This window comes from Schistocerca piceifrons, chromosome 2 (genome assembly GCF_021461385.2).
Source record: "Schistocerca piceifrons isolate TAMUIC-IGC-003096 chromosome 2, iqSchPice1.1, whole genome shotgun sequence".
NCBI classification, from domain to species: domain Eukaryota; kingdom Metazoa; phylum Arthropoda; class Insecta; order Orthoptera; family Acrididae; genus Schistocerca; species Schistocerca piceifrons.
In genome coordinates this window covers 250,679,155-250,823,333 of record NC_060139.1, presented here as the reverse complement: position 1 = coordinate 250,823,333, position 144,179 = coordinate 250,679,155, and the positions used below count along the sequence as shown (strand labels likewise).

The 144,179-nt window shown below is 42.2% G+C and overlaps 1 protein-coding gene across 1 annotated transcript; it reads left to right on the top strand.

The window, feature by feature from the left end:
• Nucleotides 1-75,181: 75,181 nt before the first annotated feature.
• Nucleotides 75,182-126,317, top strand: LOC124776722 (esterase E4-like). Its single transcript, XM_047251838.1, has 10 exons — nucleotides 75,182-75,442; nucleotides 89,133-89,270; nucleotides 96,258-96,420; nucleotides 102,729-102,914; nucleotides 109,206-109,396; nucleotides 109,530-109,704; nucleotides 109,781-109,959; nucleotides 110,047-110,194; nucleotides 110,541-110,676; nucleotides 125,925-126,317. Exons 1-10 carry the CDS (start codon nucleotides 75,218-75,220, stop codon nucleotides 126,097-126,099), a joined length of 1,716 nt encoding a protein of 571 aa, XP_047107794.1. The 5' UTR covers nucleotides 75,182-75,217; the 3' UTR covers nucleotides 126,100-126,317.
• The last annotated feature ends 17,862 nt before the right edge of the window (nucleotides 126,318-144,179 follow it).

Below are 144,179 nucleotides of genomic sequence, written 5' to 3'. Positions count from 1 at the left end.
GTGAAGTAATCTAACTGTGTAATTTCGTAAATATGTGTCACTGATGTAGTAAAATAAATGTTTGTCTCTCTCAGTTAAATGATCAGATGGCTGTGTAATTCGGTGTTACGGAAATATGGTACCGATGTCTAAAACTACGAGTTTCACTCCACAAGAAATGCACACTATTTTTGTAAAAACACAGTTTTCATTCTGCATGTGTGAATGTTTTACAGTGTGTAGATACATCCTTCCTGCTTGGTTTCAAACTTAGTTCAACCTGTTCCCGTGAGTGGCGCCATCACAGCATGTCTTCAAGATCCCTGCTACACTTGACGTTCGTCAGAAGCAACGTGCTGTCATAGAATTCCTGTGCTGTGAAAACGAGACAATAGAAAACATCCACAAGAGGTTGAAAAAGGTGTATGGAGATGCTGCTGTCGATCGCAGTACAGATAGTCGGTCGCCAAGCAGGTTATGTGATGAAAGCAGGCAGGGCAATATTGTGGATTGTCCTCGCAGTGGCAGGCCTCGTACTGCACACACTCCAGACAATGTGCAGAGAGTTAACGAATTGGTGACTGCTGACAAACGCATCACAGTGTCGCGCTACATTGGGATAGGGGAAGGAAGTGTTTGCAGAATACTGAAAGTGTTGGCGTTAGAAAAGGTTTGTGCCAGGTGGGTTCTCAGGATGTTGACAGTGGCTCACAAAGAAACAACAAAAACGGTATGTAGCGAACTTTTGGAACAGTAGGAGAATGGTGGAGATGAATTTCGTGGAAGAATTGTGGCAGGTGATGAAACATGGCTCCATCATTTTTCACCAGAGACGAAGAGGCAATCAATGGAGTGGCATCATGCAAATTCACCCAAGAAAAAAAGAAATTCAAAACCACACCTTCTGCTGGAAAAGTTATGGCTGCAGTGCCGCGCGGGTTTAGCCGAGCGGTCTAGGGCGCTGCAGTCATGGACTGTGCGGCTGATCCCGGCGGAGGTTCGTGTCCTCCCTCGGGCACGGGTGTGTGTGTTTATCCTTAGGATAATTTAGGTTAAGTAGTGTGTAAGCTTAGGGACTGATGACCTTAGCAGTTAAGTCCCATAAGATATCACACACTTTTTTTATGGTTACGGTGTTTTTTGATTCCGAAGGACTCTTGCTTGTGGACATCATGCCAAGTCGAACCACCATAAATACTGATGCATATGTGACGACACTGAAGAAACTTCAAGCTCGACTGATTCGTGTTCGACCACATCGGCAAAAGCAGGATGTTTTGCTGTTGCACGCCAATGCACGGCCACATGTCAGTCAGCAAACCATGGAAGCAATCACAAAACTCGGATGGACAACACTGAAACATGCGCCTTACAGTTCTGACCTGGCTACATGTCACTATCATCTCTTTGGGAAACTGAAAGACTCTCTTCATGGAACAAGGTTTGAAGATAATGACTCCCTTGTGCACGCTGCCAAACAGTGGCTCCAACAGGTTGGTCCAAAATTTTACCGTGCGTTGGTTCCAAAATGGCGCAAGGCAGTTGAGAGGGATGGAAATTATGTGGAGAAATGAAAAAAAATGTTCCTAAAGGATGTATCTACACACTGTAAAACTTTCAAACATGTAGAATAAAAGATGGATTTAAAAACATAGTGTGCATTTCTTTTGAAGTGACCCTCGTATAAGCAAATGTCATATTAGTTAGGGCTCCTTGCATTTGCCACACGCATGGTACACAAAGTAACCGTGAACCCCCTGAGGGTTGATGTAATTATACCCTCATATGTTACAGATAACAACAACGGAATGAAACCTATCGCCGAAAACCTCCTCTGTATCATAGTAGTTCTAAAATATTTCTAAAATATATTCAAAGTACGAAAAATAATCACTCAAATGAGTTTCATGTAGCGCTAAACTGTGCGTCTTGCTGTAAGATAATTTGTGTCATTTGCTAATGGTAAAAATGTGCCAAGTGACATAGTTATCATTGTTCATGAGCAAAGTTCTCCAGAAGTCAATGTACTTACCTTGTCTTATACAAAAGTAAAAATGCTATGTGTATATATGACGTAGTTATTACGTACATTACCATGACCAAGAAAGTACTATACTCTAATGTATTGTTGTGTTACGAAAAATTGTAGCTATGTCACGAGAGTCATTAACAAAATATGTTTTACTTTTCAGAAGAACGCAGAAAAACTGTGCAGACATAAAACAAATGCAGTGCAAAAATAATAATGAAAATTGTGTCACTCATTAATAGCATCGTAGTAGAATCATGCAGACGTCAAACGAACCAAATACTGTGTCGACAGTAACCTCTCCAAAAGTACTTTAAATAGAAAATGTCTTTCAAGTAAGCCATAACGTTGCAGTGAAACCTCATTATCAGTGTATGTTCCGAGAATGTGGACTTTATGCTCATGATGTAATCGTGCAACTAACAAGCAAAATATACACAAACTGAGACTGTGTCGTCTGTTCCCTATAAAAATGCACTCGTAAAATTACTGTCTTAATAAGTTCCATAGTTTCTTGACTGGATAGTTGATTTCAAAACATTGTTGCATGTTAACAGTTTCTAAGTGAGACAAAGCTTGATAGTAACGTGAAGTGAAAAATTTTATAACAAAGACTAAGACTAAGCAAATTATCTCTCAATAAACGGTTTGAGGATTGTGGTGCAGTCCTTTAACTTTCTTGCTACGCAGAGTGTCAGTTTCAAAGCAATTATCATGCAGGATAGGTTGGTAAAGAATACTGAAATTTTGTCTCAAGGTTAGCTTCTATGTTATTTTTCTCAGGGCCAGCAGGCGCATGTGGCTGCCTGCGGTGCGAGTCATTGTCTATTATCTCTTTGTTGATGCACGTCGTTACTGGGATTTGGAGATCTAACTTCTACAATTTCGACTTGTCGAGAGGGCCCTGCCCTGCCTGAAAACGCCAGTTCTGATTAAATCTAGTTCTGTTGTCATGATTATATCGTCTGTCATCATGTTGGTAGTTTCTGCAGTTTCTTTCTTATCGGTTAAGTGGCGGAGAATTTCTCCTGGAATCATAACTGCGAGGAGGACCGTTGTGTCTGCAGTTATTCTGTCTCCCTTGATAATAATTATTCTGGTTCCCATATTGTCTGTTTCTCCGATTGTCTCTGTCATAATCATTACCATGAAGAGGTGATCTTCCCCTGTAACTATTGTTATTCTGCCAGTGGTTATCGCACGGGTGGTGGCTATTTTGGTCACGATTTGCGTTATAAAAGAAGTCTTGTCATGTCTGGTTATTATTTCTGTCATCACGGAATTGTGACATATGTGACCTGTAGTTGGCGTTTTCCTGTTTTCGCATCCCGTGACACTCTGTGTCGATTTCTAATTCTTGTAACAGTCCCTGAAAAGCTTCAATGTCATCTTTCCAATGTCCTGCCAAAGTAACATGTCTCAAATGTTCAGGCAATTTAATTAAGCAAATGTGGATGTGTTCTGAGGGGCTGTATCGGATTGACAAATACTGATTTTTGTGCAACGTATCTTCAAAATATTTTACCTGGCTGGAGTATTCAGACTGTTCAAAATGTTACATCATTATAATGCTGTGTTTTACTCTATCTTGAGTAGCCTGTGAACAATATACAGAAAGTAAGGCAGGATAGAAATCTCCTTCACTGTGACAGTCGCGAATGATCGATCGCATTCTTACTGCTTGTTCATTTTCTAGATAGACACATGAATTCCAATCTGTGCTCTAATGACCAATTGGCAGGAAAAAATGAGCAAACTGATGAAGCCAAGCTTGTGGATGTATATCATTACTGGAATTTTTGAATGTTTTAAATTTTCGCGTATTGTGTTTAAATGCTTATAGTCAAAATCATCGTGTTGGCGAGTTGCAAATCGGTCGTTGTTACGTCGTGTCAGTGGTTTCATCTCAAGATTCGGTGCACATTGCCAATTCCTCTCAAAATTTCCGAAATGCCCTGTGTTATTACTTTGTGGATTTTCCGTATTTCTAAATCCCTCTTCTCGTGTCAAAGTGCAAGTGCCCTCTGAAATATGGAATTCTTATATTACCTGTGCCAACTGATCTTCTACTTCCCGCATTTCTCTTTTGTACTGTGTATTGATTTGATTCTGATTTTGTTTGAATTTCCTAATTTGTTCATACTCTTCTGTGTCGGTAAAAGCTACTGGTCTTGTATCATGCAGATCATCATCTACCTTCGTAGATAAATCAGTTAGTTGGCCCGAAAGTTCAACTACTTTTTACGATAATCTAGTGATTTCCTCTGTGTGTTTTTCTGAACCAAGATTCAGAGTGTCCATTTGTGTCGAAATCGTATCTGCTGTGTCCTTTAGACTTTCCTGATTTTGTACAAGTTGCGTGACCGTGTCGGTAGACGCAGCTGAATGAATTTTACCTGTTCGTGCCTGTGCTCTGATTTTAACGTTCAAAAGGAGAGCAACTTTCAAAGAGGATTAGAAATGTATTTATGAAAGCATTATATTTGTCATCTAGGTTATCAGCACAATAAGTGTCCTAAGAAAACGCAAAGCAGTACTGACCCTGCGATTTATCTTGAAAAATAGGTTAAGGAAAGGCAAACCTACATTTATAGAATCTGTACATTTAGAGAAAGATTTGGACAACGTTGACTAGAATACTCCCTTTCAAATTCTAAAGGTGGCAGGGGTAAAATACGGGGGGCAAAAGGCTAATTACAATTCGTATAGAAACCAGGTGGTAGTCATAAGAGTCGGGGGGTATGAAAGGGAAGCAGGGGTTGAGAAAGGAGTTAGACAGGGTTGGGACCCATCCCCGACGTTATTTAATCTACATTTACCAAGCAGTAACGGAAACGCAAGAAAAATTTCGGGAAAGAATAAAAGTTCAGGGAGAAGAAAGAAAAACTTCAGGGTTTGCCTATGACATTGTAATTGTATCAGAGGCACAAAAGGACATGGAAGAACAGTTGAATGGCATGAACAATGTCTCGAAAAATGGATTTAAGATGAATATCGACAAAAGCAAAATATAATCGAATTAAACCAGGTGATGTTAAGGGAATTAGATTAAGAAACGAGACATTTAAAGTAGTAGATGAGTTACGCTATTTGGGCAGCAAGATAACTGATGATGACCGAAGTAGACAGGATATAAAATGTAGACAGGCAATGGCAACAAAAGCATATCTGAAGAGAGTTAGGTGTTAGCAAGTTTTTTCTGAAGGTATTTGTCTGGAGTATTGTCATGTATGGAAGTGAAAAATTGGACGGTAAACAGTTTAGACAAAAAGAGAATAAAAGCATTCGAAAGGTGGTGCTACAGAAGAATCTTGAAGATTAGATCGGTTGATCACGTAACTAATGAGAAGGTGTTGAACAGAACTGGAAAGACACGAAATTTGTGGCACAACATGACCAAAAGAAGCGATTGATTGATAGGACATATTCTGAAACATCTTCACCAATTTAGTATTGGAGGGAATTGTGAAAGGGGGGGGGGAAGATGTGGGACAGGGAGTAAAAATCTTAGAAGGAGACCAAGAATTGAATACAGTAGGCAGATCCAGAGGAATGTAGGTTGCAATAGTCATTCGGAGATGAAGAGGTTCGCACAGGATAGAGCAGAATGGAGAGCTGCATCACACCAGTCTTTGGAGTGAAGATCACGACAGCAACAAGTATCCTACCACCCTTGTTCCTTAATGAAATTTAGAAAGGTCTCTATTCCAACTGGGTTAGCTTTTCTAAAAGTTTATAATTATAATATAATACTAGTTTATAATTATAATTATGATTGAGCACAAAAACCCTTAAGCGCTAAAATTTGTTCATCATAGACTGAAAGGCCACTCACCTTTTTGGTAACACAATGTTCTTCTAGTAATGAAGAATGAACTAAGATGTTTTCTATGGTTGCGCTACTGTTCCCCAGCACTCTCTTTGGAAAGAGTATGGTTTGCATCAGACGATATGTTTTAAGGAAATTTAACAGCATCCTTACACAATTCATATTGAACTCACTACCTGCAACGAATTTTTCTACTTTCTATAAAGTGAACCAAGAACCATCTCTTTCTTCAGCAGAAATGTTCTGACATTAGAGTCAGAGAACCTGTTAATAACAAATTAGAAGTTCAGTTCCACTAAATTGAACCACACCTACACTACATTCAAACACCTGTTCCAGGCAATGCATTGGAACATCAATATACTCAAATGGAACACCGTTTTTCATGTACATGGCCACTCCCCCGCACCGCAAAGACCTTCTAGAGAAATAGACAGCTAACCTGTATTCTGGTAAAGAAAGACTCTGAATTATCACACTATTTAAGAAGTTCTCTGAAATACCAATAATGTCAGACTCGACATCTATAAGCAGTTCACTAACACTATCTCTAATACATTGTATATTTTGAGGAAATAAGCTGATCCCGTCATTACCAGGATACATAACCTTTGTCGAAAGTAGTTCCATTGTTAGAGATAATTCCTCCAAGGAGGAACCCCTATCAGCTGACATCAATCAAAAAAAGTTGCAGCTCTACACTAACTACTACAAGAATTTTCCCATGAGTGATCCCATCAGCCTCCATTACGCTACCACCTGCAAGCTTTGCCAACCTCCCCTTCCATACCCGCTGAAGTGCAGGCCATACCTATTAAAACCTGATCTGTTTATGCACCCAACTGACACCACAACAGTGTGAGCCATGTACTCTGCCATCAACAACTTCCCAAGCCTCATGTTAATACGCCCAAAACCTGACACCAATCAAAAAAAGTTGCAGCTCTACACTAACTACTACAGGAATTTTCCCATGAGTGATCCCATCAGCCTCCATTACGCTGCCACCTGCAAGCTTTGCCAACCTCCCCTTCCATACCCGCTGAAGTGCAGGCCATACCTATTAAAACCTGATCTGTTTATGCACTCAACTGACACCACAACAGTGTGAGCCATGTACTCTGCCATCAACAACTTCCCAAGCCTCATGTTAATACGCCCAAAACCTATATTAAGATGAGGCCGATTATGGCACTGAAACAGCTACACGAATTGCACATTTCTGCTATCAAGACGACTCCCAGCTGTATCACTATCTCTGCCATGAGAAATATCTAACAGCATAACCTTGCAGCTGACTTAGGCTCCCTAACTGCTGTTCATTTGTCTAGCTAAAAGCTGTAGCAGAAAATACTAGACCACTACTGTCTATTGCAGGTGCTTCCTGCACCTACAGCTGAAAAAGGTCCTCCTCCACTAGACTCTGACAGATGGTCACATCTATTGGTAAAACGCAAAGTGCAACTAACTGGATATCTTATTCCCCTAGCAGCCTTTTTGCCAACTGCCAGTTCTCATTCCCCAGCCCTCTTCTCCCTCCTCATCCTATCTTATTCCGCCTTTGTGTTTTGTAACTGCATCTGATCCTCTACTAACTACATATCCTGCAGTTCCAGGAGAGGACGTCATTAGAACGTCCAGTGGCATCGCAACTGCATCCCCCCCCCCCCCCCCCATGTAAATATTTTGAACAAATCTCACACCGTAATCCGCAAGTCGCAAACCTATGACAAAGTCCACACTTCTCACTCACGGTAAAATTTTTACAGTTACTGAGAAAAACTATACTTCTGTGTTTTATAAGTTTTATTACTACTGTTAGAATGATTTTAAGAACTAACCACAGTGATTTCAATTTTCACTCTCTACATGGATACAGTAGTAACTACCATTATTAACAGTATTAATCTACAAGTAACAATACCACAAAAACTTCACAGGATTGCTTGTCTAAAACAAAATATTCAAGCGTTCACTGATACACTAACAAAACAGAACACAGTATGTGAAAATTTGTGAAAGTTTTCACTATATCTATTTCACTGGAAACGGAAAACAACATCGTGCGGCGCGCGCCGATACTTTTTACCGCCCTGCCAGTGTCCAGCAATGTTCATTTGTCTAGCTAAAAGCTGTAGCAGAAAATACTAGACCACTACTGTGTATTGCAGGTGCAACATACATAGAATTGTCTGGTAAACGGGATGTGGCTAGCTACTGAAATAAAAGTTTTAACTTGGCAATGTAAATTTTCAGGTTTATTTTTACGGTAAAGATCACAGTTAATACTGCCAAGTCCGTACTAAGTGGCAACTCAATGTTAAGTTCACACCCACACCACAATCACACATGTAGTCAGTTTATGGTATTTACCCCCGTTACCGAAGTTAATAGAGTTCACCAGTTCGTTTAGTTACGAAAATGCTCGCTCAAATGTTGTGCACTCTGCTCTACACGTAATACCTGTTCCAGTCTTAGATCGCACAACACGCCACGCGGTTTAAACTAACAGTCAAAAGAAATAATTTTTGATATTCCTTCCGAAATTCCACACGACTTCCACTATACCGTTCACTTAAATGCACTTTGTACTACTTCGCGAACTCGTAATTAGCATTTCTCCGCGATTTTACAGTACTTTCGTCGGAGCTGCTTTCAATGAGATTTTACTAGTTCGAACCCTCAGCCCCGACCCCCCTAGATCACACCAAAGGCTTTGTTCCCAGCATAGATTGGCGCGAGCCTGCATTTTTCTGATTGGCTGATATCACAAACAGCAAATCAGGTTGCAGTATTATCCCGTGCTAACCTGCGCTTTACTTCAATGACCAATCATAGTAAAACATTTCTTTCTATGGCAATTGCTAAATAAATAAATTTAGAAAAGTATCAATTATAAAATCACTCTATCTGAAATTACCGATTAATTTGTGTTCTACTCACGATTTATTAGTACCAAAACTGACTGCACATTTAATTATAGCAAATTCCCTGTATAGTTTAACTGGAACTTCGTGGATAAACAAAACAATTTTCATTTACTTCTGTTCTTCTTCACTCATACAACACTCACACTGCTAATTACTACACATATAAAACAATTATAATTATGCAAATACATTAAATATTAATCAAAGATAACTTTACAACATTGTTTTGACTACGACTGCTAGCACTGTCCCTCAACTGCTGACCTCTGCCGCCTACTAGTACAACTACGTGCAGCTCTGTAACTCAGGTCCATGTCAGCTGGTGACATCTATCGATGACTCATGCCTATAACGATATCGTCCTAACAAGTGACAGGAGCGATGCGAAGGCTCTACGCCTCAACCGGCTGAAAAATACTGAATTTAGTAACTAACTAAATGCCCAAAAAGTTATCAAACACAGAAAGTGAATATTTCTAAAAGTTTCCCTAGCGTTATTACGACAAAAACAGCAAGAAACGCCGGTTTAAAACTCCTAAATTTAATAACTGACTACAGTGTGATAAAGGCTTTATGAGACACAGTAAGCGAAAATTTTGTCAAGGGTTATTTCAACATAAAGAGCAGTAAAAACTGGTTGAATTCTAAATTTACTAACTGACTGAAATGAACAAACAACTTTATCAACATAGTGAGCGAAAGTTTCCAAAAGCTGCTTCTGCAATTACTTCACCAGAAACAACATCAAACATCGGTTTAAGACTACTAAATTTAATACTTTACTATAGTGCACAAACAGCTTATCAATACTTAGCAGCTGCTCGCAGTCGAATGTAAACACAGAGTGGACAGACTCCGACGAACGATGCAAACACACTCACGCAATGGTTTCGCTAGATAGTAGACAGGGACATTTAGATGTGTCATCTAAGGAGAGGCGTTGCATCATTTCCAAGTCACCACCTCAGCACCTGGTTGGTACAGTAAAATTGGCAAGTTATGTACTTTCTGATGCTATGAGTAACTCCACTACGACTCGAACTCCACGTCGGTATTTGGAAATACAGGTACCAGGAAAAGGAGCGGTTGCGCGGCACAGGAAGAGATGGACAGCCCACATTAATTAAGATCTAAAGAACAGAGGAGTAACGTGGTATGGAGTGTAGAAAGAAAAGCTGTACGAGGACAGAAATCAATGGAGGCACAGTGTGCACAAAGTTCCTACCCGACTCACTGGAGGGAAATCATTATGATGATGATAAGGTGGTGGAGAGGGGGGGGAGAAGGAGGAATAGATGTTGTTGTTGATGGTGGTGGTGATGACTGGGTGCAATATGAAAACGAGCCATCATCACGCCTAAGGACTCAACCGAACCGAGATGATATATGTACGGTCGCTCAGTAGTAGCACACCTATATTCGCATTCATGTGTGCAGTGCTAAGTGTTTCCTTCATGACACATTGCAATGCATCTTCATGAATAACAGTGCCTCCAGCACAAAGCAGAAGTTCATGTCTTCAATACAGGGGAAGCTGCTTGAAAGTGGACACAGTTGCAGTTTATAGTTCTTACCCACACGGTAATATCAGTTTATGCACAAGAATGTTCATATTGTCAATCTGCAGATATAAATCTAATGGACTCATATGACATCCTCAAAATATAACTCTTAAGACTGTCATCCCAAATCACATGCAACAGCAGACTGCGTTTTGCTCACGTGAAATCAAAATACCAAGAGTGAACAACACACATACAAATAAATAAAATTATCTTGGTACTTCTGTTAGTCATTTATCTTACATACACACTTATTTCATTCCTTGTGAGCACAGCTGGCATGTGTGTACAGACTTAGACATCGCAGGGTACTGTACTTTTTATTATTCATTTGTTTCTATACTGGGTTCCGAAGACTGCAAGAGCCGATAAGAGCGAGAATTATGCCACAATCAGCTTAACAGCTTTTACATCCAAGTTGCTGACAAGAATAATGTACAGAAGAAATAAATATTAAACTGACGATCTGTTAGAAAACGATCGGTTTGAATTTAGAAAATGGAAACAACGTAAAATGGTGCAAGATGTTCGAAATTCTGAGAAAAACAGAGGTAAGCTGTAGTGAAAGACTGATGATATAGCATATTTGCATAATAACAATGGAAGACCAAGTATGAAGCGCTAGGATTTAAAAGCGTGTAAGACGGAAAGTAGTTATTCTCCCCTGCTGTGCCATCTACACATCAAAAAAGGAATGAGGGAAATAAAACAAAGGTTCAAGGGTAGGACCGAAGTTCAAGATGATCAATGATAAGATTTGCTGAAGACATTGCTATCCTCAGTGAAAGTGAAGAAGAGTTACAATATCTGTTGAATGGAATGAATAGTGTAATGGGCACAGAATAGGGATTGAAAGTAAATCGAAGAAAGACGGAAGTAATGAGAAGTAGCAGAATTGAGAATAGAGGGAAAGTTAGCATCAAAATTGGTGACCACGAAGCAGATGTAGCTAAGGAATTCTGCTACCTAAGCAGCAAATAACCCATGACAGGCAAGGCAAAGAAGTTATAAAAAGCAGAATAGCCACATTCAAAACGGCATTCCTGGCCAAGAGAGCTCTGCTAGTGTAAAACATAGAATATTAATTTCAGGAAGAAATTTCTGAAGATGGTTGGAAAACAGCATTGTGCGCTAGTGAAACATGGACTGTGAGAAAACCGGAACAGAAGAGAATCAAAGCATTTGAAATCTGGTGCTAAAGAAGAATGTTGAAAATTAGGTGGAGTGACAAGGTAAGTACTGAGGAGGTTCTCGACAGAATCGGCGTGGAAAGGAATATATGGAAAACACTGTCAAGATGAACGGATACAGTGATAGGGCATCTATTAAAACATCAGAGAATAACCTCCATGGCTCTACACGAAGCTGTAGAGGAAGTCAGAGATTGGAATACATCCAGCAAATAATAGGGGATATAGGTTGCAAGTGCTACTCTGACATGAAAAGGTTTAGTGCAGGAGACGAATTCATGGTGGGCTGCATCAAACGAGTCAGAAGACTGATGAATGAAAAGAAACTGGGTTCATTTGCACCAGGCTCAGTGAGACATGGAAGTTACAGCAACACTTAGCAAGGCAGAAAAAATCTAGATAGCATATCAACTCTGCAAGGACAGTTGTAACTACCTTATCATAACCTGCTCAATTAGAATCGCTAAGAATCCAGCAAACGCTTAACATATTACTAACTTGTCAGATGGATAGATGCTTCTGTTGCAAGAGCTTTGCTTTAGTACTTTATCAGTAGATAATTATCTCAACGTTTTCATTGTCATCAGTTAGTTAATTGCACACGTAATACATCTGCTGACAGCACACAAAAGAGCTTAATCACTGTCTATCTTGAAATGCTACATCGTAAGAAATCAAAAAAAGTAACCTCCCATCAATTAACACTCGACTTTCACTGTTCTTTGGTCAGTACTAAACTTGTTATTATTTCTGTGTACACACTATCCTCTGACTTCTGATTGTCTTCCAAATGAAATTTTTCTTTACAGTTTTACTTGTACAACATTAACATAATAGACACCTCATCAAGTAACACAAAATCCCAACTATCTTATTAATGATAACTATTTAAAAATCCATTTAGATTCTTTCCGCAGTAGAAAGAGTTACCAACACCACAAATTAACACACTACATTCTGCACGTATACAGATTTTGTTCAGTTCACATATGTTAGTGTAGATCAGTTCATGTGTGGTAATTATGTAACTAATTCTTTATACTACAGATAAAATGTCAGTTTGTAACACCACAGTTTAAGACCGTACATAATTTGTATTGATTTATTATGAGTAATGTAAAGCATATATTCTTTAATATGTAATGTCTTTGATCTACTTTAAAGAAATGTAAAGGTTTTGTGATATGTTTACTCTTTGCAAGTCATGTTCTTTGTATTATTTGGAGGAGACTAGCATTTAATTATGTTTATTTGTGTTGACATCTTAATATGCTTAAATGATGAGATCTTTTAAAATATGTTTGTTGGTAACTACATTGTAACTGGTTCATAGATAGAGACTTTACATTATATAAAGAAAAACCAAATGTAGTTCCCCTCTGCAACGGAAGCGAGTTGGCGTGCTAGTAAAAGGTGGATGTGTAGCTCGCCTGGGCGCCAAACGAGAGAACACAGTAGGCAGTCGGTAGCAAGTAACTGACGAGCAAACAGCGCAGGTGCCGAGTGAGGCTTATAATATTACAAGTGGAATGGAATGGTCTTGGATTGAATATGCAGCTGTAAAATGGTGCACTCGATTTGGGAAAAGCTCTGAAATTATCATTAACAACGCCAAGAAGAGGTAAATAGAGCTTATTATTGTCAATAGAAAGCTCACCTAACCGCCCTATACTCGCCACCTCGATTGCGCAACCACTTCGTCAATGCAAGAAAGGTTAGAAATGTATTAATGTGTGAACCAGAAATGTTGTGTTTGGTTCTATGGAAACATAATCCTAATGTTCAAAAATGTGTTTGAACAAAGTGTTCATCCTATGCACTTTTCCAAGTAGAATCCTCTCTGTTAAGTAATGAAATCTGAGAATGTCCTTTGCATAAATAGCATTAACAATTCTGTGGTGTATTTTTTTATGTTTGGCAAAGTTTTATGCCAGTACAATTAATGTGCTGGGCAAGAATTACTTGTTTCTCATACATATAATAGTGACTGTCCATGTTTGAATGTTTTGAAACTTAACTAGAAAATGAACTTAAAATCAGTTTAGGAAAGAGTACTACTTGGAAAAGAGAGTACTAATGTTTACTGATTTAAAATTGTTTTCAAAACTTACTTATTTCACTACTGATACGAGGTTGTTTGAAGTAAAATTTTACTGAAAATTGTCTCTGTTTTGTAGAGTTTATTGTCTGGGTAAAGAGTGTTAAAATAGTACAAACTTAATGATCTCAAATTGAAGGAGTACCTTAATGATACATAAATTTGAAAGTGTATACAATTTTGTTGTTACAATGAAAGGGTTAGTTTGTGGGATCACACTTCCTTTAAATCATAACAAAAAAAGGAATAAATCAGCATAGTAGGTTTCTAGCTAATGATTCTTGAAGTAATCACTGAGGTTTGTATACTGTGTGTCCTATTCGCTTCTGTATAGTGAATGTGTGTATTGATTTTACTTGACTATTATTATGTGCTATCTGGTCTTGTGTGGCTAGTGAAGTGCAGATTTAAGCCATATTAGATAATGACAAAAGTCATGATTAAAGTAAACAAGAGAAGGTCTCATTTGCAAATCTAGTGACTACGTAACTACTAAAGTGACAACTACTGCTACCCACTGGGTAATTTGTCCATCTGGGTGCGTTCATTGCACTTCATAAAACAGTATTTAATGAATGTTCGCTTTGGAGTGGTAAAAACAGATTCTTGATGAATAATGCTTTTACTTTATTATGTCTATTAGGCTGGCTACCATATAACTACTTCATTTAACAGTAATCAGTTAATGTTACTCCTTGCAAAATTATTTCTTTCTGTCACCTACCTACAGGTATTCTTACGAAATTAAGATTCGATTCCAACTTGCCGGTAGGTAAACTCGGTCAGATTTCTAAATTCATCTCAGAGAGTAACATTTACGGCAAGTTTAGGTCATATTTGGCAAATTTACTACCGCATTAGTGTTATACGTGGCTGCCTTGTGACAAAAATAAACCTTGTCGTCACTAGGTAAATTGCATGTCAGTATAACGAGCGGAGCAGTACTGTTACAAGTTACACATATATACTCTGTAGTAGGTACATATAAACTACAGTCACACACATGAATAAATTTGCAAAACACTGCTAGAAGGGTATCTCTAAAGTTTTGATGTGGGTAAAATCCATTTATTCTTTTCCACCCAGGGTAGATTGTGTGAAATATTAACAAGCTCTAGTAGACTTGCATATAATAGCTTTCATCTCCTAGTTTTCTTGACTTAGAATGGCTGTTTGTAAGAACCCACTCTCCTACATTAAATCTCTATGCTATTAATAATCTTTCATCAAAATATCGTTTTCCTTTAACAGTTTTTCCTGTCAAAGTTACGAAGGTTTGCCTTACCTTATATTTCCAAGAAATCTCATGTCTGGGAATTTGTGGGAAATGAACAACAATTAATTATATTATAGCTCGCAGAGTAGGAATTCATTCAGTGTGTTGTTGCTGGAGGTGTGTGGCGGGTTGTTAACTTTTTTATTATGATTCTTAAATAGCTGATTGCTCACAAAAGTAATCACTAAATGTTCATGGGACTCATCCTTCATGACTTTCAGTCATACTGAAAAAGGTTATTATCCATTTCTTCTAATAGTGTAAGGTAATGCACCAGCTGGTTTGTTTATAAGAACTATATACCCTGAAAAACCTTTGAAATTCTTAGAACGTTCTTCCTATGGGATTTGATTCAGGGTGACATTCTGAGATCAGTATTTGTTGTATACCGTTCTCAAATTAGAAGCTTCTCCAGCGTGCACTACTGAAGTAGTCCAACAAGACAGTTACTGGCTTTCCAAACTTAGGTAATTACTCGCTGCCCAATCTCCGGATTATGGAGGAACTCTTTGCAGCTTTTAGTGTATACTGTTTTATGAGCTTCAAGAAAAGGTCATAGATAGCTACATTGTACCTTGTTGCAGCACAGCATGGGGAAAGGGGCCACAAACGTGTTATGACAATTTGTAAGGGTTGGTTAGTTTTGATAAAATTTAATTTGTCTTTTACAGCACTTGTTGGATGATTTCGCCTTCTGACAAAACAAGCAGGGTTTCAGAACATGCTGCACTATTCTCCTGACTTTGCTGAAGTTTATACCAGAAGCAGGGTCGATTTTGTCATTTGTTATTTGTAGAAGCTCCATTCCTAAAATGCAGTCCACAACCAATGAATCAACTACCAGGGTTGTGCGTAGAATTGCTACATTTTCTAGCCTATCCGGCATGCAAGCCTCCCACATTCTATTGTGAGACTTCGTGGCTATCGTTTCCAATATTTTGCACTTTCTGGCAGTCCAGGTTAGTACATCCTTAGCCTCACATATTCTCTTGAAGAAGTCAGTTCAGACTACATAGACTCCATCACTTGTGTCTGGTATTACTACAGTCAGAATATTGCCTACACAAGCATTTATTGCTGACTGAGACATGGTAATATGTAGTCTATTACAATAATTTTCATCAGAGTAAAGTTCTTCCCTAATACTAATCCCATTATCATATCAGATCTGGCTAATGGTCTATCACTCTCCTACCCATTCTTTGACTCTCATTTCTACATCTATCTACATCTATACTCCGCGAGCCACCTTACGGTGTGTGGCGGAGGGTACTTATTGTACCACTATCTGATCCCCCCTTCCCTGTTCCATTCACGAATTGTGCGTGGGAAGAACGACTGCTTGTAAGTCTCCGTATTTGCTCTAATTTCTCGGATCTTTTCGTTGTGATCATTACGCGAGATATATGTGGGCGGTAGTAACATGTTGCCCATCTCTTCCCGGAATGTGCTCTCTCGTAATTTCGATAATAAACCTCTCCGTATTGCGTAACGCCTTTCTTGAAGTGTCCGCCACTGGAGCTTGTTCAGCATCTCCGTAACGCTCTCGCGCTGACTAATGTCCCCATGACGAATCGCGCTGTTTTTCGCTGGATCATGTCTATCTCTTCTATTAATCCAACCTGGTAAGGGTCCCATACTGATGAGCAATACTCAAGAATCGGACGAACAAGCGTTTTGTAAGCTACTTCTTTCGTCGATGAGTCACATTTTCTTAGAATTCTTCCTATGAATCTCAACCTGGCGCCTGCTTTTCCCACTATTTGTTTTATGTGATCATTCCACTTCAGATCGCTCCGGATAGTAACTCCTAAGTATTTTACGGTCGTTACCGCTTCCAATGATTTACCACCTATGGCATAATCGTGCTGGAATGGATTTCTGCCCCTATGTATGCGCATTATATTACATTTATCTACGTTTAGGGAAAGCTGCCAGCTGTCGCACCATGCATTAATCCTCTGCAGGTCTTCCTGGAGTACGTACGAGTCTTCTGATGTTGCTACTTTCTTGTAGACAACCGTGTCATCTGCAAATAGCCTCACGGAGCTACCGATGTTGTCAACTAAGTCATTTATGTATATTGTAAACAATAAAGGTCCTATCACGCTTCCTTGCGGTACTCCCGAAATTACCTCTACATCTGCAGATTTTGAACCGTTAAGAATGACATGTTGTGTTCTTTCTTCTAGGAAATCCTGAATCCAATCACAAACCTGGTCCGATATTCCGTAAGCTCGTATTTTTTTCACTAAACGTAAGTGCGGAACCGTATCAAATGCCTTCCTGAAGTCCAGGAATACGGCATCAATCTGCTCGCCAGTCTCTACGGCACTGTGAATTTCTTGGGCAAATAGGGTGAGCTGAGTTTCACATGATCTCTGTTTGCGGAATCCATGTTGGTTATGATGAAGGAGATTTGTATTATCTAAGAACGTCATAATACGAGAACACAAAACATGTTCCATTATTCTACAACAGATTGACGTAAGCGAAATAGGCCTATAATTATTCGCATCTGATTTATGACCCTTCTTGAAAATGGGAACGACCTGCGCTTTCTTCCAGTCGCTAGGTACTTTACGTTCTTCCAGCGATCTACGATAAATTGCTGATAGAAAGGGGGCAAGTTCTTTAGCATAATCACTGTAGAATCTTAAGGGTATCTCGTCTGGTCCGGATGCTTTTCCGCTACTAAGTGATAGCAGTTGTTTTTCAATTCCGATATCGTTTATTTCAATATTTTCCATTTTGGCGTCCGTGCGACGGCTGAAGTCAGGGACCGTGTTACGATTTTCCGCAGTGAAACAGTTTCGGAACACTGAATTCAGTATTTCTGCCTTTCTTCGGTCGTCCTCTGTTTCGGTGCCATCGTGGTCAACGAGTGACTGAATAGGGGATTTAGATCCGCTTACCGATTTTACATATGACCAAAACTTTTTAGGGTTCTTGTTTAGATTGTTTGCCAATGTTTTATGTTCGAATTCGTTGAATGCTTCTCTCATTGCTCTCTTTACGCTCTTTTTCGCTTCGTTCAGCTTTTCCTTATCAGCTATGATTCGACTACTCTTAAACCTATGATGAAGCTTTCTTTGTTTCCGTAGTACCTTTCGTACATGATTGTTATACCACGGTGGATCTTTCCCCTCGCTTTGGACCTTAGTCGGTACGAACTTATCTAAGGCGTACTGGACGATGTTTCTGAATTTTTTCCATTTTTGTTCCACATCCTCTTCCTCAGAAATGAACGTTTGATGGTGGTCACTCAGATATTCTGCGATTTGTGCCCTATCACTCTTGTTAAGCAAATATATTTTCCTTCCTTTCTTGGCATTTCTTATTACACTTGTAGTCATTGATGCAACCACTGACTTATGATCACTGATACCCTCTTCTACATTCACGGAGTCGAAAAGTTCCGGTCTATTTGTTGCTATGAGGTCTAAAACGTTAGCTTCACGAGTTGGTTAAGGGTGTAATGCGGTTGTCGTTAGTTTTCGTGAGTAGACGTGGACACGCAGTTGCTATCATCGATCACATTTCTGTCAGGCACCAGACTGTATCAGTTTTGGTTATTCTGCTGACTTTGTTGTTGGTTGTGCTACAGACTGTGGCTGTTGATATTTGAACAGCCAGGCCTCTGATCATGACACTTTTTGCTTGCATCTGTTGCTGTTGTTGTGGTCTTCAGTGTGAAGCATGGTTTGTTGTAGCTCTGTATCTTATTCTACTCTGTGAAAGCTTCTTCATCTCCAAATAACTGCTTGAAACTCCATATTTTGAACTTACTTAGTGTATTCATCTCTTGGTCTCCCCCTACAGTTTTAACCCTGCACTCACCTCCAATACGAAATTGCTAATCCCCTTGATGACTCAGAATGTGTCCTACCAACCTATTCCTTTTTTTAGTCAGATAACCCACAAATATTTCTTCCCAAGTTGTACACAAGTCACTGTGTAAGCTGGTGGTGAGTCCATAATGATGTGTGTTATACTCTGGTTCAACTGAATCGATCATTGACTCGAAATGTTCAGCTATTTGCAGACGATTTGCAGTCATTCATGGACTTCATGTTGGCAAACAACGATGTCATTTCACCGAGCCATAATTGTTCGTGATTGGTTTCAAGAACACTCTGGACGATTCGAGCAAATGATCTGGCCACCCATATCGCCCGACATGAATCCCATAGAACTTTTATGTGACATAATCTAGAGGTCAGTTCGTGTACAAAATCCTTGTATGGGCAACACTTTCGCAGTTATGCACTATAGAGGCAAAATGCCTCAATATTTCTGTAGGGGTCTTCCAACTACTCGTTGAGTTTATGCCAAGTCGATTTGCTGCACTACACCAGGTAGGAGGAGATCCAACCCGATATTAGGAGTGTCTGATGACTTTTGTCAGTTCAGTGTATAGGCTTACATTGCTACTACCTGAGTTTTAAACACTTTTGGAAAGGGGATGTAAAGTAGTTGGCTATCACTCAGGTAACAGTTGATTTACAATTTCGTATTTTAGTTCTAGAAACGACTCCTCAGATGATTAGACCACAAACTGCTTCTTGACAAAGTCGGCGGTCTCTGAGTATCCTTTCACTGTTGACAGCAGTCAGAATCAGTTATACATTGAAACATGTTTATATCATGTATTTCATTCATTTATGCCAAGTGTGATTTTAGGTCAAATTAATTGACAGGGAAAGTATATTCTCATCCCAAAACCGGGCCCAACGAGGCCATTTTTGGAGTTACTTCATTAAGTGCATGCAGCACTCTCTTTAACGAGCTGCTCACACTTCCACTAATATCGCAGTGCAGCTAATTCGATTTATGGTTGACAGCATAAGCCTGTCTAAAAGCAGTAGTGGTGTCGATGTAGAGAGCACAAGGCAGAGGCAAAGTCTTCATGTAGCCTACCTCATCCTTACCTACAGATCGCAAAAGTGTGTAGCAACCTGAAACACGTGTTTCTAATAGATAGGTTCCTGCCTTTGAAGAAGGATATCAGTGACAATTCACAGTGAATTTTAGACCCATGTTAAAGGCTCTTCTGTAAAATTAAGTCTGCAGGGTGGTCAGAAACAATCAGAAAAGCTCGTAAGCGGATTTCAGGGTGTATTGTGCTAAGAAATAACTACTAAGAAAAAATTCTATGTGTGCGCCATTTCCAAGTTAATTAGCGTTGACGTTAGCCAGTCAGGCCGTTGCGCAAGACTTTTCAGACTGTTTGAGTATTTTGTGTACTCTGCCGAAATACTGTAGTTCCACTTAAACACGTTTTGTGGTGTATTAACAGACGTGAATGGAAATAGTAGCCAGTATTGTTCATGTATGAGTAATGAAGGATTTGTTGATGATTTTATCTCTTTTTCAAGTTTCTACGTTTGCAAGGAAGTGCAAAAGTTGTTCGTTTAAAGATGTTACAGGCTTGTTTACGTGAGACAGCCATTCCGACTTTGATTTTCCATGTTGTTCTCAAATCATTCTGGGCGAAAGCCAGGATGCTTCCTACTAGGATGTCATTGTCGACATCTTCATACTTCTTATCCGTCATAAAGGTGTTAAAGGATAAAACCACGTCTCCTCAATGACTATAAGCTTACTATGAAAAATAAAATGTTATTGGTGCATCTTTACAGAAAAGTTTCGGCTTTACAGACCACTTGAAAGTGATACGAAGAAGTCGTCGAATACGGCATCTGCCATAATCTTGGCAGACAGAACGTACTACGTGTTTCCAACTCATGGTGAGCAAGACTCGAATCGGAAGCAGGTATTGCGTTAGTATTCATAAACATTTCAGTTTTAACGGTGTGTAGACGATAAAGTTTTTCTGAAAAGGTTTCTTTGTACTCTGAAATCCGGCTAGGGCTGAGCTATCAACACGATTTGTCTGTGAGAAAAATAAATGAAAAGAAGATCAATTTCTGCTATGACAGTTTAAGCTATTCAATTCATAAATAATTTCGAAAGACACTTCTACTGTCAAGTGCCGACCTCCCAGGAAGGTACTTCGTAACTATTTGGTGTTAACGTTAATCTACTTCCCACAAAGCCTCATCAAGACCGATCTTCGGTGAAGTAATTATTGCAATACATTTTACAAAAAAAAAACCGATTACCAACGAAGATAGTTTAAAAACAATCACAGGAGCTGCTGCAGTGTAATAATATAAACCATAAGGGTAAGTATAATGCCAGAATAATTCTATTATTTGAAATAAATTCAGCAACCTATCTAAGCAAAACATAAATGGAACATCTCTCCCAGAATATCACAATTTAAATACTATAAGTTAGATAAACATCTAATGAAGCACACGTGATTAAGTTTTCCCAAAATAAGTTCTTCATCTCTGATTAGACTAGAGCAAATTTCGCTGAGTAATAACCTATAAACATTAGTATAATGCATACTTCCATAGAGTTTCTCCGTAAATTGTATAAATACAACAAATAAAGAAAACAGAGTATTTAGGCGTCAGTAATATATTATGTATCACTATTTACAACAGTCTGCCAACGCTAGGGTAACTATTCGTTTCCGCAACTTTAGAAATCACGTGCTTTTGAAGCGAAGAACTCGTCGAACCACGTTCGGAGTAAATTTTCATCCGAAAAGGGAGTTCCTTGAAGGTTGTTCGATAGAGAGGGGAAAAAGTGAAAATCTGACAGTGCAAAATCAGGTGAATAGGGTGGGCGTGGAATGACTTTCCAACCCATCTTCCGTATAGCATATTTTGTCAGTCTAGCAGATTGCGGGAGAGCGTTATCGTGGCCTAACAATACTTCACACAGTCTTCCTGCTGGTTGTTCTTGGACAGCGTCTGCAAGACGTCTCTATTGTTGACAGTACATGTCAGCAGTGGTGGTTACGCATCAGGGAAGCACTTCGCAGTACACCACACCGTCGCTGTTCCAGCAAGTGCATGACACAATCTGTTGTGACTCCGCGCAGGTCTTTGTACGGGGACTTACTGCCTTGTTACGGCTCAACCATTCCCTTCTTTTCCTTATGATACCACAAAGACGCTATTTCTCGTCACCAGTAACAATAGAGGAGAGGAGTGGTCACGAGCCAAATGACGACAAGCAAGCAGAGATGCAGATGTAACCGCCCACCGATTTTTGTGATTTTGGCATAGAGCATGAGGTACCTATAGAACCGATTTTTGAACCTTCCACATTGTACGCAAGTATCGTACGTTGGTGGAATGATTACAGCTCATTACGTTTGCAAGTTCTCCCGTACACTGACGTAGATAGTTGTGAATTAATGCGTCTAAACGATCTTCACCAAACCCCGAAGATCTTCCTGAAAGTGGAAAGTCACTAATGTCAAAACGATCATACTTCAAACGAAGAAACCATTTTCTTGGAGTGCTCTGTCCAGTGGCACTAAGCATATACACGGTGCAATTATTTCTGGCTGCCTCCGCTTCTGTCACTCCTCTATTTAAGTCAAACAGACGAATACGTCGGAAATGTTCCGATTTCTCTGCTTAACACTCCAGTTTCTAGCGTCCACAGCTCCACTCACTACCTCCGAACGATAAAATGACAACATGTAAGCTGAAATAGCAACGGTGAACTACAATCGATAAATACATTCATAGCAAACAGAATACCATCATGCAATGCAGAAACGCTACTAACTTACCCACCAAGCTAATACTATCCCATAGTTCACAATCACCCAGAAAAATATTTTCCCGGCCCACCTTTTGCTCTCTAACTTGAGAAGTAAAAATGAATTCGACTAAATCCTGAAGCAAGAACTGTACACTTTAAGTTAGTGCAGTGTTAAATGAGCTAATTTTTCCTCACTGTTTCGCACGATATCGATTATGGCAATTATCTGCGTGGAATACTCTATAAGAAGGCCGTGCTCTAGAGCAATAATGTGTGTTAGTAGCTACTTGTTCCTCACTGGATGTCCATAGTAAGTACCAATACCGTGTTCATTGTGCAAGGCGAAAGCTTTTTTTTTTCTCCACAGAAGAGCAGATAAGACTTCGAAGCTTACCAGTACGAATAAGAGATTGTTAAGTATGGCGTGACACTCTCTTATTTTGAAATGATGTTCGACGTAACTTGAGAGTACATAATCCATAAAAGCACAACAGAAGATAACTATCGACTAGCTGTTCTGATTAAAGTAAGTAGGATGTTATTGCCTGCGTACGTCTCATTGCAGATTGACCTTATCTTAAATATCTTGAATTCCACCATCTCGATAAGTGTTTCTAAAGAAAAACACAGAACTGAAATTATTAATGATGGTTCGTTAGGAAACATACCATGGATACTTTGTTCATCGTTACAAGGCGATCACGTTAACATTATCTACATAATTTTCCTTTAGTAAATGTCCAGCGCCTGAGAATAATCGTGCCATTTAAGTAAACACAGGGTCAAGCGCCAAAAATATGATTTAGAGGTAATGTTCAAAATGTGTGTAGCAGTTATACAAAAGCAATATAAAAGCTGGGGATCGCGATAAAACACAGAAACTATACAGGTTTCATGTCACGTATGTGTTTTTGTACTACGTTAGCAGATTTAAGAACGAAATGATACAAAATCTGAAGAAAATTAAACGTACTATATGAAATGGGTTTAACACAAATAACGAAGTGCCATCACATCCGTTTTCACTAATTTCAGAAGATTCTCCTAAACCCATTTATTCTTCTCTTTTACAAGGTAACGGAATGATTCAAATGGTTCAAATGGCTATGGGACTTAACAGCTATGGTCATCAGTCCCCTAGAACTTAGAACTACTTAAACCTAACTATCCTAAGCACGTCACACAACACCCAGTGATCACGAGGCAGAGAAAATCCCTGACCCCGCCGGGAATCGAACCCGGGACCCCGGGCGTGGGAAGCAAGAACGCTACCGCACGACCACGAGCTGCGGACAGCAGAGAGTTGTTTAACTTTTGGTCTACATGTGGGTAATCAGAACAGAGTAGGTAGAGCACTTTAAATTTGAAAGTGTCGGCTGCAGAAGGAGGCGGTGACTGTTTTGAAGGAAGACAGTCTAGCTATGGCGTTAACTGATCTAGATAAATCTCAGAAAAGTTTAAGATGAATGTTGGGACGGAAGTTTTAATAACTCCTCCTGAGTTGAAATGTAAAATTTATTGTTGAAATCTATACTTTAATATTATTCACCATCCGCACCTGACACAACTAACAAAATCTACGAATCATTATTTAGTTATTTATAACTGAAATGTAAATAAATAAGTGATAGAAGCAAGATGTAGAGCGATTCGAGAAAATCACGTGGAAATTGGAGTTAGTTGCTCATACGAACATGTATTATTTCACAATGATGTTATATATTTTTGTTTAATAAAACAACGAAGCAAAATTGAAACACGACAGCTATATACACTGAGGTGGCAAAAGTCACGGAATACCTCCTAATATGGTCCTCCTTTTTCCCGACGTAGTGCAGCCACTCGACGTGGCATGGACTCAGCAAGTCGATGGAAGTCCCCTGCAGAAATATTGAGCCATGCTGCTTCTATAGTCGTGCATAATTGCGAAAGTGTTGCCGTTACAGGATGTTATACACGAACTGACCACTCGATTATGTCCCATAAATGCTCGACACGATTCATGTCGGACGACCTGCGTGACCACATCATTCGCTCGAATTTTTCAGAATTTTCTTCAAACAAGTTGCGAACAGTTATGGCCCACTGACATGGTGCATCGTTGTTTTGGAACATGAAGTCCACCAATGGTTGCAAATGATTTGCAAGTAGCCGAACATAGCCATTTCCAGTCATTGAGCGGGTCAGTTGAAGAAGAGAATCCAGTCCTTTCCATGTACACATAGCCCTTTATGGAGCCGTTATCAGCTTGTTTATAAGCTGGGTCCATGGCTTCGTGGGGTCTGCACCACACTCTAAACCTACCATCAGCTCATACCTACTTAAATCGGGAGTAATCTGACCAAGTCACGGTTTTCAAGGTCTAGGGTCCAACCCACATGGCCACAAGCCCAGGAGAGGCGCTGCAGGCAGGCGACGTCGTGCTGTTAGGAAAGGCACTCGCATCGGTCGTCTGCTGCCATAGCCCATTAACACCAAATTTCGCCGCACTGTCCTAACGGATACGTTCATCATACGTCCAACATTGCTTGTCTGTTAGCACTGACATCTCTACGCAAACGCCAGTGCTCTCTGTCTTTAAGTGGAGACAGTCGGCCACTGCGTTGTCCGTGGTGAGAGGCAACGCCTGAAATTTGGTATTCTCGGCACACTCTTGACACTGTGGATCTCGTAATACTGAAATCCCTAACGATTTCAAACATTGGCTCTGTTTCAAATAGTGCGCTAATGACATAAGTTCATAGCTTGTAGAAAACAAACTAACTCTAAATCACAGTAAGACTCAGTTTTTACACTTTCTAACACTCAATTCAACAAACCCGACGTTTTAATTTCACAGGACAGGCATATGATTAGTGAAACTGAACAGTTCAAATTTCTAGCTTTTCAGATAGATAGTAAGTTGTTGTGGAAAGACCACGTTCAGGATCTTGTTAAAATACTGCCATTTTTACTATTCGAAAGGTATCTGAAGTAAGTGATAGTTCGACACGAAGAGTAGTCTACCTGGCTTATTTTCCTTTATTTTGGGGTAACTCTTCCAAATTCTCAGAGGACGTTTTAGGCATTTCTGCCAATAAGTTCGGGCAATAAGTTCGAAAGCCTCTTGCCGACCGCTGTTCTCTAGTCTGGGTTTTCTGACACTGGCCTCTGAATATATATATATTCTTTAGTGTGGTTTCTTGTTAACAATATCAGCTTATTCGCTAGAATTGGCAGCTTTCACTCAGTTAATACTAGGCAGAAGTCCAATTTGCATTTCGATCGTACTTCCTTCACTCTTGCGCAGAGAGGTGTGCAGTATACTGCTGCATCCGTTTTCAGTAAGCTACCACAAGAATTCAAAAATCTTAGCAGTAATCCATGCGCTTTCAAATCGAAACTGCAGAGTTTCATCATGGGTCACTCCTTCTATTCTGTCGAGGAGTTCCTCGAAAAATTAAGCTGATTCCTATGTTATATTGTTGATTGCGCTTTTTTGGGTTCACAAACATTTTATTTTATCTGTTATTACCTTTAAGTTGTAATTTCATGTATTGACACGTTCCATGGCCTTGGTTATCTGCTCCTCAATTTAGTCCTGTGGAACTGGACGTGTAAAATAAAAAAAAAAAAATTCCGAAAGGGAACGTCCCATGCTTCTAGCTCCATCTACCATTCCGCTTTCAAAGTCTGTCACTTCCTGTGGCGCGGCCATAATCCCGTCGGAAACCTTGTCAGAAGAAACACCTGAGTACAAATGATAGCTCCGACAATGCACTGCCCTTTTGTACCTTGTTTAGGCGATACTACGGCCTTCTGTATATGTGCATATCGCTATCCCATGACAGTTCTCACCTCAGTGTATTTCAGAGACTTAATAACTTACGGACCCGTTTAACATTGCATTACATGTTATGTGCAATACTCTTCAACACTTTTAAACTCGTTAGCTGATAATGTCAAAATTTATGTTACACTTTTATTCGCATCTCGTTACTGTCTACCACACACTGAACGCAATGTACAAAGTACACATGCCGATTCACCTGCCATCAGAGCCGTGACAATACGCTTGTCTTCCCATTACACTCGTGATCATTCCACGTTTGTGTGTCTAAAAAGGTGAGTCAGCCTATGTCTATGGTGAAGAACATATTGAGTCCAGTAAGTTGTAAAGGGGTTCGTATTGTCCATCACAGATCTTGAGCATACGAATTTCCAGTGACATGCTTTATAATGTGAAAATGTGAACCTGGGAGACGGAATAAGTAACAAATGCGAAAAGAGAACATTGAAGCTGTTGTTATGTGTTGGTGACGTATTTTAGAAAAATTGCTGAAAACATCGCCACTAGACGAGTACCATTTTGCGGTGTGACATTACTAATGGCAGTGACTTTTTAGCTACATTGTTTCCATAGAACATGGTTAATGTAGCAGACTGAAAGCTTCCCTCCCGCTGGCAATCAGAGTGCCTGAGACGTGTACATCGGCTTTCGCAAGTTGTCTCTTATCTGAAGAACTTTTAAGTGCCCTGCTAATTTGTCCATCGCACGATAGGCAGGAGATTTCTCCATAATGCACAATGGATGATGCAGCACAGTCGGATTGATAATGACATTGCTGATAACTTACGTAGCCTTTGAAGTCAGAGATAGATACTGTCGTGTATATAAGCTGCTGGCAGGCACCCAAACGCTATCATATTACTTCCTTGAGGAGCGCCGACAGATGAGATATGTGTCTGCTAATGTTTGCTGCCATCGGTAGTGGAAACTGAGCTATTTTCATAGAGCACTATCGCGAATTCTTTTTAGGTTTAGGTGTAAAAATTAGTTTCCTGAAACCACCTCGAAAATTACTGATAGTCTGTAAACGTTTCTCGTACGTGGATATGGGACATTCTCTAAACCTTATAACGAAAGTGTTGGTTGCAAGGTTCTGCTCATACGTACTCTGTTAACTGCACTGAAAAAGATGTATTATATTTTTTATGAATTGAACATTAACTTCAATAACGGATGCTTCACAAAACAATGTGTTCCCATCTCCAAGAACGTGTGTACCTCGATAGCTGAACGGTCTGCGCGGCAGAATGCCATCGACGGGCCCGGGTTCGATTTCCGGCTAGGTCGGAGATTTTCTCCCCTCGGGGACTGCGTGTTGGGTTGTGTTGTGTTCATCACCATATCATCCTCATCGACACGCAAGTCACCGAAGTAGCGTCAGTTAAAAAGACTTGCACCAGGCTACCGGTCTACCCGATAGAACTAGCCACACGACATTTCATTTCATTTTTCCAAGGACATATGAGCAATAGAGAATGTCAAACGAAACACCTTTCAGCCGTCGGTATTTCCAAATTGTTATTTTATTGGGCTACCAGTTTCAGCGATATATTACACCATATTCAGGCCCCCTGCCCGACGTGTAGGAAGATTCCAGCCTCGGTTCCGCTGAAAATAGTGGCCAGCATTCAAAGACTGTCATCTGTATATTTCCGCTCGACACGGCGACCACTTCAAACATCATCTGCCGACCAATCGGCTCCGGGTCTGACATACAGTTTTAATCTGCCGAAAAGTTTCGCAACCGTATTATTTCGTTAGAGTGTTCTCTCCATGGAAAAGCAGGTTTCCGGCAAATGCTGGATTTTGCGCAAGACAAAATAGTGTTTTTTTCTCTACACGGTACCTGAGGTCTGTTCCACTCGCGTCTGTTACCTTGCTACGATGTATACGCATCTCGAAGTAGCAGTGCTTGAAGCTTGGGTGTACGACAGCGTTCTGAAACTCTTTGAACGTCGTAACATTTAACACCAGTGACGCACTTGAAGCGAGTAAACCAGGACTCCACAGTCAAAGTTTCAGGAGTGGTAGTATAGACCAAACCAAGAAGAAAATCTAATAAACATGGGCTCTAAAATGTATACCTTAATATCTAGGAGCACTCGTTCATAATCGATAGTATGAAACACATCTCCTCCACTGCACGCTCTTTACCTTCCAGATTTTGTGAGGTGGTAGTATGGACCAAAATAAGAAAAAAAAGTCCAGTAAACATAGGGTCTAAAATGCATTCCACAAGAGCTATGAGGACTTGTTGTGTAGGACAGAAGTAGCTAAGATGAGCAGTGGTTATAGCTCTTAAGATATGCACTTCAGAGCACATGTCTGCTACATTTTTTTTCTTGGTTTGATCCATGCATCCATGCTACCATCTACGAAAGTTGGTCGGTAGAGTTCTGCTTTACCCTGCGTAAGACTTTCGTGAAAATTACCTTACATCACCCCCTCCACCCCCCCCCCCCCCCACCCCCCCACCCCCGCCTTCTGTCTATTGATATATAAATTTTTAACACAATTGAAGATCCACAAATAGATGACGGTTACAACATCTTCACAAATAAACTAAAGAGAACTGAAGAAAGGAAAATCCTAGATTTACAACATCTGTAGATATCGGGAAAGCATTTGACAGTGTTGACTTGAATAAACTGCTTGAAATTCTGAAGGTAGGAGGGATAAACGAAAGACCATCTACAACTTGTACGGAAGACACACGGCACATATCAACGTGTAAGCGTATGACAGTCACGTAATAAATGAAAAGTGCGTGAGATGTCACTGTTGTTGAATCTATAAATGTAATCACCAAAAGAAACAAAGGACACTTCAGTGTTTGCTGATTGCATTGTAATACCGTCTAGGATGTCAAAGGAAATGGAATGACAGTTGAAGGGAATGTGCAGTTTATTGGAAAAGATTATAAGTTGAATATCAACAAAAAGTGAACTCAAATAATTGTGTGTAGTCACCTTAAATCAGACAATGCTCAGAGAATTAGATTAGAAAGTGAGAAATTAAAAGTAGTAGAAACGTTTTGCTACTTGGGCAGCAAAATAACTCATGATGAACGTAGTAGGAAGAATATAAAATAAAAACCAGTCATAGCAAAAAAACGTTTCTGAAAGAGAGAAATTTATTAAAATCCCTTCCGTAATGGAGGCTTTTTCTTACACCGAATATAAACTGAAGTGTTAGAAAGTCTTTGCTGAATATATTGGTCTAGAGTGTAGCCTTGCAATAACGTGAAACGCGAAGGACATGCAGATCAGAGAAGATGAGAACAGAAGCTTTTAAAATATGGTACTACAGGACAATGCTGAAGTTTAGATGGGTACATCGAATATTCAACGAAGAGGTACTGCATCGAATGGGTGGGAACAAATAGCACAACTTGGTTACAAGTAGGGACCGACTGATTGACTTATTATTAATTTGGCAATTGAGAAAAGCGAGTGTGGGAGATGAGTGCAAGAACTGTAGAGGTCAACCAGGGTTTAACAATAGCAAGCAGGCGGAAACTGACAGAAATGAAGAGACTTCTACAGCATAGGCCAGGATGGCGAGCATGCGACACTACGAGCGTCTGGTTCACAAAGGTATCAGTGGGAGTGCTGAATGTTTGACTGTGTAGTCTGCAGCCGGTAGTGGCCATTGTGCGGCTGGGGTACAGGGGCCAAACATGTCCCTGCGTGTGAGCGGCTGGACGGTGAGAAGCTGAAATCTGTGAGATATTTCCCACGGGTAAAGTGGAGTGTGGGAAATTAGTAGCGTGCCGTTCAAACACGCTAAGGTGGTCCCTTCACAAACTTAGAATAGGGGGGTATAATATTCATTGAAAATGATTAAAATGGCTTACTAATATGATACAAGAAAACTACATACAGCTTATGAATTGTAGCAGTGAGATGAACTCATTGCAGATTTGAAAGGCATCCCTCTTTCATAAATAATCTACAAATTACAACAGTTACTATGTGGTTTCACTTAGATGCACTGTTGTTACTATGTTATTCCACTGAACAATACAGAAAACTAACACGTTTCGAGGTTAGGAAATGATTCAAATAACTTACTAATGGTTGCCAACAATGACATAAACGTTTCTACATTCTTAATGGAAAGTAAACACAATTACTTGTATAACAGTCTCTGCTTCTCTGGATGTTATGGAAAACTACTGCAGATACACGTCGGGTACATGTTTTATTAGATTCACCAGATCGGTAACAACAAAAGAAATGGAAATCGTGCTTTACTTTAACCTCTATGGATTCATATTAGCGAAGTTGCTAAATTTCAACGAAAATCTTTTATTAGCAGTAAGTCCGTAATTAAAAATTTTGCAGACCTATTTTATTTATTTATGTATTTATTTACACGTCAAGTTCCATAGGACCAAACTGAGGAGCAAATTTCTAAGGTCATGGAGCGTGTCAGTACATGAAATTACAAAATAAAAGTAATAACAGATAAAAATAAAATGTTGATGAAACCGAAAAAAGTCGATCCATAAGTTTAAGTAAACGCAATTAACAATACAACAAGATTCAGCTTAATTTTTCAAGGAACTCCTCAACAGAATAGAAGGAGTGACCCATGAGGAAATTCTTTAGTTTAAATTTGAAAGCGCTTGGATTACTACTAAGATGTTGGCATTGGAGTGGTAGCAAACTGAAAATGGATGCAGCAGTATACTGCACACCTTTCAGCACAAGAGTTAAGGAAGTCCGATCAAAAAACAGGTTTGATTTCTGCCGGGTATTAACTGAGTGAAAGCTGCTTGTTCTTGGGAATCAATATTGTTAACAAGAAATGACAGTAAGGAATATATATATTGAGAGGCCAACATCAAAATATCCAGACTCGTGAACAGGGGTCGACAAGAGGTTCGTGAACTTACCACTTACTGCCCAAACCGCCTGTTTCTGAGCCAAGGATATCCTATTAGAATGGGAAGAGTTACCCCAAAATACAATACCATATGACATAAGCGAATGAAAATAAGCAAAGTAGACTAATTTTCGTGTCGAACGATCACTCACTTCAGATACTGTTCGAATAGTAAAAATGGCAGCATTAAGTCTTTGAACAATATCCTGAACGTGGGCTTTCCACGACAGTTTACTATCTATCTGAACACTAACAAATTTGTACTGTTCAGTTTCACTAATCATACGCCCATTCTGTGAAATTAAAACGTCAGGTTTTGTTGAATTGAGTGCTAGAAACTGTAAAAACTGAGGCTTACTGTGATTTAGCTTTAGATTATTTTCTGGAAGCCATGAACATAGGTCATGAACTTTACTATTTGAAACAGAGCCTACGTTGCACAAAACATCCGTTACTACCAAGCTAGTGTCATCAGCAAACAGAAATATTTTAGACTTGACTGGAATACTCTCTTTCAAATTCTGAAGGTGGTAGGGGTAAAATACAGGGAGCGAAAGGCTATTTACAATTTGTACAGAATCCAGATGGCAGTTACAAGAGTCGAGGTGCACGAAAAGGAAGCAGTGGTTGGGAAGGGAGTAAGACAGGTTTTTAGCCTATCTCTGATGTTATACAATATATATATTGAGCAAGCAGTAAAGGAAACAAAAGAAAACTTGGAGTAGGTATTAAAATCAATGGAGAAGAAATAAAAACTTTGAGGTTTGTCGACAACGTTGTAATTCTGTCAGAGACAGCAAAGGACTTGGAAGAGCAGTTGAACGGAATGGACAGTGTCCTGAAAGGAGGATATAAGATGAACATCAACAGAAGCCAAACAAGGGTAATGGAATATAGTCGAATTAAATCAGGTGATGCTGATGGAATTAGATTAAGAAATGAGACACTTAAAGTAGTAGATGAGATTTGCTATTTGGGCTGAAAAATAACTGATGATGGTCGAAGTAGAGAGGATATAAAATGTAGACTGGCAATGGCAAGGAAAGCGTTTTTGAAGACGAGCAATTTGAAAACATCGAGTATAGCTTTAAGTGTCAGATAGTCCTTTCTGAAAGTATTTGCATGGAGTGTAGGCATGTATGGAAACGAAATATGGACGATAAATGGTTTAGACAAGAAGAGAATAGAAGCTTTCGAAATGTGGTGCTACAGAAGAATGCTGCAGATTAGATGGGAGATCACGTAACTAATGAGGTATTAATAGATTTGGGGAGAAGAGGAGTTTGTGGCACATCTTGACTAGAAGAAGGGATCGGTTGGTAGAACAAGTTCTGAGGCATCAAGGGACCACCAATTTAGTATTGAAGGGAAGCATGGAAGGTAAAAATCGTAGAGGGAGACCAAAGGATGAGTACACTAAGCAGATTCATAAGGATGTAGGTTGCAATAGCTACTCAGAGATGAAGAATCTTGAACAGGATAGGATAGCATGGAAATCTGCATCAAACCAGTCTCTGGACTGAAGAACATAACAACAACAACCTGCAGTACTAGAGGGCATATCATTTATATAAATAAGGAACAAGAGTGGCCCAAACACTGATCCCTGGGGCATGCCCACATGACTGTACCCCACTCAGACCCCACATCACAAACATTCTTAATATTGTAATGACGTTTTAATGTCTGTTGCTAAAGTAAGAGGTGAACCAATTGTGAACTAGTCCCCATATTCTGTAATGGTCCTACTTCTTGAGTAATATTTTGTGGTCAACACAATCAAATGCACTAGTTAAATAAAAAAAAATATGCCTAGCGTTCCAAATCTTTTGTTTAACACATCCAGTACCTCACAAAGAAAAGAGAATATAGCATTTTCAGTTGTTAAACGTCTTCTAAAACAGAACTTTACATTTGATAGCAAATGGTGTGATACAAAATAATCAATTATCCTTACATACAAAGCCTTCTCAATAACTTTTGCAAACACTGATGGCATAGAAATAGGTCTAAAATTGTCTACATTATCCTTTTCTCCCTTTTTATAAAGCACTCAGTAGTACTTTAATCGTTCAGGAAAATGACCATTCCTAAAGGAAAAATTGCAAATATGGCTAAATACAGGACTAACATGTGCAGCACAGTACTTTAATATTCTTCTAGGCTCTCCATCTTATCCATGAAAGTCCTTAGTCTTCAGTGATTTAATTATTGACTCAATCTCTCCTTTGTCTGTATCACAGAAGAGTGTTTCAGACATCAATTTTGGACAGGTATTTGCCAAGAAAGTTATATGATTCCCTGTAGAAACCACATTTTTATTTAATTTACCAGCAATGCTCAAAAATGACTGTTAAATGCTGTACATATATATGATTTATCAGTAACAGAAATATTTTTACTACAATCTGACTTCATGTCGATGAACATGTGCTGCTGACCAGACACTTACTTCATGACTGACCACATGGTTTTAATTTTATCCTGTGAATTAGCTATTCTATTTGCATACCACATACTCTCTGCCTTCCTAATAGTATTTTAAGCACCTTACAGTACTGTTTGTAATGGGCTACTGTAGCTTGATTGTGACTACTTCTAACATTTTCATATAATTCCCACTTTGTTCTACATGATAACCTTATCCCACTAGTGAACCTCCTGGGCTGTCTATTACTGCTGGTACCCCTCTTAGAATGTTCTAATGGAAAGCAACTCTCAAAGAGCATGAGAAATGTGTTAAGGAAATCATATTTGTCGTCTATGTTAGTGGCACTATACACATCCTGCCACACTTGTTCCTTGACAAGGTTTAAAAAACTCTGTTGCTGTTGGATTAATGTTCCTACATAGTTTGTAATTATATGTGACATTTGTTTGAGTACACAATCCTTTTAGTGTTAAAATTTGTGCATCGTGGTCTGAAAGGCCATTCATCCTTTTACTAACAGAATGCCCATCTAGTAATGAAGAATGAATAAAAATATTGTTTGTGGTTGTGCTACTGTTTCCTGCACCCTAGTTGGAAAAAACACAGTGTGCATCAGATAATATGAAATTAGGAGATCTACCAACATCCTTTTGTTTTGCAGCATCATATACAAATTTTATATTGAAGTCACCACATATAACCAATTACTGGTACTTCCTACAAAGAGAATCAAGAACTCTCTCTAGCTTGAGCAGAAATGCTCTGAAGTCAGAGTTAGGGGATCTATAAACAATAACAATTAGAAATTTAGTTTCACTAAATTCAACTGCCCCAGCGCAACATTCAAGTATCTGTTCAGTTCAGTGTTGTGATACGTCTACGAACTCAAATGAAGTACTGCTTTTTTATTTACATAGCCTCTCCCCCACCCCAAAAGGAACTCCTTGAGGAACAGACAGGTAATCTGTATCCTGGTAAAGGAAGCCTCTGAACTGTCAAATTATTTAAGTGGTGCTCTGACAAACCAATAATTTCAGAGTTAATATCTATAAGCAGTTAACTAACTTTATCTCTATTACCTCTTATATTCTGATGAAATATGATAATTATTCTCTACTTCGAAACGTGACTTCCTCTGAAGGTGAGCCATTAGTCAGAGGGACTTCCTTTAAGCGGGTATACCTATCAGCTGACTTCAATCTAAAACGGTTGCCGCTCTAACACCAACTACTACAGGAATTTATCCTTGAGTGAACCCACCACCACCCACTACACTGTCACCTATAAGCTTTGCCAGCCACCCCTTCCCATACCTACTGAGGTACAGGCCATGCCTAGTGTTACCCAATCTACTGATAGACCCAACTGGCACCACTGAAATGTGACCCATGCTGTCTGCCACCAGCGCCCTCTCCACCCCCATGATTACGCGCCTAACAGCCGCATTAAGATGAGGCCGATCGGCGCTGAAATAGCTGCACGAAATGCACATTAGTGACACCAGTCTGAGTAACTATCTTTACCAGGTCACAACCTCCATCATATTTCCTGCCGATAGGGACACTATCAAGACTGTTCCCTGCTCCACTCACTATCACTATCTGATCTTCCTTCATGAAATTCCTACATAACTCCCCTATGCTGTCAGTCACCTGAGCCAACCCTACATTAGGCTTTACAATGCTGGTGACCTGGTACTCACTCCCCAACACTTCTGCAACTGCTGGCCCACACCTCTACCGTGCAAACTACATAGCAGCAAAGCCTTCTTCTTTCTGTTAGACTTTGACCTAGGCCTCCTACCTGCTGAGGACTGCTGCATGTTCCCTATATCTACAGGTACAAGAGGCTCCTCTCCACTCAACACTGACAGTTAGTCAAATTTATTGCATATACGCAAAGCATAACTGTCTCAATAGCTCCTCCTCCTCAGCCGGCCGCTGTGGCCGAGCGGTTCTAGGCGCTTCAGTCGGGAGCCGCGCTGCTGCTACGGTCGCAGGTTCGAATCCTGCCTTGGATGTGGATGTGTGTGATGTCCTTAGGTTAGTTAGGTTTAAGTAGCTCTAAGTCTAGGGGACTGATGACCTCAGATGTTTAGTCCCATAGTGCTTAGAGCCATTTGAACCAGTTGAACCTCCTCCTAGCTGTCCTCTTGCCAACCGCCAGTTCCCATTCCCCATCATCCTTCACCCTCCTCAACCTATCTAGTTCCTCCTTTGCGCGTTGTAACTGCACCTGAAGGGCACAGATCTTACGCTCCTGCTCCTCTATCAACTTATTTCTACTATATATTTTGCATTCCCAGGAGAGGATCTCGCTAGAATGCCCACTACGTTACCTAAGTTCAGTTACACCAGTAGAACTATTTGTAGAACTAACAATAGCGGTCTCGAAATTCTCTGTCTACCAAGAAAGCAATTACTTGTATTGATACTACTACACCACAGCTAATGCCAATACCAACAAAACTTCACAAAATTATTAGCTAAAACCAAAAATTCAAGCGGCCACTGGAACACTCAACGAAGCTAAAACACTGAATGAAAATTTTACTGAAATATTTCGGTAGAAACGGTAAGAAACGTCAGCTGAAAACTAAAGCATGAAATTTACAAAATGACTTCAACCCACAGAAAACTCTAAAATACACAGACAGCGAACGTTTTCAAGAAGTTTATTAAATCATTATTTCGCCAAAAACAGCACGAAACACCGCCGAAAACTATATTAAATTTAGTAACTGTATAACAGTGCACAAATAACTTTGTCAGTACTTATGTTTATAAGCGCTACAGCTGCAACTGCACGCCGCAAAATGTAAACACACTACTGAGGCGTGTTTATCTGAACTTTCTTTAGTTTTACTTGTATAATAGCATATTAAAATATTTTCATATCTTCGTGAATCACCCTGTATAGTACATCATTGAAAACCCGATGCTACAAGACATTAAGACAACAAGTTGCTACTTTAACTGCACAATTCAGTAGAAATTTGCAAATTTGTGATAAGGTCTTATGGGACCAAACCGCTGAGGTCATCTGTCCCTAAGCCTACACACTACCTAATCTACCTTAAACTAACTTACGCTATGAACAACACACATACCCATGCCCGAGGGAGGACTCGAACCTCCGACGGGGGGGCCGCAAGGACCGTGACAAGACGCACAAATCAGTAAATAGTTTCTTGAAATAATATAGTCTCTGTTGAAAAACCTTTTATATTTACAGCAAATGACGCGTTTCCCCCCCTGGGGCATCCCCAGATTTGCCTAGGGGTGAAAAATGACAATAGTGAGGCACATACAGATTACAATGAGGAAATGGAGGTAACATAAATACACAAAATAGGCGAAGTTCCAGGCAGTGTAGCAGTCTCTACATTTAACCATAACTGTGAACTTACGTAAAAATTAATGTGGAAAACCGACATTCGTCTATTAGTCCCCATATATGGCATTAAGATAAAATTTTATGAGGAATCATCGTCCCGTCGTAATGGGACGAATAAAAGCGTTACAGAACCTGGAACAGGGAATACAATGCCAAGTAATTTAGTTACGCAATCGTCTTTTGTAAGGACGTTGATTATCAATCGCCATCTACTTTTAATGTTTGCTACTACGGTCGTATGACGTTGCCTCTACGGCTCTGTGTTTGGGTGGCCGGCTTGGAGGGTTGACATATCCTGTTCATGACCGCATTTTCTACTGTTTGTCAGCTGTACGCAACGCTCCATCGTGTGTAAGCCATAACACTGTTGGCTCCGTGTTACTTAACATTTCTTAATTTTTCCTTGGTTTATCATGTTCTCCTATCCGCAGACACTGTAATTTACTTGGCACTGTACTTCCTGTTCCAGGTTCCGTAATGCTTTTATTCATCCAATGACGACAGGACGATGGTTCCTTACAAAATTTTATCATAATGCCATATGTGTCCATTAATGGACGAATGTTAGTTTTTCACATTAATTTAACGTAAGTTCACAGTTATGGATAATTCTATAGACGGTTGCACAACCTGTAACATTATTCTCTTGTGATTTTATATTAAGGACATTAACCCATTTTAATCTGCATTTGCCTCACTATTGTCATTTTTCACCTCTAGGCCAATCTGATGATGCCCCAAAAGGGCGAAACTCGTCGTTTTCCTGCAAATAAAGAAGATTTTACAACTGAGACTCTCTCATTTCAAGAAATCCATTAACAGCTGCTGTACCAGGTGCCCAGTATGAAATGGAACAAATTCTAGTAAATAGCTATAAGCAATTTAGTTAAACACATGCAAACCTGTACCTAAACTACGACTTCTCCCCATGTATACACTGTATCAGATCAATCTGAGTATGTCGGCTCCTTATCCACCCGATTCCTAATTTTAATCAACCATAGTTTGGTGTTCATAATTTGTCCACTGTCAGGATTCAGCACCGGGTGCATCAAGAATTTTATAAAGTTATTCATTATTGTAAAATTTAGATTCAAATGTTCATTATGAGGCCGCAGACTGACCCAGAGCATTGAGCGGTGCTCATGTTGAAGGTAAGTGTATTGAATAGTGCAGTGATCATGTGACCGAGACTTTAAAATTGCTTCGAGAGCACACATAACTCGTCACCTTTTCGTCGGAGTTCCTCAGTCTGGTTTGGGGAGCCAGAGGGTGCTGGGGCTTCGTGCTGTGTAAGTGCCGCTTTGAATATTTTGACGATAGTGAGTTGAATTCTTAGGAATATTTTGGGACTTTGAATCGCTTGTGAGTTAGAAATTTCGTTTTTCTTTCAGCGACTGATTGCTTTACATTCACGTGAACCTTATCGCTATTTAACTGCTTATTAACTGCTGTTTTGCTGCACATTTTTTTTGTTTGCATTATATTACGACCTTGTTTTACATTAGTTACGATAATCTTGCTGATAATTAACTTTACATTTCTCTGTGAATGCTATTAAAATTTAGGCTGTCGAATCTTTAAGATTTTGTTAGTTATTCATGAATTAATGCGTGGGTTGATGCATTTGTTTTGTACTTTCTACGCTCTGTAAAAGCTCTTCTGACAATATTTAACTCTTCTTGCTTTAATTGTTTGAATACTGATGAGTTAATTTATTAGTATGACGTGAGGCCATCATTCACACATTGCTCAGTACTTTTTTTTAAATACAGGGCTATTACAAATGATTGAAGCGATTTCATAAATTCACTGTAGCTCCATTCATTGACATATGGCCATGACACACTACAGATACGTAGAAAAACTCATAAAGTTTTGTTCGGCTGAAGCCGCACTTCAGGTTTCTGCCGCCAGAGCGCTCGAGAGCGCAGTGAGACAAAATGGCGACAGGAGCCGAGAAAGCGTATGTCGTGCTTGAAATGCACTCACATCAGTCAGTCATAACAGTGCAACGACACTTCAGGACGAAGTTCAACAAAGATCCACCAACTGCTAACTCCATTCGGCGATGGTATGCGCAGTTTAAAGATTCTGGATGCCTCTGTAAGGGGAAATCAACGGGTCGGCCTGCAGTGAGCGAAGAAACGGTTGAACGCGTGCCGGCAAGTTTCATGCATAGCCCGTGGAAGTCGACGAATAAAGCAAGCAGGGAGCTAAACGTACCACAGCCGACGGTTTGGAAAATCTCACGGAAAAGGCTAAAGCAGAAGCCTTACCGTTTACAATTGCTACAAGCCCTGACACCCGATGATAAAGTCAAACGCTTTGAATATTCGGCGCGGTTGCAACAGCTCATGGAAGAGGATGCGTTCAGTGCGAAACTTGTTTTCAGTGATGAAGCAACATTTTTTTCTTAATGGTGAAGTGAACAGACACAATGTGCGAATTTGGGCGGTAGAGAATCCTCACGCATTCGTGCAGCAAATTCGCAATTCACCAAAAGTTAACGTGTTTTGTGCAATCTCACGGTTTAAAGTTTACGGCCCCTTTTTCTTCTGTGAAAAAAACGTTACAGGACACGTGTATCTGGACATGCTGGAAAATTGGCTCATGCCACAACTGGAGACCGACAGCGCCGACTTCATCTTTCAACAGGATGGTGCTCCACCGCACTTCCATCATGATGTTCGGCATTTCTTAAACAGGAGATTGGAAAACCGATGGATCGGTCGTGGTGGAGATCATGATCAGCAATGCATGTTATGGCCTCCACGCTCTCCCGACTTAACCCCATGCGATTTCTTTCTGTGGGGTTATGTGAAAGATTCAGTGTTTAAACCTCCTCTACCAAGAAACGTGCCAGAACTGCGAGCTCGCATCAACGATGCTTTCGAACTCATTGATGGGAACATGCTGCGCCGAGTGTGGGAGGAACTTGATTATCGGCTTGATGTCTGCCGAATCACTAAAGGGGCACATATCAAACATTTGTGAATGCCTAAAAAAACTTTTTGAGTTTTTGTATGTGTGTGCAAAGCATTGTGAAAATATCTCAAATAATAAAGTTATTGTAGAGCTGTGAAATCGCTTCAATCATTTGTAATAACCCTGTAAACTTCTGGTTGAAGGTCAAAATATGACGGTGTAGGCAATTATTGATCTTTTTTGTATATTTACCTTTCCTTTTACTGATTTATTTACTGTTCATTTCCTGGATTTATTATTTTGCTGATGTCTACACTAGTACAATAGCCTTAGAATTAATTTTATGCTACATTTTGGGCTTAAAGGCAATGGTGTACAACCAATATCTCTGTTGATCCACTGTGGCCGCAGGACAGTGGCTGGTCAAATATTTAACAAGGAAAATCCTCAAACATCTGTGCAATTTGAGAAGTTATTTCATTTTCACAGCCAGTTTCGGCAGTTCAGTATGCCATCTTCATGGCCAAAATGTACCTCATGTACACACACTTAAACGTATCGATAGTACCACATTGGATTAGAGATTAAATTAGATTTACTTTCATTCCAATTGATCCGTAGTGAGGAGGTTCTCCAGGATGTAAAACATATCAGAAAAATAATAATACATGACAAATATTTACAACTGAAACAAATAAGCTAATGTACCTTCCACAGGTCCCAAGTGGAATGATCGTCATTTTTTTAATGAACAGTATATGAAAGAATCATTTTACAAACACTAATGCACAGAATTTAAAACAAAAAAGTTTTTTTATTTATGAGGTAATAAACATGTTATAGAACTACTACAATACTTATTTACAATTAACACATTACTGCACTGAAATGGTGCTTACACACACACTTATTTACAATGAACACATTACTGCACTGAAATGGTGCAAAAGTTATAAAATCAGTTTGTTTTACTTAGAAATTCATCAATGGAGTAGAAGGAGTTGCCCACCAATAAATCCTGTAGGCTTCTCTTAAACTGAATTTCATTGGTTGTTAAGCTTTTTATGACTGCTGGCAAGTTATTGAAAATGTGTGTTCCTGAATAATGCACACCTTTTTGTACAAGAGATTGCAAATAGAGATTTGTTAAGACTCTTCAGCTGTTCTGTGGTGTGCTCCTCCCAGCTGAATTTCTTATCAAGCTGTAATCCCAAGAATTTAACACTGTCCACTTCTTCTATCTGCTTGTCATCGATGTTAGGCATATACTCGTGGGACATCCCTTACAAGTTCTGAACTGCATCTAGTGTGTTTTTTCAAAGTTTGGTGACAAAGAATCGACTAGGAACCAGTGATTAATGTCCACAAATATTTTACTAGTCGATCTTTCTAAGATTACACTTGATTTGCTATTTATTGCATTGTTTGTATCATCGGCAAACAAAACGAACTTGGCATCTGGTAATGTTATTGATGAAAGGTCACTGATATACACAAGAAAAAGTATGGGGCCCTTTAATGGAACCTTGTGGGGCCCCACATGTAATTAGTTCCCTGTTGGTTGATGCCTGGCAGCTTAATACATTTCTCTTTCCTAATGACACCCTTTCTTTCATGCCAGAGATATAAGATTTGAACCATTTTGTAGCATTTCCTGTTACTCCATAGTTTTCTAATTTACCTAAAAAGATATTGTGATTTACACAGTCAAATGCCTTTGATGGATCTCAAAATATACCGGTTGCCTGCAACTTTTTGTCTAATGCAATAAGCACATTTTCACTGTAAGTGTAGATAGCCTTCTCAATATCAGAACCCTTTAGGAATCCGAACTGCAACTTTGACAATAATTATTTGAGATATGATGGTTATAAAGCCGATTGTACATTGCTTCTTCTGAAATTTTTGAGAATGCTGGCAAAAGTGAAATTGGATGAAAATTTGATGCTATCTCTTTATCTCCCTTCCTAAACAGTGGCTTAACTTCAGCATATTTCAACCATTCAGGAAATATTCCACTGATAAACGACTGGTTACACAGATAGCTTAATATGTTACTTAACCCATAATCACATTCTTTAATTAACTTTGTTGATATTTCATCATACCCACTAGATGTTTTTGATTTTAAAGATTTTATGATGCCCATTATTTCTGCTGGGGTAGTGAGAGTCAAATTCGTATTATGGAAGTAACGTGAAATGTCTGGTCTGAGGTATTCCATAACAGCATCTACAGAACCTGACAACCTCATCTTTTCAGTAACAGTTATAAAATGTTTGTTAAAAAGTTCTGCAACACTATACACATCTGTCACCAATGTATCATTTACTCTTAATGCTATTTGTCCCTCTTCACGTCTGTTTCTGAATGTCGTGAATTCTTATTTAAAGTGCTTCCTTCGAAGGCTTGACAACAACCCCAAGTCTTCGAAGGAAGCACTTGAAATAAGAGTTCACGACATCCAGAAACTGATGGCTCCAATATGTCAGTATCGATACGTCTGAGTGTTTATACATGAGGTGCATATGGGACCTGAAAATGGTATATTGAATTGGCGAGAATGGTTGTGAAAATAAAATAACTTCTCAAATTGCACTGCTGTTTGGCGATTTTTTTTGTTAAACCCCTATCGTTTCCAGCGAGCATTGCTTACAGCAAGCTGTTTGTCTAGTCGTACAAATGTATCTTCTTCTCGAACAAGTACAGACATACAGCAGGTTCTCTTAGAAGATAAACTATTCTTCAGACTGAAAAAGACAACAATTACAACATGACGTTTTGTGACGGCATGAGGCGCAGCATTGTTTGGCACCCCCTTACAATTCTTTCACGAGATGACAGCCACGAGACGATAACATATCAACCTCAAATCGTTTATCTCGCACAGCTCTTTCTTGGTGTATCGATTTTTTTTCTTTCAGTGGACGTGCAGGACGTGGCACTAAATCAGTTGATTTGGCGACAGCAGTTATGTTCAAATGGTTCAAATAGCTCTGAGCACTATGGGACTTAACATCTGAGGTCATCAGCCCCCTAGAACAGAGAACTACTTAAACCTAACTAACCTAGGAACATTACACACATCCATGCCTGAGGCAGGATTCGAACCTGCGACCGTAGCGGTCGCGCGGTTCCAGACTGTAGCACCTATAACCGCAGGGCCACCCCGACAGGCCCTACTTGTATTCACAAGTGCTTAGTTCTCCAGCATCACATAAAATTCAGGAGCTAAAAACTCGAATTTAGGAAGAAATCCAACGAATTCCTGTGGAAATGCTGCAACAGGTAATCAGCGATATCATCAGAAGATTTGCCGAGTGCGTACAGGAGGATTTTTTTTTAATAAAGAATTCTTTTAGTTTTTTCACTCTGAAAATTAAACGCTTATATGTTCACCGTGTGTCCTTGTGTATGTCAAGTAAATAAAGTTATTCATTCGCTAATTGTAATACATTTAAAATAGCCTGATCCGCAGCCAAACCACGTATTTTAAAGGGCAAGTTTTCATCACTCTCTGTAACTAACAATATGTCAACTTTATTTTGAAAATATAGTATTTGTGTAAAAATTTAATTAAATGTACATTCTTGAATATGGCAGTAGTCATAAACTATAGAATTATGGAAATAATATCAACCAGATGCACCTCAAAAATTTATTCAAAACTGACAGATACAAACCTATCTTGCACAGCAGAATAAATAACCCCTAACAGTGGTATATATTGCAACCAATATGCGCAGCAAAAAGAAACATCAAAATGACAAGGAGTGAAAATGTAAAATAAACTTAAGTGTCACATACTGCATGAAAAGAGAAACAATGTCATACGGCGTAGTCAACAATAAAACGATCCACATAAATGCTTTGGCATACGCATAAGGCTTAGTCAACAGTAAAAAATGATCCATTTAAAATCTAAGGCGGATGTTCATGATACGCACAGACGGACACCTAACAGTACAGAAGGGGCAAACCAGCAGGAAAATTAGTCCAGGTGGAGCTCAAATAACAAGCGGTGGCAACCGCAAAAGACACCCAACATGTTAATAAAATTACTTTAAAGTAACATTATAGAAACAGTAACATAGCAAAAATTATTTAAAAAACAAATAAACCTATACAAATGGTGAACAAAACTACGACACACATTAAAGTAGGATAATGACAGATAGCGCCTTTCAGAAAAGTAACATCTCGAACAGCGCGGAAACCCGATACAGGTGCTATGTAGATTTAAGAATAGGCCGAAAGCCATCGAAACGTTTCTGTTTTTAAGCTGTAACTGAAATTGTGCTTAAAAATTTGAAATTCCTCTAGCAAGTCCAATTTAAAACCCTACTTTTCCCTGTGCAAAATGACCTTGTCTTCCAGTTTAATTGGCGAGTGTGCGCATTGTGTGAGATGCTCGGCATAAGTAGCGCTATGAAAATTACCGCCTCCTTTACCCAATAAATGTTTTTTGAATATAACTTTAACTGCACTTCCTCTCTGCCCTATATAGAAGCAAAGATAATCATTACACCTTGTCTTAAGACGGCAGAATGAGAAAATGGTTCTTCATTATGCTTTAAGATGGGAATTTAATTTTTCCCAAGACTGTTGTTAGCTGAAAACGAAACTTTACAGTCACAGTAAGAACTCGGCTTATCGTATATGAAATGTTTCCTAGAAACGGTATGGCAGAAAAATTCCGGGCAAAAAAATTCCGTTTCTAATTATCTCCTTTTTCCAGCTTTAATAGTTCGTTCGTATTGTTTCCAGTTCGTAATCTGTTAGAGTCTAACATTATTTATCGGTTTTACTGTTCAATATTTGGTCTACTAATAGCGGTTTGTAGTCGTTATCACCAGCTGCAATTTTAATCAAATTTATTTCTTCCCGAAGAAATCTCCAGGTATTACGGAGTAACAGAAGCACGATGAATATTAGAAAGGAAAAAGCCAATTTCTGTGATTGGGTGGGGGGGGGGGGGGTGAGCCGAATGGCTCTGAGCACTATGGGACTCAACTGCTGAGGTCATTAGTCCCCTAGAACTTAGAACTAGTTAAACCTAACTAACCTAAGGACATCACAAACATCCATGCCCGAGGCAGGATTCGAACCTGCGACCGTAGCGGTCCTGCGGTTCCAGACTGCAGCGCCTTTAACCGCACGGCCACTTCGGCCGGCGTGAGCCGAATCAACCGGAATAATGTTACAGATAAAGTTTGCTTACGCAATATTCTGAAGACAACTTTATCGTTTTTTAGACCCAAAGTAAGATCAAGGAAATTCAACTCACTATTTTCGTTCTGCAGTTCTTTAGGGAACACTATTTCCTCATGAAACTGATTGAGTTGGATTTCCTTGGTCTAACTTTTTATTTTTTAGGTTCAATTGCAACTTTTCGCTCTATACAGATATCCCTAGTAAATAATCTTGCAATTTCTTTTGGTCTTCTCATGCCTTCACTAGACGGTAAACGACAGCGTCATCTCCAAACACCATAATAGGGGTGCTTAGAACGTTTCCTAAATCGCTGTTATAGACTAGTAACACCACAGGGCGTACAACGCTTCCTTGGTGAACCCCAGCTGTTGCTTGCATTTCTCTAGATGACTTTCCGCCAGTTATATCGAACTGTGACTTTTCCGACAGGACATCACGAATCCAGTCGCACAGCTGAGACGATGCTACATAAGCACATAATGTGATTAGAAGCAACGCTATCAAAAGCTTTCTGCAAATCTTGAAATTCTGAATCAACCTGAGCTCCCCTGTTGATAGCACTCATTACTCCGAGTGGGTGAACAGCCATTAGTGTTTCACAACAACGATATTTTTCGAACTTGTACTGGTTATGTGTCAATATATCGTTCTCGCAGAGGTGTTCCACAATGCTCGAACACAGGAAATGTTACAGAATCCTGCTACAAGCTGATTCAAAGGTGGGGGGTCTATAGTTTAGCGGATTACTTGTATTTTCTGACTTGTGCAACTTTCCAGCCATTAGGTGCGTATCTTACATGACTGCTAAAAATTGAGCTATTGCATCAGCATGGAATGGAATGAGCCTTAGTGGCACACAGACTGAAGCAGAAGAATTTTCTTTATTAACTGACTTCTCAAGTTGCTTCGCTGCACCGAGGGTACCCACTTCTAAACTGCTCATGTTGGCATCTGTTCTTGATTCGAATCCTGGAATATGTATTACTTCTTCGTGGAATTTCGGATAACTATGTTTAGTAACTCCGCTTCAATGCGCTATAGTCAGAAACATCATCATTGTTTCATGCGATTACAGTATTGTTGGTGTCTTGCAGCTAATGTACTTAACATCCGATCACAATCGTTTGAATATTCTGCCAGGATTCGAGACTGAGTTTGGTTGTGGAAACTATTAAAAGCAACCTTAAAGTTAGTGTAGCTGGATGTTTCCTTCAAACTGGCCCCGATCGATTGTGCTCCCGACACCTTTGAAAGTAAGAAGGTGCTCTCTCTCATGATTTCAACGTCGACAAGATATTGTAACGTTCTTTATAAATATAAGTGTTTGTGTTATCCAAATTTACTGTGCGATGTGTTTTCGAGCAAATGGTGTGCTTAATCAGTTTTACTGTAATCCAAAGAAAAATTAAACTACTTAATGTGGAAGACCAGTATGTAATGCCTGTAACGAAATCAATCCCTCTGAAGATTACTTAGTCTCGTGAGCACCAAGTTATATGGCCCTGTGCAATAAAATGATAAAATTCCCTATGCAAATAAACAATGAAATACATTTCACTTAGCTCTTGAGTCGCAACAGACGTAATCTTGGAATACTCTTCTCTCCACAGTAGATATACGAAATATTCAGTCTTGGCTCAGTGAAGTGCTTCATACAAATAATGTCAGTAGATTAATTGATAAATGAATAACCTTGAAAATGTTTAGTGATAATTTTGAATATTGCCACAGCGCTGTGCAATGCTGCCCGCATTGAAACTGTTACAAACATTAATACTTTTATGATTACAGCACATTAATATTTTTCTGACTCTGCCTGAAAAATCATTTGTTTCCAAAAACTTCACTGTATTTTAATAAATATGATGTGGAAGAGAATGAGGTACTGATAAGGGATATGCTAAAACCGAATTCTTTAGTTCCAAACTTGTCTTCAAAATAAAGTTACTCCTTCACAAAATCTAATATGAAACATTTTACATTAACTTCAAAATCAGTGAACTTCTCAATTGTTCTACAATTCTCACTTACTGACGCAATCAAACACACTTGGATTGTTACATGAGAAAAGTCTAACATCGTTTAACAAAATAGATTCCAATATTTAACTTGTCTGTATCAGGATCGCAAAACACACAAAATATTACAAATCGGGTACACCTAATCACCCTATATATTAAACCTGATGGCAAATACTTGGTTTGTACATTGAAGGGTCAGTACTGTAAAATTAGCAAGATCCTCAGTGGGTTGCTACATACTTAAAACTAAATATACACAATTTCATTACCTTACAAAAATGTATTATGCTGTGTCCATAGGCCAACAACTAAATTCTCACAGCTAGCCACTAGCTTAAAGTCTTACACCCTACCTTTAACAGAGTGCAACAGCAACTATTCCTGGGCTCTGCGCGCCCCTACTTGCAATCGATCATGCCACTCAGGCAATATCTTTGGTTCAGTGGTGTCAAAGATGCAATCTCTTCTATTTGTGATAGCCGTTTCACGTCATTTTTCATGAAATATGATACAAAATCGGGCTCCACGTTCAAGTGGATTCCTTTCATAACCCTCCAGTGGCGTTTGTTAGATTTGCCATACAGTTTGAATGTGCAATGGACACCAAAAGTAGGGCAAATTTTTACATCAGTATTTACAATATGAGCAATAGGTATTACATAATTATCACAATATTACATAATCATCACAATATAATCCTAAAGATAGTACAAATCATTGAGCTCTTGAGCAAGCTGGTGCTCTGGTGCATAAGTAGTAAATTTAAAGTCTGCCTGAGTGGCAGAATCGATTGTAAGTAGGGGCGCGCGGAGTGCAGGAATAGTTGCTGTTGCACTCTGTTAAAGGTAGGGTGTAAACCTTAAGCTAGTGGCTAGCTGTGAGAATTTAGTTCAAGAATCATGAAAGAAGGTTGTATACATGGAGAAATCCTGGAGATACTAGAAGGTATCAGATAGATTATATAATGGTAAGACAGAGATTTAGGAACCAGGTTTTAAATTGTAAGACATTTCCAGGGGCAGATGTGGACTCTGACCACAATCTATTGGTTATGAACTTTAGATTAAAACTGAAGAAACTGAAAAGGGTGAGAATTTAAGGAGACGGGATCTCGATAAACTGACTAAACCAGAGGTTGTACAGAGTTTCAGGTAGAGCATAAGGAAACAATTGACAGGAATGGGGGAAAGAAGTACAGTAGAAGAAGAATGGGTAACTCTGAGGAATGAAGTATTGAAGGCAGCAGAGGATCAAGTAGGTAAAAAGACGAGGGCTAGTAGGAAACCTTGGGTAACAGAAGAAATATTGAATTTAATTGATGAAAGGAGAAAATATAAAAATGCAGTAAATGAAACAGGCAAAAAGGAATACAAACGTCTCAAAAATGAGATCGGCATGAAGTGCAAAATGGCTAAGCAGGGATGGCTAGAGGACAAATTTAAGGATGTAGAAGCTTATCTCACTAGGGGTAAGATAGATACTGCCCACAGGAAAATTAAAGAGACCTTTGGAGAAAAGAGAACCACTTGTATGAATACCAAGAGCTGAGATGGAAACCCAGTTCTAAGCAAAGAAGGGAAAACACAAAGGTGGAAGGAGTATATAGAGGGTCTATACAAGGGCGATGTATTTGAGGACAATATTATGGAAATGGAAGAGGATGTAGATGAATATGAAATGGGAGTTGTGTCAGGGTCCTGCACCAGCTCTATTTGTTCAAGGTGGAAGCTTAACCACTCAATGTCATCCGTACACTTTTCTTCACCTTTTTGGATTCGTGTGTCAACAATGGTTTAAAATCGGTTACATCTGCCTGTATTTTGTTCTGTGATTACTTTATTGTGTTAAGCTCGTCTGTAACGGAAGTTATACTAACGTCAACATGGGTCGTAAGACTAGTGAGCAGCTTCTGTTCTACTTCCTGTCGTACTGCTAATGACGATAACAACTGATTGTTTTCCTCTGTGTGTCTACGGAGAAATTCTTTGTATCGCTTTTCTGGGGTCTCTGTGTGGACTTTAAGATGAGCATTTAATCGAGTATCTTGTTGATCTATTCTTCCATTAACTGATTGTATTCCATCTGTAAGCTTTTTATATGTTTCACTACTTCTTTTTCTTTCGCTTACGACATAGTCCCACAGCGATCGCAGGGTCGGCGTGGTTACAACGGATTTGGCACTGTTAGTGTTAGGGATGGCCGGATGCCCTTCCTGCCGCCACCCCGTACCCCCCAGGACGGAGTCAGTGTACCCCAACTGTCTGCGTCTAGTGTAAAGCGTGAAACAGTGCGGACGTGTTTCAAATGCCTGCGAAGGGTGTAACAGAGGCGGAACGTGGGGACCAACCTGGTATTCGCCTAGCGGGATGTGGAAAACCGCCTAGAAACCACATCCAGGCTGGCCGGCACACCGGCCCTCGCCGTTAATCCGCCGGGCGGATCCGACCGGGGCCGGAGCGCCTACCCGAGTCCAGGAAGCAGCGCGTTAGGGCTCTCGGCTACCCTGGCGGGTTATATATGTTTCACTACATTGATGTCTTAAAGTATTGTCATCTCTCAAAGGTTTGGTGCTTTCTACGCATTGCCTGGCTATGGCTTCAATTTTATCGCAAAGACGTTTCTAACTGGCCTTAATGTCTGTATCTACCTGTTTGAAACGTTTATCAGTCGTTTCTGTGTACAATTTAAGCTCATCACGTATGGTGGAAAATTGTTCATTGAACTGAGTAGTGATGTCAACTTGTATTTCTCGTATGATGAAAGATTGTTTATCATTTTTATTAAATCGTTCATCGAACTGATCGGTTTTGTTATTCTGTTTACCCCTCATTTCATCGGTCTTATTTAATCGTTCATAGAACTGATTCGTGGTGTCAACTTGTAAATCTCGTCGTAACTGAGTATTCAGGTTAACGATCATTTGCGTGAGATTCTGAAGCGTCGCTTCCGCATTCTTTTCAAATGATGCGTCGGGTGTCACTCGTGTCGTGTTTTGTGGCGTGGAGACATCATCTACAACCATGGACGTCTCGTTTGTTGCATTATCTGCACAATTACCGTTAATAAAATCTGACGGATTTTGCACTATTGTTTCCTTTGACATACTATTGGCAATTTGATTGATTGTGTGAAAAGTAGGGAAATCACTGACCTCGTACGGTAAACAATAAAGTTTTGAATTGTGCACATCAGCCATTTGCAGATCAGCGGCGTTCGCAATACCGAAACCTACCGTCTGAATACTAGTCAAATTAGTGGGTGAAACTATAGTGTTAGGAATTTGTTCATTATTTGGAGAACCGGAACTCGCGTTTTTCCTGGTGCTTTGCAACTGTTGCGCCGCAGAGTGGTCACTATCATTCTCAACATTGTTGTCAATAATAGGAAAGTCGTCTATTTCGGTAGCTTTAACTGTGAAATTACGCGCCGGAACCTTAACACTTCTGCGAGGCATAGTAAATGAAATACGGGGTGCAAAGTCAAAAAAATATTGAACAATGAAATCAATGGAAAACAAGGCAGAGCGTAAGAATGCCGTTGAACAGTGGAAGAAATGTTGTACAAGTTAGTAAATTGCGTTGCGCCAAAAAATCTAGCTACTATTATCGCTACAGAATGGTTGAGAAGACAGGATATATATATCTTGACTACTTTAAATATCAAAGAATTCCAAAAAGGGAACGACTGGCACAGCTATCGCCAAGTGTAATGTTCTTTATAAACACATTCCAAGATAATACTCCAGGCGGGTGTAAAATGAATGTGCGCAACGGAAAATACAGAGTGTGAAAATCAAGATTTGGCCATGTCTGACTACTCCCTGAAGCAGATCTTAGGATCTCTTATTTGTGATATTATTTCCTCCTTCTTGCTCTTTAACATATAAATTACAACTTAAACATAAATGAATGATTAAGGGAAATAGTAACTACTAAATGATAAATGTTATTTCTGCTTATACATTTACATCTACATCTACACTCCGCAAGCCACCCAACGGTGTGTGGCGGAGGGCACTTTACGTGCCAGGATCATTACCTCCCTTTTCTGTTCCAGTCGCGTATGGTTCGCGGGAAGAACGACTGTCTGAAAGCCTCCGTACGCGCTCTAATCTCTCTAATTTTACATTCGTGATCTCCTCAGGAGGTATAAGTAAGAGGAAGCAATATATTCGATACCTCGTCCAGAAACGCACCCTCTCGAAACCTGGCGAGCAAGCTACACCGCGATGCAGAGCGCCTCTCTTGCAGAGTCTGCCACTTGAGTCTGCTAAACATCTCCGTAACGCTCTCACGGTTACCAAATAACCCTGTGACGAAACGCGCCGCTCTTCTTTGGGTCTTCTCTATCTCCTCCGTCAACCCGATCTGGTACGGATCCCACACTGATGAGCAATACTCAAGTATAGGTCGAACGAGTGTTTTGTAAGCCACCTCCTTTGTTGATGGACTGCATTTTCTAAGGACTCTCCCAATGAATCTCAACCTGGCATCCGCCTTACCAACAATTAATTTTATATGATCATTCCACTTCAAATCGTTCCGCACGCATACCCTCAGATATTTTACAGAAGTAACTGCTACCAGTGTTTGTTCCGCTATCATATAATCACACAATAAAGGATCCTTCTTCCTATGTATTCGCAATACATTACATTTGTCTATGTTAAGGGTCAATTGCCACTCCCTGCACCAAGTGCCTATCCGCTGCAGATCTTCCTGCATTTCGCTACAATTTTCTAATGCTGCAACTTCTCTGTATACTACAGCATCATCCGCGAAAAGCCGCATGGAACTTCCGACACTATCTACTAGGTCATTTATATATATTGTGAAAAGCAATGGTCCCATAACACTCCCCTGTGGCACGCCAGAGGTTACTTTAACGTCTGTAGACGTCTCCCCATTGATAACAACATGCTGTGTTCTGTTTGCTAAAACTCTTCAATCCAGCCACACAGCTGATCTGATATTCCGTAGGCTCTTACTTTGTTTATCAGGCGACAGTGCGGAACTGTATCGAACGCCTTCCGGAAGTCAAGGAAAATAGCATCTACCTGGGAGCCTGTACCTAATATTTTCTGGGTCTCATGAACAAATAAAGCGAGTTGGGTCTCACACGATCGCTGTTTCCGGAATCCATGTTGATTCCTACAGAGTAGATTCTGGGTTTCCAAAAACGACATGATACGCGAGCAAAAAACATGTTCTAAAATTCTACAACAGATCGACGTCAGAGATTATAGGTCTATAGTTTTGCGCATCTGCTCGACGACCCTTCCTGAAGACTGGGACTACCTGTGCTCTTTTCCAATCATTTGGAACCTTCCGTTCCTCTAGAGACTTGCGGTACACGGCTGTTAGAAGGGGGGCAAGTTCTTTCGCGTACTCTGTGTAGAATCGAATTGGTATCCCGTCAGGTCCAGTGGACTTTCCTCTGTTGAGTGATTCCAGTTGCTTTTCTATTCCTTGGAGACTTATATCGATGTCAGCCATTTTTTCGTTTGTGCGAGGATTTAGAGAAGGAACTGCAGTGCAGTCTTCCTCTGTGAAACAGCTTTGGAAACAGGTGTTTAGTGTTTCAGCTTTACGCGTGTCATCCACTGTTTCAATGCCATCATCATCCCGGAGTGTCTGGATATGCTGTTTCGGGCCACTTACTGATATAACGTAAGACGAGAATGGTTCAAATGGCTCTGAGCACTATGGGACTTAACATTTGTGGTCATCAGTCCCCTAGAACTTAGAACTACTTAAACCTAACTAACCTGAGGACATCACAAACATCCATGCCCTAGGCAGTATTCGAACCTGCGACCGTAGCAGTCGCTCGGTTCCGGACTGAGCGCCTAGAACCGCTAGACCACCGCGGCCGGCGTAAGACCAGAACTTCCTAGGATTTTCTGTCAAGTCGGTACATAGAATTTTACTTTCGAATTCACTGAACGCTTCACGCATAGCCCTCCTTACGCTAACTTTGACATCGTTTAGCTTCTGTTTGTCTGAGAGGTTTTGGCTGCGTTTACACTTGGAGTGAAGCTCTCTTTGCTTTCGCAGTAGTTTCCTAACTTTGTTGTTGAACCACGGTGGGTTTTTCCCGTCCCTCACCGTTTTACTCGGCACGTACCTGTCTAAAACTCATTTTACGATTGCCTTGAACTTTTTCCATAAACACTCAACATTGTCAGTGTCGGAAGAGAAATTTTCGTTTTGATCTGTTAGGTAGTCTTAAATCTGCCTTCTATTACTCTTGCTAAACAGATAAACCTTCCTCCCTTTTTTTATATTCCTATTAACTTCCATATTCAGGGATGCTGCAACGGCCTTGTGATCACTGATTCCCTGTTCTGCACTTACAGAGTCGAAAAGTTCGGGTCTGTTTGTTATCAGTAGGTCCAAGATGTTATCTCCACGAGTCGGTTCTCTGTTTAATTGCTCGAGGTAATTTTCGGATAGTGCACTCAGTATAATGTCACTCGATGCTCTGTCCCTACCACCCGTTCTAAACATTTGAGTGTCCCAGTCTATATCTGGTAAATTGAAATCTCCACCTAAGACTACAACAAGCTGAGAAAATTTATGTGAAATGTATTCCAAATTTTCTCTCAGTTGTTCTGCCACTAATGCTGCTGCGTCGGGAGGTCGGTAAAAGGAGCCAACTGTTAACCTAGCTCGGTTGTTGAGTGTAACCTCCACCCATAATAATTCACACGAATTATCCACTTCTACTTCACTGCAGGATAAACTACTACTAACAGCGACAAACACGCCATCACCAGTTGCGTGCAATCTATCCTTTCTAAACACCGTCTGTGCCTTTGTAAAAATTTCGGCAGAATTTATCTGTGGCTTCAGCCAGCTTTCTCTACCGATAACGATTTCAGCTTCGGTGCTTTCTGTCAGCGCTTGAAGTTCCGGTACTTTACCAATGCAGCTTCGGCAGTTTACAATTACAATACCGATTGCTGCTTGGTCCCCGCACGTCCTGACTTTGCCCCACACCCTTTGAGGCTGCTGCCCTTTCTGTACTTGCCCGAGGCCATCTAACCTAAAAAACCGCCCAGTCCACGCCACACAACCCCTGCTACCCGTGTAGCCGCTTGCTGAGTGTAGTGGACTCCTGACCTATCCAGCGGAACCCGAAACCCCACAACTCTATGGCGCAAGTCGAGGAATCTGCAGCCCCACGGTCGCAGAACCGTCTCAGCCTCTGATTCAGACCCTTCACTCGGCTCTGTACCAAAGGTCCGCAGTCAGTCCTGTCGACGATGCTGCAGATGGTGAGCTCTGCTTTCATCCCGCTAGCGAGACTGGCAGTCTTCACCAAATCAGATAGCCGCCGGAAGCCAGAGAGGATTTCCTCCGATCCATAGCGACACACATCATTGGTGCCGACATGAGCGACCACCTGCAGATGGGTGCACCCTGTACCCTTCATGGCATCCGGAAGGACCCTTTCCACATCTGGAATGACTCCCCCCGTTATGCACACGGAGTGCACATTGGTTTTCTTCCCCTCTCTTGCTGCCATATCCCTAAGGGGCCCCATTACGCGCTTGACGTTGGAGCTCCCAACTACCAGTAAGCCCACCCTCTGGGACCGCTCAGATCTTGCAGACTGAGGGGCAACCTGTGGAACAGGACAAGCAGCCATGTCCGGCTGAAGTTCAGTATCAGCCTGAGACAGAGCCTGAAACCGGTTCGTCAGACAAACTGGAGAGGCCTTCCGTTCAGCCCTCCGGAATATCTTTCGTCCCCTGCCACACCTCGAGACGACCTCCCACTCTACCACAGGTGAGGGATCAGCCTCAATGTGGGCAGTATCCCGGGCAGCCATAGTCGTAGTCCGATCGAGGTATGCGTGGTACGAGCTGGCCGTCCCCGACAAACCCCCATCCGGACCCCCACAGTGATGCCCATTGGCAACAGCCTCAAGCTGTGTGACCGAAGCCAACACTGCCTGAAGCTGGGAGCGAAGGGATGCCAACTCAGCCTGCATCCGAACACAGCAGTTGCAGTCCCTATCCATGCTAAAAACTGTTGTGCAAAGAACGTCTGAACCAATCTACAGAGAGCGCAAACAATTCGACACAAAATTTAAACGGTTATTAAAATTCAAGATTGCCTAGTAAATGCCGTAATGCTGCTACTTGCGCACTGCTGACACACTGCTCGGCGGCGGAAGGAGACTACGCGATTTTACACTATTCAGGTACTAAAACGCGATGCTACAACTCTCAAATACTACAATACGCCCGAAATTTATGAATTAAACAACGCAAATACCAAAAACACGCAAAGAAATTAAGAGTTAAACTACGAAACAAATAAGTGAGCTAAGAGTGTACGACTTGCTGCTGCAGCTGCTTATCCAACGGCGGCAGGGAGCACACTGGCTGTGACCAACCGACATTGGCCGTTCAAAACAAAAACAGAAGACAGATGACTACGCGAATTTACACTATTCAGGTACTAAAACGCGATGCTACATCTCTCAAATACTACAATACGACAGAAATTTATGAATTAAACAACGCAAATACCAAAAACACGCAAAGAAATTAAGAATTAAACTATGTAACAAATAAGTGAGCTAAGAGTATACGACTTGCTGCTGCAGCTGCTTATCCAACGGCGGCAGGGAGATTAAAAGCCCCTTTATATTAAACATGTTTATATTTCCTAACTAATATTACTGATCAATTGACAAGATCTGCCCCTTTTTATGGCTACGCAATTTAATATAAATAACGCGAAATGACTGACATCATCTACGTACCAAACACTATAAGACACTACTTTCAAAGGTGAGCTACCTCAGCTGTAATAAAACTTAAGTGATCACAGCTGTTTAGCCTTATAGCCCTAATAAGCCGAAGCAGTTAGCAATATCGCCGCATGTACTGCATCCGGTGCGTCGGAGTGATGGTTCTTGTGCACCTGCACGTCTGTGACAATGGAAGAACTCCAGCCACAAAATGAACTCTTTCAAACAGTAGGACGGCAGCAGGCGGTCCTCTGACTAGTATAATCTAATATTGTCTTCTCCTCTCTGTGTTCTACAGACAAGAAACGCGAATTCCCAGCCACAAGGACGTATTTCAGATAACGTCTCTACGTGAGTATAGACAGAAGTAGTGCTCTCAATCACTCAACGACGACTCCCTACCCGGAGGCGAAGTCCAGAATCGTGTAAGTTCGCAACAGTACAGCACGTAACTGTTCTAACTATAAAATTTCCTGAGAGCAAAGATAGAAAGTCCGTCTATACCAACAAAAGCTGATACTAAGCGACTGTCAAACACGGGTGCTCAAAATAGAAGACCCCGTTCTCTCCACCGCTGGCTTCCCAGCAAAGCTCGGCTCCCCTCCCTAGTAACCGCACAAGGCGAATCATATGCCCAAAACAACGGAATATTTTCCCTCTCTACAGATTCTTCTGAACACCAACCAACCATATTTTAGTCTTTTGTGGTCCAGCGCAGAAAGTTTGCGAGGAAATACCCGTTAATTAGGAATTCATACAATTGTACACTTCTCAGAGTACAAATCCTCAGAAATAACCCAGCTTGCGTGATTTCTGAGGTAACGCTTCCTCGTTCCTCTCTGTGGCGTCCAAGAATTTCAGAGTTTCAGAAGTATTATCCAGTTACACTTCCGGCCTTGCTACATCACCGGCCAGCCGACACTCTATTGTGCTTCAGCGCTCAGGTGCCCCAACCGTCCGGCTAGGGCCACTTCCTCCGTTAAGGAGGACGAACACACCTGTGCGGGCTTGTCCACCCAGGGCCTGAGCTACGCCTGCCGTTTCATTTCCACTGGCGTTCTAACCTCTACTAGTATAGGCAATCGTTAATTACGCCATTTTCATAATAAAGACACTTCATCATGCAATAAGCGTTAACAACTATTTACAAGGGGCATGTGACAGTGTCAGTCTTCTTTAAATATTCATATATATGATGTACAACCTATCAAACGATACCTAATTCCGGTTGTACATCACGGGAAAGTATGTAGATGAGTGCTTGTAAGGTGCTCAATTATAGTCACCTTTCAATGTGTGTTTGTGTTATCAATATTTACTGTGTGATGTGTCGTCGAGCAAGCGGTGTGCTTAATCAGTTTTACTGTAATCCAAAGAAAAATTAAACTACTTAATGTGGAAAACCAGTATGTAATGCCTGTAACGAAATCAATCCCTCTGAAGTTTACTTAGTCTCGTGAGCACCAAGTTATATGGCCCTGTGCAATAAACTGACAAAATTCTCTATACAAATAAACAATGAAATACATTTTCCTTAACTCTTGAGTCGCAACGGATGTAATCTTGGTATTCTGTTCTCTCCACAGTAGGCATACAAAATATTCAATCTTGGTTCAGCGAAGAACAGTGCCGGCCATAAAAACAGCTTGATACAAATGTCAGTAGATAGGTTGATAAATGAATAACCTTGAAAATGTTCAGTGATAATTTTGGATATTGGCTCATCACTGTGCAATGCTGGTCCCATTGAGACTGTTACAAACATTAATACATCTATGATTCTAGCACATTAATATTTTTCTGACTCTGATTGAAAAATCATTTGTATTATAAAAATTCGTTGTTTAAATAAATATGGTGTGGAAGAGGAAGAGGTACTGATAAGGAATATACTAAGACCGAATTCTTTAGTTCCAAACTTGTATTCAAAATAAAGTTTCTCCTTCACAAAATCTAATATGAAACAATTTACATTAATTTCAAAATCAATGAACTTCTCAACTGTTCTACAGTTCTCACTTACCAACGTAATTAAACACACTTCGATTGTTACATGAGAGAAGTCTAAGATCGTTTAACAAAACAGATTCCAAAACTTAACTTGTCTGTATCAGTATTGCAAAACACACAAAATATTACAAATCGGGTATAGCTAATCAAGTACTTGTGTCTTACACTGATGGGTCAGTACTGTAAAATTAGCAAGATACAAAACTGTATTATGCTGCGTCCATAGGCCAACAGCTAAATTCTCACAGCTAGCCACTAGCTTAAAGTCTTACACCCTTCCTTTAACAGAGTGCAACAGCAACTATTCCTGCGCTCCGCGCGCCCCTACTTGCAATCGATTCTGCCACTCAGGCAACATCTTTGGTTCAGTGGTATTAAAGATGCAATCTCTTCTATATGTGATAACGATTTCATGTTATTTTTCATGAAATATGTTAGAAAATCTGGCTCTACGTAGTAGTGGATCCCTCACAATATTAAAACTCGAACTTTGTTTCTGTCTGCATGACTGATGTGGATACTGCGATAAAGAATACGAGAGTAGTTCATTGCAGAGGAGTGCATATCTCTAAAAAGTGCGGTCACAGATGTTGGGCAGACTCTAATGATCGATGAAAGAAATCACTACAAAAAGGTTCATGGGAAGACGGAAATACAGCAATATAAATCACGTAGGAGTGTAATAAACAAAAATTGTAGGGAAACCAAGGAAAGTGGTTTCAGGGAAAATTGGAAGAAAATGAAATGATTGTCGGATGGACTGACTCAGAGAATAGAAAAGACAAAATAGACTTGTGTGAGATTAAGAAAAGGTGCGGCAACGTTGAGTGCAATGGGAATTCCACTACTAAACGCAGAGGAGAGAGGGAATAGACGGAAAAAGTGCAATGAAGATCTCAGTGTGGAGGAAGAACTCTTTATGACGTGATAGAAGAAGAAGTTCAGGTCGATATGGAAGACAGGTGTGCAATATTAGATTCAGAATTTAAAAGGGCTATGGAAGACTTGAAACCAAATACGGCCGAAAGGTTAGCTAACATTTCGTAGCACTTTCTAACATCGTTGGGGAAGCAGCAACGAAACGACTATTCACGTCGGTGTGTAGAATCTACAAGAATGGCGATATACCACGAGACTTTCGGGAAACATCATATACACAATTCCGAAGATTGCAAGAGGCGACAAGGGCGAGAACTATCGCACAATCAGCTCAACAGCCCATGCATCGAAGCTGCTGACAAGAATAATATACAGAAGAATAGATAAGAAAAATGAGCATCTGTTAGATGACGATCAGTTTGGCTTTAGGAAAGGTAAAGGCACCAGAGAGCCAATTCTGACGTTGCGCTTGACAACGGAAGTAATACAGAAGGAAAATCAAGATACGCTCACAGGATTTGTCGACCTGGACAAAGTGTTTGTCAGTGAGAATTAGAGCAAGACGTTCGAGGTTCTGAGATATGTAGCAGTACGTTATAGAGAAACAAGAGGGAACAATAAAACCGAAAGACCAAGAACGAAGTGAACGGATTGAAAAGGCTGTAAGGAATGGAATCTTTCGCACCTGCTGTTCAATGTATACATCGAAGAAGCAATGACGGAAATAAAAGAAGGGTTCAAGAGTGGGATTTAAATTCATGTTGAAAGACTATCAATGATAATATTAGCTAATTACATTGCTAGCCTCAATGAAGTTGAAGGAGAATTACAGGATCTGTTGAATAGAATGATCAGACTAATCAATATAGAATATGAATTGAGAATAAAACGAAGAAAGACGAAAGTCATGAGAATTAACAGAAATGAGAACAGCGGGAAACTTAATATGAGAATTGGGGATCACGAAGCAGAAGTAGAAGAAGTTAGGGGATTCTGCTGTCTTGGAAGGAAAATAACCCATGGTGGTCGAAGCAAGGAGAACATAAAAAGTAGGTTATAACAGGCAAAGAGGGCATTCCTGGCCAAGAGCAGTCTACCGGTATCAAACATAGGACTTAATTCGAAGAAGAAATTTCTGAGAGTGTACGTTTGGCGCACAGCATAGTATGGTAGTGAATCATTCGCTGTGGGAAAACCGTAACAGAAGACAAATCGAATCGTTTGAGATGTAGTGCTACAGAAGTGTGTTGAAAACTAGTGAGCTGATAAGGTAAGGAATGAGGAGTTTCTCCGCAGAATCGGCGAGGATAGGATTATGTATGGAAAATACTGACAAGGAGAATGGTCAGCGTGATAGGACATCTGTTGAGACATCAGGTAATAGCTTCCATGCTACTAGACGGATCTGCAAAAAGTAAAAACTGTAGAGGAAGGCTGAGATTGGAATAGATCCAACAAATAATTGAAGTACCAGGAGTCCAAGTGCTGCTATGAGATAGCAAGGTTGGCACAGGAGAGAAATTCGTGGCGGCGAACATCAAACCACTCCACTCAGTAGACTGATGACCCCAAAGAAAAAGATCCATTCGCGCGAGACAGGGAGAGAGCGCTGTTTGTTGCGGCAGTACCGATGACGTCACACCGGCTGCCTAGCTGGGCAGTTGTGACGCAATGAGTCGCAAGGAAGCGACCGCGTCCGTGCGGTGCTGCGTAATCTCTGGCGCCAGCAGGACGGGGAAGGAAAGCCCCGCCGCGCTGTCTGGCCTTGTATTGCGTCACTTCCCAGGAGCTGCTGGCGGAGCTCCAGAGGTCGCCGGGGTTCCCCTGGCCAAGTGGCGCAGTCAGGGTCACGCGCGTCTTGTCTGCGTTGGCACACGCAGCCACCGGTATCTCGTGGGTACCGCTGTAAACAATGACTAATAGAACATGGTTCCTCACTTCTGCCAGTCACGCGTCTAACTCGAAAAGGTCTACACACTGCTTATGACCATTTTCCGATCCGGAAACATCCTAATATGAATAATACACTGTACACCATCTTAAGCTTACTGCAAACTTATGTTCATTCTTCTTCTTTTTGCCACATAATATTTCAGAAATACACTTTTCAAATCAGGCTCAAACAGCTTTACAATATACACTATGTGATCAAAAGTATCAGGCACTCCATATCAGCGACCTCAGTAGTCATCAGACATCTATAGAGAGTAGAATTGGCGCCCCGTGGAACTCACGGACTTCGAACGTGGTCAGGTGATTGGATGTCACTTGTGTCATACCTCTGTACGCAAGATTTCCGCACTCCTAAACACCCCTAGATCCACTGTTCCCGATGATAGTGAAGTGGAAACGTGAAGGGGCACGTACAGCACAAAAGCGTAAAGACTGACCTCATCTATTCACTGACAAAGACCGTCGACAGTTGAAGATGGTCGTAATGTGTAATAGGCAGACATCTATCCAGACCATCACACAGGAATTCCATACTGCATCAGGACCCACTGCAAGTACTATGACAATTAGGCGGGAGATGACAAAACTTGAATTTCATGGCCGAGCGGCTACTCATAAGCCACACATCGCACCGGTAAATGCCAAAAGACGCCTCGCTTGGTGTAAGGAGTGTAATCAATGGACGATTGAACAGTAGAAAAACGTTGTGTGGAGTGACGAATCACGGTACACAATGAGGCGATCCGATGGCAAAGTGTGGCTATGGCGAATGCCCGGTGAACGTCATCTGCTAGCGTGTGTAGTGCCACCAGTAAAATTCGGAGGAGGTGGTGTTACGGTGTGGTAATGTTTTTCATGGAGAGGGCTTGCAGCCCTTTTTGTTTTGCGTGGCACTATCACAACACAGGCCTACATTGATGTTTTAACCACCTTCTTGCTTCCCACTGTTGAAGAACAATTCGGGAATGGTGATTGCATCTTTCAACACTATCAAGCACTTGTTCATAATGCACGGCCTGTGACGGAGTGGTTACACGACAATAACATCCCTGTAATGGACTGGCCTGCACGGAGTCCTGACCTGAATCATATAGAACACCTTTGGGATGTTTTGGAACGTCAACTTCGTGCCAGGAATCACCGACCGACATCGATACGTCACCTCCCTCAGTGCAGCACTCCGTGAAGAATGGGCTGCAATTCCCCAAGAAACCTTCCAGCAGATGATTTGACGTATGCCTGCGAGAGTGGAAGCTGTCATGAAGGCTAAGGGAGGACCAACACCATATTGAATTCCATCTTTACCGATGGAGGGCTCCACGAGCTTGTAAGTCATTTTCAGCCAGGTGTCCGGATACTTTTGGTCATACAGTGTATGTTTCGGCGAAGATAAAATGTTTCTAGTCCTTCTTTGTTCGTTTGGTCTTTGACTGAAACTAATGTTACCAGAATACATTATTGTTATCGGTAGGCTTCAACAAATGATCACTTGCATAAAAGTTGTAACAATGTTTTACAGACATTCACACGATGTTCATTCAGCAATGCATTAAGTTGTCTCAATATCTACGAAGTATGTATTTCAGCATATTATGTACAATATGCATCACGAAAGAAAATTAAATTCTACAGGAAATTCGCTGTTGTACAAGCTCTTCGGTTTCGCTCGATCTGTTGTAGTAATACACTCTGCTCCGTAATCATCCACTTCATGTTAATTACTATAAAATAAAGTTGTTCCAACAATTCCACAAAAACCCATAAAGAACAATATATAAATCCATATACATTCTACATCATCCACAATACAAGAGACCTTTGAGGACTGCAACCACTTCATCTAATAACGACTTCATTAAACATTGCGAAAGGGTCAACACGGCTTCAACAAGCACAGAACAGGTAGATGGAAATAAAGAGCGTCCAAGAACATAAAATTAAAAAATCACCAGATAAACCGCTACCGGCTAGCCCCGCACGGATTTTTGTGAAATGACCTTGATGTGGATGAGGACTTGTCACGGGGAAACGAATCCGAAAGTGTACTGAAATTGTACTGCTTTCAAGACGTAAAGTAAATAGAGAGTATTACCAAAAATATGCGTCGTCATCAAAGCGAGGACGAATGCTTGAAAATTTCGAAAATGGCTCAAATGGCTCTGAGCACTGTGGGACTTAACATCTGAGGTCATCAGTCCCCTAGAACTTAGAACTACTTAAACCTAACTAACCTAAGGACATCACACACATCCGTGCCCGAGGCACGATTCGAACTTGTGACCGTAGCAGTCGCGCGGTTCCAGACTGCATCTCCTAGAACCGCTCGGCCACATCGGCCGGCTGAAAATTGTGAAGATGAACCATGACGAAAAAAATAAAGACGAAGATTAGTTGATAAAGTATTATACGTAGTACAACAATATTCTGTACATACGCAAAGACGTGGAAAGCGACACTTGGTGGGCGTGTTGGCCCACCAAGTACGTCACTGAAATGTTGTTGTTGATGTTGTGGTCTTCAGTCCAGAGACTGGTTTGATGCTGCTCTCCATGCTACTCTATCCTGTGCAAGCTTCTTCATCTCCCAGTACCTACTGCAACCTACATCATTCAGAATCTGTTTTGTGTATTCATCTCTTGGTTTCCCTCTACGATTTTTACCCTCCACGCTGCCCTCCAATACTAAATTGCTGATCCCCTGATGCCTCAGAATATGTCCTACCAAGCGATTCCTTCTCCTAGTCAAGTTGTGCCACAAATTTCTCTTCTCACCAGTTCTATTCAATACCTCCTCATTAGTTATGTGATCTACCCATATAATCTTCAGCATTCTTCTGTAGAACCTTATTTCGAAAACTTCTATTCTCTTCTTGTCTAAACTATTTATCGTCCATGTTTCACTTCCATACATGGCTACACTCCATATAAATACTTTCAGAAACGACTTCCTGACACTTAAATCTATACTCGATGTTAACAAATTTCTCTTCTTCAGAAACGCTTTCCTTACCATTGCCAGTCTACATTTTATATCCTCTCTACTTCGACCATCATCAGTTATTTTGCTCCCCAAATGGCAAAACTCATTTACTGCTTTAAATGTCTCATTTCCTAATCTAACCCTCTCGGCATCACCCGATTTAATTCGACTACATTCCATTATCCTCGTTTTGCCTTTGTTGATATTCACTGAAATAGTAAACCATTATCACTTAGCCTTTGGTCATTGCGGACCAAAGAAACGTATAGAGAAAGTGGCTGAAGGTTTGGATTTTAACAACATGTTGGAGACATAACAAATAGGATAAAGACTTGCGATAAGCGTCAGAGGATGAAAGTGTTCAAGTGCACAAATCGCAATCCTATGAAGAGCATAAGACCTGATGATGTACTAGAGTCAGTGTGTACGGACCTTTATGGTCCCCTGCCAAAGACCCAGGTAATACCTTTATATATTAGTAGTGCGGGAAGCCTTTTCAAAGTTCATCAAGTTACATTCGGTAAGAAATGCAACATATAAAGGTGTTTATAACACACTTGCAGAAAGATTACTATGTGCATGTCGGCAATTCAAAAACGATATTGTCCCACAATGGAGCACAGTTTACTTCAAAATTATGGAATGAAAGTATGGAAAGCAGTGGGACTGAAATGGTGCACATCTCGGCCTGTTGCCCGGCCAGAAATCCAGTGGAATGATACATGCGTGAGCTGAGGCGACTTTGCCGAACGCATTGTCACCACATTCACAAGATGTGGGACAAATAATAAACGATTTTGAGAAGATTATGAATGCTTTGACGCACGAAACTGTAGGACTCACTCCGGAGGAAATCCTATTAGGCAATAAGTCGAACAGTTTGGTGGAGCAGATAACTGATTTCACTCCGCGAACTAGTACTGACGTTGAAGCGAAAAAAGAACGATTACGAGAGGTAATGAAAAAGAAAGCAGAGGCGAGAATACGGCGTCATGACGCGAAAGCGCGGTATGCTGAATTTGAAATTGGCGACCTCGTTACAGCGAGATTGATAATGAGATTTCAATGTAATGGACCAAATGGTTCAAACGGCTTTAAGCACTACAGGACTTAACATCTGAAGTCATCAGTCCCCTAGACTTAGACCTAACTAGACTTAAACCTAACTAACCTAAGGACATCACACACATCCATGCCCGAGGCAGGATTCGAACCTGCGACTGTAGCATCAGCGCGGTTCCAGACTGAATCGCCTAGAACCGCTCGGCCACAGCGGCCAGCTGTAATGGACCATTAAAGACTATCAGTATACTGTAAGTAGCCTGTTTGTATGTTGCCAGCGCTATAGATTGTTTTAACATCGCCGACAGCGCTCTGCGCCATCGGTAAGAGATTCTGTGGTTGGACGGAATAGCGGTTAGCGAGTTGATAGAGAAGTGTATGGACATGATATTTTTAGTGTAGACTCTGTGTTGGTAGGGCATGCATAGTAAAGTGAGATGAAATGATGTGTTTATAAGAAAATACGCAAGGAAATGTATGATGGATGTCTGGTTGACAATGTTTGGGCAGTGGAATTATATAATTTTGGAACTGGATGTCATATTAATAAGGTAAAATTTTCTAAATACATTGTTTGCTCTTCAACAAAATCTTTCTTTCGCTAACCATATGCCTCCTAGTAGTTTGAGTCTATAGAGTTAGAATCTTTTTATTTAGCCGGCTGTAGTTGCTACCTGCTGTAATTGCTGTAGTTCGTGTTATGAAGATTTTCTGTGAGGTAAGTCACTTATGGAAAGGTATGGGGTCAGCACTGTTGGGATTCGTGATTTAAATGAGTTTAGGCAATTAACAGAGTTGGAGGAACTGCAGTTTCATATTTCTTCAATTTCATATTTTTTGGAGTAGTATTATTGTTATTATTTCTTGCGATTCAGGGTCATTCTTTTGTGCTAATTATTGGAAGTCATGTTGTCAATATATTGCAGTCACAATGCGTTGGGCTTGTACTTTGTGGGTAATAAATGAGTTGGTTAAGTTTGAGTTGTGTTTGTCAGGGAAAATTCTGTAGGCCAGGCTTTAATAAAAATAATTAAACAGGTAGTTTCAATATCTCACACTAACGCTTACTGTTTAGCTTTTCCTGGTTTTGGCGAGCTGTTGGGTGTAAGTTAACGTTGTTGATTTGAAATTGTATCATCAAGAACTACTATTTTCAAAATTTATTTCAGATTTATTTCTTGGAGCAGACGGTCATCAACGAATTTGCAAAACGTAAAACGGGAAATATAGCTTGCAGAGTAAATGTTCTAAAAGGGACTGACATGAAAGGAAAACCCAGGCCATAACGAAGGTGTAAAAACGTCACTCTGGAGTATGTATCATTTGTAATTTTGTAAATAATATGTTGTCAAAATTTTTTTATAACATGTATTATGTAAGTGAATATCTATGCCCTCAGATATTGTATAAGTTTCAGCCCTGTGTATGCATGTGAGTATAGACAGTGTTGAGTTAATCACTGTGATAGAAAATAAGAACTCCTTGAGATTACTCGGGAGTGAGTTTTCAAAGAATGCGAGGCAGATGGACATCATGGTATGCCACTGCTCAAACATACCACTGTGGCACACGCAACAGCGCCATGTCTGGGCTGAGCCGCTGCTGGCTCTTTGAATACTGCGCCGTCCTTTGTAAAAACCCTTGTGAACACGACGTTTTTCTTTTCAGTGCAACCAGTGTAAGGCTTTGATGTACACTCCTGGAAATGGAAAAAAGAACACATTGACACCGGTGTGTCAGACACACCATACTTGCTCCGGACACTGCGAGAGGGCTGTACAAGCAATGATCACACGCACGGCACAGCGGACACACCAGGAACCGCGGTGTTGGCCGTCGAATGGCGCTAGCTGCGCAGCATTTCTGCACCGCCGCCGTCAGTGTCAGCCAGTTTGCCGTGGCATACGGAGCTCCATCGCAGTCTTTAACACTGGTAGCATGCCGCGACACCGTGGACGTGAACCGTACGTGCAGTTGACGGACTTTGAGCGAGGGCGTATAGTGGGCATGCGGGAGGCCGGGTGGACGTACCGCCGAAGCGTGAGGTCTCCACAGTACATCGATGTTGTCGCCAGTGGTCGGCGGAAGATGCACGTGCCCGTCGACCTGGGACCGGACCGCAGCGACGCACGGATGCACGCCAAGACCGTAGGATCCTACGCAGTGCCGTAGGGGACCGCACCGCCACTTCCCAGCAAATTAGGGACACTGTTGCTCCTGGGGTATCGGCGAGGACCATTCGCAACCGTCTCCATGAAGCTGGGCTACGGTCCCGCACACCGTTAGGCCGTCTTCCGCTCACGCCCCAACATCGTGCAGCCCGCCTCCAGTGGTGTCGCGACAGGCGTGAATGGAGGGACGAATGGAGACGTGTCGTCTTCAGCGATGAGAGTGCCAATGATGGTCGTATGCTTGTTTGGCGCCGTGCAGGTGAGCGCCACAATCAGGACTGCATACGACGGAGGCACACAGGGCCAACACCCGGAATCATGGTGTGGGGAGCGATCTCCTACACTGGCCGTACACCACTGGTGATCGTCGAGGGGACACTGAATAGTGCACGTACATCCAAACCGTCATCGAACCCATCGTTCTACCATTCCTAGATCGGCAAGGGAACTTGCTGTTCCAACAGGACAATGCACGTCCGCATGTATCCCGTGCCACCCAACGTGCTCTAGAAGGTGTAAGTCAACTACCCTGGCCAGCAAGATCTCCGGATCTGTCCCCCATTGAGCATGTTTGGGACTGGATGAAGCGTCGTCTCACGCGGTCTGCACGTCCAGCACGAACGCTGGTCCAACTGAGGCGCCAGGTGGAAATGGCATGGCAAGCCGTTCCACAGGACTACATCCAGCATCTCTACGATCGTCTCCATGGGAGAATAGCAGCCTGCATTGCTGCGAAAGGTGGATATACAGTGTACTAGTGCCAACATTGTGCATGCTCTGTTGCCTGTGTCTATGTGCCTGTGGTTCTGTCAGTGTGATCATGTGATGTATCTGACCCCAGGAATGTGTCAATAAAGTTTCCCCTTCCTGGGACAATGAATTCACGGTGTTCTTATTTCAATTTCCAGGAGTGTATTTGTTATCTTGTTTCTTATACTTTACTTATTCTTTTGTGTACCTTTAACTGTGTTACTTACATTTCCTTATACAGTACTGACATGAATTTTCGTACCACATAAACCATTTCGAAAGTAATGATTTTTTGAAAGCTGTATTTTTATTGTTTAAAAAATGTTATGGTACACTAATGAGTGATCATCAAAACGTGTGTACACCAAACTGAATGTATTTACGCATCTGCATTTGCATCTTTATTTCTTCGGACATTCCCTGATTCTGTTTACGCTCAGGAAAAAAACTCATGGAATGTGGGGCGCATGTAATACCGAAAATGCAAATAGAATACGTTATGAACCATCAAAATTTTTCGCCGTTTAATATCCATTGATAACTTGTACTGTAGTGCTAATTCTTAATCTGTAAGCTTTATTACAGAAACTATATTTAATACGTAATGGATGTCTAGTGTATTTATTTCTGGATGTATATAATAAATTATAATTATAATGTAAATATTGTAAATAGCTGGGTAATAGCCAAAGGAACTGTATTTAAGTGTATCAGTAACAACGACGAAATGGTGGTAGGTGTGGCGCTGAATGTGTTTGCGTATAGAGAGTCTCTGTCGCGCTGCGAGGAGACAAGAAGCAGAGTAGTTTGAGTGATGAAGGAGTGCTGAAGTGTTTGGCGCCCCGCAGACGCGGTGTGCAGCTATTATCGCGCCTGTGTAGGCGCACCTACTTTGTAAACTCTCGAGTATTGGGAGCGCGCGGTCTAAGTGGACAGGCGGAGGGAGCTGCAGTTCTAACTACTGCCTGTCTCATAATTATCCGTGGCTCTGGAAACGACTCGTGGTTCCCAACGAGCAGCAACAGTAGCTGTTCAGCATTGTCATCGACTAAATTCTCTGTCGTCTCCACAGCTACATCGTTGACTGTTAACTGACAAAGTATATCTAATATTGTACAGGCATTACACAGTGGCATTTCCTTCACAAAGCGGAATAACTGACTTTCTTGAATGACAAACTGCAATAATTAAAACTGGTTGGGTACCTGTGTTTGGCCGGTTTCAGTCTAAATTTTTTTGTCTCAGTAACTTTTCATTCTTGTATTCCATAATAGATGCTTTAATAATTTGCAATTTCGAGTATTTACTTCACTCAAAGTAGAGTAAAATTTCACTGGCAAAACTAATAACTAAAGACACAGTACAAATTAAAAGTGCGCAATTTCTTTTATTCTGTACTTTTTAGTGACTTTTGCTGGCTTTGTTCGTATGTTATTGTTATTATGTTAAAAATAAATCAGTTGCTCATTCGCTTAAAATAAATTCAATCCAATCGTTCAATAATCAAAAGTAAATTGCTTGCCTTTTTCCAAATTTTACATTACGTAACGGTGAGGTTATGGAAAGTAATTTTTTTTTACGTAGCAAAAGTTTCAGTTACAGCCACTCATTTATTTAACCAGCAGCTTCATTTAAATTTAATTTCAACATTTAGCATTTCAGAATAAGCAACTGCAAACTCAGTGCTTTCTGCTTCATTTGTATTTTTGTGGACTATTATGTTGCGGAAAATCGTGACAACCTTCTGTTGCCATGCCAGTGATGTGGTTCGTGAGTAGTTGCACTCTATTCCAGCATTTCAAAATTGTCAGTATTTAGAGTAGAATTAGAATAGATTCTGCCTTCAGAGGGGTCTGTTGTACACTTTCTTCCTATTAACCGGCATTATTTTCCTTCGATGGCGATAGCCTTACTCACTGTAAGATGTCATTAGCTCTCAGCGATCACGGCCATTTATATCGCAATCCCATAGGCCTATTAGGAAGGGGGAGGTTACACCAGCACAAACTCCGGATTTGTCTCTAGTCGTTCCTGTGGAAGATGATGGGACGAAAAGAGACTCGTACGACTCGGTTGAACCAACTCTTACGTGAACAGGCCGAGCACGCGGGAACAGTATTCGCCATCTGTACGATCGACTTAAATTCCGGAGTCAGTGCCTGCATTGTTGCCTGTGGAGGCTACAGCATGCATTAATATGCGTGTTTCAGCAAGGGTCGATGAGTGGTATCCTTGTGCTATTGATCTGTAAATATAGATATGTGCCGTTTGTTCTTTCGGACACGCTCTAATGAAGAGACACCACATATATATACATGGATCTATGTGAAGCATTCATTGCAAGCAATATTCCACCTCACAAAGTTACAAACGCTATCCTCAAAGGCTTCTTGCGCAAATATTGCTTAAATCAAAATATACCACATGAATCAACACTGCGTAAAAATTACATACAGACAATTTACGTAGATGTTCTGGAAGAAATCCGCAATGAACTCAAGGACAGCATTATCTGGATTTCAGTTGACGAAACTACAGACACTTGTGGCCGTTACAGCGCAAATTTGATTGTTTTCTTTAAAAGAAGAGCCTTCTTCTTCCTATTTAGCGGCCTGCAAACAACTTGAAACAGTAAATCTTTCTACAATCGCCAGATTTGTGAATGAGGGTATTAGAAAAATATTTGCAGAATCTTCTGCAGATGAAAAGGTGTTTGTGTTGATTTCAGGTTCTGCTCCCTATATGATCAAAGCAGGAAAAGCCCTCCGAGTATTTTACCCCAATTTTATTCATGTGACATGCTTTGCTCATGGAGCACATCGCCTTGCTAAAGAAGTATGTTCCACGTTTGTGAACGTAAATAAACTGATTTCATCCACAAAGAAAGTGTTTCTAAACGCTCCTGCTCGCATCAAGACCTACAAAGAAAAACTACCAAATGTGCCTTTACCTCCAGAACCAGTGGTAACTCGTTGGGGTACGTGGGTCGAAGCTGTGTTGTTCTACAGTGAACATTTCGAGGCCATTAGAGGGGTAGTAAACGACTTCGGTTGTGCATAGGCTTTGGCATTTTGCCAATGCAAGGAAGCTTTGAATGATTCCGGTAGTAAAAAAGACATTGCTGTGATTAGCGATTAGCACTCATTTTTCCCATATACCAGCAAGTATTAAAATGCTTGAAACTCAAGGTTTGGCGTTGAATGAATCTATTCACTTAATGAATAAAATTATTCCAGTGAACTCCTCCTTCCCGGAGGTATTCCCAAGAAAACTTACAGAAAAAAAATTTACAAACATTTCCAACAATAACCCAGGCTTTGAACCCTTGTGTCAAACTGACAGATTTGCTAATGGAATGGGTGAACTTTTACCAGAAACAGTAAGTACCAACATAGCATCCAAATTCAAGTACTGCCCAGTTAACTCACTTGATGTAGAAGGGTCCTTTTCCGCGTATAAAAATGTTTTGAGTGATCGAATACACAATCTTACTACTGAACATTTGGAATAGTATTTCGTCGTTTCTGTTTACAGTAGTAGAAAAATGTAAAATAAATTGTAAATGTTGCTTTGGTCCAATAGTATTAATTAAAAGTTAATGCTGCTCAAAAAATTCATGATTATATGTTGTTTTTTAAATAAAATATTACTGAGATTATGAGTGTGATCCTCTGCGTGCGATATATCTCGAAGATGGCCCTGTCCATATCGGTTGTTTCGTTGCGACTCAGTCACATCGCATCCCGTTGTTACCGACAACAATGGGAAAGAAGGAACAATTCTTGAAACACGATATGCGTCCGCATTTTGCAAATTTTTAGAAAATAATCCCAGAAAGCCCCCTTCCCTAACCTCTAACAGAAAGTATGAGAGGTGGCAGAAGCCCCCTCTCATATTTCTATCTTACTCTGAGTAATTCGATTTTCCTCTCTAATTACATGCTGTGAAAAGTTGCTATTCCTTCACATGCGGACTTCCCATACAGTGTCTCTCGTCACCCGGGTGGTCCGGTGACAGGTGGGCTTTGCTGATCTTGAAAGGGTTAAGCCGACTGGTGTGAGGGAGTCGAGTGAATGCTTTCCAGACGATGACATTGGCATAATAGCGGCGGAGACACGCCCGCAAGGGCCTGAAGGAGCAGCTGCGCTAGAGGTTCCGTTACTTCGCAGAAACTTAGCGAAAACACTTTCTGGCGGGCTACCAGCGAGGCGTGGGAATGACTTGTGTACCCAGGCAGTCTTGGCGGGCAAATTCCCTCGTTTTCTGTAAAATCGTGACTGTGATTGGCTTGCTCAGGGCATAGCTCCGTGACGTAGCAAAATCGGAGCAGAAATTGGCGCCAAGAATCTCCATTGGTGGAATGGTAGTGCTTCGGCAATAGAGTGGAATTTTCCGCCGTTTTTCGAGTTGCTGATTGGAATGTTTAACCGCAGCCACTGTCGTGGGGGCGGGAATGTTTTGTGTTCGGTTTTGTACAGGTGCTCTTGTAGTAGCCGGCTCTCGCCTTTCGGTCGGAGTAGGTTACAAGACTGAGCTCTCGCTGCTCGGACAGCCTGCCTTCCGTTGGCTGTCTAATATACTTTTATTTGATTGTAACTATTTAACGAAGTTGCTGAAGTTTTGACTTCAACGTAACTTTCCGAATACAGTTGGCAATTGAGCGTTCTGCGTACAAGCGGCCTATGTTGTCTGTCTTGGGCAGTTTTGGCTAAAGTTGACTGTATCAGAGTTACTGTGTGACTTCGCTTGTTAAAATCAATCACTGTGCCGTCAGTGATTGTGTGGCGAGCCTTCTTCGTCTCCCTCAGAGGCGCATTTGTATTGATAGGAAGTCTTTAGTCTGGAACAACCAGACCAGGACAATTTGTTTCGGGCTATACTCATGACATTATCATCACCACGACGGGACGTCGAAGCAATCAGCCATCACTTCCGGTACGCCAGATCGTGTCCTTGCAGATAAGAAGATAGCTTGGTAATGTATGTCCGCAGCACCGGCAGACTAGGGAAACTGCACTGTGATAATCAGAGCTCAGCAGAGCGCGCCTGTTCGTCTTTTCTAACTTTGTTCTGTCTTGGGTGTTCATTGTCTGAGTTATCACTACCGTAGCAGCAATTAATGTTGAGTTGCCTGGGTGTTTCTCTTAAGATTTGAGTTGCAAGAAATTGGCTCCACATACCACTTCGTCATAAATGTCACAATCTAGTTTATGGACAACTTTATTTGAGTATCCAATTTGATCCATTTTGATGTATTGTAAATGTTTCATGTGGTTTGTTGATGATTTTGAGTTTAGTCATAATAAATGAAATTGTTATTTTGGACAGAACTTTCATTCTGTTAATCAGTAGAGCAACCCTTTCATTTCTCACTATGTTACTGAAACTTTCCTTTATTTAATTAATGTCTATCAAATTAAATTATTGCAGGTGCCAAACTCTTTTCTACTCCACTTGCAGGGTCGATTACAGTCAGTTCGCGTTTCTTCTTAATCCATGTGCAACAGCAAAACTAGGAGTTAGAAAAGGGGGGGGGGTGGCTTAGAGCATCATTTCCATATGAAGATTCGAGAAGAATGTAGTGTTAAATACACTGCTAGCCCCGGCACTTCGCAAGTATTCAGCGTTCTAAATGTACCGATTTTTCGCGTTTTGAGATATAATGCACGCAGGAACTACAATTTTTTATTATTATTATTTGACCTTGCATATTTTGGCACTTTTCATGCATTTTTATGCATAGTTGCATGTATATTTTTAGGTTTCTATGGAAATGGAAGCGCTATTGGCAAGGGATTTCAGATCGATTCCGCATTTCTGGGTTTCCGGAAGGCTTTTGACACTGTACCACTCAAGCGGCTCGTAGTGAAATTGCGTGCTTATGGAATATCGTCTCAGTTATGTGACTGGATCTGTGATTTCCTGTCAGAGAGGTCAGAGTTTGTAATAATTGACGGAAAGCCATCGAGTAAAACAGAAGTGATTTCTAGCGTTCCCAAGGTAGTGTTATAGGCCCTTTGCTGTTCCTTATCTATATAAACGATTTGGGAGACAATCTGAGCAGCCTTCTTTGGTTGTTTGCAGATGACGCTGTCGTTTATCGACTAATAAAGTCATCAGAAGATCGAAACAAACTGCAAAACGATTTAGAAGAAATATAGGAATGGTGCGAAAAGTGGCAGTTTACTCTAAATAACGAAAAGTGTGACGTCATCCACATGATTGCTAAAAGGAAACTTCAGTTACACGATAAATCAGTCTAATCTAAAAGCCGTAAATTCAACTAAATACCTAGGTATTACAATTCCGAACAACTTAAATTGGAAGGAACACATAGAAAATGTTGTGGGGAAGGCAGGACACTTGGAAATGTACAGACCTACTAAGGAGACTGCCTACACTACGCTTGTCCGTCCTCTTTTAGAATACTGCTGCGCGGTGTGGGATCATTACCAGATAGGATTGATGGAGTACATCGAAAAAGTTCAAAGAAAGGCAGCACGTTTTGTATTATCGCGAAATATGGGAGAGAGTGTCACAGAAATGGTACAGGATTTGGGCAGTAAATCATTAAAAGAAAGGCGTTTTTCGTTGCGACGGAATCTTCTCACGAAATTCCAATCACCAACTTTCTCCTCCGAATACGAAAATATTTTATTGACACCGACCTACATAGGAAGGAACGATCACCACGATAAAATAAGGGAAATCAGAGCTCGTACGGAAAGATACAGGTGCTCACTCCTTCCGCGCGCTATACAAGATTGGAATAATAGAGAATTGTGAAGGTGGTTCGATGAACCCTCTGCCATGCACTTAAACGTGATTTGCAGAGTAGCCATGTAGATGTAGATCGTATGGCACTGATGCATATAATCCGGTGTCTACTAATCACATAATAGCTACGGTATCTACAATATGTCGGACGACGCACACTACAGTAAATTGCAGGCATGCTTGGATTCAGTGCTTGAAGACCAGAATGTTGTTTCCATGACACCACTTCATCACATCGGGCTCGGTAAAGGCTACGTGAAAAATGCCAAACCAAGAAGACGCACCAGTGTTTTGTCCGACTGCAGCAATATGTTATCTCTCTCAGAGATAATCTAGAAGTTATCCGTAGTTTCAGAGTGATGGCTGATAACGTTGATGAATAACTGCGAAAACATTGTCGCTACGTGGCCACACTAGCAGGTATTTGGATGTCATTTGCTTTGAACTCATAACTTACAGGTGAAGAATCGAGCAACAGTAGCTGCTGCCTGTCCTCCAATAACTTTAGTTGCCTTCGTGGACGCAACGGCGCTGCTGCAGCCGGCTCGTGCAGGAAAACGCGGTGCGCCGTCAGCTCGTTACAAGACAGCTGCCGATCGCCAGCCGAGCGCCAGTACGCGCCCGCCGCCCACCATGGTAGCTAGACCGCGCGCCTGCTGTCTGCTGCTGCCGCTGATGCTGTTGCCGGGTTTCGCCGTAGCGACGCCTGCTTCCGACGTGCAACAGGACGATCTGGTGGTCGAGACGCGCTTAGGGAAACTGCGCGGGTCAGTCATCACGTCGCGGAAAGGACGGCCCATCTACTCTTTCAGAGGGGTCCGCTTCGCTAAACCTCCTATCGGCAATCTCCGTTTTCAGGTAGGATAAACGCTTCTCTGTCGCCGAGACGTAAACACAGGTAGCTCAATAATCTCTGAATAGTGGTCTCTAAATCGTTTACTGATTTTTGTTTCTTAGGGTTCTGTACCTTTACAGGATCGCTTTGTTGTCCATCTGCCTGTTCGACTTAAAATGTTTTTTCTCATGAGCGAGTAAACTTATCAAGTTCAAATTTATTTCATACACTGAAATCTATGATCCCTTGGCGGTGTAGAAAATTGAAGCTTCTAAGTCAATTCAATCAAGAGATACCGCCATTTATGTCACATGTTTTTAATACTCGCAAACTCCCACACCAAAACCTATTGGATACTTCCTGTTGACCTAGAATCACAAAATCTGGCAAAAAGGAAGGTTTCAGAAGGTTTCACAGTACAACCAAAGGAATAAATCCTTAAACTGTAAATTTGTAATTATATCAGACGAAAACAAATTATTTTGTCATTTTTTTATCCAACGTCATATTTGACATTATAACCTGTCAGTAATTTTGCTTTCAGGCAGGCTAGATCGCAATGGTAAAACTCAGACAAGCAAAGAATGACATTATTGCTCATATAACGTAATTCGGAATTTATCTGCCATCAGACAGTCAGGAGCGATTACTGCACGTACATATGGCGTTTCAAGCTGTGAAACATTTGTAGACTAGTCTGCGAATGTTTGTTTCCCATACAAATTGAAACGCCATATCTATGCGTAGTAATCGGTCCTGGGTACCTGATGATGGATAAATCATTAAACGCCTTATATGAGTAATAAAATGATTCCTCACCTGCTGTTTGTCTTTTAGCACTGCGACCCAATCAACCTGAAAGCAGATCTGCTGATTGTTGTAATACAGGTCTCCTGCTTCCTGCATGACTTTATGTCAGATTTATATCATTGAAATTAAAACATTCTGGATAATCTTGGAATCCCTGGGACCGATATCTTGCCAGTATTAATCTCGATACTGGCATAAACGGTTGAGATTCTCGATTCCCAGAATGGATACCTACATAAGTAATTAATTTTGTACGAGACCGTCACTGCGCCAGTTCTACTCGGACCTGGCGATTTTTTTCTTTATATATTTTATTTCTACATCTGCATCTACATGGATACTCTGAAAATTACATTTAAGTGCCTGGCAGAGGGTTCATCGAACCACCTTCAGAATTCTCTATTATTCCAATCTCGTATTGCGCGCGCAAAGAATGAACCCCTATATCTTTCCGTAAGAGCTCTGATTTTCCATATTTTATCTTGGTGATTGCTCCTCCCTATGTAAGTCGGTGTCAACAAAATATTTTCGCCTTCGGAGGAGAAAGTTGGTGAATGGAATATTTCGTGAGCAGACTCCGCCGCAACGAAAAACGCCTTTCAATGGCGTCCATCCCAAATCCTGTATCATTTCTGTGACACTCTCTCCCATATTTCGCGATAATACAATACGTGCTGCCTTTCTTTCGTGTGACATGTTTCGGCTGCTGCCATCATGGAACCCAAATTTAGAACGAAGTTTACTCACCCCTGTCAGTGTAAATACTATGCTTACCAGCGCATCAACATTGAGATCATGGGCGTCCGCAGAATTTTTTTCTTGGGTTGGCTAAGGCTCCAAAAATGCCATTTCTGATAAAAATGAGCTGGTCGGTTTCGAGACATCTCATGCTGTAACAACTAAATTTTATAAGCGACACCAGAAACTTATTATGTCCCAGAGAATTCATGGTTATCCATTCGATGTAAGAATAAAAATTCTGTTCAATAGATTGGACGGAGGAAGGAGGGGGGGGGGGGGGAGGCGGGGAGATGGCGCAAGTGCCCCGTCTTGCTCCATACCCCCTTGCAGACGCATATGGTTGAGACTGAACTTTGCTCCAAGCTCTAGGTGTGCATCTGATGAGGGCAGCGGGGAAAACGAGTTACCTTTAGTAATGAAATAATATAATAAATAAAAAGTACCAAGCAGTCTAGATAACGTTATGCGTTAAGATCATAATGATCGGACACATGATCGGACACATCTTCAGTAACATATAAATAAGACTCTAATAGGTACACGTATGTCTGTATTTTTCAGATTCCCATCAGCTGAATAAAAGTTTATGTGCATATATAGTTGTACCAGAGAACCGTATGGGTAATTCATTTTTCTTAAATTATTGCTTTGTTGCTCGAACAGTCCACGGGTGTACTACCGGTCCATAGTGACCAATGGGCACAATATTTCGGCCATCAGACATGTCGCCATCGTCAGGTGCGCTGACAAACTGAGCTCCTGAGAGCGGGCGGCCGTCTTAAATCCCCTCCCCCCGCGAGGCGTTCTCTCCGCGGTCTGCGCCCGCGGCCGCGCATCGGCGGTCGCTGAGACGCTGGCGTCGGCTTCTGTGGTGGTGTCGGTGTAGTTGCTTTTGTGTTAGCAGAAGAGCCAACACCGTCTTACGAGTGGAGGCCAAACTGTACGCGTTTTAGCTCACGCAGGCTGGCGTGAGGAGGGAAGAACTATACTGACGTGAGGTCTAGAACATGACAAGGAATCAGAATTCAGAAAGCGGACGTAATTAGTTTGATACTTAACTTTAATCCATTAATGATGAACGTCGCTCTTGGCGGTACATGATTCACAATATTATCTGTTCAGAATACATTCTTGACGATATTACTTATAGTAACTGAATATGGCGCCTTGCTAGGTCGTAGCAAATGACGTAGCTGAAAGCTATGCTAAACTGTTGTTTCGGCAAATGAGAGCGTATGTAGACAGTGAACCATTGCTAGCAAAGTCGGCTGTACAACTGGGGCGAGTGCTAGGGAGTCTCTCTAGACTAGACCTGCCGTGTGGCGGCGCTCGGTCTGCAATCACTGATAGTGGCGACACGCGAGTCCGACGTATACTAACGGACCGCGGCCGATTTAAAGGTTTAAGAATACACGAATCAGGCAGTGATGTCTCACATTAAATTTGTAAACCATAAAACTCATCCCTCTCAGCAATGTTGTGCGACCTGTCACTGAGGCGAAAATAAGACATATGATGACCCTTCTCCCGTACATCCCTTCGGTGCACCATACTTTCTTCAACCAACTGACAACTACAAGTTCGGCTCAGGAAACTGGACCTGCACATATTGACCCTTTGGCAGAGGAAGATGATGTGAATGTTGAAATCTAGTAAACAGACATGATCCATTAATAAAGCCTCTTGAAACATCAGCATGACAAGAATTACATTTTAAGACATTTCGACGTTCAGAAACAACAAATTATTTGTAATCCGTGTATGAACGGACTGCTGAACTATTAGACAGACTTAGTAGGTAGCATTCTAGCAATTAACAATAATCATGCAATTATTTTAACTCAGTTTATGAGAGAAAAGTGTACAATGGGAGCAACACGCGCAGACTCACATTTACTGTATCACATTACGTTTATGTTTTATAAATAAATTGCAGTTATGGAGATTAAAAGACAGGGCATTCCTTCACAGGTATTTAACTTCAACAAAACGTTCATAAGAAGAGTGGTATGCTATTAGTAAATTTCTGAGAGGAAAAGTGGTACTCCAACTTTTACGGACTATAAAAAGGAAGTGGGGAAACTGAGTAATACCGCTTTGGCTCTCAGCGGCTTGTATGTAAATAACATGGAATATTGAATAACAAATTTGTTTTACATTCATAAGGAAATTCAAGAATGTGTTAAAAACGCTAAGATGGAAAAAAATATTAGCGTATAGCTGGACGCAAACTTACTTCGTTCAGCTCTGCAATCCACTTCCTTAGTCAATACGCTACACTGAAAGCATCCAACTTTTAACTTCATTGTTGTTCATTTTAGTATCTCGTGAAGGCTCTTGCCACCGATACGTTATCAATTGACATTTAATTGTAAGATATCGTATCAGAAGTGAAGTGTTTGTTATGGATCTTCAATGCACCGAGGCCATGAAACGGGATACTGCAGTTTACAACACAAAAACAGCGAAATATGACGAAATTAATACGGCATCTATCGTATCCAGTAAGCGGAGCGTGTTACTACATTTTCCGTTGTTTCCAGAGTGAGCGGTGGGTCATCAACAACAGCCTTAGCTGCAACGATTAGATAGAAAGTAAATTTTTATTACGAGTGGTTGTAACAGGAGGGTTGTGTGCATATATATATAGAACATCTGGCGAAGATGGCATTGTTGCAGAGCTATTAAAAAACCTAGGACCAAAGACGTTGCAAGAGCTCACAAAAATAATAACAAAAATATGGGAAACAGAAAAATTACCAGATGATTGGAAATGTGCCCTTATTCACCCGTTACATAAAAAGGGAGACAGAACAAATGTCAATAACTACAGGGGAATCTCACTTTTACAAGTCACCTACAAAATTCTCTCAACATGCCTGCTGAAAAGAACACAAGAGCAGCTGGAACGCCAAATTGGTGATTATCAAGCAGGCTTCCGCCCCGGTCGCTCATGCATAGAACAAATATTTAATTTAAAGACAACATTAAAACACAAAGCAATTAGAAATGCCCCCATAATTTGTACATTTGTAGATTTTAAGAAAGCCTATGACTCAATTGACCGGCAATCTTTGTTTAACATTTTAGAGGAACTTGGACTTGACTCCAAAACACTAAGGCTTATCAAAGAATCACTGACAGACACTGTATCTAAAGTTAAATTCAGGGGAGAAATCTCTGAACCTTTTCTCATAAAAACTGGAGTACGTCAAGGTGACGGGCTATCTCCACTTCTGTTTAATATAGTCCTGGATAAAGTCATTAAGGAATGGGAAAAAGAATTAAAAAATCAATCCTACTGGAAACCAATCCATCTTGGTAGAACCAAAGACAACGTGGAGATATCTTGTTTAGCATTCGCGGACGACTTGGCCATACTTGCAGATGATGAAGAAATCGCCACCAAACAAATAGAGATCCTTAAGGAATGCGCGGATAAAGTAGGTTTACAAATTTCGTTTCAAAAGACAGAATTTTTCTGTACGAAATTCCATATACACAGTTTGAACACAAAATATGGAAAAATAAATAGAGTAAAACATTTTAAATACCTAGGTGAAATTTTGGAGCCAACCGGAGGAGAGAAAGTTGCACAGAAGATCAGACAACAGAAAATGAAGAGAGCATATGGTATGACACATGAAATATACAATAAAAAATGCATCTCCTCGAACACAAAAATCAGACACTACTGCGCAGTAATTAAGCCAGCATCACTATATGCTAGTGAAACGCTCACACTCCACACAAAATGTGATTTAGAAAAAATACTAAAAGAAGAACGCAAAATTATGAGAAAGATTTTAGGTCCAAAATTAACAGAAGAAGGATACCGGATACAATCAAGAAGAACCACAGAAACTATATCAAACCTGGCAGCAAACATAAGAAGGCGAAGATTAAAATTTTATGGACATGTCACTAGACTTCCCCACACACGACTCACCAACAGAATTCTCACTTACATAGAAAAAGTCAAATCAACAACACCATGGATTAGCCAAGTAAAATTAGATTTACAAAAAGCAAATATTGAACTTAAAGATGTCAAAGATAGAAAAACTTTTAGAAATAAGGTGGAAAAGTGGATTGTATTGTCGGAGAAGGAAGCACTAAAGAGACCAGGAACAAAATGGACAGAAGAAAGAAAAAGAAAACATGGAGAACGAATGAAAGAAGTATGGAAGAAACGACGTCAGAAAGCTTTGCGTGATCCTTCTGGGTCCATTCGCGATTATCACAACACTGATCGCGTGTCAACCTGGATTCCAGAGTATTTTTGATTCCAGATTTGGACAGACACACGTTATATGAGTAGTACGTGACAATTAGTATTTCATTTTGCCCTGCGTCGAGGTTAAACGTCATTCGTTTGTGAGAAGTGACTGCCTCAGATTTATGTCTAAAAGAGAGTGCATTTCCTTGTCTTGAAATTCAACAGTGGCTTTGACTACAGTGTAATCTCGATTCAATCCAATTTCAGCATGGAATATTGCTCTGAAATACCGCTGAAACATCTCACTTTTCACGTCGATCGCCTTTGTCTGGTAGCCACTTTCAAACTGACTTTAGGCAGCTTTCTTCTTTTAATTAACAGAGTCGGAAAACCAATAAGAAGTGTTTAAGTAAGAGTTGCTTTCTGCGGCTCACACAGTAATAACATCATTAATGTACTATAAAGTGATGAATTAACTCGCCAACCTAAATCAGATTAACAGAATTTAGTTGCAGACGTCAAGCCACCAGTATACGATAAGTACAGGGGGTTCTACATAATACTGTAATGTAAACTTGAGGTAAAGACAGAAACAAACAAAGTTATTTCAGGCTTAAATTTCGTAGATTAATTATCACTTGAAACATATTCAAATTTAAATAAAGGAAACCCACTGAGCATAAAGGTGCTCTAACAAGTCTGGATCTATACTAAAAACTGTTATGCGTAACAGTTGGATCTTATGTCCAGCAATTTTATCCGCAGACACGGCCAATTCTCATTCAGTAAAATCTAACGATGAATATGTATTTAAGAGTATGAACGTTTAAGCCTTTGTGACTGTATTATTTAAACGATGATGGAAAACACGCGTGAACAAGCTGCGAGTGTCAGAACGGTACATGGCAAATATCCATTACGAACTGAACTGAGAAGTGTGTTCTAGTTCATTTCACCTAAAAACAGTTTTTTAAACGGTTTATATACGTTGATTTAACGTGGATTCCTTATCAGAGTAAGGTAATATTGACCTCTGTAAATGCTTCACATAAGTGAAAATACATGTTTCGAACGCAACTGGTTGGATTTGCCGGTTTTCAGATGGAAGGAAGTAAGACCGTTACGAACATGCATATTAAAAAACCGTGGTGTGAAGTACAAACTTTGAGTTGAGATCAGATATTTTTCTTACACAGGTTGGCTTTTCGATGTGTAGAGAAAACAAAACAAGAATTGAAAAAGTCACGTACCATTTTTCGGGAAAATCAATACTTGCAGTGCTACTATTGTTTTCCTGGAGCTGTCAAACATGAAGAAGGAAGAAAATTCATGCTAAAATCGTCACACTTTTCAGATTTTACGCAGCTGCTTTGTCTAAATAAAACGTTGGTCACAAAATTCTCGAAGACATTTAGTAGTGAACCAGGTTACCTATGAAAACACCAGACCTTACGCCATACGCCAGCAGAACTACTACATCTTTGGCAGAGGGTTCATCGAACAACTTTCAGACTGTTCCTCTCTCATTCCCCCCTCGAACGGCGCAAGGAAAAAACTAACACGTAAATCTTTCCGAGGGAGCTCTGACTTCTCTTATTTTACTACGATGGTTATTTCTCGAAGTTTATGTGCCAGTCAAAAAAATATTTTGTCATTCGAAAGAGAAAGTTGGTGACGAAAATTTCGTGAAAAGATCTCGCCACAACGAGAAACGTTTTTTTTAATGATTTACAGCACAACTCGCGTATCATAGACATCACACTCTCCTCTGTTTCGCGATAATATAAAACTAGCTGCACTGTGAACTTCTTCAATGTTCTCCGTCAGTCCTTTGTGGTAAAGATCTCATACCGCGCATCTGTCCTCCAGAAGAGGACGGCCACTCGTAATGTGGTAGATTCATTAGTAGATTTCTTGGATCTCCTAAGCGTTCTGCCATGAAACGATATCTTTGAGTCACTTTCCTCACAACATTTTGTGTGTGATGGTTCCAATTTAAGTTGTTCGTAACTGTAGTCCCTAGGTATTTAGCTCAATCGACAGCTTTTAATTTTGTCTAATTTATCGTGTAATTGGAATTTAACGGAATCCTTTTAGTACTCATTTGGACGACTTCTCAGTTTTATTGTTTCAATTCAATTTACGCTTTACGCTTCATAGAGATATCTTGTCTAAGTTATTCTGAGATTGTTTTTGATTTTCTGATGACTTTCCTAAACGGTAAACGACAGCAGCATCTGTAAGTAATCTAAAATGGATGCTCAGGTTGTTTGCTAAAACGTTCTGCGGATTTTGAAGAGAAGAGAGCCTATAACATTTCCTTGGGGAACCCCAGACATCACTTCTGTTCTACTTGATGATTTTCCGTCGATTACTACTTGGCGAGTGTCATCTGACGAATGTGGTACTTTTTTATTTGAACAAAGAGTGGCGAGGTCCGGTGTGCTGGCCAGCCTGTGGATAGTTTTTATTACCACCTAGAAAAAATTACGTTACCGGTACATAATTAATTTGTTTGTTTGTTTGCAAGTACATGTCTGCAGCCCTGGTACACAGTGATATCCCAACGCCACAGTATTGTAGCATGCCGCTAGAGGAAGCGCGACCCATCTCCATTTTACCAAAAGGCTGTCGTTTGGTTTTGGCTCCTCTAATGGTGTACTACGTACTGTGGCAAGCCCGCCCGGCTAGCCGTGCGGTCTAACGCACTGCTTCCCGACCAGGATGGCGTGCCGGTCCCCGGCACGAATCCACCCGGCGGTTTAGTGGCGAGGTCCGGTGTGCCGGCCAGCCTGTGGATAGTTTTTAAGGCCGGTTTCCATCTGCCTCGGCGAATGCGGGCTGGTTCCCCTTACCCCGCCTCAGTTACACCATGTCGGCGATTGCTGTGCAAACAGTCTCCATGCACGCGTACACCATAATTACTCTACCACGCAAACATTGGGGTTACACTCGTCTGGTATGAGACATTCCCGAAGGGTCCACTGGGGGCCGGACAGCACAATAACCCTGGATTCGGTGTGGGGCGGCGGTGTGGTGGGTGGACTGCTGTGGCCTGTTGTGGGGTTGTGAACCACTGTGGGCTACGGCAGGACGAAGCCTCTCTCTCGCTTCTAGGTCGCTGGTTCCATACACACAATACAATACACGTACTGTGACACTGTGATTTCACTGTGTACCAGGACTGGAGCCACGTACCAGCTCTTCCCTCAATGCTCTGCAATATTTATGCGAACGACCAGCAATTCCCAGATGGTACCAGAAGCTTCCTATATGGAGGTGATCGAGTTATTGCCACTCAGGTAATCCGCTTTGAGACTGGAGAAGAAAAGCTATAAGAGTCCCTATCTAAACTAACCGACTAATAGAGAGAAAACAACCTGAAGCCCAACGCACGAAAAACTCGGAAATGTGCATAACAAGCAGGCTTCAAGGAATTCCCAAATAGCTTTGCAGGACGTGGAATTAGACCATTGTCAATTTCTAAGCATTCAGACGTAACAATAGGCAGCATCCTCACTTGGAAAGACCATTGAATAAACACCGTACGGTAAGTGACAGCTAGAAATAACATTCGCAAACTGGCTGGAGCCAATTGGGGTACACAGCCAGAGACATTGAGGAGTACCGCCCCTGCACTGTGCTGTTTTGCCGCGAACTATGCTTGCCCTGTTTGGTATAGATCCAGTCATGCTAAACAAGGTGACACTTCTCTGAAAGAAAGATGTCGACTCATCACTGGTTGCTAGAAATGAACACCACGTGATAAAGTTTACTGTTTGGCAGGGTTCGTTCCAACAGATATTACAAGAGAGGTTACGTCCATGGATGAGATCTAAAGCACGTGCCTCATTTTCACCCTCATTGCGTGGATATACACCTGACCAACAACGACTTTAATCTAGGAGTATTTCCTACATACAACCAAAAACCTAAACGAACTTCCTCAGACTGCAACGTTAAGATTATGAAGGACGATGCACACCCACCTTGCTGGTTGTATGCTGCCAATCGAATACCTCGCCCCAGCAGATGAAAAACGCTTATCTACCAGGAAACCTTGAAACTACTTCGTACAGATACAGAATGTGTATGTTAAAATGGAGCGTTCATATCCCATCTAGGTTCAGCGAATGTGCAAAGATCAAATCACAGCCCACTTCATGAACTGCAGCAAGTGCCCTTTGACATGTGCAGTGAAGGCGTTTATGGTAGCGACACCTAATGCATGTGATTAAAAAGTTAATTACTTCATTTAATTTTTTCGAGATGGTAATTTTATGGCCACTTTTCGTACATATTCGCCACGTACTGTCAACACGAACCTGGAAGAAAAGCTGTTTGTTCCGGCGTACACGTGGCTGGCACAGGCGTTTTCCGAAGGCGTCCTGATAAACATAAAACTTTGGCGTTAATTAAACACCAAGCCACTGGTCAAACAAAAAAATGGAAGAGGAATTTTCTCTTGCAGTTTATCTGTACTTCCTTCAGGCGACGTTATTGTATGAATTTAATAGTAGCCCTGTACAATAAAAACCTACTCGTATTATTAGGTGCCCTAGACATGCACTAAGCCGCCCAGTCTAAGAAATACGTTTCCAATGATCGGTCGCTTAGGGTTTCAGGATGAAAACTAACATTTAAGAATGTTGCAAGACGCAAAAACAGCCCAAGCGAATTCATAGCCCAGTTATATAGAACAGTATGTCGCTAGTTACTGATTAATAGTAGATATAGCACACGTATGGGCTCAGCAGCAATGTCTATTCTACAACCAAGGAGGTCGGTCATATGCCAAGCTCAATAGATGGTGAGCCTACTGATTCTGTATAAACATGAAAGTACTAAAATATGTACTGGTACTTTACCACGATACCAGCATCTGTTATTTGAATATCTTATGTTGAAATACAGGGTATCCTAGGGCTTGTAGAAGGGACTGAGTAGATAATATTTTGAACTGGAACCCAGCGCGACCACTTTTACAAGTAATTTATTTGGTTTGATCCAGTACATCACTTACTTTACAATTCCACTCATTAATAACTGAAGAAACAAAGAAGAAACGTGATGCTATACGACTTCTTCCAGATCGGGTCTCCTCCGAGCACAACAGTCACGCCTGCTGACGGTGAAGATACCCCTTTCTCGAACCCGTTGCGTAACTGTGGCAAAAAAAGATGTTCGATGTAGTTGCACGTTGTTGATAACGATCTTGACAAAGACGACGAGTAGCTCTTCCATTACCGTGAGTTTCGCCGTACAGCATCATGTTGGTATATTCTGCAAACGTTTTCTCAACCATGGTACTCTAACACTCACAGACACGTCAACCAGGTCAGAGATGTAGGACAGACGTCAAATGACATAAGACCGTCCCACGTAACTGCGCCCCTCCCTCCTCCAACATGACTACCCTGCTGCATGCCTACCTAGCAAACGTGTCTTCAAACGGCTGCAGCCGGACATGGGTTCCTATTCAAAATGTTACGTACTCGCTCCTCTGTACAAGTCATAGAAATATGTATCGGGAATTTACTGACACCCTCTGTTAACAAGCAAAAGACAAAGAAGAAAATGAGAGAATTCTGTCTAAAGTAATATTAGGAAAAAAAAATTGTATATTTAGTTAATTAACACAAACGGAGAAAAGATTAGTAGATATTACTGATCACCACTAAACTCGACAGAACTGAACGGGGCGAAAGACACTTATCATACGTAAAAACGCCATGAAACCACCTTCTTGTTCACGAGGAAGCTCTCTCTGTATCTTCCACCAATCATTACACTACACAACTCTCACAGTAGGCCTTCTAAACTTAAGTCGAATAACAACTCGGTGGTCAAATAAGATGTACTACTTTCCATCTTATGGAATACGCTTAGTAAAGGAGCAGAGCAATTCTATTTTACCAAAACTGAAACTGAAACATGGTTTTCCATATGGTACGAATGTTGGTATTACCGACTGTGCGACATTGATCTGGGGCTGCGCGAGTGGCGACAAGCGGATGCTTCGACGAACACGAAAATAGAAAGCTGTCTGTTTTGTCACATACCCTCACAAAGGAAACCATGAGTCACTTACATCTGGCCGCTTTCACTTTCTGCGACGCACCTGAAGCACAAAAGTACCTACGGTCGGTGCATAAGAGACGACAGTTCTACACCGTTGGGGTGGATATCGTCCTGTGGGAAAAAAAAGCAAATATTCCGAATGAACTTCTGCAGTTAAACTTTAATCTCATCTTCACGTTGTCATGTTAATGCGGCCACTGTCTGAGCCGACAGGAATTCTAGAACTCTTTCCAGCAATAGTTATGACGTGTAAACACTAATGAAGGAATCTACATCTACAGCTACATGATTACTCTGCAATTCACAATTAAGTGCCTGATAGAGGGTTCATCGAACCATCTGCAAGCTATTTCTCTACGGTTCCACTCTCTAGCACCGCGCGGGAAAAACGAGCACTTAAATCTTTCTTTCCGAGCTCTGATTTCTCTTATTTTATCGTCATGATCATTTCTGGTTATGTACCCGTATGACAACACAATATTTTCGCATTTGGAGGAGAAAACGTGATTTAAATTTCACGAGAAGATTATTCCGCAACGAAAAACGCCTCTGTTTTAATGACTGTCACCCTAATTCATGCATCATGTCTGTTGCACTCTCTGCCTTATTTCGCGATAGTACAAAGAGAACTGCCCTTCTTTGAACTTTTTCGATGTCCTCCGTCAGTCCCACCTGATACGGATCCCACACCGCACAGCAATACTCCAGAAGAGAGCGTTCAAACGTGGTGTACGCAGTCTCTTTAGCCTATCTGTTCCATTTTCTAAGTGTTCTACCAATAAATCGCTGTCTTTGGTTTACTTTGCTCACAACATTATGTATGTGAGCGTTCCAATTGAGGTTATTCGTAAATGTAATCCTTAAGTATTTCGTTGAATTTACAGCTTTTAAATTTGTGTGATTTATCGTGTAACCGAAATTTAGGGGATTTCTTTTAAGACTCATATGGATAACTTCACATTTTTCATTATTAAAAGTAAATTGTCACTTTTTGCACCACACAGATACCTCGTCTAAATCATTTAGTAGTTGGTTTTTATCATCTGATGACTTTATAACACGGTATATGACAGCATTATCTGCAAACATTCTATCTAGACTGCTCAGATTGACTCCTATATCGTTTACGTACACCATGAGTAGCAGAGGGCCTATAACACTTTCTTGGGGAACGCCAGATATTACTTCTGTTTTACTTATGACTTTCCGTCAATGGCTACGAACTGTGAGCTACCTGACAGGGACTCATGAATCCAGTCGCACAACTGAGACGATAATCCACAGACAAGCAAACTGATTAGAAGAGGCTTGTGAGGAACGGTGTCGAAATCCTTCTGGAAATCTAAAAATACGGAGTCAATTTGACAACCCCTGTCGATAGCAATCATTACTTCGTCAGAATAGAGAGCTAGTGGTCTTTCACAAGAGCGATTTTTCCTGACTCCGTGCAATCCGTGAATTGTGAAAAGCCTTGCGGAGTCCGTGGGTATTCTTCCAGATCTCTGCTACTGTTGATATTGTCAGTGTTCTCGAAAGTAACCGCTTTGTCCCGGAAGTTGTAGACACAAAAATCAAAACTGAGTACTTAATTTTTATCAATTAAAGGAACCATACTCCCTAGGTGCGACTTTTTTAAAGATTGGTGTTTCCAATTTCTATAATAGGCTTCAACAGTATCATTTGCATTTCTTGCCTAACCTGAGTTAACCGCACATTCACATACATGCAATGCACTTCTTATGAGTGAATTAATCCTGCCACGCGCTGATCAGTTCCTCATTTCATATTCACGATCCTTCTTAGTGATTCTACTGACAAATGCTGACTTGCGGAAGATGTTTATAGTGTATTCTTTATTTTAGGCTCCACAGGCCCTCGATCCCTGGACGGGAGTTGTGAATGCAACGGAGGATGGAAACGCTTGCCTGCAGCCCTATGCGAGTACTTCCATAGCACCTGCCTCTGAGGACTGCTTGTTCCTGAACGTCTACACAACACAGGTAGAAATACTGCTTTCCAGCACTTTAAATACATCACGTATGAATAATTCACCTGTTTAAAGACTTATAACTTTGGTACAACTTTCTCAAACATATTATGTTATTTTTATTCTAGGCAGTTGTTGTTACAGGCGACTCTGGATAGGTCGACGTTCAAGGTAACTAACTAAAAACGAAAACGATTCAACGAAAGTTTGATTAACCAAGCTAGAAACAGGAAAAATCGGATTAAAAGGTTTAAAAATCATACTGTACTTTCATTAACGTTCATATTTCCTTACAAAAGCAAGCAGAAAGTGGCAAGTAGAGCTCAAACTAAAATAAAATTGTTTTACCTATTTAATTACTATTTTATTTATTTTAACACTTCAAACTAAAGACACAAACAGATTTTTGCGTGCTGAACAAACTGCCATCAACGCTCGCATTTTCTCAAGAAAATTGTTTTACCTATTTAATTACTATTTTATTTATTTTAACACTTCAAAGTAAAGGCAAAGACAGATTTCCTAGAATACGCAGGAAAACTATTTAATTTATTTTTGCGTGCTGAACAAGCTGCCATCAACGGTCGCATTTTCTCCACAAATCTTCTTAAAAGCGAAGTCACATAGTTTTTTTTTTTTTTTTTTTTTTTTTTTTTTTTTTTTTTTTACAGTTAGTGAGCCACCCTTCACTAGCGAAGGACCCTTCAGCATTCAGAATAACAAAGAATTACAGAATTATTGAGGCTTTTTTAAACATATTACGTTTTGCGCTCTACATTGTCAAAACCATTTTAGTAAGCATTCTTCAAGAAGCAGTAACTCACATCCCCGTCTCCGCTTCCTCGCTCCTTATGATACGTTTTCTGCGATCTTATCTTTCTGCATCAGGATTGCCCACAGAGAGGATGACGAAATTCCACGGTTTCAGTAAGCTGCTTCGTTTCCATGAAGCCAGCCGGTGTGGCCGAGCCGTTCTAGGCGCTACGGTCTGGAACCGCGCGACCGCTACGGTCGCAGGTTCGAATCCTGCCTCGGGAATGGATGTGTGTGATGTCCTTAGGTTGGTTAGGTTTCAGCAGTTCTAAGTTCTAGGGGACTGATGACCTCAGATGTTAAGTCCCATAGTGCTCAGAGCCATTTGAACCATTTGTTTCCATGAATATCAAACACTTGTGTTTCTTTGAAGTCATTTTTATAGCTGATTTATGTAATGTATTAATGTTATTCAGTTTTGAGAAAACAAAGGTGTGTCGCGAAGAGTTGAATTACGAAATAATTATCCGAAGAGATGATGAAACAACTGGATTAAAAATGTTCAAATGTGTGTAAAATCTAATGGGACTTAACTGCTAAGGTCATCAGTCTCTAAGCTTACACACTACTTTAACCTAAATTATCCCAAGGACACACACACACACCTATGCCCGAGGGAGGACTCAAACCTCCGCCGGGACGAGCCGCACAGTGCATGACTGCAGCGCCGTAGACCGCTCGGCTAATCCCGCGCGGCCAACTGGATTAACCGAGAGTTATATAGCCAAAGACTACGAATTAATGAGTTTTTGCGGGGCGGTCTGTTGTGACGATTGCTTCGACGCATAGAATTACTTCGATTTATCGAGTGTTTTTCAAAGGACATGAAAACTAGTTCGATTTATCAAGAAATTCGAGTTGTTGATATTCTACAGCGCTGTACAGAGTTCTGTGTATTACGTCTCGTCTGATGCCTGATTGATTCAGTAGCCATGGCTAGTAATGTACCTACAGGCGTGGAAAAAATATGGAAATAATAAAAACCCAACACATTACCACGGCTAATACGGTTTAGGAAAACAGTTCGTACTCAGAACAGTCCAGTCAACTTGGAATGGATAAACAGGGGTCCTGTAAGGTTTTCGAAGGAATCTTCTTCCATTCTTCCTGGAAAATGGTGGCTAGTCAGGTAACGATGATGGAGGTGAATAGCGACCACGCAAACTTCTGTCCAACGTAGACCACAAAGGTTCAACAATATTGAGATCTGGTGAAGGGTATCGGGCAGGGGAGAAGCGACAGTTCATCCTCGTGCTCACAAAACCACTCCTGGACGTTGCGAGCTGTGTGAACAGGAAGTCTGTTGTCTTGAGACAGAACACCACCATCGAGAAATAAACACTGTACCATGAGATGAACCTGATCAGCCAGAGTGGGCACATAATCCGTGGTTTTTAATGCGACTTGGCAGAGTAGTCATGGGGCCCATAGAACGCCACGACTGAGTGCCCATATCATCACCGAATCCCCGCCATGTTTCACTATTGGGACATAAACTGGGCCAGAATTTGGAAACAGTGAGCAACGGGACTCATCCGACTAAATGGCTTTCTTCTATTCCAACACAATACAGGTTTTATGACTTCGGCACCACGTTTTCCTGTTACGGGCATTTACATCACGATGTGTTGCTTTGGAATTCTAGTACGTCCTGAAATTCCCAGATTACGAAGCTCCTTTTGTATTGTGTTGCTGTTGACAGAGTTCGTGATAGCGACGTTCAGTTCTGCAATGACTTTTGCAGCTATCGTCCTCTTATTTTCCGTCACGGTCCTCTTCAATGACTGTCTGTCACGATCTCTCAGCAGCCACATCCTTCCGCGTTATCACTTATCGGATGTTGCATTTCCGCTCTCCCCGTATGCGACATAAATGTTCGATATGGTGCCTCTTGGAATACCAAACACTTCAGTTGCCTTGGTTACGGAGACACCCATCGTACGAGCAGGAACAATTTGCCCCTGTTCGAAATCCCTTAGCTACGACATAATGCGCTCACGACTACACAGGACACTGTTCTGTCCTCGAATGTCACTCACAAAGCATTGAGAAGACTGCACAGATACCGTTCAGGTCAATCACAACAGCGCAACATGCAGGCTTGGCTAACATTTACATTTTTGTTCAGGCATCCATTCCTGTCGGTGTGTCAATGTTTTTGTCCAGCTCCTGTGAGCTGATATGGATTGTTAGTTGTAGTGTTACTTGAGGAAATTTTTAAAACTACGCATTCATTAAACAGTCCTCAACCAGGAAAATAAGATAAATTTCTTCAATTTAAGTAATATCTACGACTTACACCACTGGATATTAACCACAAGAGCTGTTCTTACTAATTATTTTTCATACTTAATTGACTGCAGCAAGCGAAATCCAGTAAAACCATATCACTGCAAATGTACCAAATTACACTCCTGGAAATGGAAAAAAGAACACATTGACACCGGTGTGTCAGACCCACCATACTTGCTCCGGACACTGCGAGAGGGCTGTACAAGCAATGATCACACGCACGGCACAGTGGACACACCAGGAACCGCGTTGTTGGCCGTCGAATGGCGCTAGCTGCGCAGCATTTGTGCACCGCCGCCGTCAGTGTCAGCCAGTTTGCCGTGGCATACGGAGCTCCATCGCAGTCTTTAACACTGGTAGCATGCCGCGACAGCGTGGACGTGAACCGTATGTGCAGTTGACGGACTTTGAGCGAGGGCGTATAGTGGGCATGCGGGAGGCCACGTGGACGTACCGCCGAATTGCTCAACACGTGGGGCGTGAGGTCTCCACAGTACATCGATGTTGTCGCCAGTGGTTGGCGGAAGGTGCACGTGCCCGTCGACCTGGGACCGGACCGCAGCGACGCACGGATGCACGCTAAGACCGTAGGATCCTACGCAGTGCCGTAGGAGACCGCACCGCCACTTCCCAGCAAATTAGGGACACTGTTGCTCCTGGGGTATCGGCGAGGACCATTCGCAACCGTCTCCATGAAGCTGGGCTACGGTCCCGCACACCGTTAGGCCGTCTTCCGCTCACGCCCCAACATTGTGCAGCCCGCCTCCAGTGGTGTCGCGACAGGCGTGAATGGAGGGACGAATGGAGACGTGTCGTCTTCAGCGATGAGAGTCGCTTCTGCCTTGGTGCCAATGATGGTCGTATGCGTGTTTGGCGCCATGCAGGTGAGCGCCACAATCAGGACTGCATACGACCGAGGCACACAGGGCCAACACCCGGCATCATGGTGTGGGGAGCGATCTCCTACACTGGCCGTACACCACTGGTGATCGTCGAGGGGACACTGAATAGTGCACGGTACATCCAAACCGTCATCGAACCCATCGTTCTACCATTCCTAGACCGGCAAGGGAACTTGCTGTTCCAACAGGACAATGCACGTCCGCATGTACCCCGTGCCACCCAACGTGCTCTAGAAGGTGTAAGTCAACTACCCTGGCCAGCAAGATCTCCGGATCTGTCCCCCATTGAGCATGTTTGGGACTGGATGAAGCGTCGTCTCACGCGGTCTGCACATCCAGCACGAACGCTGGTCCTACTGAGCCGCCAGGTGGAAATGGCATGGCAAGCCGTTCCACAGGACTCCATCCAGCATCTCTACGATCGTCTCCATGGGAGAATAGCAGCCTGCATTGCTGCGAAAGGTGGATATACACTGTACTAGTGCCGACATTGTGCATGCTCTGTTGCTTGTGTCTATGTGCCTGTGGTTCTGTCAGTGTGATCATGTGATGTATCTGACCCCAGGAATGTGTCAATAAAGTTTCCCCTTCCTGGGACAATGAATTCACGGTGTTCTAATTTCAATTTCCAGGAGTGTATTTTTCTTTTCGGAGTTCCCAGATTTACACTGTTCAGTGTTTGATGTTACATTTCTTTTACCATTTTCTGTAAGTCGGATGTACTGCCCTTGATAACGTCATAAAAATGATATGTTTCTTTTCAGTTATGGTACAGTTTGTCCATGATTATGGCTGTATAAATTAACTGGACACGCTGCAGTAATGGAGCATCATCGCATGTCAGAAATCGGCTACGACGTTCCATAACTGACTGTCATTGTGGGTAATTTATCATTTGATGCTGTAGGCTGTTTTACTTCCTTAAAGTAACTATCCGAAAATCGAAAATTTTTCATCGAAGGTATGTTACCTCGTCTTCCATCTGAATAGCTAATTAGAGAGGCACCATTTCTCTGTAGCAAGAAGTAGTAATTTTTTTAAGTATATAGTTTGAGAATCAAATTTATATGAATATTAACAGAAATAGAAAGCCATACTTTTTATTGTTTAAAAATTTACACTCCTGGAAATTGAAATTAGAACACCGTGAATTCATTGTCCCAGGAAGGGGAAACTTTATTGACACATTCCTGGGGTCAGATACATCACATGATCACACTGACAGAACCACAGGCACATAGACACAGGCAACAGAGCATGCACAATGTCGGCACTAGTACAGTGTATATCCACCTTTCGCAGCAATGCAGGCTGCTATTCTCCCATGGAGACGATCGTAGAGATGCTGGATGTAGTCCTGTGGAACGGCTTGCCATGCCATTTCCACCTGGCGCCTCAGTTGGACCAGCGTTCGTGCTGGACGTGCAGACCGCGTGAGACGACGCTTCATCCAGTCTCAAACATGCTCAATGGGGGACAGATCCGGAGATCTTGCTGGCAAGGGTAGTTGACTTACACCTTCTAGAGCACGTTGGGTGGCACGGGATACATGCGGACGTGCATTGTCCTGTTGGAACAGCAAGTTCCCTTGCCGGTCTAGGAGTGGTAGAACGATGGGTTCGATGACGGTTTGGATGTACCGTGCACTATTCAGTGTCCCCTCGACGATCACCAGTGGTATACGGCCAGTGTAGGAGATCGCTCCCCACACCATGATGCCGGGTGTTGGCCCTGTGTGCCTCGGTCGTATGCAGTCCTGAAATTGGCGCTCACCTGCACGGCGCCAAACACGCATACGACCATCATTGGCACCAAGGCAGAAGCGGCTCTCATCGCTGAAGACGACACGTCTCCATTCGTCCCTCCATTCACGCCTGTCGCGACACCACTGGAGGCGGGCTGCACGATGTTGGGGCGTGAGCGGAAGACGGCCTAACGGTGTGCGGGACCGTAGCCCAGCTTCATGGAGACGGTTGCGAATGGTCCTCGCCGATACCCCAGGAGCAACAGTGTCCCTAATTTGCTGGGAAGTGGCGGTGCGGTCCCCTACGGCACTGCGTAGGATCCTACGGTCTTGGCGTGCATCCGTGCGTCGCTGCGGTCCGGTCCCAGGTCGACGGGCACGTGCACCTTCCGCCGACCACTGGCGACAACATCGATGTACTGTGGAGACCTCACGCCCCACGTGTTGAGCAATTCGGCGGTACGTCCACCTGGCCTCCCGCATGCCCACTATACGCCCTCGCTCAAAGTCCGTCAACTGCACATACGGTTCATGTCCACGCTGTCGCGGCATGCTACTAGTGTTAAAGACTGCGATGGAGCTCCGTATGCCACGGCAAACTGGCTGACACTGACGGCGGCGGTGCACAAATGCTGCGCAGCTAGCGCCATTCGACGGCCAACACCGCGGTTCCTGGTGTGTCCGCTGTGCCGTGCGTGTGATCATTGCTTGTACAGCCCTCTCGCAGTGTCCGGAGCAAGTATGGTGGGTCTGACACACCGGTGTCAATGTGTTCTTTTTTCCATTTCCAGAAGTGTATTATTCGATACAGATACACATTGTCTGAATGTCTCTTGAGTATCTCCGATTTACATATAATCTTAGAAATACACGACCGTCATAACTTAACTGCAGTATCATGAACGCTTCTCTATTCCACAGGATAGAGTGGGTTGTTTGAGATTAGATCTATTACAGAGTCGTGGTTCTTTTCGGCCAAATACCAGGCGTTCCGGAAGTGTGTCATGGCGGTCGACTAGGTATGAATGGGAGGGAAGTATCAGAGTTATGGCACACACCTTAAAACCAAGGGAAATCTCCCGAAAAACCTAGGTCGGAACTGGAGGATTGCAATTATTTTTATTTATTTCCAGGTCACTATTGATTATTGTCTGGCACATTAATTAAAACGTTTCGTGTGTTTGTTTGTTTGTTTGTGTACATCTTGGGTGTATATCAATAGCAATAATGTGATAGTTTACTTTTACAGCTCCCATGTAGTGACTGCGAGCATCCAAACAGATCAGTACTATTCTTTATACATCCGGGAGGATGGTATGAGTTCTCCGCAATAAGCAAAGTGCTCGGACCACAGTACCTTCTGGATCAGGACATAGTACTCGTCACTGCAAACTACCGCCTAGGAGCTCTAGGTAAGTGTTTTCAACGTAGCATTCGTTTTTCCCATTAACTGTAAATTACAAAAATCTGTTGTAACTTCTTGTAGTTTTACAAGATTATTTTTAGTTTAGTAGGGCCTATAGAATGATATTTATTTTGCTCAGCATATGTAACGTGACTGTAAACTTTATACAGGGTGTTCTAAAATTCCCATTACAAACTTCTGGGACTTCTAGAGAGGACTGGGTAGATAATATTCTGAATTGGAACCCATGTCCTAAAACCTTTTGAAAACATGTTGGTAACGGAACCACTCTGACACGTAAATTATTAAGCGTGACCCAGTGCGTCACTTGTTTTACAATTCCACTCATTAATAACCAAAGAAAGAAAAAGAAAACTTAAACAGTTTCCACAAACACTGTTGATTACAGTTAAACTTAAACCGTTTTTATCCTTTTCAAATGAGGGTTAGCATTTTGATCCGCTATAGGTAAGGTTCGATGTGGCGACCACTAAGTTCGGTGAACACACTGAATCTACAAATGGAACGTGCTACACTCGCTCCATGACACCTAGAGCCTTTGTAGTCTGTCCTGTACCGACCACAACGCATCTCACATGATCTTCTTCTGTCTCCCCAGGCGTCTCACGAACCAAACTCTTCATTCTACCCCAAATGAAAAAGCCCAGTTGAGTCAAATCCGGTGATCCTGGAAGCCATGGGATTGGACCATCTCGGCCTATCCATTTGTGTCCGAATCGTTGGTACGGGCATTCCCGAACATGACGTGAAAAGTGACCAGATCCACCGACAAGCTGAAACCAAATGTCTTGACCGACGTTCAATGGCATAGCATCCAACAACCTTGTCTTTGATATACTCCTACAAAAAGGAGTCGCGTGTGTTCAGATCAGGAGAATATGGCGGCCAAACGATGCCCATTCCAGTGGCCTCTGGGTATCCCAGAGTCAGCATGTGGTCCCTAAAGTGCTCCTTCAGAACATCAAACTCTCCTGCTTCGATGGCGTCGAGCTCCGTCTTGCATGAACCAGGTCTTATTGAAATCAGGGTCACTTTGGATAGTGGGGATGAAATCATCTTCTAAAACCTAACATACCGTTTGGTATGAAACTTCCTGGCAGATTAAAACTGTGTGCCCGACCGAGACTCGAACTCGGGACCTTTGCATTTTGCGGGCAAGTGCTCTACCAGCTGAGCTACCCAAGCACGACTCACACACCGTCCTCACAGCTTTACTTCTGCCGGTGTCTCGTCTCCTACCTTCCAAACTTTACAGAAGCTCTCCTGCAATCCTTGCCCACAAAAGGCAAAGGTCCCGAGTTCGAGTCTCGGTCCGGCAAACAGTTTTAATCTGCCAGGAAGTTTCATATCAGCGCACACTCCGCTGCAGAGTGAAAAACTCATTCTGGAAACATCCCCCAGGCTGTGACTAAGCCATGTCTCCGCAATACCCTTTCTTTCAGGAGTGCTAGTTCTGCAGAGATCGCAGGGGAGCTTCTGTAAAGTTTGGAAGGTAGGAGACGAGATAATGGCAGAAGTAAAGCTGTGAGGACTGGGCGTGAGTCGTGCTCGGGTAGCTCAGTTGGTAGAGCGCTTGCCAGCGAAAGGCAAAGGTCCCGAGTTTGAGTCTCGGTCCCGCACACAGTTTTAATCTGGCAGGAAGTTTCATATCAGCGCACACTCCGCTGCAGAGTGAAAATCTCATTCTGGATACCGTTTGGTAGTCACCGTGCTATCAAGGAACATCGCACCGATTATTCCGTGACTAGGCATCGTACACCACACAGTCACCCGTTGATGGTGAAGAGACTTCCTGATCGCGAAATGCGGATTCTCAGTCCCCCAAATGCGCCAATTTTGCTTGGCCAAATGCGCCAAACCATGCATGTGCATACTAATTCCCATAATGCCCCGCGGCCAACCGTGCATTCTGAACGTCCTAACCCACCGGTTCAAGAATTATGACGATTTTATTTCATATAGTAAACAGCCTGTAGGTAAAAATGTTCAGAACAACGATGTATTATCATATTCTGAATGTTTCTCCTTTAATATTCTCAGTCCATTTCTTAATTCGTTGCCTGATTCATTGATATACCAATGCTAAATTAAGGTGCCTCAAGACAGATCCATGCTTCTATAAGGGCTTATAGCAAAAGCGTACGATCGAGACCGTGCTTTGTAAAGCTGTAAACTTATACGTTCGTTTATTGAGCAAAAGTACCGTCATATGAACTATTTAGAAACAGAAATGAAAACATCTAAAATTTCTCTGATTAATCCTTTTCATCCAAGAGAGTTCCAGTATCTTCTGTGCTCATCAAGCTGTCGCAGTGGTTAACACACTGGACTCACTTTCGGGAGGATCGCGTTTGAAACCCACATCTGGCCACCCTGGTTTACGTTCTCCGTTATTTCCCTAAACCACCCCAGGAAAATGCCGGTGTGGTGACCTTGAAAGGGAACGGCCATTTTCCTTCCCCATCCTTCCCTAAACCAATTTCGTGTTCCGTCGCCAATGATTTCGTTGTCGACGGAACGTTAAACATTAGTCTTCCTTTCTTTTCCCTTATATACTCATCAACCAGTTTGAGAATACACTCCTGGAAATTGAAATAAGAACACCGTGAATTCATTGTCCCAGGAAGGGGAAACTTTATTGACACATTCCTGGGGTCAGATACATCACATGATCACACTGACAGAACCACAGGCACATAGACACAGGCAACAGAGCATGCACAATGTCGGCACTAGTACAGTGTATATCCACCTTTCGCAGCAATGCAGGCTGCTATTCTCCCATGGAGACGATCGTAGAGATGCTGGATGTAGTCCTGTGGAACGGCTTGCCATGCCATTTCCACCTGGCGCCTCAGCTGGACCAGCGTTCGTGCTGGACGTGCAGACCGCGTGAGACGACGCTTCATCCAGTCCCAAACATGCTCAATGGGGGACAGATCCGGAGATCTTGCTGGCCAGGGTAGTTGACTTACACCTTCTAGAGCACGTTGGGTGGCACGGGATACATGCGGACGTGCATTGTCCTGTTGGAACAGCAAGTTCCCTTGCCGGTCTAGGAATGGTAGAACGATGGGTTCGATGACGGTTTGGATGTACCGTGCACTATTCAGTGTCCCCTCGACGATCACCAGTGGTGTACGGCCAGTGTAGGAGATCGCTCCCCACACCATGATGCCGGGTGTTGGCCCTGTGTGCCTCGGTCGTATGCAGTCCTGAAATTGGCGCTCACCTGCACGGCGCCAAACACGCATACGACCATCATTGGCACCAAGGCAGAAGCGACTCTCATCGCTGAAGACGACACGTCTCCATTCGTCCCTCCATCCACGCCTGTCGCGACACCACTGGAGGCGGGCTGCACGATGTTGGGGCGTGAGCGGAAGACGGCCTAACGGTGTGCGGGACCGTAGCCCAGCTTCATGGAGACGGTTGCGAATGGTCCTCGCCGATACCCCAGGAGCAACAGTGTCCCTAATTTGCTGGGTAGTGGCGGTGCGGTCCCCTACGGCACTGCGTAGGATCCTACGGTCTTGGCGTGCATCCGTGCGTCGCTGCGGTCCGGTCCCAGGTCGACGGGCACGTGCACCTTCCGCCGACCACTGGCGACAACATCGATGTACTGTGGAGATCTCACGCCCCACGTGTTGAGCAATTCGGCAGTACGTCCACCCGGCCTCCCGCATGCCCACTATACGCCCTCGCTCAAAGTCCGTCAACTGCACATACGGTTCACGTCCACGCTGTCGCGGCATGCTACCAGTGTTAAAGACTGCGATGGAGCTCCGTATGCCACGGCAAACTGGCTGACACTGACGGCGGCGGTGCACAAATGCTGCGCAGCTAGCGCCATTCGACGGCCAACACCGCGGTTCCTGGTGTGTCCGCTGTGCCGTGCGTGTGATCATTGCTTGTACAGCCCTCTCGCAGTGTCCGGAGCAAGTATGGTGGGTCTGACACACCGGTGTCAATGTGTTCTTTTTTCCATTTCCAGGAGTGTAGTTATGGTTCTAGCACGACCTAATCCTTGCACATTTTTAATTATACTGTCCATGATCGATTGTTTATACAGTGCCATGGCCATAACGATATGCTGCCCTAACGTCTCTGCGTTACTTTTGTCGGGGGAATATGAACATGGAGGAAAATGAAGAGGCTGTATATGAGACACGGATACGCACTCCAGAAATACGCAAGGACCGCCAAAGCCAGCTGTAATCAACCTTATACGGAGAAGCGATCATCTGTGCAGCAATGCCGGTACTCGGGAAAGCATTAAATTTTCCCCAACTCCGACACACTACCGATTGCGGTCATCATAAGCAGCGTGCAACAAGCCAATGTCAACGAGGCGGAATAAATACGCCATGAAACGTGTAGCACGCTCACCAGGAACACACAACACACGAGCACGCCGGAAGAGCGGGCCACCCGCCTGTTTAACTTGACGATCTGGATTGGTCGTCTTGCACGCTGGCAAAGAAACGCTACTGTGTTGCTCCTGTGCGCAGAATATAAATAGGAACTTTATGAATTTCTTGGTGACGCTGCGTACCGGGAAATAGAAGGCGATTCGACTAGTCACCTCCAGAAAAAAACCATCGAACTTCTTCGCATTACCTTCGACGCGATGGGTGCGCCAAGGATGATCGATATGTATGGCAAAGAAACCGTGGGATGAGTGCTCCCTGATTTCGGCGTTCAAAAGACTACTGGACGTCAGACTGTAAGGAGACGATTGCGTGATTCTACCTTCGATTCTTGATGACCGCGGCGAGCATCACATTGTACCCCTACTTCACAACACCCGTGGGCTCCTTTACAGATGGGCAAGAAGTCGCCCCATGATTGGCGTCGTGTGTTGTCTACGGACGAAACTCGGATCTGTTTGAACCCTGATGATAGCAGATAACATGTTCGGAAACAATACGATAACGTAGAGCGCCTCCAACACTGTGTCCCATGTGCAACAAAGTGATGGTGGAGTGATGTTCTGGGTGGTATTACATGGGGGACACCGCACACCTCTCGTGGTTGTTTAGGGCAACCAACTGCTCTACGGTACAGTGACGAGGTTCTGCAACCAATAGTGGGGCCATATCACCAACATTTCATCTTGATGGATGATAAGACGAGTGCTCATCTTGCTGTTCTCGTAGTCACTTTTCTTCAGCATGATAGACTGATGTGATCTGACCATTCTCTGCACATGAACCCAGTGGAATATGTGTGGCATCGATTAACTCGAGCTGTTTTTTTGAAGTTGGTAACGACCACATACTTCGCTTGACTTATGTGCAGAATCGCCATTGGACAGCGGGAAAATTTGGACCAGGGATGGTATGATGAATTCATCGATGGTATACCACGACACATTCAAGCGTGCTTCCGAACAAGGGGAAGGTTCCCCATGTATTGATGTTGCTCAGAAGTGCTGTCAAAAAGCCCCATGGAAAACAGACGATTTTGTCGTTAACCAAATGATTTTTTAAAATCACACACTGCAAATGGATATATATGCATGCTTCAGAGCCAGTTTTGGTTTTCTGTACCATGAATTTCGAAATAAAGTGGTTATGCAAAACTTTTATTGACGTGTGTAGCTGCTGCAATTCATTCCACCGATAACACTTAGTAATGTAGCTGTTCTGGGCTTGCCTCTTGATCTTTTTTTTCAGGATCTTTTTTTCCAAAGTGTTTTCTATGAAGCTGTCATGATGAACTAAGTATTCACTTAATTTATATTTTCTTCTTTGTGTCATGTTAATTGATTTTCTTTTTAATTTATCTTATTATCCGTTCATTAGGTTTTCTATCAGTTCTGGATGTTTTGTGGCGTTTCTCCACATCAAAGTTTCTACAACTTGTAATTTTTTTCTTGTTTCCCCAGAGTCAACCCTTCACAACCATAGCTTAAAGTACTCCATACAAATACCTTGATGATTTTTTTTCATGTTTCTGCGTGAAAGTGGTTGTTCGTTAATAAATTAATCTTATTTCTCTATTGTTATTTAGTTATTACAGTCTTATTTTAATATCCATTGTACTTCCGTTGTCATTTGTTACGCTACATATCAAGTACCAAGAGTCATTCACATGCACTAGCATCTTACTTCCTATCTTAATATTTGCCCTTACTTGTCTGTTTGGCTTATCTCTTACCATTCTCTTAATCTCGTTTGTATTTATTTTAATTTTCTGACTATACGTGGCAGGATTTCAAATAGTGATACTGCAAATACTGTAGGCGACATTCCAGCCATTTCTTATTAAATATAAGTAATATGTCCTTAGGTCTTATGAGTACGGGCGATGGCGTGCTGAAAGGCAACTACGCGATGAAGGATCAGGTTGCTGCTCTCCGCTGGGTAAATGAAAACATCGATGCGTTCGGTGGCAACCCATCTAGCGTGACGATTGCTGGATACAGCGTTGGAGGAGCCAGCGTGTTTTTCCACATGTTGTCCCCAATGACGAGGGGTAAGTTCATGTAGCATGTTTCATGACACTCAGTAAACCTTCATCTACCACTTCTTGATTTACGCTACGTTTCAAGCGATACATTAGCTCACCAGACAAAATACACTGACTGAAAAGGATCGCAACACCAAACCTAAATTAATGTAGAGTAAGGAATTTTTGGGAATACATCTGCCCAGGGAACATACTTAAGTGATTAACATTGCAAGATGACAGATTAATGTAAGCGTTTGAATAACTCGTGTAACTGCCAGAATGTTACATTCAAGTAAATAGACGTGAGTCTATTCTGTTTTACGGCTGCCGGATGCCAGTTTGTGGGCTAGAGTTCCTTGGCTGTTATACTTGGCCGCTGATTACAGGGACTATTAACACTGTTTGTGGATGACACTGGAGTTGTCGTCTGATGATGTCCCATATGTTCTCGAGTGGAGACAAATCGAGAAAGTCAAGGTGACATGTAGACACCCTGTACAGCATGTCGGGCTCCGACAGCGGTATGTGGGCGATCGTTATCCTGTTGGGAAAAACCCACTGGAATGCTGTTCATGAATTTCTGCACAAACGTGGAATCACCAGACTGACGTGGAAGTTTGCAGTCATAAACGCGAGTGTGCTCCTGCTGCCATACGAAATCGCGGCCCAGACCATAACTGCGGGTGCAGGTCCAGTGTGTTCAGCACCCAGACAGGTTGGTTGCAGACCATCAACTTGCCTCCTCCCAACCAACACACGCTCATAACTGGCAGCGAGGCAGAACCACTTTAATCTGAAAACACAACAGACCTGCACTTTGCCTTCTACACTACTGGCCATTAAAATTGCTACACCACGAAGACGGCGTGCTACAGACGCGAAATTTAACCGCCAGGATGAAGATGCTGTGATATGCAAATGATTAGCTTTTCAGAGCATTCACACAAGGTTGGCGCCAGTGGCGACACCTACAACGTGCTGACATGAGGAAAGTTTCCAACCGATTTCTCATGCACAAACAGCAATTGACCGGCATTGCCTGGTGAAACGTTGTTGTGATGCGTCGTGTAAGGAGGAGAAATGCGTACCATCACGTTTCCGGCCGCGCGGGATCAGCCGAGCGGTCTAGGGCGCTGCAGTCATAGACTGTGCGGCTGGTCCCGGCGGAGGTTCGAGTCCTCCCTCGGGCATGGATGTGTGTGTTTTGTCCTTAGGATGACTTAGGTTAAGTAGTGTGTAAGCTTAGGGACTGATGACCTTAGCAGTTAAGTCCAATAAGATTTCACACACATTTGAACACCCACATCACATTTCCGACTCTGATAAAGGTCGGATTGTAGCCTATCGCGATTGCGGTTTATCGTATCGTGACATTGCTGCTCGCGTTGGTCGAGATCCAATGACTGTTAGCCGAATGTGGAATCGGTGGGTTCTGGAGGCTAATACGGAACGCCGTGCTGGATCCTAATGGCCTCGTATCACTAGCATTCGAGATGACAGGCATCTTATCCGCACGGCTGTAACGGATCGTGCAGCCACGTCTCGATCCCTGAGTCAACAGATGGGGACGTTTGCAAGACAACAACCATCTGCACGAACAGTTCGACGACGTTTGCAGCAGCATGAACTATCAGGCCGGAGACCACGGCTGCGGTTACCCTTGACGCTGCATCACAGACAGGAGTGCCTACGATGGTGTACTCAACGACGAACCTGGGTGCACGAATGGCAAAGCGTCATTTTTTCGGATGAATCCAGGTTCTGTTTACAACATCACGATGGTAGCATCCGTGTTTGGCGTCATCGCGGCGAACACACATTGGAAGCGTGTATTCGTCATCGTCATACTGGCGTATTACCCGGCGTGATGGTATGGGGTGCAATTGGTTACACGTCTCGGTCACCTCTTATTCGCATTGACGGCACTTTGAACAGTGAACGTTACATTACAGATGTGTTACGACCCGTGGCTCTACCCTTCATTCGATCCCTGCGAAACCCTACATTTCAGCAGGATAGTGCACCACCGCATGTTTCAGGTTCTGTACGGGCCTTTCTGGATACAGAAAATGTTCGACTGCTGCCGTGGCCAGCACATTCTCCAGATCTCACACCAACTGAAAACGTCTGGTCAAAGGTGGCCCAGCAACTGGCTCGTCACAATACGCCAGTCACTACTCTTGATGAATTGTGGTATAGCGTTGAAGCTGCATGGGCAGTTGTACCTGTACACGCCATCCAAGCTCTGTTTGACTCAATGCCCAGGCGTATCAAGGCCGTTATTACGGCCAGAGCTGGTTGTTCTGGGTACTGATTTCTCAAGATATATGCACCCAAATTGCGTGTTTATTTGTCCAATGAATACCCGTTTATCATCTGCATTTCTTCTTGGTGTAGCAATTTTAATGGCCAGTAGTGTAGTAAGTTTTCGCTTGACTCCACTGAAGTCCCAACTGGCGGTGGTTTGAGGTCAGTGGAATACACGCAACAGAGCGTCTGGCTCGGAGCTATCCTTGAAGTAAGCGATTTGTAACAGTTCGTTGCGTCACTGTGGTGCGAACTGCTGCTGGAATTGCTGCTGTGGATGCAGTACGATGCGCCAGAGCCATAAGCCAAACAAGATGGTCTTCCCTCTCTGTAGCGCCACGTGGGCGTCTGGAGCTCGATCTTCTTGTGTCCCTTTATTCGCGTGGTTACCACTGCCAGTAATCATTTACAGTGGCCATATTCCACCCAAGTTTTTTTTTTTGCAATATCGCAGAAGAAACATCCAGATTTTGGATGCCCTATTACACGACGTCACGTCCAATCAGGAAGGTAACTAAGTCTCACAACCGTTACAGCGCATACTTAAAACAAAACTGATTTGCATCCTCACAGTGGCGCTATTAGCGACACTGCTATGAGATTGGTGCAAAATTTAAATGGACATAATCTTTCAGTTGTAGAAACACGCCTACCAATTTTTGTTTATGTCGGAAACTCCGTCTTTGTGTTGAGACTTTTCTTCCGTCAGTATATTAGTGACTCCGTTTGAACAACACGCTGGTCTCTTTGGTGCTCTGGGGGTAGTGTAGAACAGCTACTAGGCTGCCACGTGACAGTCCACCGCTGATGCCAATCCAGACAATCCGAATCGGTTGTATGCCATCACAGCATTAAAGTGGCTCGACATGGAGACGCAACATAATGGCAAAAAGGAGACTATCGTGTCTGGATTCATCCATAACCACAACGTGAATGATTTGGTGGTGTATGAATGGCGACTGTCCAACCTATTTACAAAGGAATGGAGTAGCAAACGTAGCCATGTCAGACGGTGTAAGAACAGTGGTCGTAACTGGATTCTAACGCTCATGGACTGGAGAAGAAGTGTCATGCCTTGTCAGTGAATGTCTGTTTCAAAAACGACAGGAAGTGGCGATGTCAGTAAACGAAGGTCCCTCCCAATTGCACGCAGAAAACTTTTGCAGTCGGGTACTTCGCAAAGGTCCTTTGTTGAGACCGTTACATAAAGCGCCACGTGTTCTGTGGGCCACATAACGCAAAAATTCAAGACGCGCTGACTGTGGGCGTGTAGTGTGCTCCAAAGAGGGAATATTTTGCCTCTTTTCATGTCATGCAATGATTCGAGTGGCCTGAATATCCAGTTAAGTGGTTTTACGCGCAATATGTGGAGGCTATAGATCGGTCCGTCGCTGGTTGTGTGATGCTCTGGGGCAATTTTCGTACCATGTGCTGTGTTTACTCACTGAGGTTACTGTAAACATGAACAGGATATTTATTTCAGTATTCTCAGTCACCAGTTGTTGCTCTTTGTCGCACACCTACATAATTAGTATGCTGTAGACACTCCCATATTCCACAGTGGGAACAGCCTTGTTCACGAGGCTACCCATGTGCCTTCCTGGTTTGATGCACACCCATTCTCCGATGGCCCCCTCTAAATTATGGCTAGTTTAGAGTGGGCCAGTGAAGAAGCAAACGGGTGCAGCAGATTAAGTCTGGGACTGTTCAGAAAAGTGGGTGAAACATACCAGTCAACAATGCCTCCGCAATTCGGTAGCCCCATTCGTCAATGAGTGACTTCACTTGCATATGGCGCAGCTGAAGAAACTTGTTGACTTCCTTCCTCGTCGAATTGAGGCAGTTATCAAGGATAGATGCGGTGTTACACGGTATAAGCGTGGTGTCTGCTGCGAGTGAGTAATTCTTTCTCCGATACGATGCTACAGTGTAGTGCCTGTGCTATTCCGAATTACGATGAAATGTTCATTCGGACGTGCATACACGCCCGGAGCAACATTGCAACGAACTTCTGAACAACGCAGGCACTACAATATCATATTTATCCGCCTACACCGGGCAAGCTACTTTCAAGTGAAATGTCTGTCTTCTGCGGGAATATACGTAATGGAAGTAGGAGTACAGGTTGTATACACGTGGTTGACGATTTATGGTAATTTGAGTCTGCCATGAATCGCGCTCAGATAGCCTAATGCCAAGGCGACCGCTCGCGATGAGCGAGAAATCCGGTTTCGAGTACCGCTTCGGCACAGCTTTTCATTGTCATCATTCCATTATAAAGCTAATAGTTGTCCATATTTGCAACTGCGTGTACATTTCATGTGTACAGCATGATAAGAGCCAGATAACTTTTGCTAACTTAATCTGTTTCAGTTTCATTAAGTGAACACAAAAGGCTGTCTGAGTTTAGAACATGATTCCTTTGTTTTAAGACGTAAGCTATGAGTAAGCCTAAAAGCCTTAACAAATGTTCTACAATCTTTTATGTACGTTGTAACTGCCCTATGCTGGAATCTTCCGTCCTGCGACACGCATCCCGCCAATTGTACTGGACGATGTAAAACGATCGAAAGCTTTTCCATTAAGTTTACATCGATTGATTTTCAATGTACGATATTTTATTCGGCCAAAGTAATCAGTTGAAAACTGCGTTAGTATTGTACTGGCCAATAAAACTGCAGCAGCATAAAGAATACCTGACACCAAAATTTAACTTATTGTGCCTGTACAGTACAGTAGGGAGAAAACGTGATTAAATTTGTAGGTGATCTGGGGGGTGTACAGGGTGCGTAATTCAGTGCACTGAGGCACCACCTCTGACAACAACAATGGTCGAACCTGGTTGGCCATCGAGTGCAACTGAGCCGCGATAACAGGTCCCATGCTACTTCAGCCAGAATTCATCAATCAATGTGGTTGGTCGTTCGCTCACGACCGAGAAAACAATACACCAGTTCTCTCGGGCGCATGTCTCGTGGGCCTTTGAGACTCTGGATGATGTTGGGTAAGGCCGTCTTGGACCCATCGATTCCACAGTCATATGGCAGTGCGAGTGGCAGTATCGTAGAACTATGGGCGAAGCTAGTTTCACGCTCTGCTTACTTGGAAGTGACGTCAAAAAGACGGTACTCGTTGCGACCGCCAAACTCAACAGAGGTGGACCCAGTAAGCTGCTAGCTAACATCTCCAGTCTAGCGTGGGGCCTTGCATATAGCGACATACACTGAAAGAAAAAAGACAACTAAATATTTGTGACAACCAAGAACACAAATATTATAAAAAAGTTTCTGATGTTGCTGAGCAACGGTCATATAGTATTTTTAATGGAACACTCCGCCATTTCACTGTTTTATTGTTTATTTAAATTCAATTCAGGTTTCAGCCGTTTATGCCATTTTCCAGTATGTGAGTTTATGTCTTTAACATATAATCCAGGACACAAACATGATGTCAAGCTCAAAGTTGGCCATAAATTAGGAGCAAATATTTTTCTTAGTTTATGGCCAACTTTGAGCTTGACAACATGTTAAGTGTCCTGCAATATATGTTAAAGACATAAAATCAGACACCTGAAAATGGCGTAAAAGGTCGAAACCTGGGTTGTACTTAAAACAATCAAATGGTGGTGTTTTCTACTGAATAAAACAAATTTTATTGCTGCTCTTTTCACAAGCAGCAATTTATGCTCTGCTCTTTGGTGTTGTCTATCCATAACACAGCACAACAGACAGAAGGCAGAAAAACATATACTGGATGACACAGTGGGCGACAAGGTACAATGTCACCAGTTAATACATTATCGTAATGGATATAGAAGCAGACGTACAACATGAGTATCTTTCTTAACCAAACACCGCAGGACAAAGAGATTTAGAGGACCATCACTGCACTGTTGATGTCTAATAAGTCACCCTTACTGATGCGTGACGATGCACCTGCTGATGAACTTCCTCCGAATGTCTGATATCTAAGGCTACCTTTCACGATACGAATATGCTTTCGTTCCAGGTTTATTCCAGAGGGCAATTTCAATGAGTGCTTCTATCGACACAATGTGGGACATTGACAGAGATCCAGTGGTGAGGGCGAGAAAGCACGCGGAACTCGTTGGCTGCCCGACGGGGACCTCTCAGCAGATAGCCGACTGTATGCGCGAGAAGACAGCGGAAGAAATCGCGTACTCCATCGACGGACTAGCGGTTAGTATCTCAGGCACATCTACAGCAGTACAGTAGTTTTAAACTAGTCTTTCCAATAGTACAATGTAGACTCAAAAAGCTCCAAACCTGAACAACGTGTCCAGTATATCCATCTAAATACGTAATGTTACAGGAATGGGGATACGATCCGATACTCATCTACTACCCTGTCATTGAACCTGATCTCAATGACGGCAGTGAGAGATATCTTGATCAAGAACCGTATCCACAGCTACTGAGCGGGAACTTCACGAAAGTTCCGTGGATGACTGGCTACACAAAGGACGAATTCTCGTGGAAGGCTCTCTGTAAGTACTAATACGTGTACAGATCTTTCTTTCCGCAGTCATGTTAACAGTTCTGACTGTCGCTGATTCTTTTCAGCCGTAGTTGAAAATTCAACGTGGGCCAACGACATGTATGAAAACTTCGAGACTGTCGCTCCAATATCATTCATGTACGAAAGAGGTACGGAGCGCTCCCGCAACATTAGTCGAGAGTTGAAGGCCTTCTACCTCAACAACCAACCCATCACTAATAACTCACTCGATGGCCTCGGAAAGGTAATGTTCAATACAAGTATGACATTCATGAAATAAATAGTGAACGCAAAATAGATTTACGACTCACATACAACTGTTTTCTTTCAGCTGTATGCAGATTCCATCATATGTTTCGGCGAAGACCGCGCAGCTAAAATAATATCAGGAATTAGTGATTTTCCAGTTTACTTTTACAGATTTTCTTATCAGGGAAGGTACAGCTTCGTTTACTACCCAAATACCACGACGCCCTACGGTACGTTTTTCCCACAAAGTGGATTTATCTCATCGTTCATATTTTTGCAGATTTACAATGTTATTATCTGTGGGAGCCATTACCTAATGTTATTAATATCTCTGTCAGATGTAATTATTAGTCGCAATGCTTAGCCTGACTTGTTGACCAAAGCAATGGACTTTTAACACAGTTGGATACTCATAAAACTGTATAATATGGCTGGCATATAAAAGTAAACAAAATCCCTATAACATAAGATTAGGTTTTAAGTTGACATTTAACAGTAGCAGTATATAAGTATTCCAAGTCAGTAAGTTATGACGTGAATAAATATAATTACGTCACTTGTTTTCGTCTTTCGTAGGTGTTGTTCATCATGACGAGCTAATCTACTTGTTCTACTTGTCAGCGCTGGATTTTCCATTTTTTCAAGAAAGTGATCCAGAAATCCAAACTCTTGAGCGACTTACGACGATGTGGGCGAATTTTGTGAAGACAGGGTAAGGAACTGTTCAGACAGTCTCGCTTGGTAAAAGTATCAATTTACTCCCCTTCGTATCATTTTACTCCCCTTTCTTCTGAGACATCATAGTCGCACTAAATTTCTGAAACGAGAACATTTTCTCCCTCGACCGTAACTACTGTTTGTTGTCCACCACTGGTCAGTTCTGGCTCTTGTGACATTTTCAAGCGGTAGTTGATGTGCATGTGTAGAAGCCACGAAACCATCATTTTTGTCAAATTTCTGATTATGGGGCACTAAAATGAGCAGTATCTCAAAAAAGTAACACACATAGACACACGCGCGCGCCGTGCGGGACTAGCCGAGTGGTCTGGGGCGCTGCAGTCATGGACTGTGCGGCTGGTCTCGGCGGAGGTTCGAGTCCTCCCTCGGGCATGGGTATGTATGTGTTTGGCCTCAGGATAATTTAGGTTAAGTAGTGTGTAAGCTTAGGGACTGATGACCTTAGCAGTTAAGTCCCATAAGTTTTCACACACATTTGAACATTTTTTTGAACACACGCGCGCGTGCACACACACACACACACACACACACACACACACACACACAAAGAGAGAGAAAGAGGGAAGTGCAGTCTTCTATCCTCTAATGTTCCTAGAAGAAAGTGAATTTTTTGCTGATGAAGTTGTTATTTCTAAAGGTAATACAAAAATGGTTCAAATGGCTCTGAGCACTATGGGACTTAACTTCTGAGGTCATCAGTCCCCTATAACTTAGAACTACTTAAACCTAACTAACCTAAGGACATCAAATGGCATGCCCGATGCAGGATTCGAACCTGCGACCGTAGCGGTCGCGCGGCTCCAGACTGTAGCGCCTAGAACCGCTCGGCCACTCCGGCCGGCAAGGTAGTACATTGTTTGTCCTGCTTACACTCAATTCTTCCCTGATCCTAATACTGAAATTTTATTTTATTTGTGTTGTATCAGAACTTTATGATTTAACAGCAAGTATTGCAACTGATTGTTAAGAGTTTCGAAAGTAGGAGAGAATTTCTGTCAGAACAAAGGGTGCATACATGAACCATGAGTCGTGCAAAGCGGTCAGAGATTAATTTTCTAATTAATTTCACTCAAAAAGCGATAGACAGCCCTTGTATTAAGTTCATGGCATTCGCCTCAATAAGCTGTAACTACCATCATCCATATAGAGAGAGACAAGTGTTTTTACTGTTGGTTACAAACTAGGTCCTTGGACTTCGCGTTTTCTTTTCATTCAACGTGCTCGTAGTCGCCGATATCACGTGAACCCACATGTTCGTACAGCGTCTCGTATCTGCACCGAACTTGGTTCCAGTTCATTTCGAAGCATCGTAATTTCTGTACTGTATTCTGAAGTTTCCCCAAACAGATCCAGAAAATGTCTTGTCACTGACGAACCTTGTCCAGCTAATAATAATAATAATAATAATAATATTAACAGTTTCGTCTGGCTGGTATTTAGATTGGATGCGGCTTCAGTGACTTGAACGCCCCAAATCTACCTCAGTGTTCCGAAAGGGGACCTACAGTCTAAAGCGGAACGCGAACCACTTGTCGTTCCTGACAACTTCACACATTGTCGAGAGGTGAAGGCTAGACTTAAAATTTCCGCGGTCCGACCGGGATTCGATGCTGTAACTCTTGGGAGTCCAGTACGCGCTTTATCAATAGACCACTAAGTTCGACGGTGAATCTAACGGCAAGTCAGGCACCAATACAAACTAAAAACGCCATGTTCAGAGAGTAATAGAAATTTTTATCAATACACAACGACCATCATTTTTCACATCTCTCGTTCCTCACTAAACTGGCCGTGGCGCTACTCGTTAAAATAAAATAGAGACACCCTTCTAATTAAAATTTCTGTTACCTTCAGGCGAACTAGAGCAAAGAAGGGCAGGAGATTATTAGACTTTAATGTCCCGTCGACGACGGGGTCATTAGTGACCAAATACAAACTGGGAAGGGGAAGGATGGCTATTCAAAGGAAATATCCCGGCAATTTCCCTTTATGTTGGCACACCACGGAGAAACAAAATCTGAATGGCGTATCGGCGATTTTAGTTAGCGTCACTCCGAATAAGAGTTCAATGTCTTATTAATTATTGTATCACCTTGTTCTGTAGCGAAGAAGATACCAGGAAGAAAAATCTATTCCTATAGGACTTTTTGTTTCAGGTCGTTAGCTTACTTGAAAAATATTTTGGCCGTCAGTTTGCCAGCATGTGTCGTTGAAAGTCCCCTGCACATATATTGAACCAAGCTGCCTTTATAGCCGTCCATTATTGCGAAAGTGTTGCCGGTGCGGAAGTTTTTGCACGTACTGACGTCTCGATTGTGTCCCATAAATGTTCGATGGGATTCATGTCGGGCGACCCGGGTGACCAAATCATACCCTCGAATTGTCCAGAACGCAACTCAAACCAATCGCGAATAGTTGCGACCCGGTGACATGGCGCGTTGCCACACATAAAAATTCCATCATTGTTTGAAACATGAAGTGCTGAATGGCCGAACATAGTCAGTTCCAGTGAATGTTCGATTCATTTAGATCAGTCCATTTCACGCAAACACATCGCACACCATTATGAAGCTACCACGAGCCTGCACAGTGCCTTCTTGACGACTTGGGTCCATGGTTTCGTAGGGTCACGGCTCCACTTCCACCATACCATCAGCTCTTACTAACTGAAACCGGAACTAATCTGACCAGGCCACGGTCTTCCAGATGCCTAGCGTCCAACTGATATGGTTGATTGGCTGCTGCCATAGCCCAGCAAGGCTAAATTTCACCGCACTGTCTTAAAGGGTGTGTTCGTCGTACGTCCCAAATCGATTTTTGCAGTTATTTCACACAGTGTTGCTTGTCTGTTAGCACTGACAACTAAACGCAAACACGGTTATTCTCGGTCGTTCACTGAGGGCCTTCGGCCACTGCGTGTCCGTTTTGAGAAGTAATGCTTGAAATTTGGGATTCTCGGCACACTTTTGACTCTGAGGATCTCGGAATATTGAATTCGCCAACGATGTCCGAAATGGAATGTCCCATGTGTGTAGCTCCAATTACCATTCCACGTTCACAGTCTGTTAGTTCCCGTCGTTCGGCCATAATCACGTCGGAAAACTTTTCATTGAATCACCTGAGTACAAATGATAGATCCGCCAATGCACTGCCGATTTATATCTTGTGAACGCAATACTACCGCCATCTGTATGTGTGCATATCGCTGTATCCATGACCTTTATCACCTCAGCACAATTGAAGGCGACTTGAACGTACCGAGTATAGACTGCGACGTATATGGATTTACTGCAGGTGGTGCGGAGAGATAGTCTTCTGAGTATCTCTGATTCGAATACTATTTCGAGGAGCGAATTCGACAGACCACACGCAGTAAAAATATTTTGGATCTTGTTGCCACAAACAGGCCTGAATTTATCGACAGAGTCGGTTAAGAGACAGGTATTAGTGATAGTGTTATAATCACAGCGACGACTATTAGTAAAGTTAATAAATCCATCGAGTAGGCTATGAGATTTTTATGCTGGAACGAGCAAATAAGCATCCTATTTAAAAAAAGAGTGGTCATCATTAATTCCAGTATGATGGACGTAGAGGAATTCTGAGCAAATTTTAAACTGACTCTAAATTGCGTTTTCGAGAAGTCTGTGCTGAATAAGTGGATTATGGACGAAAAAGACCCTCAACAGTTTAATAACAAAATTCGGAAAAATGCTGAAAAACACAAATTCTTGCACTCTTACTTACAAAAATCGCAGATATTTCGACAAACAAAATTTAATAAAAATTCGTTCGTTTGTAAAAAGAATATTGCGTGAAGCATACAAGTTCTATTGTCATTCGTTGGAGTAAGATTTTGCCGAGAATCCGAGAATATTCTGGTCCTGCATAACATCGCTAAACGGATTGATGGCTCCTATTCAGGCACTTGCAGACAAGTTACACATGGTGATAGAATACGGCAAAATAAAAGCCGAAGTTTTAAATTTCGCGTTTAAGAAATCACTCACACAGAAGGGCCGTGCAGAAATACCGTAGTTCTGACCGTCTCACACACGCTAGCTTCGAGGACATGGAAACAGTCTTCTGTGGGCCTGAGAAGCAACTGAAAGAGCTGACAACAAATAAGTCACCATTTCCTGATGTAATCCCAATTCGGCTGTACAGAGAGTGCTGCACCGTATTGACCCCGTAGTTAGCCTGTATTTATCGCGAACCTATCGCCCATCGGAGAGTCACGAGTCTCCGGAAAAAGCGCAGGTGACTCCTTTTGTATAAGAAGGGTAAGAGAACGGATCCGCTAGGTTACAAACCGGTAACGATTTCATCTGTTTGCTGCAGAGGCCTTGAGCATATCCTGAGCTCGAATGTAATAAATTTCCTTGGAACAGAAAAACTTCTTTCAACAGATCATCGCGGACTTACAAGGCTTCACTCGTGCGGCCTTCAGCTTGCCCTTTCCTCGCACGATATCCTGCAATCCGTGGATGAAGAGCAAGGGGATGATTCAATACCCGCAGATTTCCGGAAAATCATTTTGCACGGTGCGTCACTGCGCCCTGTGAACGAATATTGTCAGATAGGTGAGTGACTTGAGAACGTTTCAAGCATAGAATCCAGTAAGCTGTCGTGGTCGGTAGTTGTTCATCAGAAACAAAGGTATCGTCAGCAGTGCCTCAGGCAAGGTTATAGGACCGCTCTTGTTCTCCGAACGCGTAAATGACCTCACGGGCAAGGTGAGCAGCAGCACGAGTGTGTTTGCTGACGACGCTGCAGTATTGTGAAAGTGTCATCGTTGAACAACTACAGAAGATACAAGATGACGGACAAAGTTTCTATTTCGTGAGATAAATCGCAGCTTGCCTTAAATGTAGAAAAATTTAAGTTAATGCAGATGAGCAGAGAAAAACAATCCTATAACTTCCAAATACAGTCACGACGTTTAAATACTAGGTGAGTTGTGAAGCGATATGAATTAGAAGGAATACGCAAGATCAGCAGCTGGTAAGATAAATGCCCAGCTTCGGTTTCTTGAGAGAATTCTCGGAAACTGTAGCTCATCTATAATGGAGATAGTGTATAGAACACTAGTGCGACCCATTATTGAAAACTACTCTAGTCTTTGGGATCTTCACCAGGTCAGATTAAAGGATGATATCGAAGCAGTTCAGAGGCGAGTTGCTAGCTTTGTTACCGCTAGGTTTGGTCAACAACCAAATATTATGGAGATCTTCTTCAACTCAAATGGAAACCCTGGTGAGAAGACGACGTACTTTTCAGGAAAACCTACTGAGGCAATTTAGAAAACAGGAACGTACGACTGACTTCTGAACGTTTTTACTGCCAGTAACGTACATTTTCGATAAAGAATGCGAAGATAAGCTAAGGGAAGATAGGGCTTATACGGAGGCATCCATACAGCCTTTGTTCCTTGGTTCCACTTGTAATCTCTTGCCGCAGGGGAGTGTCGTAGGACCGTTGCCACTCACAATATATATAAATGACCTTTTGGGTAACATCGGAAGTTCACTGAGGCTATTTGCGGATGATGTTGTAGTATATCGAGAGGTTGTAACAACTGAAAATTGTACTGAAATGCAGGAGGATCTGCAACGAATTGGCGCATGGTGTAGGAAATGGCAACTGAATCTCAATGTAGACAAGTGTAATGTGCTGCGAATACATAGAAAGAAATAGCCTTTATCATATAGCTACAATATAGCAGGTCAGCAACTGGAAGCAGTTAATTCCATAAATTACCTGGGAGTAGGCATTAGGAGTGATTTAAAATGGCATGATCATATAAAGTTGATCGTCGGTAAAGCAGATGCCGGACTGAGGAAATGCAGTCCGAAAACAAAGGAAGTAGGTTACAGTACACTTGTTCGCCCACTGCTTGAATACTGCTCACCGGTGTGGGATCCGTACCAGATAAGGTTGATAGAAGAGATAGAGACAGGATCATTTAGTAATCGCGAAAGCGTTACGGAGATGATAGATAAACTCCAGTGGAAGAGTCTGCAAGAGAGTCGCTCAGTAGCTTGGTACGGGCTTTTGCTGAAGTTTCGAGAACATACCTTCACCCCCCCATGAACCATGGACCTTGCCGTTGGTGGGGACGCTTGCGTGCCTCAACGATACAGATAGCCGTACCGTAGGTGCAACCACAACGGATGGGTATCTGTTGAGAGGCCAGACAAACGCGTGGTTCCTGAATAGGGGCAGCAGCCTTTCCAGTAGTTGCAGGGGCAACAGTCTGGATGATTGACTGATCTGGCCTTGTAACATTAACCAAAACGACCTTGCTGTTGTGGTTCTGCGAACGGCTGAAAGCAAGGGGAAACTACAGCCGTAATTTTTCCCAAGGGCATGCAGCTTTACTGTATGGTTAAATGACGATGGCGTCCTCTTGGGTAAAATATTCCGGAGGTAAAATAGTCCCCATTCGGATCTCCGGGCGGGGACTACTCAAGAGGACGTCGTTATCAGGGGAAAGAAAACTGGCATTCTACGGATCGGAGCGTGGAATGTCAGATCCCTTAATCGGGCAGGTAGGTTAGAAAATTTCAAAAGGGAAATGGATAGGTTAAAGTTAGATATAGTGGGAATTAGTGACGTTCGGTGGCAGGAGGAACAAGACTTCTGGTCAGGTGAATACAGGGTTATAAATACAAAGTCAAATAGGGGTAATGCAGGAGTAGGTTTAATAATGAATAAAAAAAATAGGAATGCGGGTAAGCTACTACAAACAGCATGGTGAACGTATTATAGTGGCCAAGATAGACACGAAGCCCATGCCTACTACAGTAGTACAAGTTTATATGCCAACTAGCTCTGCAGATGACGAAGAAATTGAAGAAATGTATGATGAGATAAAAGGAATTATTCAGGTAGTGAAGGGAGACGAAAATTTAATAGTCATGGGTGACTGGAATTCGACAGTAGGAAAAGGGAGAGAAGGAAACATAGTAGGTGAATATGGATTGGGGCTAAGAAATGAAAGAGGAAGCCGTCTGTTAGAATTTTGCACAGAGCATAACATAATCATAGCTAACACTTGGTTCAAGAATCATGAAAGAAGGTTGTATACATGGAAAAACCCTGGCGATACTAAAAGGTTTCACATAGATTATATAATGGTAAGACAGAGATTTAGGAACCAGATTTTAAATTGTAAGACATTTCCAGGGGCAGATGTGGACTCTGACCACAATCCATTGGTTATGACCTGTAGATTAAAACTGAAGAAACTGCAAAAAGCTGGGAATTTAAGAAGATGGGACCTGGATAAACTGACTAAACCAGAGGTTATACAGAGTTTCAGGGAGAGCATAAGGGAACAATTGACAGGAATGGGGGATGAAGTAGTGAAGGCAGCAGAGGATCATGTAGGTAAAAAGACGAGGGCTAATAGAAATCCTTGGGTAACAGAAGAGATATTAAATTTAATTGATGAAAAGAGAAAATATAAAAATGCAGTAAATGAAGCAGGCAAAAAGGAATACAGACGTCTCAAAAATGAGATCGACAGTAAGTGCAAAATGGCTAAGCAGGGATGGCTAGAGGACAAATGTAAGGATGTAGAGGCTTATCTCACTAGGGGTAAGATAAATACTGGCTACAGGAAAATTAAAGAGACCTTTGGCGAAAAGAGAACCACTTGCATGAACATCAAGAGCTCAGATAGAAACCCAGTTCTAAGCAAAGAAGGGAAAGCAGAAAGGTGGAAGGAGTGTATAGAGGGTCTATACAAGGGCGATGTACTTGAGGACAATATTATGGAAATGGAAGAAGAGGTAGATAAAGATGAAATGGGAGATACGATACTGCGTGAAGAGTTTGACAGAGCACTGAAAGACCTGAGTCAAAACAAGGCCCCCGCAGTAGACAACATTCCACTAGAACTACTGACGGCCTTGGGAGAGCCAGTCCTGACAAAACTCTACCATCTGGTGAGCAAGATGTACGAGACAGGCGAAATACCCTCAGACTTCAAGAAGAACATAATAATTCCAATCCCAAAGAAAGCAGGTGTTGACAGATGTGAAAATTACCGAACTAGCAGTTTAAAAAGTCACAGCTGCAAAATACTAACGTGAATTCTTTACAGACGAATGGAAAAACTGATAGAAGCAGACCTCGGGCAAGATCAGTTTGGATTCCGTAGAAATGTTGGAACACGTGAGGCAATACTAACCTTACGACTTATCTTAGAAGCTAGATTAAGGAAGGGCAAACCTACGTTTCTAGCATTTGTAGACTTAGAGAAAGCTTTTGACAATGTTGACTGGAATACTCTCTTTCAAATTCTGAATCTGGCAGGGGTAAAATACTGGGAGCGAAAGGCTATTTACAATTCGTATAGAAACCAGATGGCAGTTATAAGAGTCGAGGGACATGAAAGGGAAGCAGTGGTTGGGAAGAGAGTGAGATAGGGTTGTAGCCTATCCCCGATGTTATTCAACCTGTATATTGAGCAAGCAGTAAAGGATACAAAAGAAAAATTCGGAGTAGGAATTAAAATCCATGGAGAAGAAATAAAAACTTTGAGGTTCGCCGATGACATTGTAATTCTGTCAGAGACAGCCAAGGTCTTGGAAGAGCAGTTGAACGGATTGGACAGTGTCTTGAAAGGAGGATATAACATGAACATCAACAAAAGCAAAACGACGATGATGGAATGTAGTAGAATTAAGTCGGGTGATGCTGAGAGAATTAGATTAGGAAATAAGACACTTAGAGTAGTAAAGGAGTTTTGCTATTTGGGGAGCAAAATAACTGATGATGGTCGAAGTAGAGAGGATATAAAATGTAGACTGGCAATGGCAAGGAAAGCGTTTCTGAAGAAGAGAAATTTGTTAACATCGAGTATAGATTTAAGTGTCAGGAAGTCATTTCTGAAAGTATTTGTATGGAGTGTAGCCATGTATGGAAGTTAAACATAGACGATAAATAATTTGGACAAGAAGAGAATAGAAGCTTTTGAAATGTTATGCTACAGAAGAATGCTGAAGATTAGATGTGTAGATCACATAACTAATGAGGAGGTATTGAATAGAATTGGGGAGAAGAGGAACTTGTGGCACAACTTGACTAGAAGAAGGGATCGGTTGGTAGGACATGTTCTGAGACATCGAGGGATCACCAATTTAATATTGGAGGGCAGCGTGGCGGGTAAAAATCGTAGAGGGAGACCAAGAGATGAATGCACTAAGCAGATTCAGAAGGATGTAGGTTGCGGTAGGTACTGGGAGATGAAGAAGCTTGCACAGGATAGAGTAGCATGGAGAGCTGCATCAAACCAGTCTCAGGACTGAAGACCACAACAACAACAACAACCTTCACCGAGGAGTGAAGCAGTATATTGCTCCCTCCTACGTACATCTCGCGAAGAGACCATGAGGATAAAATCAGAGAGATTAGAGCCCACAAAGAGGCATACCGACAATCTTTCTTTCCACGAACAATACGAGACTGGAATAGAACGGTGAACCGATAGAGGTACTCAAGGTACCCTCCGCCACACACCGTCAGGTGGCTTGCGGAGTATGGATGTAGATGTAGATCTCCCCACCCCTCCTTCCTACTTGCAGCTATTGTCCACATTAGTCTTTTATGAAGATCTGAGAGGAGCGAAGATTACATTAAAGTTGTTAGTTCACTTATCTTTTCTTGCAGAGTTGGCTCCAATTCTTCTTGGCTAGGGCTCTGATTCTGATTCCTGAAGCTGAAAATGTCACATTTTAGATCCTCACAGTTGGATTGATCTAAATAAATTTGAAGATTGTTGTTGCAGAATTTTTGTTGTTACGTTAATATATTTTGTCACATTATAGTATATCATACAGTCTTTTGATTTTTTACTTTAACATAGCCGAAATTAGACTGTTAGCACAAAATACAAAAATAGGCTCGCTAACATCAGAGGCATACTTACTACTATCTCACTCATCGGAAATAACAATATTCAGAAGGATTTACAGTTTTTCTTGACAAATGAATTTCTATTAGTTTATGTTACATAATTACTTACGATTATTATTTCACAAATGAATCCCGAAATAAACATAGTAACCAGCACAGTATTGCGTAATTGGTAACAGAAATTTTAAGTGTGCCAATAGTTCGTAATTTCAAATATTTCTACAAAATAATTTTAACTGTACATTCAGAACTAGTACTTATCCGTTATAACATCGAAAATAAATTTTAGCTTGAAATATAGTGTACTATGTGTAAAATTGTATGCAAGTTTTCATAAACACAGCTGAGTAATATTGACGTGTCCAAAATTCGAAAATGGTACTGGTATCGACAAATAATGTTGAGGAAAAGTAATGCTAGAGGAGCGTGTGCCGTTACACATTCTCGAGTGGATGGTTCAAATGGCTCTGAGCACTATGCGACTTAACCTCTGAGGTCATCAGTCGCCTAGAACTTAGAACTAATTAAACCTAACTAACCTAAGGACATCACACACATCCATGCCCGAGGCAGGATTCGAACCTGCGACCGTAGTCTCGAGTGGAATAGGAAAGAAAGTGACTAGAAGTACGACGATATTGCACTCTCTTTGTTACTATCAGTTCCTTTGGACATGAATGCAAAGCAACAGGAACTGCGGCGATTACAGCCGTTATGAAATACATTAGATGTATTCGCAATTGCGAATACGGACAACCATCAGCTGTAGAATGGAATGACGACAGTGAAAACTTGAGCAGGACCGCGCGACTCGAGCCTGGATTTCTCGTTTATCGCGAACGGTCATCTTATCATTGGTCTATCCGTACACGACTCACGGCCATACCAAAACTTCCATCATCGAGCAAGCGTCTACAACCTGTACTCGTACATCCATTATGTACATTCCCGTACAGATGAGACATGAAAGTCTCTTGTTTGGTGTCGGCGGATAAATACGGTATTTCAGGCCTGTGTTGTTTTGAATTACGATGAATGCATATAGAAAGGAATATATTTAATGTATTTCGTAACGTCTGTACTAGTCGCAGTGCGTGACCCTTCAGACATGCGTGCATGTCTAAGGGAACTTTGTATTGTCATTCAGAATAACACAGGCAGTGCAATATCGTATTTATCCGCCGACACTTGACAAGCGTACCTGTACGGGGATATACATAATGGTGTACGAGTACGGATTGTAGACGTTTAGTCGACGACATGTGGAAGTCTGGGTCTGGCCGTGAGTCGTACACGGGCAGCTAAATGGGAAGGAAATGAAATGAAACGATCGTATGGCATTGTTGGCCGGGAGGCCCCATTCAGGGGAGTTCGGCCGCCGTATTGCAAGTTCTTTTAGTTGACGCCACATCGGCGACTTGCGCGTCAATGATGATGAAAATGATGATGAAGGACACACAACACAACCTGCCGGGAATCGAACCCGGGCCCCTTGCGTGGTAGGCGATAACGCTACCGCTACGCTACGGAGGCGGACAATGGGAAGGAGACAGCTCGCAATAAGCTGGAAATCCGGGTTCGAGTCCTAATCCAGTACAAATTTTCGTTGTCATCATTCCTTTCTACGGCTGATGGTTGTCCGAGTTCGCAATTGCGAATACATTTAATGTATGACTAGAAGTGGTACAATGCACCCTTCGCCATGCACCGTATGAAGATGTGCGGAGTATGTACCCTGTCATTCGAAAAAATTTCGAGAGTGGATTAATAACAAAATACAAAAAAGTTAATATTGTGGATTTAATGCTTCAGGTGTTCTGCAGAGTAACTCCTCACTTGTGTACAATACGCAGAACGTACATACAGCCATGAGGAAATGTCAGTGAAGTCCTTCTTTCGGATGTCGTTCTACTTAAGCATCTCTTTGACTTGAATGTCGGTTATGCCATGAAAGCGTAGACCGTTCATGCGAATGTTTGCACTTTCTCATTCATGACAGTTTCTGCACTTTGTCGTGTTGTGCTAACTTCGTAATCATGACATCAAGTCTTGTCATCCACGGTAATTTTTCCGGAAAAGATCTGTTCGCGCTTTGCATTTCGATCAAGCCGTAGCAAGGTGTCCACCCTCCGCTTTCATTTTTTTTCGGGATTCAAAGAGTGCGGGACAAACTTGGCACACACTTTTCTCCTAGTGAGTATACTCTGGAGAATGTCTCGATCATTCCATTGAGATACGATGCCCAATATGGTTTGTGACGCAACAACGTTGGCTACGGTCGCCCATCCAATACTTAACACTGCCTGCTCACAACTCACTGGTCGATTGCTGATTTGCTGTTTACAGTAAGTTAGTTCAAGCTGCCACTGTAGTTACTGCGGCTGAGTCGCTAGTACTCTAGAAATAAAACCTGTCTCGGGGCTTTTTGGACGGACGGTGTATGTAGATTAAAATCGTACACATGACGTAGGTCAAGGTTCTATTGCTTTCTTTCTATAAAGAATGAAACACACACTCTGAAGTACCCTATAATCCATCTACACACATCAAAAAAAGTTTTGCATCACCTCGGTTCCGAAAATTCCGGAACTTGTACAGAAAATTGGAACAGAGATCAACATAAACATTATTTCCGCCCTTTTTATTGCTCATGAAAACCACACATTACGTGTCGTACCACCATACAGCGAGGCCTTCAGAGGTGGTGGTCCAGATTGCTGTACACACCGGTACCTCTAATACCCAGTGGCAAGTCTTGCATTGATGTATGCCTGTACTCGTCGTGGCATACTATCCACAAGTTCATCAAGGCACTGTTGGTACAGATCGTCCCACTCCTCAACGGCGATTCGGCGTAGATCCCTCAGAGTGGTTGGTGGGTCACGTCGTCCATAAACAGCCCTTTTCAATCTATACCAGCCATGTTCGATAGGGTTCATGTCTGGAGAACATGCTGGCCACTCTAGTCGATTAATGTCGTTATCCTGAAGGAAGTCATTCACAAGATGTGCACGATAGGGGCGCGAATTGTCGTCCATGGAGACGAACGCCTTACCAATATGCTGCCGATATGGCTGCGCTATCGGTCGGAGGATGGCATTCACGTATCGTACAGCCGTTACGGCGCCTTCCATGACCACCAGCGGTGTATGTCAGCCCCACATAATGCCACCATAAAACAGCAGGGAACCTCCACCTTGCTGCAGTCGCTGGACAGTGTGTTTAAGGCGTTCAGCCTGACTGGGTTGCTTCCAAACAAGTCTGCGACGATTATCTGGTTGAAGGCATATACGACACTCATCGGTGAAGAGAATGTGATGCCAATCCTGAGCGGTTCATTCGGCATGTTTTTGGGGCCATCTGTACCGCGCTGCATGGTGTCGTGGTTGCAAAGATGGACCTCGCCATGGACGTCGGGATGAAGTTGCGTATCATGCAGCCTATTACGCACAGTTTGAGTCGTAACACGACGTTCTGTGGCTGCACGAAAAGTATTGTTCAACATGGTGGCGTTGCTGCCAGGGTTCCTCTGACCCTTAATCCATAAGTAGCGGTCATCCTCTGCAGTAGTAATCCTTGGGCGGCCTGAACGAGGCATGGCATCGACAGTCCCGCACAAAGTAACAATGCGGACGCGATCGAATTGCGGAATTGACCGTCTAGGCATGGTTGAACTACAGACGACACGGGCCGTGTACGTCCTTCCTGGTGGAATGACTGTAACTGATCGGCTGCCGGACCCCCTCCGTCTAATAGGCCCTGCTCATGCATGGTTGTTTACATCTTTGGGCGTGTTTAGTGACATCGCTTAACAGTCAGAGGGACTGTGTCTGTGATACAATATCCACAGTCAACGTCTATCTTCAGGAGTTCTGGGAACCGGGGTGATGCAAAACCTTTTTTGATGTGTTTATTACGGTTTATAACATATAGCTGAAGTCCTAGGCTAGAGTCGAGACAAACCTCAGTTTGATAAACCGTACTGAAGGCTTACAAATGTGTCGAAGATACTCCCATGAGTTAGTCTGTCATCTTAGTTCGAAGAAGTGGAAATCAACATCACAATCAGTATCATTATGGACGTAAATCTATGCGGTTCGTCTCAAACCAATAAATAGTATCCATGCACGAAATAATAGTTTTAGATTTATAAAGAAACGGAAGAGTCAATACGTGGCAGTACCTAGAAGAACACTTATCCCTTTTACGACAGTAAGGCCACGCTCACCTTCTGTGACAAAGGGCTGTTCTACAGTTCAGTAAACATTCCACAGGGCACAATTATCACACACCATAAAGACAAACTGAGAATTGGGACTACGCGGCAAAATTGTCGTAAGATCAAAAATGTGTGCCCATAAGGTTACCCTCGAATAACTAATACATTTTCACTACCTCAGATACGATATAATCAAAAATTGTTCTAAGAAAACTAAAAACAAACTGACTAACTGTGAGGTGAAGACTTACAAAGGGTGACACTGTACAAAAGTAGCACAAAGCTTATAAACGTGTGCTCAGCCTACATTTTTGGATGTTAATGAAACTTGTATAAGAAAACAAGGATACAAGTTGAATTCTAGTGACTAAATTAAATTTGAAGGAAGTGCACGAGCTGTGCGAAATAATATATTGCTTGAGAACTTTATAATAAAGAAGACAGGAATGTGTATGAAAACGCATTGGAAAAGAAAGTTTAACATCTGTTAGATTTGATCCTTGCTGGTGGAAACTATGAATGAATAAGTGAGGGAAAGTGAGGGACATGGAATAAAAAGTGAGTAAATGCAATAGGACGGGGATCAGTGCCTAATCGTGGATGAAGATGACGATGATGGCAAAGAAGATGTCGGTGGTTGGTGGGGTGATGGTGACGACAACAATGACCATTGTTCGTTGAAACAATTTTATCTTTACCGCGAGTTGAATATAGTAGCAAAAACTATACTAGCTATATCACCTCTTTCTTAATCTTTGGAGCTGAGCAACCAGACGTGAGTATTTAGACGTTTTCCGTACAGAGGTTTGCTGTCTTCTGAGTTACTTTCAGAATCAAATGGTCCATATTAAGCACCATGTATGGTTACTGCACGCTACAGCTTTAGTTTGCTAAGAAGTGTAATGTACGTGAAATAACAATACGTGAAGATACACTACCGATCTGGAGAGAAGGTGCCTTCAATGACTTTGTGAAATTTGTGTTTTTTCCTTTTATTTAAACGTACTTCATATAAACATAATTACCTCTATAGATGTAGATTGAAATGTACTACAACACTCATTTCTGTTGTTCCACAGTAATCCGATACCAGAGAGTTCGCAGCTCCTAGACAATGTTCAGTGGCCGCCCATGAAACCGGACAACCTGACGTACCTGGACATAGGTTCAGAGCTGCAGGTCAAACAGGGGCTGTACCAGGACCGCATGGAGCTCTGGGACAGCCTGTTTCCGTTTTCTACCGGCGGGGAGTAAAATAGTGGTATCAGTGAAATTTGTGTAACTTAATACTCAAAATGCTCAGAAAAAGTGCCAGAGAGGAAAATTGATAGATATCAGACGATAGAGAATATTTAATTTAAGGAATATAAAATGTTGTGCCAAATATGACTCTGTAATGCGTGTTTGTACTCGCTTATTTTAAAAATTTTGTATGTACTTTGCTTCTATTTTTTAGTGTGTAGTGAACAGTGAAGGTCAATTAAAAATACTTTGTAAAGAAATTTCCAGCTTTAGTTACTTTTGTTTGAAGTCCCTTCCTCTGTAGCGTAAACTAACCTATTCAGTAATGTACATTCAATAAATTCTCCATCGAACGGAAGTTTGTCATTATTCTGAATATTCACTTTACTAAAATATAACATACAAGTAGCTAACTGTCTTGAAATTGCCTCCGTTGCCTTCTTATAGAATGATGATAATAACGCAGGTTTGGGTTGTACAACGGATGTCCACTGATGCTTGGATTCTGAAAGTCTGGAGAATCACTATAAACAAAATAAAAAATTTCTGCACTTCGAATATTTGTAATTTAACTCTTCAAAGATAGGTTTAACAAAATCCAACATTCATTCACTTTCATGAGTTATCAGTTCCAACTGCAACGTGTGCTTTCCACAGCATCAAAAACCACGAATGTCTCCATTATTCCCCAATTTCCCGCCAAGTGTTCAGAAAGTAGAAGTACGAAGATAACATTTAAAGCAAACGAGTTTACATCGTTGTCAAAGACATTAACTGATAAGAATCCAGCAACACTTGGTAGATTTAAATTTAAGGATTTTTATGTTAAACCTTCCAACTTTACATCGAGGTGACAAAAGTCAGGGGATACCTCCTAATTATCGTGTCAGACCTCTTCTGCCCGGCGTAGTGCGTAAAGTCGACGTGGCATGGCCTCAACAATTTGTTGAAAGTCCCCTGCAGAAATAATGAGCCATGCTGCCTCTACAGCCGTTCATAATTGCGAAAGTGCTGCCGGAGCAGGATTTTGCACACGAACTAACCTCTACATTATGTTCCATAAATGTTCGATGGGATTCATGTCGGGCGATCCAGGTGGCCAAATCATGCGCTCGGACACAGCTGTGGCCCGGTGTCACCGCGCATTGTCATCCATAAAAGTTCTATCATTTTTGGGAACATGAAGTTCATCAATGGCTACAAATGGTCTCCAGACAGCCGAACAAAGCAATTTCCAGTCAATGATACGTTCAGTTTGACCAGAGGGCCCAGTCCAGTCCATGTAAACACGGCCCCCATCATTATGGAGCCATCACCAGCTTGTTGAGAACTTGGGTCCTTGGCTTTGTGGGGTTACGCCACAATCTAACCTTATCGAAATCAGGGCTTATCTGACAAGGCCACGGATTTCCAGTCGTCTAGGGTCCAACCGATATGGTCACGAGCCCAGGGGAGGCTCTGCAGGCGATGCCGTGCTGTTAGGAAAGGCACTCGCGTCGGTCGTCTGCTGCCATAGCCCATTAATGCCAAATTTCGCCGCTCTGTCCTATTGCATACGTTCATCGTACGCCCCACATTGATTTCTGCGGTTATTTCACCCAGTGTTACTTATCTGTCAGCCCTGACAACTGTATGCAAATGCCGCTGCTCTCGGTCATTAAGCGAAAGCCGTACGTCACTGTGTTGTACGTGTTGGGAGGTAATGGCAGAAATTTGGTATCCTCGGCACACACGCTTGACACTGGGGATCTCGGAGTACTGAATTCCCTAATGATTTCCGAAACAGAATGTTCCATGTGTGTAGCTCCGACTACCATTCCGCATTCAAAGTCTATTAATTCCCACTGTGCGGCCACAATCACGTCGGGAAACATTTTCTCATCAATCACCTATGACAACTCTACCAATTCACTGTCCTTTTATACATTTTGTACCCGATACTACCGACATCTGTAAATGTGCACATCGCTGTCCCACGACTTTTGTCACTTCAATGTATTCTAAACATATAAGTTGTAAATAATAATTATATGTGAAATTATGAATTTTAGCTTATATAGTTTTAGACGAACATTTAAATTCACAAACTGAAATTACCGATACCCAATGGTATCAAAGGATCTGAACATGTCTCAGTCTTCATTACATCAGAGTAACCCAGATCAATGGCGCCCATACCCGGGAACAAGGTGTCCTGCACATCTCCCCTACCCCCCACGCCCAGATAGCTCTCACGGGAAGGAAAAAGTAAAGCATAGTCAAGTGTTTTTCTTTCAAGAAAGTAATTGAAAATCGGTATCACTGATGTTTTTAACAGCATTGGAACTGAAAATTTCTGACGGCTACTTACAAGTTGCCACTCGTCTTCCAGAATATTAAAAATACCCCATACTCCCAGGTCTAGCTCCCCCCCCTCCCCCCCATCCCTTTGTCTACAAAATATCATTTGACTGCCCTCAACTGAGATCACAAACACGAATTTGATCCGTGGCATTGGATGCTGGCATAGTCTTTCGGATCATAGTTCTAGAAGAAATTGCCATCACGTGAATTTCACAAGCTTGGAGATGAAAGATGGTTTCATATAATTAATGACCACCGGACTGTGCGTCTGTCAACTGGTGACTAACAATTTTTTGAAATTGGTGCCTTATTAGTCGCACATCAATAGTGCAGGATAGTGTATGAAGTGACATGGTAATTAATTACTTTACATCAAGGACTATATTATTCTTCAATACAAGTGTCACAGCTGTCATTTTTAAAAAGTTACTAGAGTATTTTTGGAGCAATCATTAGCATAATGTAAGACAAAGGAGCCTTAGGAAGAGTTCTTGTTTGTTAGCTTTCAGCTACTTGTGAAATATTTTGAAGGAAGTTATCCATTGTTGTGGTACCTGACGCCAAATGTGGCGTATTGAAACTCAGCGAGAACTTTCCAAATGATTTATTTGTTTCCACTACAACGCTTCGTTCACCTCGGTCTGTGTCACAGGGCCCGCAGTGCTGAGGAAGCACCCCAGCGGCCTGTGCAATGCAGCGCTGTGTTGTGCCGGCCTTGGCCAGCGCGCTGAGTTCCGATGATGTCAGGATGGCTGCGCTAGCAGGCCGACTCAGTGGCCACCATCCCCGGCTGCACTGCTCCTCCAGGAGCTGTAGGCTGGCCACGCTGCTGCTTCTTCCTCGCTGGCGTAGCTGAGAATGTGGCGGCTAAGACCGCCCGCGATCCAGTGTCCGTATCTGCGGCCCTCGCCTCGGAAGTGTGCAGTGTGTGTCTGGAGCTGAGACAACTGCCTGCGGTAGTGAACCGAAGAGTGGCCCGCCGCTGGCTGGCTGCGGACCCAGCGTCGGCCTCAGAGGGTCGAACCAACGACCCACCGTGGACTGGGACTCTGTCACCCCATCTGTTGCTGCTTATAGCCCAGCAGTGTAACACGCCCCACCATCCAGGAGAGCTGTCACACTTGAATGAATCTCATTAGAAAACTGCACATATTTATACTTGGCTGTGCGCTTCTGTTTTGCCAAGCGCACTGGTTCGCATCACGTACGTGTAACAATTAGGTTGGCCAGTGGCCCCCTTCTGCCTGTGACTTGCGCCATGGAAACTGCTGTGTGTGCCCTCTCCAGCAGTTCTTTGCCCCTGTGGCCTCCATCTGCCTTCGCAACTGCTGATATGCGTAACTTACTGCAATCCAGCCTGCACCTGGCTGTAACTCATGCTCCGAATATTGCACATAATTAAATTTCCCTCTCCTAAATGGTGGTGCCTCTACACCATTTATCAGTGGACTCGAAGGTAATTGCATGACAAATACAAGACAAAGAGATAGAGAGACCTTTGTAATCCACATTAAAAGAAGTTTCATTTGTACACAGAAGCGCCAAAGAAACTGGTATACTTATGCGTATTCAAATACTGAGATATGTAAACAGCCAGAATATGGCGCTGCAGTCGACAACGTCTCTATAAGATAAGTGTCTGGCGCAGTTGTTAGATCGGTCACTGCTGCTGCAATGGCAGTTTTCAAGATTTAAGAGAGTCTGAACGTGGTGCTATAGTCGGCTCACGAGCGATAGGACACAGCATCTCCAAGGTAGCGATGAAGTGGGGATTTTCCCCGTACGACCTTTCCACGAGTGAACCGTGAATATCAGGAATCCAGTAAAACATCAAATCTCCAACATTGCTGCGGCCGGAAAAAGATCCTGCAAGAACGAGACCAACGACGACTGAAGAGAATCGTTCAACGTGACAGAAGTGCAACCCTTCTGCAAATTGCTGCAGATTTAAATGCTGGGCCACCAACAAGTGTCAGCGTGCGAACCATTCAACGAAACATCATGCATGTGGGCTTTCGGAGCCGCAGGCCCACTTGTGTACCCGTGATGACTGCACGACACAAAGCTTTTGCCTCGCCTGGGCCCGTCAACACTGACATTGGACTGTTGATGACTGGTAACATGTTGCCTGGTCGGACGAGTCTCGTTTCAAATTGTATCAAGTGGGTGGACTTGTACAGGTATAGAGACAATTTCCTGAGTCCTTGTATTCAGGAGATTGTCTCTATACCCCTTCCTCTGTAGCGTAAACTAACCTATTCAGTACTGTACATTCAATAAATTCTCCATGAAACTGACTTTTGTCATTTCAGCAGGTAATCGTTCGAGCTGGTGGAGGTTCTGAAGTTGTGTGGGCGTGTGCAGTTGGAGTGATGTGGAAACCCTGATACATCTATGTGACACGTACGTAATCATCCTATATGATCACCTGCATCCGTTCATGTCCATTGTGCATCCCTACGGACTTGGACAATTCCAGCAGTACAATGCGACACCCCACACGCCTAGAATTGCTGGAGAGTGGCTCCAGGAACATTTCTCTAAGTGAAAACACTTCCGCTGGCCACCGAACTCCCCAGACATGAACATTGTTGAGCATATCTGGGATGCCTTTCAACGTGCTGTTCAGAAGAGATCTCCTTCTCATACTGTTAGGGATATATGGACATCCCTCCACGATTCACGGCGTCGGTTTCTTCCAGCACTACTTCAAACGTTAGTGGAGTCAACGCCACGTCGTGTTGCGGCGTTTCTGCGTGCTTGCGCAAGCCGTACACGACATTAGGCAGGTGTACCAGTTTATTTGGCTCTTCAGTGTAATTACTTCGCTTCTGACGAAGCTGTAACTTCTTAAAGAAAGCACCTACCCACATAATGGGCGTCGAGAAGATCCAAGTGAGTTAGCTGGGTTTCGAACAATTTCGTCATTCCCTCATTTCTGGGATTTGTCCAAGAGCGATTTTCCACATCCAAACTTCGGACTTGGAGGGGAGAAATTAATTCTCAATGTAGACATTATTGGTAAACGAATATTGAGCTAAGCTGAAAAAAAACTTTTTTCTGATTAAAAAAAATGAAATCTTTCTAAATCAGATGCTTTTGAACATTATCTCAAGGATAAATTATTGTTCTTGAAATACAGAATATTAAGGCTACATTACGTTTTCCTTAACAATTTGCCGTCTTGAGGATTTACACCGTAACTTTGGAGCGCAAGTAACAGTCGACAACACGAAAAACGCTGCCAGTATCTTTCTGTCTGTACTAGAGGTCCCTAAAGTGGTCGATATCGACCCCTAGAGGGTGATAAGCTCTACAGTGGTAGATTAATGCACGAGGGTGGAAAGGAGATCGATTAATACCAAAGAATATCAATTAGTCTTGAAAAAAATAGAAGATTCCAATAAAAACTTTGTAATACATAGAAATCATTAAACGTAGATACTCTTTGATTATCTTTTTTCTTTTTAATGGCACTGAACGCATAAAATTTAGATATGATTATAAATCCTTCGAGTTATAAATACCTGCTGTTACAAAAGTTGGCAACACTCTAGTCTGAGGGAGAACAGGCAGTTATTTACAGCTCTTGCGGGAGTAAGTTGTCTCTCTTACTGCTGTTGTTTTGTAGTGCTGCAAACGTATTGTGTTTTTCTTATTAAACATCTGATATTAATATTCACTATGTCGGCTACTATTGCTAAGAAGAAATGGTTTTGTGCTACCGATTGCTAATTTGCTTCTTATATGAAAATATGTACAGCAATGATGCTGTGAAGGCGGCGAAAATGAAAGACCACATAGAAAGGATCCATCAGATAAGGAAAATAAAGAGTTTGAGTATGTCAAGATACTAAAACAGAAACTGAGATTTCGGCCAAATTTGAACACATGTTTGACGTCATGTGTTAGTGTTGATAGATGAGGAGGACTTGAGATATTCTACACATCTCTCTTACAATAGCAAAGAAAGGCAAATCGTGTAGTACCGGTGAAAAGATTGCAAAACCAGCTATAAAAGATGTAACTGAAAATGTTATGAAGAAAGACTCTCAGTTAGATTCAAAATGCATACAACTATGTGCAAATACTGTGCAGCGACTTACTGAGGAAATGATCGATGGCATGGAAAGAACTTTGATCTCTGAGCTCCAGCGTTATAAACTTACACTTACTATTCAACTTAACGAATCAACTTTCGATAGTTCAAATATTCTTATGGCTTATGTTAGGTATCATAGCCCATCTCTGAATGGCACTGTTGATGATTTTCTATTTGCTAAGTATATGGAAACTGTTTCAAAAGATGAGACCATTTTTTTATGTCTGCAAGATTATTTGAACAAGCACGACGTTAATATTACCTCAGCAGCTACTGACGGTGCACCTGATCTGGTAGGCCGTTACAGAGGATTTTTCGTGTTTCTGAAGGAAAGGTTCCTAGAGTAGGTACAGTTGACTCTGTCCGAGACAGGCAGCATCTTGTAGTCAAAAAACTGAGTGGAGAACTTCATGATACTCTAAAAACGTACATCAGGTCAATGAATAAAATTAAAGCTCATCCTTTCAGTTCCCCGCTGTTTGCGAAGTTATCTTAAGAAAACGGTAAGAATGTCACCATGAGATAAGCTGATTCTCGAGAGGTGATAGTTTGCAGAGGCTTGTTGACGTGTACGACTCAGCTGAAGGTTTCCTTGGGAATGTGGATCCACCACGTGTGGCGAGTTAAAACATTGCAAGAACTATCAACTCTTTTTGGCAGGTCTTTACCCGTTCACAAGCGTTTGCAAGGAAAAAACGTCATATTCTTCACGCCTGAACATTCATAATGGTCTTTCAATTAAAAATGGAGCCACTTCAATCTTCCCTGACACTAATCGCTTTTAATGTGTTTCAGACTCGCGAGTAGTAAAAGAAAATGAAATGATTTTCGACCATGATTTGCAGACATACATTAAGTATGTTGATCAACTAATAGAAAAAGCTCATTTCGAAGTCCTAGAGTAGGTACAGTTCACTCTGTCCGAGACAGGCAGCATCCTGTAGTCAAAAATCTGAGTGGAGAACTTCATGATACTCTAAAAACGTACATCAGGTCAATGAATAAAATTAAAGCTCATCCTTTCAGTTCCCCGCTGTTTGTGAAGTTATCTGAAGGAAACGGTAAGAATGTCACGATGAGATAAGCTGATTCTCGAGAGGTGATAGTTTGCAGAGGCTTGTTGACGTGTACGACTCAGCTGAAGGTTTCCTTGGGAATGTGGATCCACCACGTGTGGCGAGTTAAAACATTGCAAGAACTATCAACTCTATTTGGCAGGTCTTTATCCGTTCACAAGCGTTTGCAAGGAAAAAACGTCATATTGTTCACGCCTGAACATTCATAATGGTCTTTCAAGTAAAAATGGAGCCACTTCAATCTTCCCTGACACTACTCACTTTTAATGTGTTTCAGACTCGCGAGTAGTAAAAGAAAATGAAAAGATTTTCGACCATGATTTGCAGACATACATTAAGTATGTTGATAAACTAAAAGAAAAAGCTCATTTCGAAGTCTTGGAGGGAATATGCATGTCCCAGAAGGGTTTACTATTCCACTTGATTTAAAAATAGATAAGGAAGGTAGTAAGCCTAGCTTAGAAGATGAACGGTCTGAAATGTGTGTATATCTCGAAGCTAAGTAGTTGTTTGAAAATGAAAACATCCGTGAATTTTCGAGCAATAACAATATTGCCACTAAATATTCCAAGCTCAGAGCATAAGACGAACCGTTCCTATCTGCATTCCCAGGCTCATATATGATTGGCGCTGGTTTAGGCAGGCGAACGTAGTTTTGACAAAACAGGAGAACAGCTTGAATTTGAAAAACCGTGGTGACTTGTGACTAAAACTTACAGTTTTCAACTGAATATGTATTATGATACCTATGATTTAAGAACTATAAGCTATTTCCATCCATAAACAATTCTGTTATGTTTCAGGATTATAATAACAGTGTAAAATATCCCCTTTTTCTGTTAATGTTATTGGGTGGATTTTATAAGATATACAGGGTGAGTCACTAACTATTGTCACGTAGAATAACTTCGAAAGTATGATAGTAGCTGAAAAGTTTGCAGGACAATTGTTGCATGGGACAACGGGAGCCACAACATGACGTTGGTTTTTGTTGATAGGTAGGGTCACTTCAGATATATGAAGGTCAACTTTGTTTTTTTATGTGGGATGCTATAGTTTGATACTTATTTTCTAATAGCGGCTATCGAGACGAATCCAATGATGTGTAACGCTTAAAGGTCAACGAAGGTCATAAAGGTGGCATGAACGTCCATTTACAGCCGGTGTTCGAAGTGATGACCATTGGTATCAATGCAGTGCTGCAATCTTCTTATCATGGGCTGAGTGGTATTCCTTACCACTTCGGCTATAATCGAAGCACATCCTATGATAATTCTCTCTCGTATATCGTTCAAATAGTAAATATTCGCCGAATATGGCGTATCCATCTAACATGCCATTGACATGTAAACACCACTCGACGGTTTCGCAATACAACACTAATAAGAATGGTAAGACTAGTATCGTCTAATCAAGCGAATGTGAATGATATATTCCTTCGAAGAACAAGTCTATATGCTTCTCGTTTACGGAGAATGCTAACAAAATTCAGTAAGAGCTAGAGACTTATACGCTGAAAGATATCCTCAACTTACTGACTCTACACGCCCTACATTTAAAAATATGTGTACGATAAATTGAGAACAACTGGATCTTTAACGCATCGGAATCATATCCGGCAAATGAAAGTTACCTACGAGGAAACGGAAATCGGTACCCTTGCCACTGTGATTCGAGATCCTTGTGTTTCTCGCAAGTCTCGTCAAATCGCAAGGGAATCTGGATCGAGCCAGAGTAGTGTTGTTCGTGTTCTGCATCGCCATAAATATCATCCTTACCATATCAGTCTTCACCAAGAATTAACTGGTGCGGATTGTACGCGTCGCACTGAATTCTGCCGATTGGTTCAACTTCAGATTCAGAGGCATGTCACCTTTACTAATTTGATTTTTTTTTTTACGAGGCTGCATTCACGAACAATGGAAATGTTAATTTGCATAACACGCATTATTGGGCAACTGAAAATCCATGTTGGCTGCAGCAAGTTGCACACCAATAACCGTGGTCGGTACATGTATGACGCGGGATTCTGGAGGACAGAACCATAGGCCCTTATTTCATCCAAGGAAATCTTAATGGTAGGAAGTACATCACATTCCTGCAAGAAACATTAGGTGTGTTATTGGAAGAAATACCTTTAGGAACAAGGAACAGAATGTGGTATCAATACGATGGGTGTCCGGTACGGTAGGTAGGTAGGTAGGTAGTTAATGTTTAACGTCCCGTTGACAACGAGGTCATTAGAGACGGAGTGCAAGCTCGGGTTAGGGAAGGATTGGGAAGGAAATCGGCCGTGCCCTTTCAAAGGAACCATCCCGGCATTTGCCTGAAACGATTTAGGGAAATCACGGAAAACCTAAATCAGGATGGTTGGAGACGGGCTTGAACCGTCGTCCTCCCGAATGCGAGTCCAGTGTGCTAACCACTGCGCCACCTCGCTCGGTGTCCGGTACGTTTTTCGCTGATGGCTAGAAATGAGTTGCAGAGACAATTCCCAAATCGTTGGATTGGACGCGGATGAGATGTGTCGTGGCCGGCTCGTTCGCCAGACTTGACGCCTCTGGATTTTTTTTCTTGTGGGGATTAGTAAATGACATTGTTTACAAAGATGTTCCAACTACACCTGAAGATATGCGAGAGAGAATTGTCATAGCATGTGCTTCCATAAGTGCCGAAGTGATAAGGAATACCACTCAATTCGTGATAAGAAGATTGCAGCACTGCAATTATTACCAATCGTCATCACTTCGAACACCTTCTGTAATTGGACGTTCATGCCACCTTCGTGACTTTCGTTGACCTTCAAAGACGTTAAGACCATACTGTTACACATCACGTGATTCGTCTCGACAGCCACTATCAGAAAATAAGTACCAAACTGTATCATCCCACCTAAAAAAATAAAAAATTAAAAAAAAAGTTGAGTTTCATATCTCTGAAGTGACCCCACCTAGCAACAAATAACCAACGTCATATTATGGCCCCCGTTGTCCCATGTAACATTTTGCCCAACAAAATTTTCAGCTCCTGTCATACTTTAGGAGTTATTCTTGGTGACTCACCCTGTAGAAACTGTAAATTCCTTTGTTGGGTTGCTATGCAGGTCTCCTTACTGCCTAACATCAGAAATGCAAGCAATGATTTAATGTTTTTGTTAAATATTTAATCTTGGGGTCGGTCGATAAGAAGGCGAATATCCTATGAAAGGATCGACGGGATAGACGGTTTGGAACCGTTGATCTACATTTATACAGTAAGACGGAGAAGAGACAACTAAGACATCTTAAACTGAACGCCTAGAGGTTACTGTGAATAGTGACAGGTAAGTTAGACCCAATAAGTACGTTCGTGGAGAAACGAACAATATTTCAGTACCAATTGTCAAACTTTGTGAACTACTGCAACGTGAGTACATTCTTCACGAATAATACTGTTAGTAAACAGCGATGAGAACGCTTTACCACTACCTGCGCTCTACTAGCATAGGCAGTTATCGCGGTACAAGCGTTCGTCGATAAAGACCACAGATAAACGCTCTTGTCCTTGTGTCTTTCGCGACGTACGTATCTTACGGTTTATTTCTTCGATACCTCCACCGCTTTCTTTCAATGAAATGGTGATTAATCCCGCCACCATTTTGGAACAGGAATCACAAATCACTAACTACTTTAATCCTTTCCGTCCAAACAGGACTCGAATGCCTGCGGAAATATTTTTTTAACGTTTCCTTTGTGTTAAGTCATACTACACAGTCATTTCGTGAAATATGCCCGTGTTGTAGGCCCCTGCACAATACTCATTCATATTTTTGCACATCTTTGAGCTCACACCAGGTGCGATCAACCTGTAAGACTCCCGTGTTCTCCAGCTCATTCTCACGTACGTATATCGTCAATTTTTTTCTAAATTTTCGCGTAATATATGCACATTATGTGCCCCAAAATAATCGTTGGATATTTGCGTAGTGTCTAATAAAGCTTTTCTGAATTTATCGTACAGTTTTGCTTTTTACTTCTAAAAGTGGTCCAAATATGGCACGAATGTAGACAACGGTCTAGGCTACCGACAGCTTGTTCCCACAACGTTTATTTCGCTTTTACTTTGCCGGCCGGTGTGGCCGAGCGGTTCTATGCGCTTCAGTCTGGAACATCGCGACCGCTACGGTCGCAGGTTCGAATCCTGCGTCGGGCGTGGATGTGTGTGCTGTCCTTCGGTTAGTTAGGTTTAAGTAGTTCTAAGTTCTAGGGGACTGATGACCTCAGATGTTAAGTCCCATAGTGCTCAGAGCCATTTGAACCATTTTTGCTTTTACTTTCTTTTGAAATCACCGCTTACGACCATATTGTCATCTTACATCCTAACCTAGACGGTGGGCTATGCTACAGATCAGTGTGTCAAGGCAACCATGATTTTAGGAAAAGAGAGCATATCTCACTCTAGCCTGGCCATGCCATTCACGTTTAGCAGACGGTCATACAGTATTGCTGAGCGCGTTTTCTTAAGATAACAGTTTTTTTTTTTTTTTAATTTGATGTTCGACCTTATCGACTTGAATGAAACGTAATACGAGTACTTTAAAATGACGTACAAAGAAATTATTCCCGGATCAAATTACCACCTTGTCTTCACCAACTGAAAAACAACAGAAATGTTTTTCACGGCTTAGAATGTCCACATTATAAGTTAAAACATAGCGTTTAATTGACGCATAGCAGGCGTAGCAACGTCTTGCTATTACTGATTAAACTGTCATTTACAGAACTTAACACGATCTGCGGCACTCCACCAGCTGAATCTAGTCTGTAAGAAATGCAGTACAAAAATGCAAAATCAAAGGAGAAAATTCACGTTTATCAATGGTACGAGTAATTCTCTTTGATGTTCTCCTTCATGCTGCAACGGTCAGCTCTAAAGTGTATTGTGCTACCCACATGAAATTGAGGAAACTACTTCGGCGTGTTTGTCGCCACAAAAATGCAAACGAACTTCTCCTTCGTGACAACGCAAGGCCTCACACAAGTCTGCGCATCCCAGAGGTCCTCACAAAAGTTCATTGGACTGTTCTCCCTGAACCACCCTACAACTCCTTTCTCGCACCTTCCGACATCCATCTGTTTAGCCCAATGAAGGATGCGCTTCGCGGGAAGCAGTGCGTTGATGATGGAGATGTTATTGATGCAGAAAGACGTTGGTTCCGACGTCGAAAAGTAGAGTGGTACTATGCAGGCATACAGACCTTCCTAGTAAGGTGGCGAATTGCTGTCGCATTGAAAGGAGATTATGTTGAAAAATAGAGTTTTGTAGTCAAAAGAGTTGGGAGTAATATGGTGTACTGGAATCCCGAATAAAATCAACCTGCTTTCAGGAAAAAAATGTGTTGCATTACTGACTGGGAGCCCTCGCATGTTCGCGTGGAGCATAAAAAAGGCGGATACGTTCCTCTTTAAAGGACTCTGACAGGAAACTGCCTCTACTCGCTTTCTACCTTCCTTGCTACAAATTTTGGCATGCGAACATAGTTTCGCTTATTTGCACTGAAAGACCGTAGCACAGAAATACTGACGGTAGAAGAGAGAGGAGACAATGCCAGTGGGAGAGAAAAAGAGTAGAACAGAAACAATGGCAGTGGGATGGAGAGACAGTGAATGTAGCAGCCGGACGAAGTGGCCGAGCGGATCTAGGCGCTACAGTCTGGAACCGCGCGACCGCTACGGTCGCAGGTTCGAATCCTGCCTCGGGCATGGATGTGTGTGATGTCCTTAGGTTAGTTAGGTTTAAGTAGTTCTAAGTTCTAAGGGACTGATGATCTCAGAAATTAAGTCCCATAGTGCTCAGAGCCATTTGAACCATTTTTTAATGTAGCAGTAATTAGACAGTGATAAGGACGAATGAGAGATACAGATGAAGACAGTGACAGTGGGAGAGATAGATAGGAGAAAACGTCAATGTTACAGTGGCAGTGAGAAGGAGATGCTGAATGTGAAGACTTAACTACAAAGGGAGACTGGGTGAAAGGATTTAGACTGTTCTATGTTGAAAGAGCGCTGTTCGCGTGCCAAATTTTTGGTGAGGGCGGTGGAATGACTATTCAGACAGCTACACTACTGGCCATTAAAATTGCTACACCACAAAGATGACGTGCTATAGACACGAAATTTAACCGACAGGAAGAAGATCCTGTGATATGCAAATGATTAGCTTTTCAGAGTATTCACATTAGGTTGGCGCCGGTGACGACACCTACAACGTGCTGACATTAGGAAACAGCAGTTGACCAGCGTTGCCTGGTGAAACGTTGTTGTAATGCATTGTGTAAGGAGGAGAAATGCGTACCATCACGTTTCCGGATTGTAACCTATCGCGATTGCGGTGTATCGTATCGCGACATTGCTGCTCGCGTTGGTCGAGATCCAATGACTGTTAGCAGAATATGGAATCGGTGGGTTCAGGAGGGTAATACGGAACGCTGTGCTGGATCCCAACGGCCTCGTATCACTATCAGTCGAGATGACAGGCATCTGTAACGAATCGTGCAGCCACGTCTCGATCCCTGAGTCAACGGATGGGGACGTTTGCAAGACAACAACCATCTGCACGAACAATTCGACGACGTTTCCAGCAGCATGGACTATCAGCTCGGAGACCATGGCTGCGGTTACCCCTGACACTGCATCACAGACAGGAGCGCCTGCGATGGTGTACTCAACGATGAACCTGGGTGCACGAATGGCAAAACGTCATTTTTTCGGATGAATCCAGGTTCTGTTTACAGCATCATGATGGTCGCATCCGTGTTTGGCGACATCGTGGTGAACGCACATTGGAAGCGTGTATTCGTCATCGCCATACTGACGTATTACCCGGCGTGATGGTATGGGGTGCCATTGGTTACACGTCTCGGTCACCTCTTGTTCGCAGTGACTGCACTTTAAACAGTGGACGCTACATTTCAGATGTGTTACGACCCGTGGCTTTACCCTTCATTCGATCCCCGCGAAACCCTACATTTTAGCAGGATAATGCACGACCGCATGTTGCAGGTTGTGTACGGGCCTTTCTGGATACAGAAAATGTTCGACTGCTGCCCTGACCTCTACATTCTCCAGATCTCTCACCAATTGAAAACGTCTGGTCAATGGTGGCCGAGCAACTGGCTCGTCACAATACGCCAGTCACTACTCTTGATGAACTGTGGTATCGTGTTGAAGCTGCATGGGCAGCTGTACCTGTACACGCCATCCAAGCTCTGTTTGTACAGTCTGGAACCGCGCGACCGCAACGGTCGCAGCTTCGAATCCTGCTTCGGGCATGGATGTGTGTGATGTCCTTAGGTTAGTTAGGTTTAAGTATTTCTAAGTTCTAGGGGACTTATGACCTCTGATGTTAAGTCCCATAGTGCTCAGAGCCATTTGAACCAAGCTCTGTTTGACTCAATGCCCAGGCGCATCAAGGCCATTATTACGGCCATAGGTAGTTGTTCTGGGTAATGATTTCTCAGGATCTATGCATCCACATTGTGTCAAAATGTAATCACAGGTCTGTTCTCGTATAATACACTCCTGGAAATGGAAAAAAGAACACATTGACACCGGTGTGTCAGACCCACCATACTTGCTCCGGACACTGCGAGAGGGCTGTACAAGCAATGATCACACGCACGGCACAGCGGACACACCAGGAACCGCGGTGTTGGCCGTCGAATGGCGCTAGCTGCGCAGCATTTGTGCACCGCCGCCGTCAGTGTCAGCCAGTTTGCCGTGGCATACGGAGCTCCATCGCAGTCTTTAAACACTGGTAGCATGCCGCGACAGCGTGGACGTGAACCGTATGTGCAGTTGACGGACTTTGAGCGAGGGCGTATAGTGGGCATGCGGGAGGCCGGGTGGACGTACCGCCGAATTGCTCAACACGTGGGGCGTGAGGTCTCCACAGTACATCGATGTTGTCGCCAGTGGTCGGCGGAAGGTGCACGTGCCCGTCGACCTGGGACCGGACCGCAGCGACGCACGGATGCACGCCAAGACCGTAGGATCCTACGCAGTGCCGTAGGGGACCGCACCGCCACTTCCCAGCAAATTAGGGACACTGTTGCTCCTGGGGTATCGGCGAGGACCATTCGCAACCGTCTCCATGAAGCTGGGCTACGGTCCCGCACACCGTTAGGCCGTCTTCCGCTCACGCCCCAACATCGTGCAGCCCGCCTCCAGTGGTGTCGCAACAGGCGTGAATGGAGGGACAAATGGAGACGTGTCGTCTTCAGCGATGAGAGTCGCTTCTGCCTTGGTGCCAATGATGGTTGTATGCGTGTTTGGCGCCGTGCAGGTGAGCGCTACAATCAGGACTGCATACGAACGAGGCACACAGGGCCAACACCCGGCATCATGGTGTGGGGAGGGATCTCCTACACTGGCCGTACACCACTGGTGATCGCCGAGGGGACACTGAATAGTGCACGGTACATCCAAACCGTCATCGAACCCATCGTTCTACCATTCCTAGATCGGCAAGGGAACTTGCTGTTCCAACAGGAACTGTAGAGTTCTGGGTACGGAATCGGAACTGTTCTGGGAGGAACATGTTAGGCTCCATAAAGAATTTTTGGAGCGACTGCACATAATGAAGTTCAGAATGTTTCCTAGGAAATCAAGGAGGGAGATGGGTCTATATATTTCAGGGAATAAGTTTGGGAAGAGAAACTACCGACTTCAGCCGCCTTTCGTACAGAGGTGTAGTAGGGTAAAGAAAGACAGCGGTTCTAGAAGCGACTCAGTAAGGTGATAATTTGGGGACGGAGGTGTTTGAGTAAAGGAACCCTAATACAATCTGGACCAAGTGCTTTGTGGTTGCCCTAACGCTTGATGAGAGAACACACAGTGTCGTCCACTGTGTCAGATACCCTGCCCGGCAGTCCACCCTCTGTTGAGTTCGTTTGAGGACTGTCAATTCGTGACACTCACTCATCATCGATGACGTGACTTCGGAATTTTATCTCCAGTGATTTGGCCATAATTTCTCCTTTTGTCGTCGTCGAAGTAGGCTAGACCGATTTCACCGTGGAGAGGCCTCACGGTACTAGAGGGCTTCTTCTGCTGCGTGATCACCTCCCAAAAATGTTCCGAGGGCGTCCGGTAGCTTTCGAGGATCGAAGCTTTTCATTCCAACAGCACAGTCGGTGCTCAGCAGTATATTCATGACGTGGACCTCGAGATTCCTCGGCGTTCTTCAATCGACAGGGTCGCGAAATCGCAACACTTCTGTCTCGTCTTGTGTTTGGCATAGTGAGGTCCTAAGTACTAAGTTCGGTGGCAAGGCTGGCACTAAAATCGCTAGTGCAGGTGTGGAGAATATGCTTGAACACTTGACTGCCCAATACACCTCCCTCCCCGAACACAGTTACAAGAGACCTTCCACATATTGCCCGATTGGAAGCTACATTTCCTCTATATCCCGTTCATACCGAAATCACGACTGCACAAGACTGTTTACTCTTGATCCGACATGCCGTATTTCCTTATTTGGGTATTAAATCATGAACTTCTGATTAAGAAAGCAGTTTGCTTCATGTTCAGATCGGATAAGTCCTAAGTAATGAATTCTGAATTACTTCGAAACTAATAATCAGATTTTGAAGAATGGGATGCCGTTGCAGTCGTCTGTTTTACAACTACGATGTTAGCAGCAGAAGTGATTACAGTTCCATTTAAAAAATAAAGTTGCTAGCAGTATCTCTGTAGCTATGAAACCAGGCTATATGTCGTTTAGTGAGAACTTTCCCACAATTCATCTGGGCAGAAGTAGTATTACGATACCAAAATAGTAGATTATATTACATTAAATGTACTTTTTGTTCCATAAATCCATAGTAATGGAGTCCTCAAGGTTGTAGCCCACCTGATAAAACAATACATATTTACCAAGAAAAACGGTTATACTAATGTACATTCACAATAATGGTCCACATGGATGTGTAATAAATAAAAGAAAATGCGGAAAGCTTTGAACTGTACAGCTTAGTTGAATGACCCTAACTTTCGTTATGCTGGTGTTCAACTCCTCTTGTGGGGAACATTTCGTGTGTACTTGTTAAACTCTGTCTCATCTCTTTCCGGGAGTGCACCTGGGACATTATTATTACACCTTCCAATATTTCAGGTGCAAAAGCTATGTGGCAGCATGCTCCGAAAAATAAAAAGTACTTCTTGTCAAGGAGCGTCACTGACTAACTCCAGAGTGCGATGCGGTGCCTGTTGGGCGTCAACGTCATTAAACGAAGAACTATCAGACAATATGCATTAAGCTTCGTTTAAAACAGGAACATTAAATGGAAGACGTAAGTCCATAATGGTTTGAGATCAGATGGCTGATTTACATCTGCATAGATACTCCGCAACCCACCGTAAGACGCTCGGCGGAGTGTGCCCTGTACCAATCCAAGTCGTATCCGTTCCTGTTCCACGCGCAATAGTGCGATGAAGAAATGACCGTCTATATGGCTCCGTATGAGCCCCAGTTTCTAGTGTCTTATCTTCGTGATTCTTGCGCGAAATGTGTGTTGGCAGCAGTAGGATCGT

Bases quoted from the DNA above. Each gene is read 5' to 3' on its own strand.
- LOC124776722 (XM_047251838.1), top strand. From the start codon at position 75,218: ATGGTAGCTAGACCGCGCGCCTGCTGTCTGCTGCTGCCGCTGATGCTG. The intron at 75,443-89,132 runs GTAGGATAAACG...TCTTTATTTTAG, and splicing joins TCGGCAATCTCCGTTTTCAG to GCTCCACAGGCCCTCGATCC. The intron at 109,397-109,529 runs GTTAGTATCTCA...GTAATGTTACAG, and splicing joins ACTCCATCGACGGACTAGCG to GAATGGGGATACGATCCGAT.